Source organism: Sciurus carolinensis, chromosome 8 (genome assembly GCF_902686445.1).
Source record: "Sciurus carolinensis chromosome 8, mSciCar1.2, whole genome shotgun sequence".
NCBI classification, from domain to species: domain Eukaryota; kingdom Metazoa; phylum Chordata; class Mammalia; order Rodentia; family Sciuridae; genus Sciurus; species Sciurus carolinensis.
In genome coordinates this window covers 413,095-557,273 of record NC_062220.1, presented here as the reverse complement: position 1 = coordinate 557,273, position 144,179 = coordinate 413,095, and the positions used below count along the sequence as shown (strand labels likewise).

The following is a 144,179-nucleotide window of genomic DNA, read 5'->3' as shown; positions in this document are numbered from 1 at the left end:
CGCTGGTCAGATAAGCAGTTGACAAACAGTTCCTCCCACTCTAGCTGTGTCTCACTCAAGTACCCCTTGGCAACGTGGACTAGATTTTGAGGTCACCCCATTTTCTAAGTTTTGCTTTAGCTGCCTGTATTTTGGGGTCTCTCCAAAAGCTCTTGTGTTTTCTTCCAGTAGTTTCATGTACTTTTTCTTCCAGTAGGGTCTCATGTTTAAGCTTTCAATCCACTTTGAGTGGCTTTTTGCACATGGCAAGAAGCAGGGGTCAGTTTCTTTCTTCTGCATAAGGGCATCTGGTATTTCCAAGGCCAGTACAGAAGGATCTTCCTTCCTCCAGTGAACATTCTCGCTGCCTTTGTAAAAGACCAGTTGGCTGAGATAGATGGATTTGCTTCCAGGGTCTCTATCCTGTTCCATTGGTCTGTTTTCAGGCCAACCTCATGCAGTTTGGCTACTATCACTCTGTGATATGTTTTGAGAACAGGAATTTCAATCTCTGCAGCTGTGTTACTTTTGTTCAGTATTGCTTTGGCGATTCAGGGTTTCCTCTGGTTCCACATAAATTCTAGGAGTATTTTTTTTATTTTTATGAAGAATTCCATTGGTGTTTCGGTAGGATACATTAAGTCCATAGATAGCTTTGGGTGGTGGACATTTTAACAATGCCAATTCTAATCCACGAAATGGGAGCCTCCCTGGGTCTTTATAGCCTCTTCAATTTCTTTCATCACTGTTCTGCAATTTTCATTGTAGATCACTTATTCTTGGGAATTTTTTGTAGCTATTGTGAATGAAATTGCTTTCTTGATTTTTTTCTCAGCAATTTCATTATTGGTGCATGAATAAGCTGATGTCTTCATGTTGGTTTTGCAGCCTTACTGACTTCATTGATCATCAGTTCCAGCAGTTTCTGTCAGACCCTCCTGTGTATAAACCACACTCCCTGCGAGGACTTGACTTCCTTCTTTCCGACTCAGATGCCCTTAACTTCCCTCTCCGTTGACTCTCCTTGTCTTTCTCTTGATCTTCAGGGAAAAGATTCCAGCTTCACCTGTTCTATCCGACGTGGCTGCAGGCCTGTCCAAGACAGCCCTGAGAGCCACAAGGTACGTTCTTTCCACACATACTTTTTAGGTTTTCCTTTTAATCATGAATGGATGCTGGACCCTGTGTGTCTCCGGAGACTCGTTTTAGCCATGCCCTTGGTGTGGCTGGTGTGCTGGGGCCTCCTTGCATCCCTGGGATGGTGCGATTGTGTGTGGTCATTTTTAAGTGCTGTTGGATTGGCTGTGCTAGTATTCTGTTGAGGGTTTCTGATCCATCAGTGTTCCTCAGGGAAGAAAGACCTTTTCAAATTCCCTGAAGTAGAGAAGACATTGCCACTGCGGCCAAGCGGGGCCAGAAGCCAAGTCCCTGTCCCGGGCACTTCCTAACTGGGTGAGAAGCAGAGCCCCCGTTCCAGGCACTTCCTCAGTTCTTCCCACTCCCAACAAGAGGAGGCGGCATGGCCTGCTCTCCTTGCCCGGGCGCCTTGGGAGTGACACCCTTGCTGCTGGGGTGTGGCTCTTCCGTGTCCCCACAGGCCAGTGCTAACGGCTTGGTCCCCGCCTGCGGTGCTCCTGGGACGAGGTGGAACCATGAGGAGGTAGGCTCTGGGGGAGGAAGTGGGCCCTGGGTCATGCCCTTGAAAAGGTACTGGGCACTAGTCTCTTCCACCCTCTCTCTGCTTCCTGGCTGCCATGAGGTGAGTGGCTTTGTTCCACACACTCCCGCCATGATGTCCTGCGCCACCATGGGGCCAAAGCATCAGGGTCAAGTGACCATGGACAGGTCACTCCTCTAATCAGGAGGTTTAAGTGGTTTTTCTCCTTTTAAGTGGTTTTTCTCAGGTATTTTGTCGCAGGCACAAGAAGCTAACACCTTGGCTGACCCAGACCCCTTGCTGTGGGCAGACTGAGCCCAGGAGGAGCTGTAGGGGGTTCCCTGCTGAGAAGCAGCAGGAAAAGAAAGGGCCAGAGCAGCACCAGCCTGGCAGATGGACCAGCCAGTGCCTGAGCCCCAGTTTGACCTCCTGGCCCCAAATCAGCACCTGCCACTGCTCCACACACTATATCCTCACCACCACTATCTAATCTCATGGTGGCCACTCCCTGGACAGCACTGACCTGGCTCCCACCACAAGCACACAGAGACACATACAGAGATACACAGAGAGACAGAGACACCATAGACACACGCACACAGCCTGAGCCCCAGCTCTGCCACTGTGTAGCCACAGGTGGTGGCTCGGCCTCTCTGGCTGCTTCTCCTCACACAAGCACCCTGCTGTGAAGCGGCTGGAAGACTGCCCGCAGAGCTCTTGAGCACACGCTTGAGGCCTAGCTCCACCCAGAGGGTTGCTGGCTCTGCTCGCTTTGGGGACCGGTTCTGTGGTGCAAGTCTGGTCTACTGGGGGCTGCTGGTTCCAGCTGAGATCAAGACCTGGAGCTTAAAGTGCTTTGTCTTAGTTCTGCCGGACCATGGGGCGCAGCCTCTGCCACCTCCATGAGGACCACGGCGAGGCGTGGCGTGCGGGGCTCTCTCCTCTCATACCGGGGCGGGGTCCTGGGGAGGGCGTGCCTACAGGGCCCACAGGGCGAGCTGGGCGAGGTCTCCACCCGGAGTCCCTGCTGAGCCTGTCCTGGCTGTGTGCACATCCTTGGCCCCTGGCGCAGCTACCTCGGGCCTGGAGTGAGGCACCCGGGAGACGCACTCCCTGCAGCGCATGACCACGGTTGGGCAGGACCTGCGGACGTGCCCCAGGCGGGCACACAATCGACTCGGTCGCTGCACCTGAGCTCTTGGGGGCCAAGCGCCTGAATCTGCCTCGACCAGAAGGCAAGAGGGACAGGAGTCGTTACGGGCTCTGGCTCTGGGGGCACGGGAACCAGAGTGCGCACCGCAGCCCCAGAGCTTCCTGGGGCCCTGGAGGCCCTCGGCGGAGAATGAAGGGGGAGTGCAGGGCGGGCAGGACGCAGGACAGGGCACCTGGCAAGAACACCAGGGAGGTGGCTGCTGGCTGCTTCCCGTCACTTCCAAATGCCAGGTGTGCCCCGAATGAAGAGTTGGAGCCCAGAACGAGGACACACTGCAGCGATGTCCTTCCTGTACTCCACCATCCCGGGATGAACGCGTGCACCTCTAAAGGAAGCTGGCCTTGCACCCAGCACCTCTGCTGCCCAAGCCCTGGCTCAGAGCTTGGCCTGTGCTGACCAGCCTGGCCAGCCAGGCCAGCATGGCTCAGCCACACCAGACACCGCTGCCACGGGGTGCTGGAGACCCAGAGCCTCCGCGAGCTTGGGCGGGAAGGCGGCCTTCTGCTCTCCTCCACTGAGCCCACGCCAGGAAGCTCTGCTCCTGACCAGGACTCGGAGGCTCGTCGGGAGCAGCGTGGAGCCTGCCCACCCGCACACTCCCCTGCACCGCCTCCCAGCCAGGACTCAGGGCCTCCAGGTGCCACGCCCAGTTTGAACGCACCAGCACCTGCTGGGGAAGGCACCTCCAGCTCCTTCTGATTCAGTTTCTGGCGACTTCCAGAAGAGCAGCTGCATCCTGTTGGTCAGCTCTGAGGCCCAGGTGGCTCTGCAGAGTGACCGCCACACAGCAGGCAGAACGGAGGCCATGGGGCTGATCCCTCACACCCTGGTGGAACTGGCAGGCCCCGGGACAGCTCTGGGCTCTGCTCCCAGGATGCTAATGAAAACGATGGGTCCTTTGGAAGGTCTGACAAAGCTGGCCTCAGAGACTGATGGAACTGGCAGGGCTGTGCTGCCACCCCGAGGTCTCTGGAAGAGGACGCACCTAGTCTCCAGGAACTTGTGGGGATTCCAGGCCCAAGGAAGACCCTACTTCCGCAGAGCCACTGAAGAAGGAGCCAGGGCCCCACCAAGTAACCCCGTACCTAGCCACGCCCACCAGAAGCCCCTCCTGAAGCCCTCAAGGAGCCCACCAGAAGCCCCTCCTGAAGTCCTAAAGGAGCCCACCAGAAGCCCCTCCTGCAGCCCTCAAGGAGCCCACCAGAAGCCCCTCCTGCAGCCCTCAAGGAGCCCACCAGAAGCCCCTCCTGCAGCCCTCTAGGAGCCCACCAGAAGCCCCTCCTGCAGCCCTCAAGGAGTCCACCAGAAGCCCCTCCTGCAGCCCTCAAGGAGCTCACCAGAAGCCCCTCCTGCAGCCCTCTAGGAGCCCACCAGAAGTCCCTCCTGAAGCCCTCAAGGAGCCCACCAGAAGCCCCTCCTGCAGCCCTCAAGGAGCCCACCAGAAGCCCCTACTGTAGCCCTCAAGGAACCCACCAGAAGCCCCTCCTGTAGCCCTCAAGGAACCCACCAGAAGCCCCTCCTGTAGCCCTCAAGGCGCCCACCAGAAGCCCCTCCTGTAGCCCTCAAGGAGCCCACCAGAAGCCCCTCCTGTAGCCCTCAAGGAGCCCACCAGAAGTCCCTCCACAAGCCCTAAAGGAGCCCACCAGAAGCCCCTCCTGCAGCCCTCAAGGAGCCCACCAGAAGCCCCTCCTGAAGCCCTCAAGGAGCCCACAACAAGCCCCTCCTGCAGCCCTCAAGGAGCCCACCAGAAGCCCCTCCTGCAGCCCTCAAGGAGCCCACCAGAAGCCCCTCCTGAAGACCTCAAGGAGCCCACAAGCAGCCCCTCCTGCAGCCCTCAAGGAGCCAACCAGAAGCCCCTCCTGCAGCCCTCAAGGAGCCCACCAGAAGCCCCTCCTGAAGCCCTCAAGGAGCCCACAAGAAGCCCCTCCTGAAGCCCTCAAGAAACCCACCAGAAGCCCCTCCTGCAGCCCTCAAGGAGCCCACCAGAAGCCCCTCCTGCAGCCCTCAAGGAGCCCACAAGAAGCCCCTCCTGCAGCCCTCAAGGAGCCCACCAGAAGCCCCTCCTGAAGCCCTCAAGGAGCCCACCAGAAGCCCCTCCTGAAGCCCTCAAGGAGCCCACACAAGCCCCTCCTGCAGCCCTCAAGGAGCCGACCAGAAGCCCCTCCTGCAGCCCTCAAGGAGCCCACCAGAAGCCCCTCCTGCAGCCCTCAAGGAGCCCACAACAAGCCCCTCCTGCAGCCCTCAAGGAGCCCACCAGAAGCCCCTCCTGAAGCCCTCAACGAGCCCACAACAAGCCCCTCCTGCAGCCCTCAAGGAGCCCACCAGAAGCCCCTCCTGAAGCCCTCAAGGAGCCCACCAGAAGCCCCTCCTGCAGCCCTCAAGGAGTTCACCAGAAGTCCCTCCTGCAGCCCTCAAGGAGCCGACCAGAAGCCCCTCCTGTAGCCCTCAAGGAGCCCACCAGAAGCCCCTCCTGCAGCCCTCAAGGAGTCCACCAGAAGCCCCTCCTGCAGCCCTCTAGGAGCCCACCAGAAGCCCCTCCTGCAGCCCTCAAGGAGCCCACCAGAAGCCCCTCCTGCAGCCCTCAAGGAGCCCACCAGAAGCCCCTCCTGCAGCCCTCAAGGAGCCCACCAGAAGCCCCTCCTGAGCCCTCAAGGAGCCCACCAGAAGCCCCTCCTGCAGCCCTCTAGGAGCCCACCAGAAGCCCCTCCTGCAGCCCTCAAGGAGCCCACCAGAAGCCCCTCCTGCAGCCCTCTAGGAGCCCACCAGAAGCCCCTCCTGTAGCCCTCAAGAAGCCCACCAGAAGCCCCTCCTGCAGCCCTCAAGGAGCCCACCAGAAGCCCCTCCTGCAGCCCTCGCCCCGCCCACCAGAAGCCCCGCCTGCAGCCCAACGCATCCCGGAGGGAGACAGGGCCACGCCAACAGGACCGCCACGCCCTCTCTCCCCATGGCGTCCAGGAACCTGGGCGGCTCCCTCTCAGAAGAATATCTTCCACCTTCCCCCCAAGGAGGAGCCCCGTCCACCCTGCAGTGTCCCAGCCGATACACCTCATTCCCTCTGACAAACACTCATCCACCAAGAAGACCACCTCATTCCACCAGGCTACCAGCTGGGCAAAGCGGGGGCCCTGTGTCCCGAACCCTCCTGAGCATCATGCCCTGCAGGGCCCTCTGACTGTGGAGCACCTGCGACCTCCTTCCTCCCGACCACTGAGCGACATTCCACTGTGGGAGGGTCACACTCCGCTCTCCCAGGCACCACGGGTGCACACGGCTGCTCCCTGCCCGTTCCTGTGTAGCCCTGGGGCTGTATGCACCTGGGACCAAGCCCGTGCCCACTCCTCTTGAGGTTTACTTGAGCTGGGCACGCGGCAGCCCTCACCTCCAGGACCTTCTGAGTAAGAGAGCTATTTGGCCTAGCTGGGGCCACACGCCATCTCCTACCACTCTGTCAGTCGCCAAGGCAAAGCAGGCCTGGGCTGACAAATGGAAGACCTGCAAGCAGGACTCTGCGGGAAGGACATGAGGACCGACTCTGCCACAGCGTCGGCGGAGGTGGAACCCTAGACCCTCAGGGCCCCAGGACGCCCCCCAGCACCTCCTCTGCTCAGGACCCTGACAGGAAGCCTCAGGTAAGAAAGAACACCCGCCACCACCTGTGCTCAGGACTCTGACAGGAAGCCTCAGGAAAGAGAGGACACCCACCACCTGTGCTCAGGACCCTAACAGGAAGCCTCAGGTAAGACAGGACACTCACCACCACCTGTGCTCAGGACCCTGACAGGAAGTCTCAGGTAAGACAGGACACCCAGCACCTCCTGTGCTCCAGACTCTGACAGGAAGCCTCAGGTAAGACAGAACAACCACCACCTGTGCTCAGGACCCTGACAAGAAGTCTCAGGAAAGTCAGGACACTCACCACCACCTGTGCTCAGGACCCTGACAGGAAGCCTCAGGTAAGACAGGACACCCACCAACACCTGTGTTCAGGACCATGACAGGAAGCCTCAGGAAAGACAGGACATCCACCACCTGTGCTCAGGACCCTGACAGGAAGCCTCAGGTAAGACAGAACACCCACCACCTGTGCTCAGGACCCTGAAAGGAAGCCTCAGGTAAGACAGGACACCCAACACCACCTGTGCTCAGGACTCTGACAGGAAGCCTCAGGAAAGACAGGGACACCCACCACCACCTGTGCTCAGGACTCTGACAGGAAGCCTCAGGTAAGACAGGACACCCACCACCACCTGTGCTCAGGACTCTGACAGGAAGCCTTAGGTAAGACAGAACAACCACCACCTGTGCTCAGGACCCTGACAGGAAGTCTCAGGAAAGACAGGACACCCACCACCACCTGTGCTCAGGACCCAGACAGGAAGCCTCAGGAAAGACAGGACACCCACAACCACCTGTGCTCAGGACCCTGACAAGAAGCCTCAGGTAAGACAGGACACCCACCACCACCTGTGCTCAGGACTCTGACAGGAAGCCTCAGGTAAGACAGGACACCCATCACCTGTGCTCAGGACCCTGACAGGAAGCCTCAGGTAAGACAGGACACCCACCACCACCTGTACTCAGGACTCTGACAGGAAGTCTCAGGGAATACAGGACACCCACCACCTGTGCTCAGGACCCTGACAAGAAGCCTCAGGTAACACAGGACACCCACCACCACCTGTGCTCAGGACTCTGACAGGAAGTCTCAGGTAAGACAGGACACCCACCACCACCTGTGCTCAGGACTCTGACAGGAAGCCTTACGAAAGGCAGGCCACCACCGCCTCCTGTGCTCAGGACCCTGACAGGAAGCCTCAGGTAAGACAGGACACCCACCACCTGTGCTCAGGACCCTGACAAGAAGCCTAAGGTAAGACAGGACACCCATCACCTGTGCTGAGGATTCTGACAGGAAACCTCAGGTAAGACAGGACAAACACCACCTGTGCTGAGGATTCTGACAGGAAGCCTCAGGTAAGACAGGACACCCACCACCACCTGTGCTCAGGACCCTGACAGGAAGTTTCAGGAAAGTCAGGACACCCAGCACCACCTGTGCTCAGGACTCTGACAGGAAGCCTAGGTAAGAAAGTACGCCCACCACCACCTGTGCTCAGGACTCTGACAGGAAGCCTCAGGTAAGACAGGACACCCACCACCACCTGTGCTCAGGACTCTGACAGGAAGCCTCAGGAAAGACAGGACACCCACCACCACCTGTGCTCAGGACCCTGACAGGAAGCCTCAGGTAAGATAGGACACTCACCACCACCTGTGCTCAGGACCCTGACAGGAAGCCTCAGGTAAGACAGGATACCCAGCACCACCTGTGCTCAGGACCCTGACAGGAAGCCTCAGGTAAGTCAGGACACCCACCACCACCTGTGATCAGGACCCTGACAGGAAGCCTCAGGTAAGACAGGACACCCACCACCACCTGTGCTCAGGACCCTGACAGGAAGCCTCATGTATGACAGGACGCCCACCATGTGTGCTCAGGACCCTGACAGGAAGCCTCAGCAAAGACAGGACACCCACCACCACCTGTGCTCAGGACCCTGAAAGGAAGCCTTACGAAAGGCAGGCCACCACAGCCTCCTGTGCTCAGGACCCTGACAGGAAGCCTCAGGTAAGACAGGACACCCACCACCACCTGTGCTCAGGACCCTGACAGGAAGCCTCAGGGAATACAGGACACCCCCCACCACCTGTGCTCAGGACCCTGAGAGGAAGCCTTACGAAAGGCAGGCCACCACCGCCTCCTGTGCTCAGGACCCTGACAGGAAGCCTCAGGAAAGACAGGACACCACCACCACCTGTGCTCAGGAGTCTGACAGGAAGTCTCAGGAAAGACAGGACACCCACCACCACCTGTGCTCAGGAGTCTGACAGGAAGCCTCAGGTAAGACAGGACACCCACCACCACCTGTGCTCAGGACCCTGACAGGAAGACTCAGGTAAGACAGGACACCCACGACCACCTGTGCTCAGGACCCTGACAGGAAGCCTCAGGTAAGTCAGGACACCCACCACCACCTGTGCTCAGGACCCTGACACGAAGCCTCAGGTAAGACAGGACACCCACCACCACCTGTGCTCAGGACCCTGACAGGAAGCCTCATGTATGACAGGACGCCCACCACCTGTGCTCAGGACCCTGAGAGGAAGCCTCAGGAAAGACAGGACACCCACCACCACCTGTACGCAGGACCCTGACAGGAAGCCTTACGAAAGGCAGGCCACCACCGCCTCCTGTGCTCAGGACCCTGACAGGAAGCCTCAGGTAAGACAGGACACCCACCACCACCTGTGCTCAGGACTCTGACAGGAAGCCTCAGAAAATACAGGACACCCCCCACCACCTGTGCTCAGGACCCTGACAGGAAGCCTCAGGTAAGACAGGATACCCACCACCACCTGTGCTCAGGACTCTGACAGGAAGCCTCAGGTAAGACAGGATACCCACCACCACCTGAGCTCAGGACCCTGACAGGAAGCCTCAGGTAAGACAGGATACCCACCACCACCTGTGCTCAGGACCCTGACAGGAAGCCTCAGGTAAGACAGGACACCCACCACCACCTGTGCTCAGGACTCTGACAGGAAGCCTCAGGTAAGACAGGACACCCACCACCACCTGTGCTCAGGACCCTGACAGGAAGCCTCATGTATGACAGGACGCCCACCACCTGTGCTCAGGACCCTGACAGGAAGCCTCAGGAAAGACAGGACACCCACCACCACCTGTGCCCAGGACCCTGACAGGAAGCCTCATGTATGACAGGACGCCCACCACCTGTGCTCAGGACCCTGACAGGAAGCCTCAGGAAAGACAGGACAACCACCACCACCTGTGCTCAGGACTCTGACAGGAAGCCTCAGGTAAGACAGGACACCCACCACCACCTGTGCTCAGGACTCTGACAGGAAGCCTTAGGTAAGACAGAACAACCACCACCTGTGCTCAGGACCCGGACAGGAAGTCTCAGGAAAGACAGGACACCCACCACCACCTGTGCTCAGGACCCAGACAGGAAGCCTCAAGAAAGACAGGACACCTACAACCACCTGTGCTCAGGACCCTGACAGGAAGCCTCAGGTAAGACAGGACACCCACCACCACCTGTGCTCAGGACTCTGACAGGAAGCCTCAGGTAAGACAGGACACCCACCACCACCTGTGCTCAGGACTCTGACAGGAAGCCTCTGGAAAGACAGGACATCCACCACCTGTGCTCAGGACCCTGACAGGAAGCCTCAGGTAAGACAGAACACCCACCACCTGTGCTCAGGACCCTGACAGGAAGCCTCAGGTAAGACAGGACACCCACCACCACCTGTGCTCAGGACTCTGACAAGAAGTCTCAGGAAAGACAGGACACCCACCACCACCTGTGCTCAGGACCCTGACAGGAAGCCTCAGGTAAGACAGGACACCCACCACCACCTTTGCTCATGACTCTGACAGGAAGCCTCAGGTAAGACAGGACACCCATCACCTGTGCTCAGGACCCTGACAGGAAGCCTCAGGTAAGACAGGACACCCACCACCACCTGTGCTCAGGACCCTGACAGGAAGCGTCACGTAAGACAGGACACCCACCACCACCTGTACTCAGGACACTGACAGGAAGCCTCATGTAAGACAGGACACCCACCACCACCTGTGCTCAGGACCCTGACAGGAAGCCTCAGGTAAGACAGGATACCCACCACCACCTGTGCTCAGGACTCTGACAGGAAGCCTCAGGTAAGACAGGACACCCACGACCACCTGTGCTCAGGACTCTGACAGGAGGCCTCAGGTAAGACAGGATACCCACCACCACCTATGCTCAGGACCCTGACAGGAAGCCTCAGGTAAGACAGGACACACACCACCACCTGTGCTCAGGACTCTGACAGGAAGCCTCAGGTAAGACAGGACACCCAGCACCACCTGTGCTCAGGACCCTGACAGGAAGCCTCAGGTAAGACAGGACACACACCACCACCTGTGCTCAGGACTCTGACAGGAAGCCTCAGGTAAGACAGGACACCCACCAACACCTGTGTTCAGGACTCTGACAGGAAGCCTCAGGGAAGACAGGACACCCATCACCTGTGCTCAGGACCCTGACAGGAAGCCTCAGGTAAGACAGGACACCCACCACCACCTGTACTCAGGACTCTGACAAGAAGTCTCAGGAAAGACAGGACACTCACCACGACCTGTGTTCAGGACTCTGACAGGAAGCCTCAGATAAGACATGACACCCACCACCACCTGTGCTCAGGACCCTCAGAGAAAGCCTCAGGTAAGACAGGACACCCACCACCACCTGTGCTCAGGACTCTGACAGGAAGCCTCAGGTAAGACAGGACACCCACCACCACCTGTGCTCAGGACTCTGACAGGAAGCCTCAGGTAAGACAGGACACACACCACTACCTGTGCTCAGGACCCTGACAGGAAGCCTCAGGTAGGCAGGACACCCACCACCTGTGCTCAGACCCTGACAGGAAGTCTCAGGAAAGACAGGACACCCACCACCACCTGTGCTCAGGACTCTGACAGGAAGCCTCAGGTAAGACAGGACACACACCACCACCTGTGCTCAGGACTCTGACAGGAAGCCTCAGGTAGGCAGGACACCCACCACCTGTGCTCAGACCCTGACAGGAAGTCTCAGGAAAGACAGGACACCCACCACCACCTGTGCTCAGGACCCTGACAGGAAGCCTCAGGGAATACAGGACACCCACCACCTGTGCTCAGGACCCTGACAAGAAGCCTCAGGTAATACAGGACACCCACCACCTGTGCTGAGGATTCTGACAGGAAGCCTCAGGTAAGACAGGACACCCACCACCTGTGCTCAGACCCTGACAAGAAGCCTCAGGTAAGACAGGACACCCACCACCACCTGTGCTCAGGACTCTGACAGGTAGTCTCAGGTAAGACAGGACACCCACCACCACCTGTGCTCAGGACTCTGACAGGAAGCCTTACGAAAGGCAGGCCACCACCGCCTCCTGTGCTCAGGACCCTGACAGGAAGCCTCAGGTAAGACAGGACACCCACCACCACCTGTGCTCAGGACCCTGACAGGAAGCCTTACGAAAGGCAGGCCACCACCGCCTCCTGTGCTCAGGACACTGACAGGAAGCCTCAGGTAAGACAGGACACCCACCACCACCTGTGCTCAGGACTCTCACAGGAAGCCTCAGGGAATACAGGACACCCACCACCACCTGTGCTCAGGACCCTGACAAGAAGCCTCAGGTAAGACAGGACACCCACCACCACCTGTGCTCAGGACCCTGACAGGAAGCCTCAGGTAAGACAGGATACCCACCACCACCTGTGCTCAGGACCCTGACAGGAAGCCTCAGGTAAGACAGGACACCCACCACCACCTGTGATCAGGACCCTGACAGGAAGCCTCAGGTAAGACAGGACACCCACCACCACCTGTGCTCAGGACCCTGACAGGAAGCCTCATGTATGACAGGACGCCCACCACCTGTGCTCAGGACCCTGACAGGAAGCCTCAGGAAAGACAGGACACCCACCACCACCTGTGCTCAGGACCCTGACAGGAAGCCTTACGAAAGGCAGGCCACCACCGCCTCCTGTGCTCAGGACACTGACAGGAAGCCTCAGGTAAGACAGGACACCCACCACCACCTGTGCTCAGGAGTCTGACAGGAAGCCTCAGGGAATACAGGACACCCACCACCACCTGTGCTCAGGACCCTGACAGGAAGCCTCAGGTAAGACAGGACACCCACCACCACCTGTGCTCAGGACCCTGACAGGAAGCCTCAGGTACGACAGGACACTCACCACCACCTGTCCTCAGGACTCTGACAGGAAGCCTCAGGTAAGACAGGACACCCAGCACCACCTATGCTCAGGACCTTGACAGGAAGTCTCAGGTAAGACAGGACACTCACCACCACCTGTGCTCAGGACTCTGACAGGAAGCCTCAGGAAAGACAGGACACCCACCACCACCTGTGCTCAGGACCCTGACAGGAAGCCTCAGCAAAGACAGGACACCCACCACCTGTGCTCAGGACCCTGACAGGAAGCCTCAGGTAAGACAGGACACTCACCACCATCTGTGCTCAGGACTCTGACAGGAAGCCTCAGGTAAGACGGGACACCCACCACCACCTGTGCTGAGGATTCTGACAGGAAGCCTCAGGTAAGACAGGACACCCACCACCTGTGCTCAGACCCTGACAAGAAGCCTCAGGTAAGACAGGACACCCACCACCACCTGTGCTCAGGACTCTGACAGGTAGTCTCAGGTAAGACAGGACACCCACCACCACCTGTGCTCAGGACTCTGACAGGAAGCCTTACGAAAGGCAGGCCACCACCGCCTCCTGTGCTCAGGACCCTGACAGGAAGCCTCAGGTAAGACAGGACACCCACCACCACCTGTGCTCAGGACCCTGACAGGAAGCCTTACGAAAGGCAGGCCACCACCGCCTCCTGTGCTCAGGACACTGACAGGAAGCCTCAGGTAAGACAGGACACCCACCACCACCTGTGCTCAGGACTCTCACAGGAAGCCTCAGGGAATACAGGACACCCACCACCACCTGTGCTCAGGACCCTGACAAGAAGCCTCAGGTAAGACAGGACACCCACCACCACCTGTGCTCAGGACCCTGACAGGAAGCCTCAGGTAAGACAGGATACCCACCACCACCTGTGCTCAGGACCCTGACAGGAAGCCTCAGGTAAGACAGGACACCCACCACCACCTGTGATCAGGACCCTGACAGGAAGCCTCAGGTAAGACAGGACACCCACCAACACCTGTGTTCAGGACTCTGACAGGAAGCCTCAGGGAAGACAGGACACCCATCACCTGTGCTCAGGACCCTGACAGGAAGCCTCAGGTAAGACAGGACACCCACCACCACCTGTACTCAGGACTCTGACAAGAAGTCTCAGGAAAGACAGGACACTCACCACGACCTGTGTTCAGGACTCTGACAGGAAGCCTCAGATAAGACATGACACCCACCACCACCTGTGCTCAGGACCCTCAGAGAAAGCCTCAGGTAAGACAGGACACCCACCACCACCTGTGCTCAGGACTCTGACAGGAAGCCTCAGGTAAGACAGGACACCCACCACCACCTGTGCTCAGGACTCTGACAGGAAGCCTCAGGTAAGACAGGACACACACCACTACCTGTGCTCAGGACCCTGACAGGAAGCCTCAGGTAGGCAGGACACCCACCACCTGTGCTCAGACCCTGACAGGAAGTCTCAGGAAAGACAGGACACCCACCACCACCTGTGCTCAGGACTCTGACAGGAAGCCTCAGGTAAGACAGGACACACACCACCACCTGTGCTCAGGACTCTGACAGGAAGCCTCAGGTAGGCAGGACACCCACCACCTGTGCTCAGACCCTGACAGGAAGTCTCAGGAAAGACAGGACACCCACCACCACCTGTGCTCAGGACCCTGACAGGAAGCCTCAGGGAATACAGGACACCCACCACCTGTGCTCAGGACCCTGACAAGAAGCCTCAGGTAATACAGGACACCCACCACCTGTGCTGAGGATTCTGACAGGAAGCCTCAGGTAAGACAGGACACCCACCACCTGTGCTCAGACCCTGACAAGAAGCCTCAGGTAAGACAGGACACCCACCACCACCTGTGCTCAGGACTCTGACAGGTAGTCTCAGGTAAGACAGGACACCCACCACCACCTGTGCTCAGGACTCTGACAGGAAGCCTTACGAAAGGCAGGCCACCACCGCCTCCTGTGCTCAGGACCCTGACAGGAAGCCTCAGGTAAGACAGGACACCCACCACCACCTGTGCTCAGGACCCTGACAGGAAGCCTTACGAAAGGCAGGCCACCACCGCCTCCTGTGCTCAGGACACTGACAGGAAGCCTCAGGTAAGACAGGACACCCACCACCACCTGTGCTCAGGACTCTCACAGGAAGCCTCAGGGAATACAGGACACCCACCACCACCTGTGCTCAGGACCCTGACAAGAAGCCTCAGGTAAGACAGGACACCCACCACCACCTGTGCTCAGGACCCTGACAGGAAGCCTCAGGTAAGACAGGATACCCACCACCACCTGTGCTCAGGACCCTGACAGGAAGCCTCAGGTAAGACAGGACACCCACCACCACCTGTGCTCAGGACCCTGACAGGAAGCCTCAGGTAAGACAGGACACCCACCACCACCTGTGCTCAGGACCCTGACAGGAAGCCTCATGTATGACAGGACGCCCACCACCTGTGCTCAGGACCCTGACAGGAAGCCTCAGGAAAGACAGGACACCCACCACCACCTGTGCTCAGGACCCTGACAGGAAGCCTTACGAAAGGCAGGCCACCACCGCCTCCTGTGCTCAGGACACTGACAGGAAGCCTCAGGTAAGACAGGACACCCACCACCACCTGTGCTCAGGAGTCTGACAGGAAGCCTCAGGGAATACAGGACACCCACCACCACCTGTGCTCAGGACCCTGACAGGAAGCCTCAGGTAAGACAGGACACCCACCACCACCTGTGCTCAGGACCCTGACAGGAAGCCTCAGGTACGACAGGACACTCACCACCACCTGTCCTCAGGACTCTGACAGGAAGCCTCAGGTAAGACAGGACACCCAGCACCACCTATGCTCAGGACCTTGACAGGAAGTCTCAGGTAAGACAGGACACTCACCACCACCTGTGCTCAGGACTCTGACAGGAAGCCTCAGGAAAGACAGGACACCCACCACCACCTGTGCTCAGGACCCTGACAGGAAGCCTCAGCAAAGACAGGACACCCACCACCTGTGCTCAGGACCCTGACAGGAAGCCTCAGGTAAGACAGGACACTCACCACCATCTGTGCTCAGGACTCTGACAGGAAGCCTCAGGTAAGACGGGACACCCACCACCACCTGTGCTGAGGATTCTGACAGGAAGCCTCAGGTAAGACAGGACACCCACCACCTGTGCTCAGACCCTGACAAGAAGCCTCAGGTAAGACAGGACACCCACCACCACCTGTGCTCAGGACTCTGACAGGTAGTCTCAGGTAAGACAGGACACCCACCACCACCTGTGCTCAGGACTCTGACAGGAAGCCTTACGAAAGGCAGGCCACCACCGCCTCCTGTGCTCAGGACCCTGACAGGAAGCCTCAGGTAAGACAGGACACCCACCACCACCTGTGCTCAGGACCCTGACAGGAAGCCTTACGAAAGGCAGGCCACCACCGCCTCCTGTGCTCAGGACACTGACAGGAAGCCTCAGGTAAGACAGGACACCCACCACCACCTGTGCTCAGGACTCTCACAGGAAGCCTCAGGGAATACAGGACACCCACCACCACCTGTGCTCAGGACCCTGACAAGAAGCCTCAGGTAAGACAGGACACCCACCACCACCTGTGCTCAGGACCCTGACAGGAAGCCTCAGGTAAGACAGGATACCCACCACCACCTGTGCTCAGGACCCTGACAGGAAGCCTCAGGTAAGACAGGACACCCACCACCACCTGTGATCAGGACCCTGACAGGAAGCCTCAGGTAAGACAGGACACCCACCACCACCTGTGCTCAGGACCCTGACAGGAAGCCTCATGTATGACAGGACGCCCACCACCTGTGCTCAGGACCCTGACAGGAAGCCTCAGGAAAGACAGGACACCCACCACCACCTGTGCTCAGGACCCTGACAGGAAGCCTTACGAAAGGCAGGCCACCACCGCCTCCTGTGCTCAGGACACTGACAGGAGGCCTCAGGTAAGACAGGATACCCACCACCACCTATGCTCAGGACCCTGACAGGAAGCCTCAGGTAAGACAGGACACACACCACCACCTGTGCTCAGGACTCTGACAGGAAGCCTCAGGTAAGACAGGACACCCACCAACACCTGTGTTCAGGACTCTGACAGGAAGCCTCAGGGAAGACAGGACACCCATCACCTGTGCTCAGGACCCTGACAGGAAGCCTCAGGTAAGACAGGACACCCACCACCACCTGTACTCAGGACTCTGACAAGAAGTCTCAGGAAAGACAGGACACTCACCACGACCTGTGTTCAGGACTCTGACAGGAAGCCTCAGATAAGACATGACACCCACCACCACCTGTGCTCAGGACCCTCAGAGAAAGCCTCAGGTAAGACAGGACACCCACCACCACCTGTGCTCAGGACTCTGACAGGAAGCCTCAGGTAAGACAGGACACCCACCACCACCTGTGCTCAGGACTCTGACAGGAAGCCTCAGGTAAGACAGGACACGCACCACTACCTGTGCTCAGGACCCTGACAGGAAGCCTCAGGTAGGCAGGACACCCACCACCTGTGCTCAGACCCTGACAGGAAGTCTCAGGAAAGACAGGACACCCACCACCACCTGTGCTCAGGACTCTGACAGGAAGCCTCAGGTAAGACAGGACACACACCACCACCTGTGCTCAGGACTCTGACAGGAAGCCTCAGGTAGGCAGGACACCCACCACCTGTGCTCAGACCCTGACAGGAAGTCTCAGGAAAGACAGGACACCCACCACCACCTGTGCTCAGGACCCTGACAGGAAGCCTCAGGGAATACAGGACACCCACCACCTGTGCTCAGGACCCTGACAAGAAGCCTCAGGTAATACAGGACACCCACCACCTGTGCTGAGGATTCTGACAGGAAGCCTCAGGTAAGACAGGACACCCACCACCTGTGCTCAGACCCTGACAAGAAGCCTCAGGTAAGACAGGACACCCACCACCACCTGTGCTCAGGACTCTGACAGGTAGTCTCAGGTAAGACAGGACACCCACCACCACCTGTGCTCAGGACTCTGACAGGAAGCCTTACGAAAGGCAGGCCACCACCGCCTCCTGTGCTCAGGACCCTGACAGGAAGCCTCAGGTAAGACAGGACACCCACCACCACCTGTGCTCAGGAGTCTGACAGGAAGCCTCAGGTAAGACAGGACACCCACCACCACCTGTGCTCAGGACTCTGACAGGAAGCCTCAGGTAAGACAGGACACCCACCACCACCTGTGCTCAGGACCCTGACAGGAAGCCTTACGAAAGGCAGGCCACCACCGCCTCCTGTGCTCAGGACACTGACAGGAAGCCTCAGGTAAGACAGGACACCCACCACCACCTGTGCTCAGGACTCTCACAGGAAGCCTCAGGGAATACAGGACACCCACCACCACCTGTGCTCAGGACCCTGACAAGAAGCCTCAGGTAAGACAGGACACCCACCACCACCTGTGCTCAGGACCCTGACAGGAAGCCTCAGGTAAGACAGGATACCCACCACCACCTGTGCTCAGGACCCTGACAGGAAGCCTCAGGTAAGACAGGACACCCACCACCACCTGTGATCAGGACCCTGACAGGAAGCCTCAGGTAAGACAGGACACCCACCACCACCTGTGCTCAGGACCCTGAAGGAAGCCTCATGTATGACAGGACGCCCACCACCTGTGCTCAGGACCCTGACAGGAAGCCTCAGGAAAGACAGGACACCCACCACCACCTGTGCTCAGGACCCTGACAGGAAGCCTCAGCAAAGACAGGACACCCACCACCTGTGCTCAGGACCCTGACAGGAAGCCTCAGGTAAGACAGGACACTCACCACCATCTGTGCTCAGGACTCTGACAGGAAGCCTCAGGTAAGACGGGACACCCACCACCACCTGTGCTCAGGACTCTGACAGGAAGCCTCATGTAAGACAGGACGCCCACCACCACCTGTGCTCAGGACTCTGACAGTAAGCCTCAGGTAAGACAGAACACCCACCCCCTGTTCTCAGGACCCTGACAGGAAGTCTCAGGTAAGACAGGACACCCACCACCACCTGTGCTCAGGACCCTGACAGGAAGCCTCAGGTAAGACAGGACACTCACCACCACCTGTGCTCAGGACTCTGACAGGAAGCCTCAGGGTATACAGGACACCCACCACCACCTCTTCTGCTCAGGACCCTGACAGGAAGTCTCAGGTAAGACAGGACACCCACCACCACCTGTTCTGAGGACCCTGACAGGAAGCCTCAGGTAAGACAGGACATCCACCACCACCTGTGCTCAGGACCCTGACAGGAAGCCTCATGTATGACAGGACACCCACCACCACCTGTGCTCAGGACCCTGACAGGAAGCCTCAGGAAAGACAGGACACCCACCACCACCTGTGCTCAGGACTCTGACAGGAAGCCTTACGAAAGGCAGGCCACCACCGCCTCCTGTGCTCAGGACCCTGACAGGAAGCCTCAGGTAAGACAGGACACCCACCACCACCTGTGCTCAGGACTCTGACAGGAAGCCTTACGAAAGGCAGGCCACCACCGCCTCCTGTGCTCAGGACCCTGACAGGAAGCCTCAGGTAAGACAGGACACCCACCACCACCTGTGCTCAGGACCCTGACAGGAAGCCTTACGAAAGGCAGGCCACCACCGCCTCCTGTGCTCAGGACACTGACAGGAAGCCTCAGGTAAGACAGGACACCCACCACCACCTGTGCTCAGGACCCTGACAAGAAGCCTCAGGTAAGACAGGATACCCACCACCACCTGTGCTCAGGACCCTGACAGGAAGCCTCCGGTAAGACAGGATACCCACCACCACCTGTGCTCAGGACCCTGACAGGAAGCCTCAGGTAAGACAGGACACCCACCACCACCTGTGATCAGGACCCTGACAGGAAGCCTCAGGTAAGACAGGACACCCACCACCACCTGTGCTCAGGACCCTGACAGGAAGCCTCATGTATGACAGGACGCCCACCACCTGTGCTCAGGACCCTGACAGGAAGCCTCAGGAAAGACAGGACACCCACCACCACCTGTGCTCAGGACCCTGACAGGAAGCCTTACGAAAGGCAGGCCATCACCGCCTCCTGTGCTCAGGACACTGACAGGAAGCCTCAGGTAAGACAGGACACCCACCACCACCTCTGCTCAGGAGTCTGACAGGAAGCCTCAGGGAATACAGGACACCCACCACCACCTGTGCTCAGGACCCTGACAGGAAGCCTCAGGTAAGACAGGACACCCACCACCACCTGTGCTCAGGACCCTGACAGGAAGCCTCAGGTACGACAGGACACTCACCACCACCTGTCCTCAGGACTCTGACAGGAAGCCTCAGGTAAGACAGGACACCCAGCACCACCTGTGCTCAGGACCTTGACAGGAAGTCTCAGGTAAGACAGGACACTCACCACCACCTGTGCTCAGGACTCTGACAGGAAGCCTCAGGAAAGACAGGACACCCACCACCACCTGTGCTCAGGACCCTGACAGGAAGCCTCAGCAAAGACAGGACACCCACCACCTGTGCTCAGGACCCTGACAGGAAGCCTCAGGTAAGACAGGACACTCACCACCATCTGTGCTCAGGACTCTGACAGGAAGCCTCAGGTAAGACGGGACACCCACCACCACCTGTGCTCAGGACTCTGACAGGAAGCCTCATGTAAGACAGGACGCCCACCACCACCTGTGCTCAGGACTCTGACAGTAAGCCTCAGGTAAGACAGAACACCCACCCCCTGTTCTCAGGACCCTGACAGGAAGTCTCAGGTAAGACAGGACACCCACCACCACCTGTGCTCAGGACCCTGACAGGAAGCCTCAGGTAAGACAGGACACTCACCACCACCTGTGCTCAGGACTCTGACAGGAAGCCTCAGGGTATACAGGACACCCACCACCACCTCTTCTGCTCAGGACCCTGACAGGAAGTCTCACGTAAGACAGGACACCCACCACCACCTGTTCTGAGAACCCTGACAGGAAGCCTCAGGTAAGACAGGACACCCACCACCACCTGTGCTCAGGACCCTGACAGGAAGCCTCATGTATGACAGGACACCCACCACCACCTCTTCTGCTCAGGACCCTGACAGGAAGTCTCACGTAAGACAGGACACCCACCACCACCTGTTCTGAGAACCCTGACAGGAAGCCTCAGGAAAGACAGGACACCCACCACCACCTGTGCTCAGGACCCTGACACGAAGCCTCAGGTAAAACAGGACACCCACCACCACCTGTGCTCAGGACTCTGACAGGAAGCCTCAGGTAAGACAGGACAACACCCCCACCTGTGCTCAGGACTCTGACAGGAAATCTCAGGAAAGACAGGACACTCACCACCACCTGTGCTCAGGACCCTGACAGGAAGTCTCAGGAAAGACAGGACACCCACCACCACCTGTGCTCAGGACTCTGACAGGAAGCCTCAGGTAAGACAGGACACCCACAACCACCTGTGCTCAGGACCCTGACAGAAAGCCTCATGGAATACAGGACACCCACCACCTGTGCTCAGGACCCTGACAAGAAGCCTCAGGTAAGACAGGACACCCATCACCTGTGCTGAGGATTCTGACAGGAAGCCTCAGGTAAGACAGGACACCCATCACCTGTGCTGAGGATTCTGACAGGAAGCCTCAGGTAAGACAGGACACCCACCACCACCTGTGCTCAGGACCCTGACAGGAAGCCTCAGGTAAGACAGGACACCCACCACCACCTGTGCTCAGGACTCTGACAGGAAGCCTTAGGTAAGACAGAAAAACCACCACCTGTGCTCAGGACCCGGACAGGAAGTCTCAGGAAAGACAGGACACCCACCACCACCTGTGCTCAGGACCCAGACAGGAAGCCTCAAGAAAGACAGGACACCCACAACCACCTGTGCTCAGGACCCTGACAGGAAGCCTCAGGTAAGATAGGACACCCACCACCACCTGTGCTCAGGACTCTGACAGGAAGCCTCAGGTAAGACAGGACAACCACCACCACCTGTGCTCAGGACTCTGACAGGAAGCCTCTGGAAAGACAGGACATCCACCACCTGTGCTCAGGACCCTGACAGGAAGCCTCAGGTAAGACAGAACACCCACCACCTGTGCTCAGGACCCTGACAGGAAGCCTCAGGTAAGACAGGACAACCACCACCACCTGTGCTCAGGACTCTGACAGGAAGTCTCAGGAAAGACAGGACACCCACCACCACCTGTGCTCAGGACCCTGACAGGAAGCCTCAGGTAAGACAGGACACCCACCACCACCTTTGCTCATGACTCTGACAGGAAGCCTCAGGTAAGACAGGACACCCATCACCTGTGCTCAGGACCCTGACAGGAAGCCTCAGGTAAGACAGGACACCCACCACCACCTGTGCTCAGGACCCTGACAGGAAGCGTCACGTAAGACAGGACACCGACCACCACCTGTACTCAGGACACTGACAGGAAGCCTCAGGTAAGACAGGACACCCACCACCACCTGTGCTCAGGACCCTGACAGGAAGCCTCAGGTAAGACAGGATACCCACCACCACCTGTGCTCAGGACTCTGACAGGAAGCCTCAGGTAAGACAGGACACCCACGACCACCTGTGCTCAGGACTCTGACAGGAGGCCTCAGGTAAGACAGGATACCCACCACCACCTATGCTCAGGACCCTGACAGGAAGCCTCAGGTAAGACAGGACACACACCACCACCTGTGCTCAGGACTCTGACAGGAAGCCTCATGTAAGACAGGACACCCACCAACACCTGTGTTCAGGACTCTGACAGGAAGCCTCAGGGAAGACAGGACACCCATCACCTGTGCTCAGGACCCTGACAGGAAGCCTCAGGTAAGACAGGACACCCACCACCACCTGTGCTCAGGACCCTGACAGGAAGCGTCAGGTAAGACAGGACACCAACCACCACCTGTACTCAGGACTCTGACAGGAAGTCTCAGGAAAGACAGGACACTCACCACGACCTGTGTTCAGGACTCTGACAGGAAGCCTCAGGTAAGACAGGACACCCACCACCACCTGTGCTCAGGACCCTCAGAGAAAGCCTCAGGTAAGACAGGACACCCACCACCACCTGTGCTGAGGACTCTGACAGGAAGCCTCAGGTAAGACAGGACACCCACCACCACCTGTGCTCAGGACTCTGACAGGAAGCCTCAGGTAAGACAGGACACGCACCACCACCTGTGCTCAGGACCCTGACAGGAAGCCTCAGGTAGGCAGGACACCCACCACCTGTGCTCAGACCCTGACAGGAAGTCTCAGGAAAGACAGGACACCCACCACCACCTGTGCTCAGGACTCTGACAGGAAGCCTCAGGTAAGACAGGACACACACCACCACCTGTGCTCAGGACTCTGACAGGAAGCCTCAGGTAGGCAGGACACCCACCACCTGTGCTCAGACCCTGACAGGAAGTCTCAGGAAAGACAGGACACCCACCACCACCTGGGCTCAGGACCCTGACAGGAAGCCTCAGGGAATACAGGACACCCACCACCTGTGCTCAGGACCCTGACAAGAAGCCTCAGGTAATACAGGACACCCATCACCTGTGCTGAGGATTCTGACAGGAAGCCTCAGGTAAGACAGGACACCCACCACCTGTGCTCAGACCCTGACAAGAAGCCTCAGGTAAGACAGGACACCCACCACCACCTGTGCTCAGGACTCTGACAGGTAGTCTCAGGTAAGACAGGACACCCACCACCACCTGTGCTCAGGACTCTGACAGGAAGCCTTACGAAAGGCAGGCCACCACCGCCTCCTGTGCTCAGGACCCTGACAGGAAGCCTCAGGTAAGACAGGACACCCACCACCACCTGTGCTCAGGACTCTGACAGGAAGCCTTACGAAAGGCAGGCCACCACCGCCTCCTGTGCTCAGGACCCTGACAGGAAGCCTCAGGTAAGACAGGACACCCACCACCACCTGTGCTCAGGACCCTGACAGGAAGCCTTACGAAAGGCAGGCCACCACCGCCTCCTGTGCTCAGGACACTGACAGGAAGCCTCAGGTAAGACAGGACACCCACCACCACCTGTGCTCAGGACTCTCACAGGAAGCCTCAGGGAATACAGGACACCCACCACCACCTGTGCTCAGGACCCTGACAAGAAGCCTCAGGTAAGACAGGATACCCACCACCACCTGTGCTCAGGACCCTGACAGGAAGCCTCAGGTAAGACAGGACACCCACCACCACCTGTGCTCAGGACCCTGACAGGAAGCCTCAGGTAAGACAGGACACCCACCACCACCTGTGATCAGGACCCTGACAGGAAGCCTCAGGTAAGACAGGACACCCACCACCACCTGTGCTCAGGACCCTGACAGGAAGCCTCATGTATGACAGGACGCCCACCACCTGTGCTCAGGACCCTGACAGGAAGCCTCAGGAAAGACAGGACACCCACCACCACCTGTGCTCAGGACCCTGACAGGAAGCCTTACGAAAGGCAGGCCACCACCGCCTCCTGTGCTCAGGACACTGACAGGAAGCCTCAGGTAAGACAGGACACCCACCACCACCTGTGCTCAGGAGTCTGACAGGAAGCCTCAGGGAATACAGGACACCCACCACCACCTGTGCTCAGACCCTGACAGGAAGCCTCAGGTAAGACAGGACACCCACCACCACCTGTGCTCAGGACCCTGACAGGAAGCCTCAGGTACGACAGGACACTCACCACCACCTGTCCTCAGGACTCTGACAGGAAGCCTCAGGTAAGACAGGACACCCAGCACCACCTGTGCTCAGGACCTTGACAGGAAGTCTCAGGTAAGACAGGACACTCACCACCACCTGTGCTCAGGACTCTGACAGGAAGCCTCAGGAAAGACAGGACACCCACCACCACCTGTGCTCAGGACCCTGACAGGAAGCCTCAGCAAAGACAGGACACCCACCACCTATGCTCAGGACCCTGACAGGAAGCCTCAGGTAAGACAGGACACTCAACACCATCTGTGCTCAGGACTCTGACAGGAAGCCTCAGGTAAGACAGGACACCCACCACCACCTGTGCTCAGGACTCTGACAGGAAGCCTCATGTAAGACAGGACGCCCACCACCACCTGTGCTCAGGACTCTGACAGTAAGCCTCAGGTAAGACAGAACACCCACCCCCTGTTCTCAGGACCCTGACAGGAAGTCTCACGTAAGACAGGACACCCACCACCACCTGTGCTCAGGACCCTGACAGGAAGTCTCAGGTAAGACAGGACACCCACCACCACCTGTGCTCAGGACCCTGACAGGAAGCCTCAGGTAAGACAGGACACTCACCACCACCTGTGCTCAGGACTCTGACAGGAAGCCTCAGGGTATACAGGACACCCACCACCACCTCTTCTGCTCAGGACCCTGACAGGAAGTCTCAGGTAAGACAGGACACCCACCACCACCTGTTCTGAGGACCCTGACAGGAAGCCTCAGGTAAGACAGGACATCCACCACCACCTGTGCTCAGGACCCTGACAGGAAGCCTCATGTATGACAGGACACCCACCACCACCTGTGCTCAGGACCCTGACAGGAAGCCTCAGGAAAGACAGGACACCCACCACCACCTGTGCTCAGGACCCTGACAGGAAGCCTCAGGAAAGACAGGACACCCACCACCACCTGTGCTCAGGACCCTGACAGGAAGCCTCAGGTAAGACAGGACACCCACCAACACCTGTGCTCAGGACCCTGACAGGAAGCCTCATGTATGACAGGACGCCCACCACCTGTGCTCAGGACCCTGACAGGAAGCCTCAGGAAAGACAGGACACCCACCACCACCTGTGCTCAGGACCCTGACAGGAAGCCTCATGTATGACAGGACGCCCACCACCTGTGCTCAGGACCCTGACAGGAAGCCTCAGGAAAGACAGGACAACCACCACCACCTGTGCTCAGGACTCTGACAGGAAGCCTCAGGTAAGACAGGACACCCACCACCACCTGTGCTCAGGACTCTGACAGGAAGCCTTAGGTAAGACAGAACAACCACCACCTGTGCTCAGGACCCGGACAGGAAGTCTCAGGAAAGACAGGACACCCACCACCACCTGTGCTCAGGACCCAGACAGGAAGCCTCAAGAAAGACAGGACACCTACAACCACCTGTGCTCAGGACCCTGACAGGAAGCCTCAGGTAAGACAGGACACCCACCACCACCTGTGCTCAGGACTCTGACAGGAAGCCTCAGGTAAGACAGGACACCCACCACCACCTGTGCTCAGGACTCTGACAGGAAGCCTCTGGAAAGACAGGACATCCACCACCTGTGCTGAGGACCCTGACAGGAAGCCTCAGGTAAGACAGAACACCCACCACCTGTGCTCAGGACCCTGACAGGAAGCCTCAGGTAAGACAGGACAACCACCACCACCTGTGCTCAGAACTCTGACAAGAAGTCTCAGGAAAGACAGGACACCCACCACCACCTGTGCTCAGGACCCTGACAGGAAGCCTCAGGTAAGACAGGACACCCACCACCACCTTTGCTCATGACTCTGACAGGAAGCCTCAGGTAAGGCAGGACACCCATCACCTGTGCTCAGGACCCTGACAGGAAGCCTCAGGTAAGACAGGACACCCACCACCACCTGTGCTCAGGACCCTGACAGGAAGCGTCACGTAAGACAGGACACCCACCACCACCTGTACTCAGGACACTGACAGGAAGCCTCATGTAAGACAGGACACCCACCACCACCTGTGCTCAGGACCCTGACAGGAAGCCTCAGGTAAGACAGGATACCCACCACCACCTGTGCTCAGGACTCTGACAGGAAGCCTCAGGTAAGACAGGACACCCACGACCACCTGTGCTCAGGACTCTGACAGGAGGCCTCAGGTAAGACAGGATACCCACCACCACCTATGCTCAGGACCCTGACAGGAAGCCTCAGGTAAGACAGGCCACACACCACCACCTGTGCTCAGGACTCTGACAGGAAGCCTCAGGTAAGACAGGACACCCACCAACACCTGTGTTCAGGACTCTGACAGGAAGCCTCAGGGAAGACAGGACACCCATCACCTGTGCTCAGGACCCTGACAGGAAGCGTCAGGTAAGACAGGACATCCACCACCACGTGTACTCAGGACTCTGACAAGAAGTCTCAGGAAAGACAGGACACTCACCACGACCTGTGTTCAGGACTCTGACAGGAAGCCTCAGATAAGACATGACACCCACCACCACCTGTGCTCAGGACCCTCAGAGAAAGCCTCAGGTAAGACAGGACACCCACCACCACCTGTGCTCAGGACTCTGACAGGTAGTCTCAGGTAAGACAGGACACCCACCACCACCTGTGCTCAGGACTCTGACAGGAAGCCTTACGAAAGGCAGGCCACCACCGCCTCCTGTGCTCAGGACCCTGACAGGAAGCCTCAGGTAAGACAGGACACCCACCACCACCTGTGCTCAGGAGTCTGACAGGAAGCCTCAGGTAAGACAGGACACCCACCACCACCTGTGCTCAGGACTCTGACAGGAAGCCTCAGGTAAGACAGGACACCCACCACCACCTGTGCTCAGGACCCTGACAGGAAGCCTTACGAAAGGCAGGCCACCACCGCCTCCTGTGCTCAGGACACTGACAGGAAGCCTCAGGTAAGACAGGACACCCACCACCACCTGTGCTCAGGACTCTCACAGGAAGCCTCAGGGAATACAGGACACCCACCACCACCTGTGCTCAGGACCCTGACAAGAAGCCTCAGGTAAGACAGGACACCCACCACCACCTGTGCTCAGGACCCTGACAGGAAGCCTCAGGTAAGACAGGATACCCACCACCACCTGTGCTCAGGACCCTGACAGGAAGCCTCAGGTAAGACAGGACACCCACCACCACCTGTGATCAGGACCCTGACAGGAAGCCTCAGGTAAGACAGGACACCCACCACCACCTGTGCTCAGGACCCTGAAGGAAGCCTCATGTATGACAGGACGCCCACCACCTGTGCTCAGGACCCTGACAGGAAGCCTCAGGAAAGACAGGACACCCACCACCACCTGTGCTCAGGACCCTGACAGGAAGCCTCAGCAAAGACAGGACACCCACCACCTGTGCTCAGGACCCTGACAGGAAGCCTCAGGTAAGACAGGACACCCACCACCACCTGTGCTCAGGACCCTGACAGGAAGCCTCAGGTAAGACAGGACACTCACCACCATCTGTGCTCAGGACTCTGACAGGAAGCCTCAGGTAAGACGGGACACCCACCACCACCTGTGCTCAGGACTCTGACAGGAAGCCTCATGTAAGACAGGACGCCCACCACCACCTGTGCTCAGGACTCTGACAGTAAGCCTCAGGTAAGACAGAACACCCACCCCCTGTTCTCAGGACCCTGACAGGAAGTCTCAGGTAAGACAGGACACCCACCACCACCTGTGCTCAGGACCCTGACAGGAAGCCTCAGGTAAGACAGGACACTCACCACCACCTGTGCTCAGGACTCTGACAGGAAGCCTCAGGGTATACAGGACACCCACCACCACCTCTTCTGCTCAGGACCCTGACAGGAAGTCTCAGGTAAGACAGGACACCCACCACCACCTGTTCTGAGGACCCTGACAGGAAGCCTCAGGTAAGACAGGACATCCACCACCACCTGTGCTCAGGACCCTGACAGGAAGCCTCATGTATGACAGGACACCCACCACCACCTGTGCTCAGGACCCTGACAGGAAGCCTCAGGAAAGACAGGACACCCACCACCACCTGTGCTCAGGACTCTGACAGGAAGCCTTACGAAAGGCAGGCCACCACCGCCTCCTGTGCTCAGGACCCTGACAGGAAGCCTCAGGTAAGACAGGACACCCACCACCACCTGTGCTCAGGACTCTGACAGGAAGCCTTACGAAAGGCAGGCCACCACCGCCTCCTGTGCTCAGGACCCTGACAGGAAGCCTCAGGTAAGACAGGACACCCACCACCACCTGTGCTCAGGACCCTGACAGGAAGCCTTACGAAAGGCAGGCCACCACCGCCTCCTGTGCTCAGGACACTGACAGGAAGCCTCAGGTAAGACAGGACACCCACCACCACCTGTGCTCAGGACCCTGACAAGAAGCCTCAGGTAAGACAGGATACCCACCACCACCTGTGCTCAGGACCCTGACAGGAAGCCTCCGGTAAGACAGGATACCCACCACCACCTGTGCTCAGGACCCTGACAGGAAGCCTCAGGTAAGACAGGACACCCACCACCACCTGTGATCAGGACCCTGACAGGAAGCCTCAGGTAAGACAGGACACCCACCACCACCTGTGCTCAGGACCCTGACAGGAAGCCTCATGTATGACAGGACGCCCACCACCTGTGCTCAGGACCCTGACAGGAAGCCTCAGGAAAGACAGGACACCCACCACCACCTGTGCTCAGGACCCTGACAGGAAGCCTTACGAAAGGCAGGCCATCACCGCCTCCTGTGCTCAGGACACTGACAGGAAGCCTCAGGTAAGACAGGACACCCACCACCACCTCTGCTCAGGAGTCTGACAGGAAGCCTCAGGGAATACAGGACACCCACCACCACCTGTGCTCAGGACCCTGACAGGAAGCCTCAGGTAAGACAGGACACCCACCACCACCTGTGCTCAGGACCCTGACAGGAAGCCTCAGGTACGACAGGACACTCACCACCACCTGTCCTCAGGACTCTGACAGGAAGCCTCAGGTAAGACAGGACACCCAGCACCACCTGTGCTCAGGACCCTGACAGGAAGTCTCAGGTAAGACAGGACACTCACCACCACCTGTGCTCAGGACTCTGACAGGAAGCCTCAGGAAAGACAGGACACCCACCACCACCTGTGCTCAGGACCCTGACAGGAAGCCTCAGCAAAGACAGGACACCCACCACCTGTGCTCAGGACCCTGACAGGAAGCCTCAGGTAAGACAGGACACTCACCACCATCTGTGCTCAGGACTCTGACAGGAAGCCTCAGGTAAGACGGGACACCCACCACCACCTGTGCTCAGGACTCTGACAGGAAGCCTCATGTAAGACAGGACGCCCACCACCACCTGTGCTCAGGACTCTGACAGTAAGCCTCAGGTAAGACAGAACACCCACCCCCTGTTCTCAGGACCCTGACAGGAAGTCTCAGGTAAGACAGGACACCCACCACCACCTGTGCTCAGGACCCTGACAGGAAGCCTCAGGTAAGACAGGACACTCACCACCACCTGTGCTCAGGACTCTGACAGGAAGCCTCAGGGTATACAGGACACCCACCACCACCTCTTCTGCTCAGGACCCTGACAGGAAGTCTCACGTAAGACAGGACACCCACCACCACCTGTTCTGAGAACCCTGACAGGAAGCCTCAGGTAAGACAGGACATCCACCACCACCTGTGCTCAGGACCCTGACAGGAAGCCTCATGTATGACAGGACACCCACCACCACCTCTTCTGCTCAGGACCCTGACAGGAAGTCTCACGTAAGACAGGACACCCACCACCACCTGTTCTGAGAACCCTGACAGGAAGCCTCAGGAAAGACAGGACACCCACCACCACCTGTGCTCAGGACCCTGACACGAAGCCTCAGGTAAAACAGGACACCCACCACCACCTGTGCTCAGGACTCTGACAGGAAGCCTCAGGTAAGACAGGACAACACCCCCACCTGTGCTCAGGACTCTGACAGGAAATCTCAGGAAAGACAGGACACTCACCACCACCTGTGCTCAGGACCCTGACAGGAAGTCTCAGGAAAGACAGGACACCCACCACCACCTGTGCTCAGGACTCTGACAGGAAGCCTCAGGTAAGACAGGACACCCACAACCACCTGTGCTCAGGACCCTGACAGAAAGCCTCATGGAATACAGGACACCCACCACCTGTGCTCAGGACCCTGACAAGAAGCCTCAGGTAAGACAGGACACCCATCACCTGTGCTGAGGATTCTGACAGGAAGCCTCAGGTAAGACAGGACACCCATCACCTGTGCTGAGGATTCTGACAGGAAGCCTCAGGTAAGACAGGACACCCACCTCCACCTGTGCTCAGGACCCTGACAGGAAGCCTTAGGTAAGACAGGACACCCACCACCACCTGTGCTCAGGACTCTGACAGGAAGCCTTAGGTAAGACAGAAAAACCACCACCTGTGCTCAGGACCCGGACAGGAAGTCTCAGGAAAGACAGGACACCCACCACCACCTGTGCTCAGGACCCAGACAGGAAGCCTCAAGAAAGACAGGACACCCACAACCACCTGTGCTCAGGACCCTGACAGGAAGCCTCAGGTAAGATAGGACACCCACCACCACCTGTGCTCAGGACTCTGACAGGAAGCCTCAGGTAAGACAGGACAACCACCACCACCTGTGCTCAGGACTCTGACAGGAAGCCTCTGGAAAGACAGGACATCCACCACCTGTGCTCAGGACCCTGACAGGAAGCCTCAGGTAAGACAGAACACCCACCACCTGTGCTCAGGACCCTGACAGGAAGCCTCAGGTAAGACAGGACAACCACCACCACCTGTGCTCAGGACTCTGACAGGAAGTCTCAGGAAAGACAGGACACCCACCACCACCTGTGCTCAGGACCCTGACAGGAAGCCTCAGGTAAGACAGGACACCCACCACCACCTTTGCTCATGACTCTGACAGGAAGCCTCAGGTAAGACAGGACACCCATCACCTGTGCTCAGGACCCTGACAGGAAGCCTCAGGTAAGACAGGACACCCACCACCACCTGTGCTCAGGACCCTGACAGGAAGCGTCACGTAAGACAGGACACCGACCACCACCTGTACTCAGGACACTGACAGGAAGCCTCAGGTAAGACAGGACACCCACCACCACCTGTGCTCAGGACCCTGACAGGAAGCCTCAGGTAAGACAGGATACCCACCACCACCTGTGCTCAGGACTCTGACAGGAAGCCTCAGGTAAGACAGGACACCCACGACCACCTGTGCTCAGGACTCTGACAGGAGGCCTCAGGTAAGACAGGATACCCACCACCACCTATGCTCAGGACCCTGACAGGAAGCCTCAGGTAAGACAGGACACACACCACCACCTGTGCTCAGGACTCTGACAGGAAGCCTCATGTAAGACAGGACACCCACCAACACCTGTGTTCAGGACTCTGACAGGAAGCCTCAGGGAAGACAGGACACCCATCACCTGTGCTCAGGACCCTGACAGGAAGCCTCAGGTAAGACAGGACACCCACCACCACCTGTGCTCAGGACCCTGACAGGAAGCGTCAGGTAAGACAGGACACCAACCACCACCTGTACTCAGGACTCTGACAGGAAGTCTCAGGAAAGACAGGACACTCACCACGACCTGTGTTCAGGACTCTGACAGGAAGCCTCAGGTAAGACAGGACACCCACCACCACCTGTGCTCAGGACCCTCAGAGAAAGCCTCAGGTAAGACAGGACACCCACCACCACCTGTGCTGAGGACTCTGACAGGAAGCCTCAGGTAAGACAGGACACCCACCACCACCTGTGCTCAGGACTCTGACAGGAAGCCTCAGGTAAGACAGGACACACACCACCACCTGTGCTCAGGACTCTGACAGGAAGCCTCAGGTAGGCAGGACACCCACCACCTGTGCTCAGACCCTGACAGGAAGTCTCAGGAAAGACAGGACACCCACCACCACCTGTGCTCAGGACTCTGACAGGAAGCCTCAGGTAAGACAGGACACACACCACCACCTGTGCTCAGGACTCTGACAGGAAGCCTCAGGTAGGCAGGACACCCACCACCTGTGCTCAGACCCTGACAGGAAGTCTCAGGAAAGACAGGACACCCACCACCACCTGGGCTCAGGACCCTGACAGGAAGCCTCAGGGAATACAGGACACCCACCACCTGTGCTCAGGACCCTGACAAGAAGCCTCAGGTAATACAGGACACCCATCACCTGTGCTGAGGATTCTGACAGGAAGCCTCAGGTAAGACAGGACACCCACCACCTGTGCTCAGACCCTGACAAGAAGCCTCAGGTAAGACAGGACACCCACCACCACCTGTGCTCAGGACTCTGACAGGTAGTCTCAGGTAAGACAGGACACCCACCACCACCTGTGCTCAGGACTCTGACAGGAAGCCTTACGAAAGGCAGGCCACCACCGCCTCCTGTGCTCAGGACCCTGACAGGAAGCCTCAGGTAAGACAGGACACCCACCACCACCTGTGCTCAGGACTCTGACAGGAAGCCTTACGAAAGGCAGGCCACCACCGCCTCCTGTGCTCAGGACCCTGACAGGAAGCCTCAGGTAAGACAGGACACCCACCACCACCTGTGCTCAGGACCCTGACAGGAAGCCTTACGAAAGGCAGGCCACCACCGCCTCCTGTGCTCAGGACACTGACAGGAAGCCTCAGGTAAGACAGGACACCCACCACCACCTGTGCTCAGGACTCTCACAGGAAGCCTCAGGGAATACAGGACACCCACCACCACCTGTGCTCAGGACCCTGACAAGAAGCCTCAGGTAAGACAGGATACCCACCACCACCTGTGCTCAGGACCCTGACAGGAAGCCTCAGGTAAGACAGGATACCCACCACCACCTGTGCTCAGGACCCTGACAGGAAGCCTCAGGTAAGACAGGACACCCACCACCACCTGTGCTCAGGACCCTGACAGGAAGCCTCAGGTAAGACAGGACACCCACCACCACCTGTGCTCAGGACCCTGACAGGAAGCCTCATGTATGACAGGACGCCCACCACCTGTGCTCAGGACCCTGACAGGAAGCCTCAGGAAAGACAGGACACCCACCACCACCTGTGCTCAGGACCCTGACAGGAAGCCTTACGAAAGGCAGGCCACCACCGCCTCCTGTGCTCAGGACACTGACAGGAAGCCTCAGGTAAGACAGGACACCCACCACCACCTGTGCTCAGGAGTCTGACAGGAAGCCTCAGGGAATACAGGACACCCACCACCACCTGTGCTCAGACCCTGACAGGAAGCCTCAGGTAAGACAGGACACCCACCACCACCTGTGCTCAGGACCCTGACAGGAAGCCTCAGGTACGACAGGACACTCACCACCACCTGTCCTCAGGACTCTGACAGGAAGCCTCAGGTAAGACAGGACACCCAGCACCACCTGTGCTCAGGACCTTGACAGGAAGTCTCAGGTAAGACAGGACACTCACCACCACCTGTGCTCAGGACTCTGACAGGAAGCCTCAGGAAAGACAGGACACCCACCACCACCTGTGCTCAGGACCCTGACAGGAAGCCTCAGCAAAGACAGGACACCCACCACCTATGCTCAGGACCCTGACAGGAAGCCTCAGGTAAGACAGGACACTCAACACCATCTGTGCTCAGGACTCTGACAGGAAGCCTCAGGTAAGACGGGACACCCACCACCACCTGTGCTCAGGACTCTGACAGGAAGCCTCATGTAAGACAGGACGCCCACCACCACCTGTGCTCAGGACTCTGACAGTAAGCCTCAGGTAAGACAGAACACCCACCCCCTGTTCTCAGGACCCTGACAGGAAGTCTCACGTAAGACAGGACACCCACCACCACCTGTGCTCAGGACCCTGACAGGAAGTCTCAGGTAAGACAGGACACCCACCACCACCTGTGCTCAGGACCCTGACAGGAAGCCTCAGGTAAGACAGGACACTCACCACCACCTGTGCTCAGGACTCTGACAGGAAGCCTCAGGGTATACAGGACACCCACCACCACCTCTTCTGCTCAGGACCCTGACAGGAAGTCTCAGGTAAGACAGGACACCCACCACCACCTGTTCTGAGGACCCTGACAGGAAGCCTCAGGTAAGACAGGACATCCACCACCACCTGTGCTCAGGACCCTGACAGGAAGCCTCATGTATGACAGGACACCCACCACCACCTGTGCTCAGGACCCTGACAGGAAGCCTCAGGAAAGACAGGACACCCACCACCACCTGTGCTCAGGACCCTGACAGGAAGCCTCAGGAAAGACAGGACACCCACCACCACCTGTGCTCAGGACCCTGACAGGAAGCCTCAGGTAAGACAGGACACCCACCAACACCTGTGCTCAGGACCCTGACAGGAAGCCTCATGTATGACAGGACGCCCACCACCTGTGCTCAGGACCCTGACAGGAAGCCTCAGGAAAGACAGGACACCCACCACCACCTGTGCTCAGGACCCTGACAGGAAGCCTCATGTATGACAGGACGCCCACCACCTGTGCTCAGGACCCTGACAGGAAGCCTCAGGAAAGACAGGACAACCACCACCACCTGTGCTCAGGACTCTGACAGGAAGCCTCAGGTAAGACAGGACACCCACCACCACCTGTGCTCAGGACTCTGACAGGAAGCCTTAGGTAAGACAGAACAACCACCACCTGTGCTCAGGACCCGGACAGGAAGTCTCAGGAAAGACAGGACACCCACCACCACCTGTGCTCAGGACCCAGACAGGAAGCCTCAAGAAAGACAGGACACCTACAACCACCTGTGCTCAGGACCCTGACAGGAAGCCTCAGGTAAGACAGGACACCCACCACCACCTGTGCTCAGGACTCTGACAGGAAGCCTCAGGTAAGACAGGACACCCACCACCACCTGTGCTCAGGACTCTGACAGGAAGCCTCTGGAAAGACAGGACATCCACCACCTGTGCTGAGGACCCTGACAGGAAGCCTCAGGTAAGACAGAACACCCACCACCTGTGCTCAGGACCCTGACAGGAAGCCTCAGGTAAGACAGGACAACCACCACCACCTGTGCTCAGAACTCTGACAAGAAGTCTCAGGAAAGACAGGACACCCACCACCACCTGTGCTCAGGACCCTGACAGGAAGCCTCAGGTAAGACAGGACACCCACCACCACCTTTGCTCATGACTCTGACAGGAAGCCTCAGGTAAGGCAGGACACCCATCACCTGTGCTCAGGACCCTGACAGGAAGCCTCAGGTAAGACAGGACACCCACCACCACCTGTGCTCAGGACCCTGACAGGAAGCGTCACGTAAGACAGGACACCCACCACCACCTGTACTCAGGACACTGACAGGAAGCCTCATGTAAGACAGGACACCCACCACCACCTGTGCTCAGGACCCTGACAGGAAGCCTCAGGTAAGACAGGATACCCACCACCACCTGTGCTCAGGACTCTGACAGGAAGCCTCAGGTAAGACAGGACACCCACGACCACCTGTGCTCAGGACTCTGACAGGAGGCCTCAGGTAAGACAGGATACCCACCACCACCTATGCTCAGGACCCTGACAGGAAGCCTCAGGTAAGACAGGCCACACACCACCACCTGTGCTCAGGACTCTGACAGGAAGCCTCAGGTAAGACAGGACACCCACCAACACCTGTGTTCAGGACTCTGACAGGAAGCCTCAGGGAAGACAGGACACCCATCACCTGTGCTCAGGACCCTGACAGGAAGCGTCAGGTAAGACAGGACATCCACCACCACGTGTACTCAGGACTCTGACAAGAAGTCTCAGGAAAGACAGGACACTCACCACGACCTGTGTTCAGGACTCTGACAGGAAGCCTCAGATAAGACATGACACCCACCACCACCTGTGCTCAGGACCCTCAGAGAAAGCCTCAGGTAAGACAGGACACCCACCACCACCTGTGCTGAGGACTCTGACAGGAAGCCTCAGGTAAGACAGGACACCCACCACCACCTGTGCTCAGGACTCTGACAGGAAGCCTCAGGTAAGACAGGACACGCACCACTACCTGTGCTCAGGACCCTGACAGGAAGCCTCAGGTAGGCAGGACACCCACCACCTGTGCTCAGACCCTGACAGGAAGTCTCAGGAAAGACAGGACACCCACCACCACCTGTGCTCAGGACTCTGACAGGAAGCCTCAGGTAAGACAGGACACACACCACCACCTGTGCTCAGGACTCTGACAGGAAGCCTCAGGTAGGCAGGACACCCACCACCTGTGCTCAGACCCTGACAGGAAGTCTCAGGAAAGACAGGACACCCACCACCACCTGTGCTCAGGACCCTGACAGGAAGCCTCAGGGAATACAGGACACCCACCACCTGTGCTCAGGACCCTGACAAGAAGCCTCAGGTAATACAGGACACCACCACCTGTGCTGAGGATTCTGACAGGAAGCCTCAGGTAAGACAGGACACCCACCACCTGTGCTCAGACCCTGACAAGAAGCCTCAGGTAAGACAGGACACCCACCACCACCTGTGCTCAGGACTCTGACAGGTAGTCTCAGGTAAGACAGGACACCCACCACCACCTGTGCTCAGGACTCTGACAGGAAGCCTTACGAAAGGCAGGCCACCACCGCCTCCTGTGCTCAGGACCCTGACAGGAAGCCTCAGGTAAGACAGGACACCCACCACCACCTGTGCTCAGGACTCTCACAGGAAGCCTCAGGGAATACAGGACACCCACCACCACCTGTGCTCAGGACCCTGACAAGAAGCCTCAGGTAAGACAGGACACCCACCACCACCTGTGCTCAGGACCCTGACAGGAAGCCTCAGGTAAGACAGGACACCCACCACCACCTGTGCTCAGGACCCTGACAGGAAGCCTCAGGTAAGACAGGACACCCACCACCACCTGTGATCAGGACCCTGACAGGAAGCCTCAGGTAAGACAGGACACCCACCACCACCTGTGCTCAGGACCCTGACAGGAAGCCTCATGTATGACAGGACGCCCACCACCTGTGCTCAGGACCCTGACAGGAAGCCTCAGGAAAGACAGGACACCCACCACCACCTGTGCTCAGGACCCTGACAGGAAGCCTTACGAAAGGCAGGCCACCACCGCCTCCTGTGCTCAGGACACTGACAGGAAGCCTCAGGTAAGACAGGACACCCACCACCACCTGTGCTCAGGAGTCTGACAGGAAGCCTCAGGGAATACAGGACACCCACCACCACCTGTGCTCAGGACCCTGACAGGAAGCCTCAGGTAAGACAGGACACCCACCACCACCTGTGCTCAGGACCCTGACAGGAAGCCTCAGGTACGACAGGACACTCACCACCACCTGTCCTCAGGACTCTGACAGGAAGCCTCAGGTAAGACAGGACACCCAGCACCACCTGTGCTCAGGACCCTGACAGGAAGTCTCAGGTAAGACAGGACACTCACCACCACCTGTGCTCAGGACTCTGACAGGAAGCCTCAGGAAAGACAGGACACCCACCACCACCTGTGCTCAGGACCCTGACAGGAAGCCTCAGCAAAGACAGGACACCCACCACCTGTGCTCAGGACCCTGACAGGAAGCCTCAGGTAAGACAGGACACTCACCACCATCTGTGCTCAGGACTCTGACAGGAAGCCTCAGGTAAGACGGGACACCCACCACCACCTGTGCTCAGGACTCTGACAGGAAGCCTCATGTAAGACAGGACGCCCACCACCACCTGTGCTCAGGACTCTGACAGTAAGCCTCAGGTAAGACAGAACACCCACCCCCTGTTCTCAGGACCCTGACAGGAAGTCTCAGGTAAGACAGGACACCCACCACCACCTGTGCTCAGGACCCTGACAGGAAGCCTCAGGTAAGACAGGACACTCACCACCACCTGTGCTCAGGACTCTGACAGGAAGCCTCAGGGTATACAGGACACCCACCACCACCTCTTCTGCTCAGGACCCTGACAGGAAGTCTCAGGTAAGACAGGACACCCACCACCACCTGTTCTGAGGACCCTGACAGGAAGCCTCAGGTAAGACAGGACATCCACCACCACCTGTGCTCAGGACCCTGACAGGAAGCCTCATGTATGACAGGACACCCACCACCACCTGTACTCAGGACCCTGACAGGAAGCCTCAGGAAAGACAGGACACCCACCACCACCTGTGCTCAGGACTCTGACAGGAAGCCTTACGAAAGGCAGGCCACCACCGCCTCCTGTGCTCAGGACCCTGACAGGAAGCCTCAGGTACGACAGGACACTCACCACCACCTGTCCTCAGGACTCTGACAGGAAGCCTCAGGTAAGACAGGACACCCAGCACCACCTGTGCTCAGGACCTTGACAGGAAGTCTCAGGTAAGACAGGACACTCACCACCACCTGTGCTCAGGACTCTGACAGGAAGCCTCAGGAAAGACAGGACACCCACCACCACCTGTGCTCACGACCCTGACAGGAAGCCTCAGCAAAGACAGGACACCCACCACCTATGCTCAGGACCCTGACAGGAAGCCTCAGGTAAGACAGGACACTCAACACCATCTGTGCTCAGGACTCTGACAGGAAGCCTCAGGTAAGACGGGACACCCACCACCACCTGTGCTCAGGACTCTGACAGGAAGCCTCATGTAAGACAGGACGCCCACCACCACCTGTGCTCAGGACTCTGACAGTAAGCCTCAGGTAAGACAGAACACCCACCCCCTGTTCTCAGGACCCTGACAGGAAGTCTCACGTAAGACAGGACACCCACCACCACCTGTGCTCAGGACCCTGACAGGAAGTCTCAGGTAAGACAGGACACCCACCACCACCTGTGCTCAGGACCCTGACAGGAAGCCTCAGGTAAGACAGGACACTCACCACCACCTGTGCTCAGGACTCTGACAGGAAGCCTCAGGGTATACAGGACACCCACCACCACCTGTGCTCAGGACTCTGACAGGAAGCCTTACGAAAGGCAGGCCACCACCGCCTCCTGTGCTCAGGACCCTGACAGGAAGCCTCAGGTAAGACAGGACACCCACCACCACCTGTGCTCAGGACCCTGACAGGAAGCCTTACGAAAGGCAGGCCACCACCGCCTCCTGTGCTCAGGACACTGACAGGAAGCCTCAGGTAAGACAGGACACCCACCACCACCTGTGCTCAGGACCCTGACAAGAAGCCTCAGGTAAGACAGGACACCCACCACCACCTGTGCTCAGGACCCTGACAGGAAGCCTCAGGTAAGACAGGATACCCACCACCACCTGTGCTCAGGACCCTGACAGGAAGCCTCAGGTAAGACAGGACACCCACCACCACCTGTGATCAGGACCCTGACAGGAAGCCTCAGGTAAGACAGGACACCCACCACCACCTGTGCTCAGGACCCTGACAGGAAGCCTCATGTATGACAGGACGCCCACCACCTGTGCTCAGGACCCTGACAGGAAGCCTCAGGAAAGACAGGACACCCACCACCACCTGTGCTCAGGACCCTGACAGGAAGCCTTACGAAAGGCAGGCCATCACCGCCTCCTGTGCTCAGGACACTGACAGGAAGCCTCAGGTAAGACAGGACACCCACCACCACCTGTGCTCAGGAGTCTGACAGGAAGCCTCAGGGAATACAGGACACCCACCACCACCTGTGCTCAGGACCCTGACAGGAAGCCTCAGGTAAGACAGGACACCCACCACCACCTGTGCTCAGGACCCTGACAGGAAGCCTCAGGTACGACAGGACACTCACCACCACCTGTCCTCAGGACTCTGACAGGAAGCCTCAGGTAAGACAGGACACCCAGCACCACCTGTGCTCAGGACCTTGACAGGAAGTCTCAGGTAAGACAGGACACTCACCACCACCTGTGCTCAGGACTCTGACAGGAAGCCTCAGGAAAGACAGGACACCCACCACCACCTGTGCTCAGGACCCTGACAGGAAGCCTCAGCAAAGACAGGACACCCACCACCTGTGCTCAGGACCCTGACAGGAAGCCTCAGGTAAGACAGGACACTCACCACCATCTGTGCTCAGGACTCTGACAGGAAGCCTCAGGTAAGACGGGACACCCACCACCACCTGTGCTCAGGACTCTGACAGGAAGCCTCATGTAAGACAGGATGCCCACCACCACCTGTGCTCAGGACTCTGACAGTAAGCCTCAGGTAAGACAGAACACCCACCCCCTGTTCTCAGGACCCTGACAGGAAGTCTCAGGTAAGACAGGACACCCACCACCACCTGTGCTCAGGACCCTGACAGGAAGCCTCAGGTAAGACAGGACACTCACCACCACCTGTGCTCAGGACTCTGACAGGAAGCCTCAGGGTATACAGGACACCCACCACCACCTCTTCTGCTCAGGACCCTGACAGGAAGTCTCACGTAAGACAGGACACCCACCACCACCTGTTCTGAGAACCCTGACAGGAAGCCTCAGGTAAGACAGGACATCCACCACCACCTGTGCTCAGGACCCTGACAGGAAGCCTCATGTATGACAGGACACCCACCACCACCTGTGCTCAGGACCCTGACAGGAAGCGTCAGAAAAGACAGGACACCCACCACCACCTGTGCTCAGGACCCTGACAGGAAGCCTCAGGAAAGACAGGACACCCACCACCACCTGTGCTCAGGACCCTGACACGAAGCCTCAGGTAAAACAGGACACCCACCACCACCTGTGCTCAGGACTCTGACAGGAAGCCTCAGGTAAGACAGGACAACACCCCCACCTGTGCTCAGGACTCTGACAGGAAATCTCAGGAAAGACAGGACACTCACCACCACCTGTGCTCAGGACCCTGACAGGAAGTCTCAGGAAAGTCAGGACACCCACCACCACCTGTGCTCAGGACTCTGACAGGAAGCCTCAGGTAAGACAGGACACCCACAACCACCTGTGCTCAGGACCCTGACAGAAAGCCTCATGGAATACAGGACACCCACCACCTGTGCTCAGGACCCTGACAAGAAGCCTCAGGTAAGACAGGACACCCATCACCTGTGCTGAGGATTCTGACAGGAAGCCTCAGGTAAGACAGGACACCCATCACCTGTGCTGAGGATTCTGACAGGAAGCCTCAGGTAAGACAGGACACCCACCTCCACCTGTGCTCAGGACCCTGACAGGAAGCCTTAGGTAAGACAGGACACCCACCACCACCTGTGCTCAGGACTCTGACAGGAAGCCTTAGGTAAGACAGAACAACCACCACCTGTGCTCAGGACCCGGACAGGAAGTCTCAGGAAAGACAGGACACCCACCACCACCTGTGCTCAGGACCCAGACAGGAAGCCTCAAGAAAGACAGGACACCCACAACCACCTGTGCTCAGGACCCTGACAGGAAGCCTCAGGTAAGATAGGACACCCACCACCACCTGTGCTCAGGACTCTGACAGGAAGCCTCAGGTAAGACAGGACAACCACCACCACCTGTGCTCAGGACTCTGACAGGAAGCCTCTGGAAAGACAGGACATCCACCACCTGTGCTCAGGACCCTGACAGGAAGCCTCAGGTAAGACAGAACACCCACCACCTGTGCTCAGGACCCTGACAGGAAGCCTCAGGTAAGACAGGACAACCACCACCACCTGTGCTCAGGACTCTGACAGGAAGTCTCAGGAAAGACAGGACACCCACCACCACCTGTGCTCAGGACCCTGACAGGAAGCCTCAGGTAAGACAGGACACCCACCACCACCTTTGCTCATGACTCTGACAGGAAGCCTCAGGTAAGACAGGACACCCATCACCTGTGCTCAGGACCCTGACAGGAAGCCTCAGGTAAGACAGGACACCCACCACCACCTGTGCTCAGGACCCTGACAGGAAGCGTCACGTAAGACAGGACACCGACCACCACCTGGGCTCAGGACACTGACAGGAAGCCTCAGGTAAGACAGGACACCCACCACCACCTGTGCTCAGGACCCTGACAGGAAGCCTCAGGTAAGACAGGATACCCACCACCACCTGTGCTCAGGACTCTGACAGGAAGCCTCAGGTAAGACAGGACACCCACGACCACCTGTGCTCAGGACTCTGACAGGAGGCCTCAGGTAAGACAGGACATCCACCACCACCTGTGCTCAGGACCCTGACAGGAAGCCTCATGTATGACAGGACACCCACCACCACCTGTGCTCAGGACCCTGACAGGAAGCCTCAGGAAAGACAGGACACCCACCACCACCTGTGCTCAGGACCCTGACAGGAAGCCTCAGGAAAGACAGGACACCCACCACCACCTGTGCTCAGGACCCTGACAGGAAGCCTCAGGTAAGACAGGACACCCACCACCACCTGTGCTCAGGACTCTGACAGGAAGCCTCAGGTAAGACAGGACAACACCCCCACCTGTGCTCAGGACTCTGACAGGAAATCTCAGGGAAGACAGGACACTCACCACCACCTGTGCTCAGGACCCTGACAGGAAGTCTCAGGAAAGACAGGACACCCACCACCACCTGTGCTCAGGACTCTGACAGGAAGCCTCAGGTAAGACAGGACACCCACAACCACCTGTGCTCAGGACCCTGACAGAAAGCCTCAGGGAATACAGGACACCCACCACCTGTGCTCAGGACCCTGACAAGAAGCCTCAGGTAAGACAGGACACCCATCACCTGTGCTGAGGATTCTGACAGGAAGCCTCAGGTAAGACAGGACACACACCACCTGTGCTGAGGATTCTGACAGGAAGCCTCTGGTAAGACAGGACACCCACCACCACCTGTGCTCAGGAGTCTGACAGGAAGTTTCAGGTAAGTCAGGACACCCACCACCACCTGTGCTCAGGACTCTGACAGGAAACCTCAGGTAAGAAAGTACGCCCACCACCAACTGTGCTCAGCCCTCTGACAGGAAGTCTCAGGGAAGACAGGACACTCACCACCACCTGTGCTCATGACCCTGACAGGAAGTCTCAGGAAGGACAGGACACCCACCACCACCTGTGCTCAGGACTCTGACAGGAAGCCTCAGGTAAGACAGGACACCCACCACCACCTGTGCTCAGGACCCTGACAGGAAGCCTTAGGTAAGACAGGACGCCCACCACCTGTGCTCAGGACCCTGACAGGAATCCTCAGGTAAGAATGTACGCCCACCACCACCTGTGCTCAGGACTCTGACAGGAAGCCTCAGGTAAGACAGGACACCCACCACCACCTGTGCTCAGGACACTGACAGGAAGCCTCAGGTAAGATAGGACACTCACCACCACCTGTGCTCAGGACCCTGACAGGAAGCCTCAGGTAAGACAGGACACCCACCACCACCTGTGCTCAGGACTCTGACAGGAAGCCTCAGGTAAGACAGGACACCCAGCACCACCTGTGCTCAGGACTCTGACAGGAAGCCTCAGGGTAGACAGGACACCCACCACCTGTGCTCAGGACCCTGACAGGAAGCCTCAGGTAAGACAGGACACCCACCACCACCTGTGCTCAGGACTCTGACAGGAAGCCTCAGGTAAGACAGGACACACACCACCACCTGTGCTCAGGACCCTGACAGGAAGCCTCAGGGTAGACAGGAAACCCACCATCTGTGCTCAGACCCTGACAGGAAGTCTCAGGAAAGACAGGACAACCACCACCACCTGTGCTCAGGACTCTGACAGGAAGCCTCAAGTAAGACAGGACACCCACCACCACCTGTGCTCAGGAGTCTGACAGGAAGCCTCAGGAAATACAGGACACCCACCACCACCTGTGCTCAGGACCCTGACAGGAAGCCTCAGGTACGACAGGACACTCACCACCACCTGTGCTCTGGACCCTGACAGGAAGCCTCAGGTACGACAGGACACCCACCACCACCTGTGCTCAGGACTCTGACAGGAAGCCTTACGAAAGGCAGGCCACCACTGCCTCCTGTGCTCAGGACCCTGACAGGAAGCCTCAGGTAAGACAGGACACCCACCACCACCTGTGCTCAGGACCTTGACAGGAAGCCTCAGGAAAGACAGGACACCCACCACCACCTGTGCTCAGGACCCTGACAGGAAGCCTCAGGAAAGACAGGATACCCACCACCTGTGCTCAGGACCCTGACAGGAAGCCTCAGGTAAGACAGGACACTCACCACCAACTGTGCTCAGGACTCTGACAGGAAGCCTCAGGTAAGACGGTACACCCACCACCACCTGTGCTCAGGACTCTGACAGGAAGCCTGAGGTAAGACAGAACAACCACCACTACCTGTGCTCAGGACTCTGACAGGAAGCCTCAGGTAAGACAGAACACCCACCACCTGTGCTCAGGACCCTGACAGGAAGTCTCAGGTAAGACAGGACACCCACCACCACCTGTGCTGAGGACCCTGACAGGAAGCCTCAGGTAAGACAGGACACTCACCACCACCTGTGCTCAGGACTCTGACAGGAAGCCTCAGGGAATACAGGACACCCACCACCACCTCTTCTGCTCAGGACCCTGACAGGAAGTCTCAGGAAAGACAGGACACCCACCACCACCTGTGCTCAGGACCCTGACAGGAAGCCTCAGGTAAGACAGGACACCCACCACCACCTGTGCTCAGGACCCTGACAGGAAGCCTTAGGTAAGACAGGACGCCCACCACCTGTGCTCAGGACCCTGACAGGAAGCCTCAGTTAAGAAAGTTCGCCCACCACCACCTGTGCTCAGGACTCTGACAGGAAGCCTCAGGTAAGACAGGACACCCACCACCACCTGTGCTCAGGACCCTGACAGGAAGCCTCAGGTAAGATAGGACACTCACCACCACCTCTGCTCAGGACCCTGACAGGAAGCCTCAGGTAAGACAGGACACCCACCACCACCTGTGCTCAGGACTCTGACAGGAAGTCTCAAGTAAGACAGGACACCCACCACCACCTGTGCTCAGGACTCTGACAGGAAGCCTTACGAAAGGCAGGCCACCACCGCCTCCTGTGCTCAGGACCCTGACAGGAAGCCTCAGGTAAGACAGGACACCCACCACCACCTGTGCTCAGGAGTCTGACAGGAAGCCTCAGGGAATACAGGACACCCACCACCTCTGCTCAGCACCCTGACAAAAAGCCTCAGGTAAGACAGGACACCCACCACCACCTGTGCTCAGGACCCTGACAGGAAGCCTCAGGTAAGACAGGACACTCACCACCAACTGTGCTCAGGACTCTGACAGGAAGCCTCAGGTAAGACAGGACACCCACCACCACCTGTGCTCAGGACCCTGACAGGAAGCCTTAGGTAAGACAGGACGCCCACCACCTGTGCTCAGGACCCTGACAGGAAGCCTCAGGTAAGACAGGACACTCACCACCAACTGTGCTCAGGACTCTGACAGGAAGCCTCAGGTACGACAGGACACCCACCACCACCTGTGCTCAGGACCCTGACAGGAAGTCTCAGGTAAGACAGGACACTCACCACCACCTGTGCTCAGGACCCTGACAGGAAGCCTCAGGTAAGATAGGACACTCACCACCACCTGTGCTCAGGACCCTGACAGGAAGCCTCAGGTAAGACAGGACACCCACCACCACCTGTGTTCAGGACCCTGACAGGAAGCCTCAGGTAAGACAGGACACTCACCACCACCTGTGCTCAGGACCCTGACAGGAAGCCTCAGGTAAGACAGGACACCCACCACCACCTGTGCTCAGGACCCTGACAGGAAGCCTCAGGTAAGACAGAACACCCACCACCACCTGTGCTCAGGACTCTGACAGGAAGCCTCAGGTAAGACAGGACACCCAGCACCACCTGTGGTCAGGACTCTGACAGGAAGCCTCAGGGAAGACAGGACACCCACCACCTGTGCTCAGGACCCTGACAGGAAGCCTCAGGTAAGACAGAACACCCACCACCTGTGCTCAGGACCCTGACAGGAAGCCTCAGGTAAGACAGGACACCCACCACCACCTGTGCTCAGGACCCTGACAGGAAGCCTCAGGTAAGACAGGACACCCACCACCACCTGTGCTCAGGACTCTGACAGGAAGCCTCAGGTAAGACAGGACACCCACCACCACCTGTGCTCAGGACCCTGACAGGAAGCCTCAGGTAAGACAGGACACTCACCACCACCTGTGCTCAGGACTCTGACAGGAAGCCTCAGGGAATACAGGACACCCACCACCACCTCTTCTGCTCAGGACCCTGACAGGAAGTCTCAGGTAAGACAGGACACCCACCACCACCTGTGCTGAGGACTCTGACAGGAAGCCTCCGGTAAGACAGGACACCCACCACCACCTGTGCTCAGGACCCTGACAGGAAGCCTCAGGTAAGACAGGACACCCACCACCAACTGAGCTCAGGACTCTGACAGGAAGCCTCAGGTAAGACAGGATACCCACCACCTGTGCTCAGGACTCTGACAGAAGGCCTCAGGTAAGACAGGATACCCACCACCTGTGCTCAGGACCCTGACAGGAAGCCTCAGGTAAGACAGGACACCCACCACCACCTGTGCTCAGGACTCTGACAGGAAGCCTCAGGTAAGACAGGACACACACCACCACCTGTGCTCAGGACTCTGACAGGAAGCCTCAGGTAAGAGAGGACACCCACCACCTGTGCTGAGGATTCTGACAGGAAGCCTCAGGTAAGACAGGACACTCACCACCACCTGTGCTCAGGACCCTGACAGGAAGCCTCAGGTAAGACAGGACACCCACCACCACCTGTGCTCAGGACTCTGACAGGAAGCCTCAGGTAAGACAGGACACCCACCACCACCTGTGCTCAGGACCCTGACAGGAAGTCTCAGGTAAGACAGGATACCCACCACCTGTGCTCAGGACTCTGACAGGAAGCCTCAGGTAAGACAGGACACTCACCACCAACTGTGCTCAGGACTCTGACAGGAAGCCTCAGGTACGACAGGACACCCACCACCACCTGTGCTCAGGACCCTGACAGGAAGTCTCAGGTAAGACAGGATACCCACCACCTGTGCTCAGGACTCTGACAGGAAGCCTCAGGAAAGACAGGACACCCACCACCATCTGTGCTCAGGACTCTGACAGGAAGCCTCAGGTAAGACAGGACACCCACCACCACCTGTGCTCAGGACCCTGACAGGAAGCCTCAGGTAAGACAGGATACACCACCACCTGTGCCCCACGGACACGCTCCTCTCCTCCACCACTGGACACAGAACCAGACTGGACCCTGGGATGGAATCCCTGCGCGTCTTGTTCTCCTGCAGAGACGTGGCGGACCCGTCTCTAAAGAGATCTCTGAGCCGAGGCAGCTGGACGCAGACCCCTATCCACCTGCGCCTGCTGCCAGGGTTGCAGTCTGACTCGTGGCCACAAGTCCGCCACCTGAGCTTCCTGCGCTGGGACAGGGGACTCACTCTGCGGCTTCCTGAGAAGGAGGCTCCAAGTCCCAGGCCTTTGGCGTGATTGTCCGGGCCTCTCAGGCCCCCGGGCTCCTTCCGTTTCACTGCTTTGAAACCCGGGGGGCTTTATCAGTGGTCCACTGGGCGCCTCCTGGGTGCGCTTCATTTTTATGCCAAGCCAGGCTGCCGGGTGAGAGGTGCGGATCTGCCCCTGGACCCACAGCAAGCCCAGGGCTGAAGGACAGGCTGCGGTGCGGGGACCATTCTCTACGGAGACTGGACGGGCTCCTCCTCCAGGGCCGCTCTTCAGCAGCCGAGCGTCCCACGCCCAGGCCCTCCTCCAGGCCCCAACGGGCTCAGGCCAGTGGCCGGCCAGGGAGGGCCTCCCCTGAAGTGGCTCATGGCCCTCGGTGCTGGTGGTGAGGGCAGAAAGAGGCCCAGGTCAGGTGGAGTCAGGGGGCACAGCGAGTTCGCATCCGGCTCCCCCAAGATGGAGCCCCTGAGGGCAGAAACCGGGAGGGGGAGGGGCAGCAGAAACAGGACCCGCAAGACCAGAGGGCCCCTGCGGAGTGACCGCCACGGGGATGTGACCCCAGAGTGCTGCCTGACACCCCGCAGCCCCACAGATGGAAAAACTGGCCCAAGCACAGCCCCGGGCAGCCAGCGGGAGGCTGACCGGCCCTGCCTGAGGGGCACAGAGCCAGGCCGCTCTGCAACCCCTTGCACTCCTAATGATTCCTGAGGTCGTCCTCAGACACCCATGATGCTTACAAACAGCGCGACCCAGACACGTCAAATACAGCTGTACAGTGCTCAGAGCTTCGCATTCATCAAATATTACATAATTCAATATTCAAAAGAACAGTGGGGCTGGGGGCAGCTCTTGGTAGCACTTACCCAGCATGCACAAGGCCCTGGGTTCAATCCCAGCACCACAAAAAGAACGCAGTGTACACTTTCTACTCAAGAAAGTCGTGTGACTAGCATTTGAGCCACATTTCTTTACTCAAGGGCTTTATGCTCTTTGAAGGGATGATGTGAAGTAAACTCCAAATGGTTAACAGTCATTGATTATTCTCATTATGACAACATAATTGGGCCTGCATGCTAGTTGAATATGACTATTTTTGTTTGTTTAGTTATTGGTGCTGGAAATCAAGTCCAAGGGCACTTAACCATTCAGCTACATCCTTTTTATTTTTTATTTGAGACAGGGTCTGGCTAAGTTAATGAGGCTGGCCTCAAACTTGTGATCCTCCTGCCTCAGCCTCAAACTTTTGATCCTCCTGCCTCAGCCTCCCAAGTCACTGGGATTATAGGAGTGCACCACCACATACAGCTGATGCGACCATTTTAAAAATATGCTCATTTTAAAAATACGTGACCTTGCTATTTAAAACATGATAGTAATAATTCTTTTGTAAAAATCTCATAGTCAATTGATCTGAAACTTTAATTCTCTAAAGTAGTATTATTTTTAATAACAGTATTTCGTCCTGTCTGGCCACCAACCTCCACATTAGCTTGAAAACCCTGTAGTTTCCAGGAGTAACGGGTAAAAGACACTAGAAACCACAGTCCCCAGGGCTTCCCCACCCCCCAGGTAATCCTCTCCAAGGCATGACAAACTGGGTATTTTGCTCATGTTATAAATTCAGAGATTGCAGGTGACATCCTTCACTTCCTCTGAATTTTTAATGTAAGTGCAGCTGCAAAGACCATGGGACTAGGGAGGTAAGGCAGCCTCTCAGCAGGTCACACTGCCCACATGTCACCTCATCAGTATGCTCTTGACAAATGCCCACACTCCCCACCACGTTTTCAGAAATGACCTATAGTTTCACTCAGTTAATCCTCTTTCATACCACTGAGAAAGCCCCACTCCTATCACCTTGAATTCCTAATTTCACACTGGCTATTCCATGACACCAAGAACCAGACACATGACAAAGCAAGTGAGGGATGCTGGGCGGTGGAGATGCAGTTGGTGATGCTGAAAGGTGGGGATGCAGTGGGAAGATGTTGGGAGGTGGGGATGCAGTGAGAAGATGCTGGGAGGTGGGGATGCAGTGAGAAGATGCTGAAAGGTGGGGATGCAGTGGGAAGATGTTGGGAGGTGGGGATGCAGTGAGAAGATGTTGGGAGGTGGGGATGCAGTGGGAAGATGTTGGGAGGTGGGGATGCAGTGAGAAGATGCTGAAAGGTGGGGATGCAGTGGGAAGATGCTGGGAGGTGGGGATGCAGTGAGAAGATGCTGGGAGGTGGGGATGCAGTGAGGGATGCTGGGAGGTGGGGATGCAGTGAGAAGATGTTGGGAGGTGGGGATGCAGTGAGAAGATGTTGAGAGGTGGGGATGCAGTGAGAAGATGCTGGGAGGTGGGGATGCAGTGAGAAGATGTTGAGAGGTGGGGATGCAGTGAGGGATGCTGGGCGGTGGGGATGCAGTGAGAAGATGTTGGGAGGTGGGGATGCAGTGAGAAGATGCTGGGAGGTGGGGATGCAGTGAGGGATGCTGGGAGGTGGGGATGCAGTGAGAAGATGCTGGGAGGTGGGGATGCAGTGAGGGATGCTGGGCGGTGGGGATGCAGTGAGAAGATGTTGGGAGGTGGGGATGCAGTGAGAAGATGTTGAGAGGTGGGGATGCAGTGGGAAGATGTTGGGAGGTGGGGATGCAGTGAGAAGATGCTGGGAGGTGGGGATGCAGTGAGGGATGCTGGGAGGTGGGGATGCAGTGAGAAGATGTTGGGAGGTGGGGATGCAGTGAGAAGATGTTGAGAGGGGGGGATGCAGTGAGGGATGCTGGGCGGTGGGGATGCAGTGAGAAGATGCTGGGAGGTGGGGATGCAGTGAGGGATGCTGGGAGGTGGGGATGCAGTGAGAAGATGTTGGGAGGTGGGGATGCAGTGAGAAGATGTTGAGAGGTGGGGATGCAGTGAGGGATGCTGGGCGGTGGGGATGCAGTGAGAAGATGTTGGGAGGTGGGGATGCAGTGAGAAGATGCTGGGAGGTGGGGATGCAGTGAGGGATGCTGGGAGGTGGGGATGCAGTGAGAAGATGCTGGGAGGTGGGGATGCAGTGAGGGATGCTGGGCGGTGGGGATGCAGTGAGAAGATGTTGGGAGGTGGGGATGCAGTGGGAAGATGTTGGGAGGTGGGGATGCAGTGAGAAGATGCTGGGAGGTGGGGATGCAGTGAGAAGATGTTGAGAGGTGGGGATGCAGTGAGGGATGCTGGGTGGTGGGGATGCAGTGAGAAGATGTTGAGAGGTGGGGATACAGTGGGAAGATGTTGAGAGGTGGGGATGCAGTGAGAAGATGCTGGGAGGTGGGGATGCAGTGAGAAGATGTTGAGAGGTGGGGATACAGTGGGAAGATGTTGAGAGGTGGGGATGCAGTGAGAAGATGCTGGGAGGTGGGGATGCAGTGAGAAGATGCTGGGAGGTGGGGATGCAGTGAGAAGATGTTGAGAGGTGGGGATGCAGTGAGGGATGCTGGGTGGTGGGGATGCAGTGAGAAGATGTTGAGAGGTGGGGATACAGTGGGAAGATGTTGAGAGGTGGGGATGCAGTGAGAAGATGCTGGGAGGTGGGGATGCAGTGAGAAGATGTTGAGAGGTGGGGATACAGTGGGAAGATGTTGAGAGGTGGGGATGCAGTGAGAAGATGCTGGGAGGTGGGGATGCAGTGAGAAGATGTTGAGAGGTGGGGATACAGTGGGAAGATGTTGAGAGGTGGGGATGCAGTGAGAAGATGCTGGGAGGTGGGGATGCAGTGAGAAGATGCTGGGAGGTGGGGATGCAGTGAGAAGATGCTGGGAGGTGGGGATGCAGTGAGAAGATGTTGAGAGGTGGGGATACAGTGGGAAGATGTTGAGAGGTGGGGATGCAGTGAGAAGATGCTGGGAGGTGGGGATGCAGTGAGAAGATGTTGAGAGGTGGGGATACAGTGGGAAGATGTTGAGAGGTGGGGATGCAGTGAGAAGATGCTGGGAGGTGGGGATGCAGTGAGAAGATATTGAGAGGTGGGGATGCAGTGAGGGATGCTGGGTGGTGGGGATGCAGTGAGAAGATGCTGGGTGGTGGGGATGCAGTGAGAAGATGTTGAGAGGTGGGTTACAGTGGGAAGATGTTGGGAGGTGGGGATGCAGTGAGAAGATGTTGAGAGGTGGGGATGCAGTGAGAAGATGTTGAGAGGTGGGGATGCAGTGAGAAGATGCTGGGAGGTGGGGATGCAGTGAGAAGATGCTGGGAGGTGGGGATGCAGTGAGAAGATGTTGGGAGGTGGGATACAGTGGGAAGATGCTGGGAGGTGGGGATGCAGTGAGAAGATGTTGGGAGGTGGGATACAGTGGGAAGATGTTGAGAGGTGGGGATGCAGTGAGAAGATGTTGAGAGGTGGGGATGCAGTGGGGGATGCTGGGAGGTGGGGATGCAGTGAGAAGATGCTGGGAGGTGGGGATGCAGTGAGAAGATGTTGGGAGGTGGGATACAGTGGGAAGATGCTGGGAGGTGGGGATGCAGTGAGAAGATGTTGGGAGGTGGGATACAGTGGGAAGATGTTGAGAGGTGGGGATGCAGTGAGAAGATGTTGAGAGGTGGGGATGCAGTGGGAAGATGTTGAGAGGTGGGGATGCAGTGAGAAGATGTTGGGAGGTGGGATACAGTGGGAAGATGTTGAGAGGTGGGGATGCAGTGGGAAGATGTTGGGAGGTGGGGATGCAGTGAGGGATGCTGGGTGGTGGGGATGCAGTGGGAAGATGTTGGGAGGTGGGGATGCAGTGAGAAGATGTTGAGAGGTGGGGATGCAGTGGGAAGATGTTGGGAGGTGGGGATGCAGTGAGAAGATGTTGGGAGGTGGGGATGCAGTGAGAAGATGTTGAGAGGTGGGGATGCAGTGAGAAGATGCTGGGAGGTGGGGATGCAGTGAGAAGATGTTGAGAGGTGGGGATGCAGTGGGAAGATGTTGGGAGGTGGGGATGCAGTGAGAAGATGTTGGGAGGTGGGGATGCAGTGAGAAGATGTTGAGAGGTGGGGATGCAGTGAGAAGATGCTGGGAGGTGGGGATGCAGTGAGAAGATGTTGGGAGGTGGGGATGCAGTTGGTGATGCTGAAAGGTGGGGATGCAGTGAGGGATGCTGGGCGGTGGGGATGCAGTGGGGGATGCTGGGAAGTGGGGATGCATTGGAGGGTGCTCGGAGGTTGGATACAGTGGGGATGCTGGGAGGTGGGGATGCAGTGAGGGATGCTAGGAGGTGGGGATGCAGTGGGGGATGCTGGGAGATGGGGATACAGTGGACGAAGCTGGGAGGTGGGGATACAGTGGGAAGATGTTGGGAGGTGGGGATGCAGTGAGGAATGCTGGGAGGTGGGGATGCAGTGGAGGGTGCTCAGAGGTGGGATACAGTGGGGATACTGGGAGGTGGGGATGCAGTGGGGGGTGCTGGAAGGTGGGGATGCAGTGGGGGGTGCTGGGCAGTGGGGATGCAGTGGGGGATGCTGGGAAGTGGGGATGCATTGGAGGGTGCTCAGAGGTGGGATACAGTGGGGATGCTGGGAGGTGGGGATGTAATGGAGGATGCTGGGAGGTGGGAATGCAGTGGAAAGATGTTGGGAAGTGAGGATACAGTGAGGGATGCCAAGAGGTGGGGATGCAGTGGAGGATGCTGGGAAGTTTGGATGCAGTGGGAAGATACTAGGAGGTAGGAGGCTGCGGGGAGAGGATGCTGGAGGTGAGGATACTGGAGGTGAGGATGCTGGGGGCCAAGGATGCAGCTGTGAGGTTGCTGGGAAGAGGATGTTGAAGGTGAGGATGCAGTTGTGAGGATGCAGGTGTGAGGATGCTGGGATGAGGACGCTGGAGGTGAAGATGCTGGGAGGAGAGGAGGCAGGTGTGAGGATGCTGCGGGGGAAGATGCTGGAGGTGAGTATGCTGGAGATGAGGATACTGGGGTCAGGATGCTGGGTGAAGATGCTGGAGGTGAGGATGCTGGGGTGAGGATGCTGAAGGTGAGGATGCTGGGGTGAGGATGCTAGACGTGAGGATGCTGAGGTGAGGATGCTGGAGGTGAGGATGCTGGAAGTGAAGATGCCTGAGGTGATGATGATGGAGGTGAAGATGCTGGGAGGTGAGGATGCTGGGGTGAGGATGCTGGAGGTGAGGATGCTGGAAGTGAAGATGCTTGAGGTGATGATGGAGGTGAAGATGCTGGGAGGAGAGGAGGCAGGTGTGAGGATGCTGCGGGGGAAGATGCTGGAGGTGAGGATGCTGGAAGTGAAGATGCTTGAGGTGATGATGGAGATGAAGATGCTGGAGGTGAGGATGCTGGGGTGAGGATGCTAGGGTGAGGATGCTAGGGTGAGGATGCTGGGGTCAGGATGCTGGGTGAAGATGCTGGAGGTGAGGATGCTGGGGTGAGGATGCTGGAGGTGAGGATGCTGGAAGTGAAGATGCCTGAGGTGATGATGATGGAGGTGAAGATGCTGGGAGGTGAGGATGCTGGGGTGAGGATGCTGGAGATGAGGATGCTGGAAGTGAAGATGCTTGAGGTGATGATGGAGGTGAAGATGCTGGGAGGTGAGAATGATGCAGGTGAAGATGCTGGGAGGTGAGGATGATAGAGGTGAAGATGCTGGGAGGTGAGGATGATGGAGGTGAGGATGCTGGAGGTGAGGATGCTGGGGTGAGGATGCTGGAGGTAAGGATGCTGGGGTGAGGATGCTGGAGGTGAAGATGCTGGGAGGTGAGGATGCTGGGGTGAGGATGCTGGAGGTGAAGATGCTGGGAGGTGAGGATGCTGGAGGTGAGGATGCTGGGGTGAGGATTCTAGGGTGAGGATGCTGGAGGTGAGGATGCTGGAGGTGAAGATGCTGGGAGGTGAGGATGCTGGAGGTGAGGATGCTGGGGTGAGTATGCTGGAGGTGAGGATGCTGGAAGTGAAGATGCTTGAGGTGATGATGGAGGTGAAGATGCTGGGAGGTGAGAATGATGCAGGTGAAGATGCTGGGAGGTGAGGATGATGGAGGTGAGGATACTAGGGTGAGGATGCTGGGGTCAGGATGCTGGGTGAAGATGCTGGAGGTGAGGATGTTGGGGTGAGGATGTTGGAGGTGAAGATGCTGGAGGTGAGGATGCTGGGGTGAGGATTTTGGAGGTGAGGTTGTTGGAGGTGAGGATGCTGGGGTGAGGATACTGGAGGCGAGGATGCAGGTGTGAGGATGCTGGGGTGAGGATGTTGGAGGTGAAGATGTTGGAGGTGAGGATGCTGGGGTGAGGATGTTGGAGGTGAGGATGTTGGAGGTGAGGATGCAGGTGTGAGGATGCTGGGGTGAGGATGCTGGAGATGAAGATGCTAGGAGGTGAGGATGTTGGAGGTGAGGATGCTGGGGTGAGGATGCTGGGGTGAGGATTCTGGAGGTGAGGATGCTGGGGTGAGGATGTTGGAGGTGAGGATGTTGGAGGTGAAGATGTTGGAGGTGAGGATGCTGGGGTGAGGATGTTGGAAGTGAGGATGTTGGAGGTGAGGATGCTGGGGTGAGGATGCTGGAGATGAAGATGCTAGGAGGAGAGGATGTTGGAGGTGAGGATGCTGGGGTGAGGATGCTGGGAGAGGATGCTGAGGTGATAGTGGGGACAAGGAGGTAGGGGGAGGGTGCTGAGAGGCTTCCATGCTTTTCCAGTGGAGCCAGAATCCACATTTCCAGAAGTAACCTTTTTTTTTTTTTTTTTTTTGGTAACAGGATTGAAACCAGGGTTTCCTCAGTGCTGAGCTATATCCCCAGTCCTTTTAATTTTTCTTTCGGGGTCTTGATAAGTTGCTAAGGGTCTCACTCAGTTCCCGAGGCTGGCTTGAACTTGTGTCCTCCTGCCTCAGGTTACTGGGTGTGCCACTATACCTGACCCCACAGGGATTTCCCACCCATGAATGTTTCAGTTTCTACCACTCTTACGTCAGGTGGAGGTTTGAGGATCTCAACTTCAGCCTACTTTAGACAAAGCAGAGGGTTCCCAGGGCTCTCGTGGAGGCAAGAACTTGCCTCTGAGAATTCTCCGTGGGAAGGCTGGTCAGCACCTCCACAGCTGCTTCACTGGACTCCAGCCCCTCTGTCTCATCTGCCTGCCCGCGGGCAGTGTGAGGCCTGGTTCCACTCACACACTGGCTGCCGCGGGCCACGAGCAGGCTCAAGTCACAGAGCAGGTCGGCCACTGCCTTGGGCACACGGAGAAAGCGTCAGTCCCTGCCAGCCTCAGTCGCAGCTCCACCCGTCCACAAGTCGAACACACCGCTGCTGGGACCACAGGGGACGTGCACACGTGTGCAAAGTCCTTTCCCTTTGGAAGCCAGGTCAGCCCAACCGGCCCTTCCAGACATCCTACACACTGTGTCTCGGACACCGCACCAGAAGCAGGCCTGCTGGCCTCCGAGGATCAGCTCCAACAAGCCCACACTTCAGTTTTCTTATGAAAGTAATCATTCTTTCATCCTCATTTTGAAGTCTGAAATGAGAATTCACTCCTGGACTTTGTATCAGCACATTTTAAAAAGGCGATGGAGCTGGGGACAGGGGCATGTGCCTGCAGTCCCAGCGTCTCAGGACACTGAGGCAGGAGGGCCTCTCAGGGCCCAGGAGTTCCAGAGCAGCCTGGGCAGCGCATCGAGACCTGGTCTCAAGGAAGAGTCGCTGAAGCACAGTGAGCACTTGAAGTGTGTTCACAGGCACAGTGGAGGGCGTCCCACGGTGCCGCTCCGTTCCTGCATGTGGGAGGGCTACAGGTCTCCAAAGCAAGCGTCCACTGCCAGACACCAACACTCCTCAGAAGGCACCTGGGCAAACCTCACACATCACACCCAGCCCAGTGCCAAGCAGCACTGCATAGCTGAGTTGAAATCGGATGGGGGTCTTGCTGAGCTGCTGCTGTCTGAGTTGTGGGGCTGGCCTGGAACCTGGGCTGCTCCTGCCTCAGCCCAAGGAAGTGGGCAGCGGACGCACTTACGGGCTCTGAGCGCCCAGGGAGACGGGCCCTGCAGCAGTGTGGGGCACATCCTGTGCACAGGGGGCGGCAGCAGGGGCGCCAGCAGGCAATGCCCTCCGGGACCTGCATCCCATGGAGCTACCCGGCTCCACCCTGGGTCCTCCACCGGGAGACACTGTCCTGGGGAGCTCCCTGCAGGGGGAGCGGTGGCCTCTGGCTAATCTGTCCCCCTCGGGATGGAGACACCTGATCACACCGAGGACGGTGTGCTGAGGAAAAGCCGGCCATCCTGTGTGGTGATGTTAAGGTCGACTCCCAGGGACAGGGCCCGCCGCCCGCCCTGCAGCTATGAGCCCTGCCTCTGGGCCGCCCTCCCTGGAGTGCAGTTCAGGGCAGAGGAGGTGCGTCCTTTGTGTCCTGGATCACGGGCAGCACGACGGGAGGGGTCGGCGAGAAACCGCTGGTGAAACCTTCCTGCCCACCTCCCTAGATGAGTTGGCACCAAGCAACCGCCACCAGTCACTGGGCCTCCCGGCGTCTGGTGCGCTGTGGCGTTAAAGACAAACAGCCCAAGCTCAAAGTCCAGCTTCAGAGACCCATGAGTCACCACTTATCAAGGGGGCAGAGGGGAGCTTCCGGGAGCCTCACCCCGCTCACATCCCACCCAGACGGCGGAAGCAAGGCCTGGCGGAGTGCTCAGAGACAGCAGGAAGAGACACCCTTCCTTCTCAAGCTGCCCACTCTGTTTCCACGTGGCAGGAGAGCGGCTGCTCCTGCTTCTTGAGTTTTCTGGCCTCTGTCAACCAAGGTTAGAAAAATAAGTCCAGCTGGGTCTACATTTATGAAGGTCAACTTAGACTAACATGGAAGCAGCTGCCAGGTGCTCTCCTGTGAGGCAGGGTGCCACCAGCTCAGCTGTGTGCTTCTCTGGGAAACGGAACATCTCGTCAGGAAAGGAAAGGCAGCCCTTAGTTAGCTGAGCCCCTGCCTGTGCCCTCCAGGGGCATCTGGGGAAACGCTTTCTGCACACTCCGGAAAACCCTCCACACACAGCGATCCTCAGACAAGTGCTATCTGCACACAGGCCACACAGGGGGCACAGGATGCACAGGGGGCACAGGATGCACAGGGGGCACAGGCCACAGAGGGGGCACAGGGGGCACAGGATGCACAGGATGCACAGGCCACACAGGCCACACAGGGGGCACAGGATGCACAGGATGCACAGGGGGCACAGGCCACAGAGGGGGCACAGGATGCACAGAATACACAGGCCACACAGGCCACAGAGGGGGCACAGGATGCACAGGGGGCACAGGCCGCACAGGCCACAGAGGGGGCACAGGATGCACAGGGGGCACAGGCCGCACAGGCCACAGAGGGGGCACAGGATGCACAGGGGGCACAGGCCGCACAGGCCACAGAGGGGGCACAGGATGCACAGGGGGCACAGGCCGCACAGGCCACAGAGGGGGCACAGGATGCACAGGGGGCACAGGCCACACAGGACACACAGGACACACAGGACACACAGGACACACAGGACACACAGGCCACACAGGACACACAGGACACACAGGCCACACAGGACACACAGTCTTACACATGTGCCACCAGAAGTCAGGGAGTCATTTGCAGTGTGGGCCACACTTAGTTATGAATGCCTTTCCTCAGGAATGGGGACTTCCAAGCAGATGCACTCCAGGCAGTGGAGTGGACCTCTTACCGAGACCCTGCACCACCGCCGTCCAGACGGCCCGCCCTCCTCCTTGCCCCACATTCCTTGGAAACTGCAGAGAAAAGTGGACAGACGACTCTATTCACCAGTTAGGTAATAAGACTACATAAAAAACAGAACAGAATAAACCCAGAGTGCAGAAGCCATCGCCACTGAAACAATCGAAGCTCACAGCGGGGCTGAGGAAGACACAGGCCTCAGCTGGCACCTGACCACCGGCCCTCCACCACCACCCCATGGCCACAGCCCCATCTTCCTGGAGCAGGGGACCCAGAAAACCTACGCGGCACACACAAGTCCCTGGCAGGTGGCTGGCATGGGTCCCAGGGTCTCACACAGGAAGATGGAGAGCAGCCTGGTGCTGCGGGACCACCCACCTCCACGCAGGCACCACAGAACGATGTCCTGACAGCAGGCTGGACAGAGAGGGGCCAGACAAAATGCACAGCAAGCTCAGCCTGCTAGGAGCTGCCCACAGCTCTTCTCACCGCCCCCCAGGCTGACACACTGCACTGCCGTCTCTGGACACAGGAAACTGCCACCCACAGCCCCTCTCGGGGCATCTGGCTTCATGCTGAGCCAGAGTCTGGCACCCCTTCTCCTAAAGCCAAGGGTTCTCCACACAGCCCAGTCCTGCCCAGCAGCACCAGCCCCAAGGCTGATGGAGCCCTGAACCGAGAATCACTCACTGACCGAGCTGGGCTGTGGGCCTGGGGAAGGGCAGCTGCTGATGACCACGCCAGCACACGGCGGACAGCCCGGGACCCCAGCAAGCAGAGCGACGCGTGCCTTTGTGGGAGGAAGGATCCTTTGATTTAAAAATAAACAACCACGCCATCTAGTTCACAAAGCAGCCCGCTCCGCTCCTGCCCGCTCTGCTCTGCAGCTCCGCGTGGGCTCACTGGTGAATGGAAAGCATGTGTGGGCCAACAGGGAGGCCAGAACAAAGGGGCCACAGGAACAGCCCTGTCCTCCCAGCAGGTGCCTCCAGGAGGCTGAGACCTGACTCCCCAGGGAAATCTGCAGGGGCGTCCTCCACTCCATCCTGGCAATGAAATCCATGTTTCTATGGCAAAGGGGGCAGGATCTTTATGTGCCTGCTCCTTCAACTTGGAGGCCACCTGATCAGGATCACAGACCAGCTCCATGAATGCAGGATGGCCCCTACCTTCAGGGAGAACTGGACAAAAGGAGGCCCTGAAACCCCAGAGAAAGGCAGGGTTGGGGGGTGCCGGGGGAGCAGAGGAAACCCAAAACTGCAATGCCTGAAGTAGGAAGTCACTGAGCTGCCCTGGATGGCCCTGCCTGGCATAGCGGTGCTGCCTTGGCAAGCTCAACCAGGTCATGAAAAGGGGCGTCCGCGCCACAACCCCACTGTTCAGCCCTCATCCGTTCAGTCTCACAGATCATCAGTCGCCAAAGAGGCACTGCAGAACAGGAGGTCGAGGAAGCTGAAGTCGTCCGGGGAAGAGGGTCCTGTGAGGACAGAAAGTGGGGTGGTATGGGGCACAGCACCCCAGGGTGCTGCTGACAGCCTTTCTGAAGCCAGCACCCTACAGGGTGGCTCAAAGCACTGGGGATAGGCTCAGATTGGCCTCTGCTGGCCCTGGTCTCTCAGGAGCTCCTCCACCATGGAAAAAAGAGCCCCTTGCTCAGACCAGGGCTTCCACACAGGAGCGATGGGTCCTCCAGTCTTGGTAGCATCTGTCTTGGTTCTAATCTGTTGTGTCTCTGTCTGACACAACAGAGTAAAGGCGGGCTCCCCAACCACCTGTACTGTGAGCCTCAACCTGAGGCTGAATGCTAATAGCTAAACAGACCACAGTGACATGGCTGGTCACTTAGGTTGCCACGTTCATTTCAACTGTGTCTCATTATTTGGAACAATGAGGTTGGTATGACCACTACCAAACAAGCAGAGAAAGCAACAGTGGCCGCTGACTTCTGCAGGTGAACCTGCCTCACCCATGTCCTGAGAGGCATCCCAAGAATCGGGACAGTTCCTGAGTAGGGTGCTGAGGGTCAGCCCTCCGGAGAGAGGCAGGAGAGTATTGCCAGAACTGTTTCCAATTCTAAGGAATATGATGGCTGTATCTGAGCCCTGGAGAGCTTGGAACAATCCTGGGGAAGTCTGGGTCCTTTGTATTGTCCATAAAAAGACTACAGCATCCCATCATCAGTGACACCACGTTACAAGCTGGATGTAAGGGAATATATCGTCCCAGCACCCAATAACCCAGGGGGCTCCAGCCCCATTCAGCTTCCAAGATCAAAGCAGGTTGGGCAGGCCCAGGGAGGCACGGCCACCCAGGGCACCCGTCCCAAATGACAAGATTCGACTTTGCTTGTCCACAACAACACTGCTGGCCTGGCAGAGGTCCAGGACAGCTTGGCCACCTTCTCTCTTCATTGCTTGCATCTTTGGGTTTCCTCTGCTGCCCTCTGCCACTCCCCTCTTTTTGGTTGTGGTCAGATGCTATGGTCTGATAATCACAAAGGAAAAGAGGCCTGTGCAGGACCAGCCTGGCTCATCCTGTGAGGGCCTGTCTTCCCTGGGACTCTAGTAGGGTGGGCCCAGGTCAGCTGGTCCTGGATCTTCCTGGCCTACCAGGGACAGCCACGTGCATGTGGAGACCGGCAGCTGGCCAGCTGGGCAAACAGCTCTCCCATGAAGACAGAAGCCAATTCAAGCCAATCAAGGAAGAAAAAAGCCCCAGCAAGAGAGACTGGGGCAGTCAGCCTTCTGGGCTGATTTTAAGTGAGGGCAACCTGGGCACCTACACCCTGGCCCTGGGACAGAGACTGCATGTGAGGGACTGGGCAGTGCCAGCCCCCAGGACTCTGCAGTGGTGAACAGGGACCTCCTGTCCCATCCCCTCTAACTGTGAAGGCCAACTGGTCATGGCGTGAGACCAGAAAAGCCAGAGCGACATGGGAGCTGCCGGCTGGTGGCCAGCCCACGGTCCGGGAGACCCCTGCAACCACAGGCCCTGCAGTTTTTTTCCCTCTGGGGTTTGGCTGGATGAAGCAGCCAGTCCTCCGACACGGACAGCGCTGCGACTGTTCTAATCCACTGGTGTAGTAATCCCGGCCTCAAAGCCGCTGCAAACACTGGCTTTACCGCAAATCTCCTTAACGAGATTAGCGGGCAGGTGCGGCGCCGGGAAGGACGTGGATGCCGCCCTCGCTCCGTGGCCTTCCCTTCCTTCCGCGGGTCAGGGAAGGAAAGGTCCCCGGATCTCGGCCGCGCTGACGGAGGCTTCGCACGCTGAAGGCAGGGCAGCGGCGGCCAGCCAGAGACCAGGACGCCGCGGCAGGCCGGCCGCGCAGGCCGCGAGTCCACGCGGCGCGGGCGGCGGGGACGCGGACGCGGGAGCGCCCACGCCCGGGGCCTCGCGCGGGGTGGACCGCGTGGCTGGCCGCGGGGAGGTCCTGGCGCCCGGGCCGGCGAGCAGCAGCCGCCGAGCAGGACACAGGGGCAGGGGCGCGAGACCCGCGTCCGCCTGCCGACCGGCGCCCCGCGCCTCTGCAGCCCGCGCCCCCGCCCGCCGAGCCGCCCCTCCCCGGCGCCCCCGCCCGCGACCCTCCCCCACTCACCGAGGCGCCCCGGGAGCTGCCGGCCGCGGGGGGCGGGCGCGGGGGCGGCGGGCAGGGCGCGCGGCAGCGGCAGCAGCAGCAGCAGCAGCAGCGGGAGCGGCGGCCCCATCCCCGCAGCCGGTCCGGCGCTCAGTCCATCGCAGCGCGGAAGCGAGACCGAGCGGGGCCGAGCGGGGCCGAGCGGGGCGGCGCCAGCTCCCACCGCCGCGCCTCTCCGCGCTCCTGCGGCGGCGCCGGGCCGCGCTTCAGCACCGGACAGCGCCGCCGGCCCCGCCCCGGCCCCGCCCCGCGGGCCAGGACACGCCCACCGCCCCGGCGCCCGGAGCTCCGCACGCTCTAGCAGGCCCTCGCCCCTCCCCGCCCGCAGCGCGGGGACCCCGCAGCCTCCGCCGGGCCCTCCTCCCGCCTACCGCACCGGCCCTTGCCCCCAACCCCGCTGGCCCTGCCCGGCCGGCCCGCCCCCGCCTCGACTGGCCCGCGCTCGCTCCCGCGCCCCTTTGCGCCTCTTGGCTCGGCCGCCTAACAAGCACCTGCCCTGGCCGCTCTCCCACGCGGCGCGCCCGCCCCTCGCCGGCCGAGGTGTTGGGGTCGCTGGACCCAGCTCGCAGGTGCGCGGCCCCAGCCGGTGCGGTTCAGCTGAGGAAGTGGGGTCCTCTTCGGTTTGGTTTTGAGTTGACTGTGGCTGCACCCAGGGCCTGGACCCGATGAGAGCCTCACCTGAAGGCAGGCAGTGCTGAACTGGAGCCCACCCTGAGGAAGACCTCGTGGAAGTTCTGGGGTGCGGGTGGGGCTCCAGGACGGGGCCCTCGGCCCGCAAAGGGGACCCTCTGGAGTCCCCCAGGATGTTCACCATGAGTGCCCTGAGGACCCCGGCAGGTGCGGAACTTTAGCCTGGGTCCTCCCATCCTGCACAGCCTGCCCACCCCTGGGACCTGTGCACCTCCTTCTCGGGAGAAGACCCGACACAAAGGTGGGGCCCAGGCGTGGGGCTGGGGCACCGCAAGAGGGTGGGGGAGTGGCATTTATGGGTACAGTGAGCGTTAGGGGGAGGGACCATCTGTGTGCCACGTGGCCGGGTGCACCTCCTCACACCCTCCCCCAGGGTCATTCCCTCCCCTTCCAGGTCCCTGTGTCCCTGACAGGCACCCTCAGCTTCTGCTTGCTGTATCCTGCCACAGTCTCCTCCCTTGTAGGCTCTGGCGGGGCCCAGGGGACCGCAGGGAGTTACTTCTCAGCCCCGCCCAGTACAGCCGAGATCTGGAGGCCGGCCAGTCTGCCCTGAAGTCACCTCCTTCACCTCCTTGATGGCCCACGCCCTCCTTCTCAAACCACCCTCATCTCCTTGCTCCCAGTCTTTGGTTCCCCGTCCTCTGTATCCCTCAGACCCTGTGCCCAGTGTGCGGGGGGTGCCTTTACACCCAGGCCTCAGGGATGCCTCCCCAGAGCAAGCCCCTGCCCTAGAACACAGTGCTGCACCCTGCCTCGCAGCCATGTTGGTGACCGCGAGGGAGCACAGGCCTGGCTGATCAGGAGGCTCAGTCCAGGTGACCTGAGCCCCAGGTTCCCTCTCACGCTGTCTTCAGCAGCTGGGCTGTTGCAGCACAGCACTGTCATCCCAGAGCGACTGAGACCCTTGAGAAGACTATCGACGAGATGGTTCTGCTGCAGACTCCGTCCGAGAAAGGCCGGAAGACAGCCTGCCTCAGCTGGGTTGCAGTACACAGCTCCAGTGGGCACAGGCCTCACCCAGAGCACGGGCTCAGGGTGCACGAGGCCTGCGGGGAGGGCCTCCGGGAGGCCCCATCAGGCACCTTGGGCGGGCAGGCACATCCCCAAGGTCCTGAGAGTCATCTTGTGAAGTTGGTGGCAGGAACAACAGAAGTCAGCAGGTGCGAGCAGAAGATGAGGCTCTCCAGGCCCAGGATGATGCAGAAGCCTGTGGGCAGGACAGGTGACTCTCCAGTGCATTTGCTTTGTGGCTGAAGAACCCACCATCAGTTGCCTCTGGGGCCGAGGACAGAGCCAAGCCCTCCAAGCCTCTGGGCAGACATGTGGGCTCCACTGCAGGTCTCCTCTGTTGGCATTCACAGAGGACACGAGGGATGCTCCGGCCTCTGCGTCCCTCCTGGAGGACTGTTCACGGGGCCACAGTGCCTCTGGTGCCTGAGCCTTGTAGCAGTGCCAGGGCAGGGATCCTTTGCCCTCTCCTTTGACTGACTGCTTAGTAGTTTCCTGGACACAGGCCTGTCTCATGCCAGGGGTCCTGAATTTTTCAGCACTCCAACTATTCAAGGCAGAGGTGGAGGAAAAACACCCCCAAAAGAGGAAAGTGAAAAGCCAGAGACACAGGAGGGATCCCAAAGATTACCAGTGACAAATGCACAGGGGGAGACGGGCAGGCACGAGGAGGAGGTGCACCAGCCCTGCCGCCTGCCTCTTACAGCACCCACATGTGCGGAGGTGGGCGCCGCGCACAGGTGCAGGGAGAGCGAGGCTGCTGTGCGCGGGCGGATTGATGTGCCCCTGCCTCGGTGTCTGCAGCACCCCAGCACGCCCTTGTTCCTGGAGCCTGTGGGTGAGGAGCTCTCCTGCGTGGACTCGTGCTTTGGGCTTTCCTGCTTACAAGATGATCTGACCCCTCTTGGAACACGCGCGGATATCCAGGTGTCCCCAGCACACCGCTCTCCAACACACCCCGTCACAGCCCCAGCTGAGAAGTCCTGTGCCGGGACTCCTGGTCATGGGGCTTGTGTCCCTGTCCTGTGGAACTCTTTGCCAGGCTGGTGGTCACTCCTCAGTGCTCCGGGCTCCATCAGAGTCCACCAGAACAGACAGGACATTTACCGAGGACCAGAAAGTACTCAGAGTGGGGCTCTGGGCCTCTGACTCTCCATTTAACGACCACTGCAGAGGACTGAGGACATGGGTCCACAGCCCTGCTTGCAGGGGGCTCAGTCCACACCACCTGGATCCCAGCCATGCATCCAGGGGCCATGACTCATCAGACAGCACCAGTTGCTCCTCTGCAGGGCTTCCTTCTCCAGGGCCGTGTCTGCAGCTGGAAATGCTCATTGCAACAGCATGACAGCAGGGCAGCTCTGGACACGGAGTGTCTGCATGCTGTTTATGAGCAAAGATGGCTGACCGTGTGCTAACGAATGTTCTATTATTCATTTCAGATGGGTATTCTGGCCCTCACTGAATAACAGAATGATTCTGGTCCAGTGTGATGAAATTTGGGCTAAGATTTAAACAGTCAAAACTGCCAGAGTGGTCTTTTTTTAAGTTTTTTATTTGTTTTAATTAGAGTGGTAACTTTTGATTGGCTACCTTCATCATTTAAACAGCCCATATCCAAGCTGAGCAGACTGGGTGAGTCACCTGGTGGGGCACGGTGTCAACCTCTAGAGGAGCAGGAGCAAACCATTCTGCCCCTGCCCGAAAAGCACTGCTGAGCTCGGGAGTTGCCAGGAAATGCCCCACTGTCCCTGAGGTCCTGTCGCATTGTGCACTTTGCCTCACCTCCCACTGTGTAGATAACCCTGCTCAGGGTGGCACTGCCTCCTGAGTAGAGCCCCAACGGGGAGGAGGAGGAGGCTGCACCCCAATATTGCTCCTAGACCCCAAAGCTCTGACAAATTGGGCTGGGCATGTTACACTCAGAGCTCTGAGTCATCAGCCTTTTGCCAGTCAGCACACAGTAAGAAGCAGAGCCGGGAAGTCTGGATTTCTATCTTGAGTGGTAGTGGTGGTAGTAAAGATCATGATGGAAATGGTGGTGGGTAGAGATAGTGGTGGAAGTGGCTATAGAGGTAGTGACTGTGCAGGTGGAAGTGTCAGTGGCCAGTGAGGAGGAGGTAGAAGTATTGGTGGTAGAGGTGGGATGTTGGTGGTGTTGGTGTTGGTGTTGGTGTTGATGGTGGAGGTGTTGGTGGTGGAGGGGGAATATTGGTGGTGTTGATGTTGGTGGTGCAGGTGGGATGTTGGTGGTGTTGGTGTTGATGGTGGAGGTGTTGGTGCAGGTGGGATGTTGGTGGTGTTGATGTTGGTGGTGCAGATGGGATGTTGGTGGTGTTGGTGTTGATGGTGGAGGTGTTGGTGGTGCAGGTGGGATGTTGGTGGTGTTGATGTTGGTGGTGCAGGTGGGATGTTGGTGGTGTTGGTGTTGGTGGTGGAGGTGTTGGTGGTGGAGGGGGAATATTGGTGGTGTTGATGTTGGTGGTGCAGGTGGGATGTTGGTGGTGTTGGTGTTGGTGGTGGAGGTGTTGGTGGTGGAGGGGGAATATTGGTGGTGTTGATGTTGGTGGTGCAGGTGGGATGTTGGTGGTGTTGGTGTTGGTGGTGGAGGTGTTGGTGCAGGTGGGATGTTGGTGGTGTTGATGTTGGTGGTGCAGGTGGGATGTTGGTGGTGTTGGTGTTGATGGTGGAGGTGTTGGTGGTGCAGGTGGGATGTTGGTGGTGTTGATGTTGATGGTGGAGGTGGGATGGTGGTGGTGTTGATGTTGGTGGTGCAGGTGGGATGTTGGTGGTGTTGGTGTTGGTGGTGGAGGTGTTGGTGGTGGAGGGGGAATATTGGTGGTGTTGATGTTGGTGGTGCAGGTGGGATGTTGGTGGTGTTGGTGTTGGTGGTGGAGGTGTTGGTGCAGGTGGGATGTTGGTGGTGTTGATGTTGGTGGTGCAGGTGGGATGTTGGTGGTGTTGGTGTTGATGGTGGAGGTGTTGGTGGTGCAGGTGGGATGTTGGTGGTGTTGATGTTGGTGGTGCAGGTGGGATGTTGGTGGTGTTGGTGTTGATGGTGGAGGTGTTGGTGGTGCAGGTGGGATGTTGGTGGTGTTGATGTTGGTGGTGCAGGTGGGATGTTGGTGGTGTTGGTGTTGGTGGTGCAGGTGGGATGTTGGTGGTGTTGGTGTTGATGGTGGAGGTGTTGGTGGTGCAGGTGGGATGTTGGTGGTGTTGGTGTTGATGGTGGAGGTGTTGGTGGTGCGGGTGGGATGTTGGTGGTGTTGATGTTGGTGGTGCAGGTGGGATGTTGGTGGTGTTGGTGTTGATGGTGGAGGTGTTGGTGGTGCGGGTGGGATGTTGGTGGTGTTGGTGTTGGTGGTGCAGGTGGGATGTTGGTGGTGTTGGTGTTGATGGTGGAGGTGTTGGTGGTGCGGGTGGGATGTTGGTGGTGTTGATGTTGGTGGTGCGGGTGGGATGTTGGTGGTGTTGATGTTGGTGGTGCAGGTGGGATGTTGGTGGTGTTGGTGTTGATGGTGGAGGTGTTGGTGGTGCAGGTGGGATGTTGGTGGTGTTGGTGTTGGTGGTGGAGGTGTTGGCGGTGCAGGTGGGATGTTGGTGGTGTTGATGTTGGTGGTGGAGGTGTTGGTGGTGGAGGGGGAATATTGGTGGTGTTGATGTTGGTGGTGCAGGTGGGATGTTGGTGGTGTTGGTGTTGATGGTGCAGATGGGATGTTGGTGGTGTTGGTGTTGGTGGTGGAGGTGTTGGTGGTGGAGGGGGAATATTGGTGGTGTTGATGTTGGTGGTGCAGGTGGGATGTTGGTGGTATTGATGTTGGTGGTGCAGATGGGATGTTGGTGGTGTTGGTGTTGGTGGTGGAGGTGTTGGTGGTGCAGGTGGGATGTTGGTGGTGTTGATGTTGGTGGTGGAGGTGTTGGTGGTGGAGGGGGAATATTGGTGGTGTTGATGTTGGTGGTGCAGGTGGGATGTTGGTGGTATTGATGTTGGTGGTGCAGATGGGATGTTGGTGGTGTTGGTGTTGGTGGTGGAGGTGTTGGTGGTGCAGGTGGGATGTTGGTGGTGTTGATGTTGGTGGTGCAGGTGGGATGTTGGTGGTGTTGGTGTTGATGGTGGAGGTGTTGGTGGTGCAGGTGGGATGTTGGTGGTATTGATGTTGGTGGTGCAGATGGGATGTTGGTGGTGTTGGTGTTGGTGGTGGAGGTGTTGGTGGTGCAGGTGGGATGTTGGTGGTGTTGATGTTGGTGGTGCAGGTGGGATGTTGGTGGTGTTGGTGTTGATGGTGGAGGTGTTGGCGGTGCAGGTGGGATGTTGGTGGTGTTGATGTTGGTGGTGGAGGTGTTGGTGGTGGAGGGGGAATATTGGTGGTGTTGATGTTGGTGGTGCAGGTGGGATGTTGGTGGTGTTGGTGTTGATGGTGGAGGTGTTGGTGGTGCAGGTGGGATGTTGGTGGTATTGATGTTGGTGGTGCAGATGGGATGTTGGTGGTGTTGGTGTTGGTGGTGGAGGTGTTGGTGGTGCAGGTGGGATGTTGGTGGTGTTGATGTTGGTGGTGCAGGTGGGATGTTGGTGGTGTTGGTGTTGATGGTGGAGGTGTTGGTGGTGCAGGTGGGATGTTGGTGGTGTTGGTGTTGGTGGTGGAGGTGTTGGCGGTGCAGGTGGGATGTTGGTGGTGTTGGTGTTGGTGGTGGAGGTGGGATGGTGGTGGTGTTGATGTTGGTGGTGCAGGTGGGATGTTGGTGGTGTTGGTGTTGATGGTGGAGGTGTTGGTGGTGCAGGTGGGATGTTGGTGGTATTGATGTTGGTGGTGCAGATGGGATGTTGGTGGTGTTGGTGTTGGTGGTGGAGGTGTTGGTGGTGCGGGTGGGATATTGGTGGTGTTGATGTTGGTGGTGCGGGTGGGATGTTGGTGGTGTTGGTGTTGGTGGTGCAGGTGGGATGTTGGTGGTGTTGGTGTTGATGGTGGAGGTGTTGGTGGTGCGGGTGGGATGTTGGTGGTGTTGATGTTGGTGGTGCGGGTGGGATGTTGGTGGTGTTGATGTTGGTGGTGCAGGTGGGATGTTGGTGGTGTTGGTGTTGATGGTGGAGGTGTTGGTGGTGCAGGTGGGATGTTGGTGGTGTTGGTGTTGGTGGTGGAGGTGTTGGTGGTGCAGGTGGGATGTTGGTGGTGTTGATGTTGGTGGTGCAGGTGGGATGTTGGTGGTGTTGGTGTTGATGGTGGAGGTGTTGGTGGTGCAGGTGGGATGTTGGTGGTGTTGGTGTTGGTGGTGGAGGTGTTGGCGGTGCAGGTGGGATGGTGTTGGTGGTGGAGGGGGAATATTGGTGGTGTTGATGTTGGTGGTGCAGGTGGGATGTTGGTGGTGTTGGTGTTGATGGTGCAGATGGGATGTTGGTGGTGTTGGTGTTGGTGGTGGAGGTGTTGGTGGTGGAGGGGGAATATTGGTGGTGTTGATGTTGGTGGTGCAGGTGGGATGTTGGTGGTATTGATGTTGGTGGTGCAGATGGGATGTTGGTGGTGTTGGTGTTGGTGGTGGAGGTGTTGGTGGTGCAGGTGGGATGTTGGTGGTGTTGATGTTGGTGGTGGAGGTGTTGGTGGTGGAGGGGGAATATTGGTGGTGTTGATGTTGGTGGTGCAGGTGGGATGTTGGTGGTATTGATGTTGGTGGTGCAGATGGGATGTTGGTGGTGTTGGTGTTGGTGGTGGAGGTGTTGGTGGTGCAGGTGGGATGTTGGTGGTGTTGATGTTGGTGGTGCAGGTGGGATGTTGGTGGTGTTGGTGTTGATGGTGGAGGTGTTGGTGGTGCAGGTGGGATGTTGGTGGTATTGATGTTGGTGGTGCAGATGGGATGTTGGTGGTGTTGGTGTTGGTGGTGGAGGTGTTGGTGGTGCAGGTGGGATGTTGGTGGTGTTGATGTTGGTGGTGCAGGTGGGATGTTGGTGGTGTTGGTGTTGATGGTGGAGGTGTTGGCGGTGCAGGTGGGATGTTGGTGGTGTTGATGTTGGTGGTGGAGGTGTTGGTGGTGGAGGGGGAATATTGGTGGTGTTGATGTTGGTGGTGCAGGTGGGATGTTGGTGGTGTTGGTGTTGATGGTGGAGGTGTTGGTGGTGCAGGTGGGATGTTGGTGGTATTGATGTTGGTGGTGCAGATGGGATGTTGGTGGTGTTGGTGTTGGTGGTGGAGGTGTTGGTGGTGCAGGTGGGATGTTGGTGGTGTTGATGTTGGTGGTGCAGGTGGGATGTTGGTGGTGTTGGTGTTGATGGTGGAGGTGTTGGTGGTGCAGGTGGGATGTTGGTGGTGTTGGTGTTGGTGGTGGAGGTGTTGGCGGTGCAGGTGGGATGTTGGTGGTGTTGGTGTTGGTGGTGGAGGTGGGATGGTGGTGGTGTTGATGTTGGTGGTGCAGGTGGGATGTTGGTGGTGTTGGTGTTGATGGTGGAGGTGTTGGTGGTGCAGGTGGGATGTTGGTGGTATTGATGTTGGTGGTGCAGATGGGATGTTGGTGGTGTTGGTGTTGGTGGTGGAGGTGTTGGTGGTGCGGGTGGGATATTGGTGGTGTTGATGTTGGTGGTGCGGGTGGGATGTTGGTGGTGTTGGTGTTGGTGGTGCAGGTGGGATGTTGGTGGTGTTGGTGTTGATGGTGGAGGTGTTGGTGGTGCGGGTGGGATGTTGGTGGTGTTGATGTTGGTGGTGCGGGTGGGATGTTGGTGGTGTTGATGTTGGTGGTGCAGGTGGGATGTTGGTGGTGTTGGTGTTGATGGTGGAGGTGTTGGTGGTGCAGGTGGGATGTTGGTGGTGTTGGTGTTGGTGGTGGAGGTGTTGGTGGTGCAGGTGGGATGTTGGTGGTGTTGATGTTGGTGGTGCAGGTGGGATGTTGGTGGTGTTGGTGTTGATGGTGGAGGTGTTGGTGGTGCGGGTGGGATGTTGGTGGTGTTGATGTTGGTGGTGCAGGTGGGATGTTGGTGGTGTTGATGTTGGTGGTGCAGGTGGGATGTTGGTGGTGTTGGTGTTGGTGGTGGAGGTGTTGGTGGTGCAGGTGGGATGTTGGTGGTGTTGGTGTTGGTGGTGGAGGTGTTGGTGGTGCGGGTGGGATGTTGGTGGTGGTGGTGTTGGTGGTGGAGGTGTTGGTGGTGCAGGTGGGATGTTGGTGGTGTTGATGTTGGTGGTGGAGGTGGGATGGTGGTGGTGTTGATGTTGGTGGTGCAGGTGGGATGTTGGTGGTGTTGGTGTTGATGGTGGAGGTGTTGGTGGTGCAGGTGGGATGTTGGTGGTATTGATATTGGTGGTGCAGATGGGATGTTGGTGGTGTTGGTGTTGGTGGTGGAGGTGTTGGTGGTGCAGGTGGGATGTTGGTGGTGTTGATGTTGGTGGTGCAGGTGGGATGTTGGTGGTGTTGGTGTTGATGGTGGAGGTGTTGGTGGTGCAGGTGGGATGTTGGTGGTGTTGGTGTTGGTGGTGGAGGTGTTGGCGGTGCAGGTGGGATGTTGGTGGTGTTGGTGTTGGTGGTGGAGGTGTTGGTGGTGCAGGTGGGATGTTGGTGGTGTTGATGTTGGTGGTGGAGGTGGGATGTTGGTTGTGTTGGTGTTGATGGTGGAGGTGTTGGTGGTGCAGGTGGGATGTTGGTGGTGTTGATGTTGGTGGTGGAGGTGGGATGGTGGTGGTGGTGGTGCAGTAGTATGGATGTTGGTGTAGGAATGGTGTTGTCTATGTGGACCTTTCCCACTACAGGCACTCCAGTTTGTGCCCTTAGCACCTGTCCCTCAGGGTGTGTTCCTGGTCAAGGCCGCGACCCTCTCAGCAAGGCCACGCGGCTGCTGCCTCCTGCGACAGGGATGGGTGGCTCTTGGTGCCGGAGCCTGTGCCACGTTCCCGGGTCCCCATGTCTCCCTCGATTCTGGGCTCCTTGCCCCCATCAGGTCCCTGGTGCCAGATGCCTTTCTGTCACCTGTGCTGAGAAGGCTGGTGAGCTGGGCGAGAGGATGGGCTTCGGTGAGTGGTGAGAACCATGCCCAAGCCTTGAGCACCACCTGGGTGGCCAGTTCCAACAGCAGTGGCCAGGCGTCGACCCGGCGCCCCTCACAGAGGAGGAGCCCGGCCGAGAGAGCACGCGGTCCTGCGGGGTCCTCAGCAGCAGCTGAGGATCTGTCCACACAACCCGGGTCTCGCTCCAGCGGCATTGCACACTGCGTCTGCCCTCCTCAAATATGTCCTTCCTTGCTTCTGCTAGAAACCTCCCGCCTGGCACAGTGGGTGCCTGCGCCCCTTCCGCTCAAGAGGCTGAGGCGAGAGGAAATGAGCCCTGGAGTTCAGGGCCAGCCTGGGCAACAGAGCGAGACCCCACCTCTAGACGAGGACAGCAGCAACTGCGGCCACTGAAGTCCTGAGGGCCCAGCTCCAGCACGGGGCGGCACCAAGGGGCTTTGCTTGCTCATGTCCAGGGTTTCTCCTGTCTTCCAAGAGGGATGTGTCAGGCAAGAAAAGCCCCAAAGCAACAGGTTTTCTGACCTTGTCAAAAGCCCCCTGGCCCCAGGCCACATGCTCACACAGACTGGTCAGGAACTGCGGCTGAAAGCTGTTGGCATTCTGAATGAACAAGTGGTTGGGCCTGCAGTCTGAAAAGCAAGAGAAGCCCTGGCCAGGGTCTGGGAGCCACCCACCTCCTGGGCACCCTCACCACCAGAACCACCAGGCCAGCGTGCCGCCTCCTAGACCCCAGGGCACACCAGGCCAGAAGGAGAGTCTGGCCCGCCAAGAACCAAGCTCTCCTCCAGACCAGGGCCACCAGCTTAGCGGCCCAGGCTCTGCTCGGCCACGTGCAGCCTGAAAGGCGTCCAGCTGTACCAGCTCCTGTCTTTTTGGCCACTTTCAACTAGTTACTGCAAGTGCTGTGGTTTGTATTTCAGAACAAGACTTTCCACAAAAAGGGACTTCCTTGTGCTTCCTTCCTGCAATGGGCAAGGCTAACGTACAAGCTGCCTTCAGCATGAGGGTCACCAAGGACCCAACGGGGCATAATCAGGCCACAGACCCCTGTGAAGAGACCAGCATCTCTCTGCCCAGATGGAACAGAGCTTGGACCACACAGTAGTAGGCCTTACAGGCTCAAATGACCAGCATTGGCAGAGCCAAGCCGGCAGGGCTTTGCATCTGCCTCAGACTCTAGGTCCCCATGGGTGATGTTGGAGAATCAGGGAGTTTGGGATGGAATAGAGAAAATCCCCAATCCCGGCTTGAGTGTCAAGTTATTCTCTGTCCTCACTTGGAAACACTGACCACCTCCCCACGCCACTCCGGTGCCCAGGTGGCCTGTGAGTGATCAGTGGGCACATGTTCATTACACAGCCAGGGGCAGAGGAGGCCCAGAGCCTCTGCCACCAGGGGAGAGCAGTGCCTCCTGCAGCTCAAGGGCTGCTGTGCCACAACCGTGCTGAGAGACGGGCTTCACCATCCCAGGTTTGGAGAAGGAAAACCAAGAGCCGGACCTGATGGAGCCCATGCAGAATGTCCCCAGGTCACAGAAACATGCTCAGGAGCCTGGAGTTGCAAAAGGCCACCAGCGTAAACTTGAAGAGGCTCCTAGAACCCAAAGGTGGAAAAGCTTGAGCACCGGAAAGAGTAATAACTGCCCGGGGTCAAGATTCTCCAGACACCTACAAAGGCATTTGTTCAAAACAATTCTAAAAAAAATTATAAAAACATTATAAACATTATAAGACATTATAACACTTAATGGTTGCTGGGCACCAATTCAGCCTTCTGGAAATTGGTAAAGGAATGAAAACATTTATCCTGACTCCTCTGCATATTTCAGGGTAACCAAGTGATTTTTTTAAGGAAATTCAATTACCTGAAAAAGTCCAGGTAATTTATATGAGAGAATGATAGACTTAGAAACCCAGTGTTTTGCAGATCCTAGTGAAAGAGCAGATCCTGTCAAGGGAGGCAGGCTGAGACGCGGCAGGCCTGCAACTCAGCAGGAAGCACACACCCCTGGTGGGTGTGCGGGGACAAGCTGAACCTGAACCCCACCAGGACCAGGACCCAGTTTACAGGAAACACAGGAGACCAGCCAATGTCAGTCACAAGCCCACGTGGCAATAAGCCAAAGGTAGAATGCAGCAAGTGCTGGAGGGTAGAAACCAGTGGCTTTGGCAGCTCATGCAGGAAGGGAGAAGCTGCTACCTGCTGAGGGGGCATTACAGGACACAAACCCAAATACAGCAAGCCGATTATAGAATGCATTTTGAGACAGGGAAAATTTAATAGACTGGGTGTTAGATATTAAGAAATAGAGCATCTAACACGTTTGAAAATAAATATATCGACTAACAATTAAATTAGATATGAAAGATACATCTAGTAGGAGTTTTAAGTGTAGTACTTGTTTCAGGTTTGTATTTTTAAGAATTTTTCTTAGCTCACACATCACCATCACAGCTACTAGTGGGGTCCTTACGCCTCACTTGCACCCGCACCTGGCAGAATTCACTCAGTCTCCTGCCCTGGCAGCCTCCTTCCCTGCCTCGCCGGGCAGCTCTGCTCTGCTGGCTTGTTGCCTGGTTGGTTAGTGCACTATGTGCGCACCCAGGAGCCCAGTCGCACCTGACCGCGGGGCCTCCCGCCTCCCGCCTCCCGCCTCCCGCCTCCTCTCCATCACCTCAGTTGGTCTGTTTTCTAAAACGCTCTTACAGTTAGAGAAAGGTGAGGACTGGCGCTTGTACTGTTCTCTGCACTTTCCTACATATTTAAAAATAGGTTTCTTTATATGAAAAGCACTGGGACCCAGGGGCTGTTTCCCCGGAGTGAAGGGTGGCCCGGATGTCGAGGCTGATAAAGGCTGGGACTCAGGAGTCCCTTCAGCTCCTCGCAGCAGAAACCAAGACCAGACAAGAGAAGTATCCTAAGCAAGCGAGGTTTTCGTTTTCTTGTGGGATGAGGGTGGCGCCCGCGCACAGACCCGCCTGGCAGGCCGGCCCGCACTGCTCTGGGGTGTGGCCGGAGGGCCCCATCCAGAGGCTTTTCTAGGTGTTCTCTGACTCCAAAACAGCAGCTTCAGAGGCCTTCCCTAGCCTGGGTCAAGGAGGCTGGACAGGCAGAGGTTCTTGGTTCACACATTACCAACCCAGATGAAGCTGGATTTCCCCCGGTACAGGAGAGGAAATGAAGTCTCAGGATCACGGAACTTCTCTGTCCATTCTGACCTGCAAGAGCACCGTGTGCACTAGCCTGATGTTGGAGATTGAAGGGGTGACAAGCAAAGCTGCTCCTTGTGGATCAGAGGAGGGTGAAGGCTGGCCGTCACTCAGCTGGGACTTACCAGAGAGGCAGGGTGGGCGGAGCAGAGGCAGGAGCTGAGGCAGGAGCAGAGGCAGGGTGGGCGGAGCAGAGGCAGGAGCAGAGGCAGGGTGGGCGGAGCAGAGGCAGGGTGGGCGGAGCAGAGGCAGGGTGGGCGGATCACAGGCAGGAGCAGAGGCAGGAGCAGAGGCAGGGTGGGCGGAGCAGAGGCAGGGTGGGCGGATCACAGGCAGGAGCAGAGGCAGGAGCAGAGGCAGGGTGGGCGGAGCAGAGACAGGGTGGGCGGATCACAGGCAGGAGCAGAGGCAGGAGCAGAGGCAGGGTGGGCGGATCACAGGCAGGGTGGGCGGAGCAGAGGCAGGGTGGGCGGAGCAGAGGCAGGGTGGGCGGAGCACAGGCAGGAGCAGAGGCAGGAGCAGAGGCAGGGTGGGCGGATCACAGGCAGGGTGGGCGGAGCACAGGCAGGAGCAGAAATAGGGTTGGGCAGGTAAGAGTGCAGATGCTGGTAGCGGGAGGGGTGCCTTCGCTTCCACCTGTGTGGAGCTGCGGCACCTGGCGCAGGGCTGTGCTGTAAAGCACACTGCTCGTGCGCACACCGCAGCATCTGTAAGGGAAGGCGCCCAGAGAAAAGCAGGGTGGAGCTAGTTTCTTCCACTCCTCCTTGGGCGTGACATTGGGCTCCACTTACAGCTTCGTGGTGATCCTGAGGTCCTGGTGGTCTCTGGAACCCAGATGGTGCTCCACACACTCATGGGAACCCGAATGTCAACATCAGCTCAGACCCTGGGTCAAGTCTCAACACTTGATGCCACCTCTCCCAGTGCCCAGTGATCTGTGGACAGGGAGGGGACATGCACACTTGCTTCCCTGCGAGGACCGGGCCTCTTGGCTACCAAGGGTCTCAGGTCTGTCTGGGCAAAGGACTATCAATCCTTTAGTGTCACTTCCCTAAGACAACTGACCAAGTGCCCTTGACTTCCTTTGGCAACCAGCACAACCAAACTCTTGGGTTAGGCGAGGGGTGAAGGGGGATTGGAAAATAAGGATCCACAGACACAGATCTTGAAGATTGAGCTGGGATCAGGTGGAGCTCTGCTCTCCGATGGAGATGCAGATCTAGAGTTATGCCAGCAATCTCTATTTATATAGGTCTCACAATCAGGTTAAAGACTATGCAACCATTATTCTTTGTCTTCAGGAAAGTTACAGAAACTAGGACATCCATGTAGCTTTTCCACAGTTGCAATCCACAGTTGCAAAGTGCAATGTTAGGAGCTCTGTGTAGCGCTCAAGAAAGTCCATGGTTAAAGTTGCTACACCGGAGAAGCGGTGCAACATTGTGGTTTCTAGCATAAGAGTTCCTTCCTTCCCGGGAGCTGTGTCTGAGGTCAAGGTCAGAGCTGACAGGACTCCCGCACAGCCTCCTCTTGCAGGGCGTTGCCACAGCAGCTGAGCATCCTGTGCCCTTGCACTGGAACATTCCCAGGCACCGCGCATGCCACAGCCATGAGCTCATGAGAGGCCCCCAGTCACTGCTCTCCCATCCTCCGTCACCGCTCTCAACAGACGCCACTTGACCCATCCTCGCTATTCATTTATTCTGGACAGCACATTCCATGTCTGTCTGTGGGCAGTTTCCCTGGCTGCCCCTCTGCCCAGACTGTTGTTATGCCCAGGTCGTCTGCCTCTGGTGCTCCCTCACTACCACTTGGTCCCAATACCCCATGGCCGTCAGAGAGCTCAGTTCAGTAAGGGTCTCCCTGCCAGGACCAGGTCTGACAGAGATCTTGGAGGAGCCCCAGTCCAGTGCAGAACTGGTCACTGTGGTGATACATCTGTAGACACTGCTGTCCCTCACTTCTGGGAGCTGGCCAGGTGGTGTGTCCCACAGCTGAGAGCACCGGTCATGAACATACCCTTAGAAAGTTTCTGCTTCTACCTGTTCCTTACCTCTGAGTCTATAGTTTTTAATTGGTTAAATACTGAATACGAAGTATTTAGAACACATGTAAGGTGAAGTCTAAGCTCAGAGATCTTCCAGCTTAGGAGAGATTTTTAGAAAAAAATTTTAGTTGTAGATGGACACAATAACTTTATTTTTATGTGGTGCTGAGGATGGAACCTGCCTTCCTCTCATGCTAGGCAAGTGCTCCACCACTGAGCCACAACCCCAGCCCATTAGGACAGATTTCTGTCAGTGCCTTTGCAAAGCTCACCCTACCCAGCTCCCCCATTGACAGTGTGCTGGGTCTTAGGTCTGCCTATGTGCACAAGCAGGGTTCCCATCTTGCTCCTTCTCTGTGGCTCTAATGGGAGACACTCTGGGTGACCAGCAGGGACAGAGACTCACTGAGCTCTTGGTCCTGGAGGCTGAGAAATCCAGAGCCTGGCGCTGGCGTCCACTCTGCGTCTGAGGCTGGGCTGGACGGGCCCCTGTGCAGGGCACCCCAGAGCAAGCCAGCCACTGGGTCTCTGCCTCTTCCCGTGGACCAGCAGTTGGCCCTGGGGCCAGCCTCCGGGCCTCATCAGCACGCAGGTCATCTATCACTCGGGGCTGGGGAGCACATTTCCCAGGCAGAGCTCTGGGCACACTGGGACCACAGTGATGTCCCGTTTTGCACTTTAAACCTACATGGTAAAATCACACCGCTGCTCTGACTTGCTCTCCCTCAACAGCACGCTCCTGGAATGCCTCCACACCTAGCACTGAATCTGCTCACAGACCGCAGGGCTGCCTTGCCCACAGGACTCCCACGGGGCCTGAGTCTCCACGTTGCTGCTGCAGACCTGCCACTTTAAGAATCCTGTTCACGGCTCCTCGTGTGTATTGGCAGGAACTCCTCTAGGGTAGACGTGTAGGAGGAATTTATGAAAGATTTTGGCCCAGTGGACACTGAACTATATTTTTCCACAAATTATATGATTTAACCCATAAAAATTAAATAAAGATAAAACAAAATCCTGATTGCTTTGAACATTCTGCATAAGATTTAAACCTGGTTAGCCTCTTCCCACAAGGAAAGCATCACCTTAGATCACACAGCCACGCATTAGAGGAAAAACTAGGGGCATTCCAGTCTCACGCAAGCTCTCAGGGATACGGGAAGATAGATGCTTCCTGCAGGGCACGGGTCCACTCACTCCCCCTGCAGCGGGCATCCTCCCGCAGGACACTGCCCAATGCAGCAGCACCGGCAGGCCCTGCACTGCACGCTCCTGCAGGGCCAGGGCCAGGGCCGAGACCCGAGGGCCCAGGGGCAGCCGCAAGAACCTCTGAAGAATCAGCAAACCAAATTCAGTAATTTACAGAAAAGATCACCCTTCATCACTAAGTTGGTTTTATCTCAGGAAAATAAGGATATTTTTAATAATAGATAATTATATTAATAAATTAAAGAATGGATTATCATACCTATATATGTAAGAACTAGTTCATTAAAATTTGGCAGGCATGTGTGATCAGAGCTCTTATAAAACCAGAAAAGGGCAGACGGCTTCCTAACCTAACAGCATAGCAAACATACTGACTTGGCAAATAGTGAAACATTCCCTGTGAGATGAGGAACACCTATAATCCCAGCAGCCTGGGAGGCTGAGGCCAGCCTGAGCAACCAAGTGAGATCCCGTCTCAGAATGAAAATAAAAAGGACTGAGGATGTAGCTCGGTGATAGAGCACCCTGGGTTTGATCCCCAGCACACACACGCACAAAAGAACAAGAAGCACAGTCAGTACTTTTATTCAAAGCCACTCAGGTGGATTAACTAAGCTCTTAACCGGTGCAAGACAAAACAGCAAAGCATTCTTCTCAAAATTAAATAAAACTGACATTTTGTGTCAAAAGGTACCCAGACAACACGAGCCCAGGGATAGAACCCTCCGGGTGAATGTCACACTGGCAGTATCATCCCAGAGACCTGAAGCACCGTCGCAGCAGAGAAGCTGGCAGCAAGTCCCTGAGCACACAGGGCGTAGTCGAACTGGGCGGAAGGAAACTGCACCACCTTGGATCTGGATGAGGACCGAGGGCAGGCTGAGGGCAGCAGGCTTGCTCACCTGGGCTCTCTGCCAGGTCAGCAGTGCCTCCTGCAGGGCACGGGTCCACTCACTCCCCCTGCAGCGGGCATCCTCCCGCAGGACACTGCCCAATGCAGCAGCACCGGCAGGCCCTGCACTGCACGCTCCTGCAGGGCCAGGGCCAGGGCCGAGACCCGAGGGCCCAGGGGCAGCCGCACGGCCGCTCCACAGGCAGGGGGCGCTCCTCCAGGACCGGGCGGCCTCCACTGTGGACGGACCTCTCTGACACAGGAAAGGGGCCACGCACGCGGTGTGCTCAGTCTCTCCAGGGAAGGGCATGCTGCGTGGCGCAGAGCGCTCCTCTTCTCAGAGAGCGGGCACTCAACACACCTCAAGGAATACACTTAGAACACGAGGAAATGTGCATTCTTTGAATACTCCTGTGAAAATTTGACCCTGGCATTCTATAAATATAATTACAGGAAGATGAATTTTAAAATAATGGGTACGAATTGATGATAAAAGTACGCAAATGTCTGATCACATACCCAGCTGGGCAGGACACAAGAAGAAAGAAGCCTGGCCTCCCTGAGGGCTGTGTCCCAAGCCCAAGGGAACGGCAGCAGGTCTGAAGTGCTCGAGTCCGGGCGGAAGTGGTGTGTGGAATGCCAGTTGGAGGCCAGACATGCTGCTGGTTCAACCCAAGGAGCCCCACTCTGGACCCCAGAGCTCAGGCTGCTGGCCTGCGTCAAAGAGGCTGAACTAAAACCTGAAGCCCTGGACAGGGAAGAGGAGCTCAGGCTCAGGCCTGCCCTCCACCCACAGTCACGCCTGCGCTACACAAGCACAAGTGACCCTGTGCACGCCTGTGTGCTTCCACCTCTGCCCACGGTCCTGGCCAAGAGTCAAGGACCACTGCCACGTCCACCCCACCAGTGTCACTCAAACACACCCGAGTCCTGGGAGGACGGCCGACTCCAGGCCAGCGCGGGAAGCCACTCACCACTTCAGGGAGCAAGGGCCCCTGGACGGCTGCCTCACCTGAGGACTCAGGACCCACCTGACCAAGCCCCTGCGGCCAGAAACTGGCACCAAGGCCAGCGCCAGCAGTGCACGGAAACACAAAGGACACTGTGAATACCTGGTTAGGGCCGGTGAGGTGGTGCACTCCTCCATCCCAGCGACACGGTGGGGAGGCGAGGCAGGAGCGCAAGATGGAGGTAACTCAGTGAGACCGTCTCACTGAAAATAAGAAAAAAAGGGGGGCTGGGGATGTGGCTCAGCACCTGGGTTCAGCCCCCAGTACCCGCCACTAGTTGCCCGTAGGAGATACAGATGCTCACACTGTGAATTCTGGTAAACAGGGAACCCAACACTTTTCCCTCTTCCCAACCCAACCAAACACCCCGGCCAATAAAAGCAGCAGGACACAAGAACCAGAGTACTTCATTTTGCGCCCTTTGTGAATTAGCAGAACTGGGGACTTGCCATCAACAGCTACGATCCTCTCAAAGAGGCCACTGGAGAGTCAGTGCACCAAGGAGGCGGCCAGAACACCCGAGGGACCTGAGGACAACCCACCCTGAACTCCCAGACCTCTGCTGGGGCCGTCAGACAGCTGACAGGCTGCGAGGCGGAGGCCAGCACCCGACAAGGCCGCGGGAGGCCACGAGATGCCTGGCGCCTGCAGGGCAGCAGTGGGACACTTTGGTGGTGCATGGGACCTGCGGTGAGGTGAGGGGTGGGTCCGGATGGCTAAAATGCCTGTCCTCAGCTGGACTCCATTTCCAGCCCGAAGCTCAGGCTTCAGCAGCATGAGCTTGACTGTGGCAGCACACGCAGCAGCACAGCTTCACCCGCCACAGCCCCACTCCATGCAGGTTGTTATGGTTTGGGTCTGGAAAGTCCCCCAAGGGCTGTCAGAGGTGGGGCTTTGGGGAAGGGATGGATCATAAGAGCCTGGCCTCATCAGCAGTTTACTCTGTTGCGGCTGAATGACTCCTGAGGAGGACTTAGCTGGAAGCAGCAGTCACCGGGACGTGCCTTGGGTTTACCTCTTGTCCCTCTGCACATCTCTCCCTGCTGCTCCCTGGCTGCCTGGGGCTGAGCACTGTCCTCCCCATGTCCTTCTGCTGTGCTCTGCCCCACACGGGCACAGGCAATGCAGCTGGCTGGCCCTGGCCCGTGAGCGAGTGAACCCTCCTTCCTTGGGTGGCTCCCAGGCACGCGACACGCCGGCCAACGTGCAGGTCACACCTGCACACCCAGCCTCTCTCCCAGGCTGCTCCGACAGTGGCCACCACCAGGCATGGGCCACACGGGGGCAGGGTGGAGAACGTCACCATGGTGCCACAAGGGAGGCAGGGTGGCAAATTGGGTCTTTCCTCATGGTGGGTATGAAGTCAACCACAAAACCAGGTGAAAACAAGAGTGTCCTGTGTCTGCTGGCGGGTGGCGCGGCCCTAGGGAAGGGTGGCAGGCAGCTCTCAAGGGCGGCCACACCTGTGTTCGCATACCTGGCAGCCCACCTTTTCTCCTGGGTCCTCATCTCACAGAGCTGAGGACGAGTCCAGAGGATGCGTGAGGCAGGAGCAGGTGGGGGCCGGGAGCGGCTGCGCTCGAGGTGCCCGCCAGGTGTTCAGGGGCACCTGCGAGTCGCTACTGGGTCTGGATAGGCGCGTGCGTCATTCAGGCCTGCCCTGTTTTCTCACCACTCACTGCAAAGTGGGGGGTAGAGGTTGTGGGCTCGTGGATGATTGGGGTTCAGTGCTGAGGTGCGAGTGGCGTGGGTGTCCACACGGGCCCCAGGCCAGGCCGCCGCGGTGTGGCCCGTGGGTGCACTCAGTTGCGCCCACCCACGAGGCAGCTCCTTGGCGGGGACTGGGGGCCAGCTGTGCAGCCTGGCAGTGGGGGAGCCATGCTGAGATGTCCCTTCCTGGGAAAGGCAGGAATGAACCTGGAGGTGGCGGTGGCAATGCCTGCCTCAGTGAATTGCCCGTGATAAACGGACACAACCCGACTTAACAAGTGAGAGCGACTCAACATCGACGGCCGTGGCCTCTCACCAGCGGAGAACGAGGTCTGCTTACAGGGACGCCTGTGAGCCATGCTTCAGCGTTCACTGCGTCCGGCTGTAACACATCCAACCCACCTCCCGCTTCTCCCCAGCCCTCTGCAAAACACCCTCGAGACCTGTAAGAGTAGTAAGTAGTCCATATTTTTGTTATCTTCTCAGAAAAACACAGGCACTAAAACTCTGGGATTTCTTTATAATCTTTGCTCAGGGCTCAGACAATCAGAATAAGCAGGAAACCGAAGCAGCACGGAGTTCTGGTTCCGAGTTGCTCTGAGACCTGGTGCTCAGGACAGGTGAGCTGAGGTCACACAGGACGCATGAGTGGGAGGTGAGCTGAGGTCACACAGGGTACACAACTGGTCCTGGGGCACACGAGCCTCCTGCCCCCAGGGAAACTCACTAATGTTTTCAAACGAAGGACACAAACATGTTGTCACTGCTTTATTATTCATGGTTTGCACACAATATAATATATATAAAAATCACTTTTAAAACAACTAGGTTTGCTGGAAAAGTGTCCTTTTTACCCCTTGCACCGTGAATTCCGGCACCGCTGACACGGGCTCCTCTGTGCGGAGGACCCCCACTTGTGCGGGTCCTGGGCACACGCTGAGCCTGAGCTCCCCGCTCACTCCGGCTACCACCCTTCCCTACACACGCACTGCTGCACTCTCCCTGAGTCCTTCTCCCTACTGGACATGTCCAGAGGTGGGGGCCTGGTCACGAGTTCAGAAGCTCCCTCAGGGTCCTCATGGATGATTCGTAGAGAAATCTGAAACACAAAGAAAGACTCAGCTACAGACAAAATGGCCAGATGATCCAAATGTGCGTTTCCAAAAGCAGAGTCCAAAGATGGCAGGCAACCGACCTCCTCCAGGAGGTGGCAGGGCACCAGCAAGTGCAGCTCTCGTGGAAAGCAGGTTGGGTACATGCAGTGAGCCCTGGCAAAGGTGGTGTGGGCACCACTCAGGCTGGCCCTCAGGCATGCTGTGCTGGTGGACGCTCCCTCGGACCCAAGGCACAGTGAGAAGCACACATGCGTGTTCCCGCCCGCCTCTCCCTGCCACGCAAGAGGGGACCTGGCCCTGCTCTACGTGGTGGCAGTTCCTACCACCTCTGATGACTCAGGGCCTCTGGGCACCTGGCCCTGCCCGTCCAGCCAGGTGGGCGGGAAGGCCCACTGCACTTCCTCCCAGGGCACCGCTCCCACCCCTGCAGAGTCTGTTCCTGCCAAGATTCCTGGGGCGGCTTCTGCACCTGGGCACACACTGGCAAGCCGTGGGCTCGACCGCAGAGCTTCCCTTCACCTGCTGGACCTCCTGGACGGCTCTGCTAGACACAGACAACGCCTCGACTAGTCTGAACATCCTGAGTCCACAGATGCTGTTTCCTGACCTTATTGTGCCCAGTGCTCAAGACGATGTCCACCTGCCTAACTGTGGCCTTGCAGACTGTCCACCCAGCGAGCCCCAAGTGAGGTCCCACTGCCACTGTAAACGTTCTTGTGGCTCCACTCTACAGTGCTGGTCTCAACCAACGTACACAGACCCCACCAGCCTGCAGTCAGCACCAGCTGCCATGCACGCACCTGCACCTGCACCTCCAGACTGCACCAGCTGCCCAAATCCCAAGGGCTTTTTGGATAGTCTTTCTCCCTGGAGTTATTTAGAGGTATGTGTGATTTTTACATCAACCCCACACAGATTTTAAGGAAAGAAAACGGAGACTTGTCTCAGCTCTAAGTCCCTCAAGATTCCCTCCCTCGGTCCTGGTCTTGTGTCCCAGGCAGTGTTTAGATGCCTGGTCCAGGGCCTCATGGACAACCTCTGCAGTGTAGCGTGGCAGTAGCTCTGGCCGTGCTCATGGGGCTGCTGTGGACTCTCTGCCCCTCACCAGAAGCTGCTGGTCCACCAACAAATGAGATGCCCCAAGTGGGGGTGGAAGTGATAGGCACGGGACCCAAGGACACCATGCAAGGCTGTGCACCTGCCCTGCAAGGACACCAGGAACCCACGGCCATGTCAGCTTCCCCAGCCTCGGGCAGAAAGGGCAGCTAGCAGGGGAGCTCCTCGGGAGCAGGGCAGGCCTCATAGGTGCCAATCTCTGCCCTTGGCTGTCTTGCTTCTTCGGGGTCTCCTCCCAAGCCCCAGGTTCCAGGGAACAAGAGTGCCCCTCCCAGTCTCACCCTCCTGCCAGCCTAGAGCTGGAGCCGAGACCGAGGAAGTGGCACTGAGTCACAGACCTCCAGGATCTAGAATTCACTTCAGTTATTCAAAAACACTTCTGTCTCCTCAAGTGAGCATGAATGTATGAGCCTCGCAGAGAAAGGTGTGAGGCTGTCTTGGCAAAACTGCCATCCTGTCAGCACTGACCCACGTCCACGCCAGCCACAGTCAGCACACTGCCCTCATCATTCAGGACAGGCAGGACGCAGTGCAGAGGGGCCCAGGACCAACCCGGACACCACATTGACACTTGGAAGCTCTGCAGCAGGTCACACCCATTCGCTCTGCAGCTACCTGAGGACAGGGCCAGGCACACCACGAGGACCAAAGAAGCGAGAACTGCAGGACAAGAGGAGGACTTGGACTTTAGAGCTGGAGGGAACAGCAGCAAGACCTCAGGCCTCCAAGCCTGGTGGGCTGCAGATCTCCCTGTGCGTAAGGGACATGAGAACTGGGTGGTGAGTCCACTGGGCTCTGAGCCTATGGAACTGCAGACTCAGGCTCAGCATCTGGGAAATGGCCAGGCAACACCCACCACGGTCACCAAGGATCCATGCACTGAGCAAAGAGCAGGATGAAGGACACACCATCACTCAAGAGGGGCTTGAGTGTGGACGACAGGAGCCTGCTCTAAGGAAGCCAGAGCATGGAGGCTGCGAGGGCTCAGGGACACTGCATACTCCAGCACCGCACAGTTGCTGCACCCTAGGCCACCCACACGGCCAGAGGCAGAGCCGCCGGCACGCAGTGAGCCTGCACTGCAACCACAGCTCACGTCCTAGTGGGAGAAAGTCAGGAGGTAATGAAACCTGCAAAGGGCTCACACGTCAGTAACCTCAAATTAAACCGCCTTCTGTCTTCAAACTAGCTATGAAAGGAACACACACAGCACACTCGACCGTTAAAAGCAGTAGTGCCTTGACACACCCAAGTTCTTCCTCCTGAGGAACCGCGTCCAATTTAGTGCTCTGCTGTGGGTGAGGCAGTGAGACACAAGAAGCCGTTTTATTCAGCAGCCCCCAACCAGTCAATTAATACCAAACTAATACCAATCAGCACGGGGAAAGCTGATTCCTCACTTCTGAATTAAGGTCCAGTTGCCCAGACACCCCTGGAACAGGGTTCCCAGAGCCTTGAAGATGGCAGATCCCCGAGGGTCTCAGGTCCAACACTGAGCCAGGATCGTCTTGAAATACCCTCTTACATCTCAACTGCTTCCTTCCAACCGTTTTTCAGACTGATTTTTCTCGGCCCTGGCTCCGCTGGACAGCTGGGGGCACTGGGTGGAAACCAGGCTACAGACCACTGGCTCCCCACTGCTCTGAGGGAGGACCCCTGAGGGCGAGGCTCAGCAGGGAACGTCACTGAACAACAGGGGCAGCACAGAGGCTGTTCACAGCTGGCTCTGCTCTCAGGGAGGTCCCAGCTCCTCGAGCCCTGCTCGGTGCCAGGAGCTAAGGAACACTAGGTGAAGGACAATGAGGGGCTTCCAGGAGGGCTCCGGGCGCACGTACCCTCAGCAGTACAGAACACTTCACACCCAGAAGGGTCATTCTTGCTGGTGTCATTTATAACAAAGCGTGAGTTAATTCTCCTAGTATTGTGGTCACCCTATTGAGTGTGACACACACTGTTTATGCTGCCATGTGTTTTCTGATGCACATGAGCTCCAGTCATCTCAAGGTAAGACAGTTCATGAAACTGAAAGTTTGTGGAGCTTAAAACAGAAAGGGGCAAAGTCTGACCTGGTACAGTCACAATAAGATTCCAGGGCTCTCAAGATAAGCACAGAATAAGAGCACCTGCGGAGGGCAGGTAGTTCAGCTATTCCATCACTCCATGGCAAAGAGAACAGCAGGTTCAGACTGCCACTCTACTGTGTGTAGAACAGCAGTTCTCAGGCTGTGCCTGCCCTGAGTGACTACATGGTGTGCAGAACAGCAGCTCTCAGGCTGTGCCTGCCCTGAGTGACTCCATGGTGTAGAACAGCAGCTCTCAGGCTGAGCCTGCCCTGAGTGACTCCATGGTGTAGAACAGCAGCTCTCAGGCTGCGCCTGCCCTGAGTGACTCCATGGTGTAGAACAGCAGCTCTCAGGCTGAGCCTGCCCTGAGTGACTCCATGGTGTAGAACAGCAGCTCTCAGGCTGTGCCTGCCCTAGTGACTCCATGGTGTAGAACAGCAGCTCTCAGGCTGTGCCTGCCCTGAGTGACTCCATGGTGTAGAACAGCAGCTCTCAGGCTGTGCCTGTCCTGAGTGACTCCATTTTGTAGAACAGCAGCTCTCAGGCTGTGCCTGCCCTGAGTGACTCCATTTTGTAGAACAGCAGCTCTCAGGCTGTGCCTGCCCTGAGTGACTCCATGGTGTAGAACAGCAGCTCTCAGGCTGTGCCTGCCCTGAGTGACTCCAGGGTGTGTAGAACAGCAGCTCTCAGGCTTCACCTGTCTTGAGTGACTCCGTGATGTGCAGAACAGCAGCTCTCAGGCTGTGCCTATCCTGAGTTACCCCATTTTGTGAAGCTGTAGTTTGCCCCAAACTAGTGTGCTTTGAGTACTAGAGCCAAGGTTTAAGACTCTATCCCAGGTTTGTATAAGTGAACAACCATCATCTGCCCGGCATCACCATAAGGCACAAGTTGACAAATAACTTTTATGTGCTAACTTATCAAACTAAATAGGAGCACCTGGATGTGTGGCCATCCCAAATCCTATCAGGAACACCAGCCATGGGAAATCACCAGTTAGAGCACCCTCACCTAAGGCCCATAAAAGGAAGAGCCTGCAAGACTGTACACAGTGGCACCCTGACCCCATCACCTGGTTGCTTGTTGTGAGCCTTGCCCAGCAAAATGGCCACAGGCACGAACCTCCAATGATCCATCCCACTGGGCTTCAGCAGACAGCAGTTTCTCCTGCCCTTGAAGGTTAAGCATGGCCCACTCCAAGCTGACACCTCGAGTTGACACTGCCCTCCATGAGGACCCTCTGCCTTGACAGCTCTGCAGAACTGGTTGGCCTACAGTGGCTCCTTGACTCTCTGCCTTCATCTTGTTTACAGCAGCCTGGTTCAGGATCCCCACACCTGCAGTAGCCCAGGTGTCTTGGCAGGCACGGAGCATGGCCTGCGTCAACCCGACAGGGGTAAGGGTCCCCAAAGGACTGCCAGACAGTTCTTTCTGGGTGTTTGGGAGGGTGCACACACAAGTAAGAAAGACGTGGCTAATGAACAGATGGACACATCTTATCTATTGAGGGCCTGGACACATCCCTTCTTTCCCCTGGGGCTGACACCGTTCTGTCCCTCTATGTCAGCTCTCTAGGTTCCCAGGCCTTCAAGCTCCCCCAAATGCTCTGGCCTCAGCAGTTATATGGTTGGCCTCCCTAGTTCTCAGTCCTGTGGACTGGGACAGAGCCACACCACTGACGTCCCCGGCTCTCCGCTGGTACACAGCCTATGGAGGAACTATGCAGCCTTCGTGAGGGTGTGAACCAATTCCCAAGCCGATGCTGTCCTCTTACACATCTACGTATAAATCCTGCAGGTTCCAAGGGAGGGCGAAAAGTAGTCAACACATCCAGGAATTTCAGGGCAGTGGAGCTACTCTGTGCAGTACTGCAGGGAAGGGTATGTGTTTGCATGTTTGCTGAAACTTCAGAAGGTTCAAAACCAAGAGCGAACTCTAATGTGCGCCGCGGAGGGTGGGTGATAATGATGCGACAAATGCTCCACTGGGTGTGGGATTGCAACGGGGAAGGTGTGTACATGGCAGGGCAAGGACCTATGGAAAACCACAGCACTTTCGCTTCCTTTTTGCTACGAACCTACAATTTGGTTCAACTTTCTGGTGTTGTTGGGTATCAAATCCAGGGCATCTGCCATAGAGCACCCTCCCTGCCCATTGATTCTAACACTCCAAGAACAATTACTAGCAAATTTACTAACAACTGGCCCTCCATGTCTGTGGCTCCACATGCACACACTAAGCAATCACAGACTAAAAACACTCTTTAGAACATTGGTCTTCACTGAACACGTACATGCCCTTCATTGTTGTTATTCCCTAAACCTTGCAGTGTATCAACTGTTTGCACAGTGTTGCCATTGCACGGGCACCAGGGTGACCTAGAGGTGATCACGGCGGCAGCAGGAGAGGCACAGATTACATGCAGGGCCCACTTTGCTGGCGGAAAGGACTGGGCTCCAACAGTTTCTCCCCTGGAGTCCTGGAACCATCCCTGCGGGTACTGTGAGCACCACCCATCCCCTTTGTTCTTGGAGTGCTTTGGTCTCCCTGTCCCGTCCCCTCCGTTCCTCTGCCATCACTGCAGGTGGGGCTTCTTTCTACTGGGGTAGAGAAAGGACTCTAGGCTGTAGAGGTGAGGTGCTGGGAACAGGACAGGCCTGGGGACGGGAGACCCAACAAAGCGAGACTGTAGCCTGCAGTATGTTGCCTCGTGCAAGCAGCTCAAAGCCACCTTACTCCTGGCGCATGGCAGTCCACAAGGTTCACAGGACTGAGGACACACAGCACCACCCACAGACCTATATGCCCAGGTGTTAGCCTGTGATGGTTGTTCAGAGTGGAAGGTCATATAAACACCATCGAAAACTACCAACTGTCTAAGCCTTTAACAACTGGGAAAAGGCAAAACAAATTCCTGCAAATTCGAACTAAGTTTCAAAGAAACCAAGCCGTTCTACTACATTCTAAGGAGAATTCCCAGTTAACAGGGTCTCATTTCACCGACAGTGACTAAAACTAGGGTCACATGGGATAGAAATACATGACCCTCCAGCAACTCAGCTCTCAAACGCCTTTGTAAGGTCAATTTCTAGAAAGAGAGCATCCAGGTGATTGCCACATTTTGGAAGTTCACTTACAAATTCAGGATTCTGAAAGCTTTTCTCCAAAGGAAGCAGCAGACGAGGAGTGGGGTTTGGTTCCCAGGCATGGGTAAAGCGAGGATGGCCTGCTTCAGAGCCTCGGGAAGAGCAAGCAACACTGTCCTCCCAGAGGGGAGGGGAACCGTCTCCGCAGAGGCTCAGGAGGCCCCTGCCACCCAGGACAACCGCCTGGGAAGAGGTACTATGCTCAGGAAACGCCCGGCTGCAAGTGTGGTGAGCCAGCAAAAGCAATGTCTAGCTGGAGAGCTGCTGAGCTGACGTCCTTCCCTTTCCAGAACAGAAAGTGGCAAGCAACCCTTCTGCCCCTGAAGACAGGTAAAGAGAAGCATCTCTTCCCCCAGCTTCTGAGCTGCTGACCCTGAGCACGCCCACTCACCTCTCAAGGCTGTCCTCCTCCAGGGTGATCTCCATGAAGCCCTTCAGCTTTCTGTGCACAGTGGCTGCAGTCTCCTTCACTTTGGAACTTCTGTGTTTACCTGTAGCAAGACCACATTGGGAGGGGAAGGATGAGTGTTACCAGAGGCAGAGGCTGCTCTGCACGTGCAACCGCTCCCATGTGTCCTTCCAGCTGCCCCCCGGGGATGCTGTCGAGAGCCAGTGCATGCTCGTGGAAGCTCGGCTGTGAGCGGAGCCTCTCGGCCCTTACCCATGCAGCCTTACAGAGCGCTCTGTCCACTCACCAAACAAGGGGCAGTGAGCGTATTTCAAAGCCATTCCCTTGTTTAAGCACTGTGGCACTTGCACCCCAAGCTCCACCCGCACAGCTCCTGGTGGAGCTGCCCCTCATGCTATGCATTTCAACTCGGGGGTCCCTTAGAGAAGCTCAAGGACCTTCAACCTGGTACCTCCATGGTTCTGTGCATGTTAACTCGGGGGGTCTCTTAGACAAGTCTTTTCTGTACCCAACTGGGTCCAACAAGTTAAAAAGTATTATATACAGAGCTTCCCTAATCTGGAAGTCTATAATCTGAAAGACCCTCAAATCTAAAACTTTTTGACTATTGTATATGATGTTCTTCTAAAGTTTCAGATTTTGAATTTTCAGATTAGAGATCCTCAACCAGGGTAGTCTATGCAAATATTCAAAAATCTGGAAAACTCTCAAATCTGAAGGACTTCTGTCCCAGGTACTTGAGATAAAGGTACTCCACCTGTATTATAAATCTACAGATACACCACATTCAGGTTCATAGGGACATTTTGTTTTAACAGAAGCCACCACCACCTATAGCAAACTAAACCTGAAAACCTCTGCCAACAACTGAGAAGCTGAAATGCAGGTCACCACAGTGATGCTGCTGTTGTTACATGAAGGAGGCCTCTAACAGGTGCGGCCAATTACTTTTCCACATCTCTCTCTACTTGTTGGGATATGAACATGACATAACATCAACATGCACAACATTAACAAATCACAATGTTCTTTTTGCAGGCTGGGAGGTGGGCAGGTCTTGCTATACTGCTCAGGCTCTTCTCAAACTTAGTACTGAGTAATCCTCCTGCGTCAGCCTCCCAAGCAGCTGAGACCACAAGCCTGTGCTGCCATGCCCAGTCAGCACAGCACCAAAATTCAATCCTAAGGCAGAGAGGGATGCCAGAAGGCACCCAACGAGCAAGGTGGAAGGTGGACAGGAACTGCAGTGCAGAAGGGACCCTGAGCTCATGCACAGGCAGGCCGGGCTGGCTACAGGTGAGGCCCGCCTGATGGGGAGCTGGCACGGAAGCAGAGCTCCCAAGCATCCCTGCCAGGGCTCAGCACAGCAGCAGTGTTCCCAGTGAAGGAGAGATAAGGTAGCCCACCTTTGTTGATGACCAAGATGAGATGCAGAACAGCTGTGAGGCACACGATGCCTTCGATGTCTCCAGAAGTCACACATGCCTTCAACTCATCCAGAAATGACCTGTAACATGAACAAGCACCTCGCTTACTCCACAGGAGGGGCTGGAACTTTCAGAACAATGAACGGGAGGTTCGACAACCACGCCACCATTCACAAGGCAGGAAACTGGCTGAACTTTTCCTGTACACTGCACTGAGTGCACCGTGACGTGCAGGTCAGGTATTAAAACCAGGGGCGCTTGCTGGAGAGAGCACAAGGCTGCTGAGTGAAGAGCAGTTCTGTACTCCATGCACACAGGCTCCAAGCTGTCCAAGAAGGCGCTCTGGGTTTTCGGGGCACACACCTGCTGTGAGGGCCCACAGTGTTCGCCGTCTGCAGAACCAGTCCCTCTGCACTGCCAGTGCTCTGTGCCACCCAGACCCCAGGATTCTAGCCAGGTAACAAACAGGCTAGGGAAATGAGTCACAGCTGCGTGTGGACAAAAGCTACTGGTGCTTAACCCAGGAGGTGTTACGCCACCTGCAATTCCCCTCAGAGCTTGACAAGGATTCTGCTGAGTAATAAAGGTGTTTCCAAAGTCTCACCGTATTGGGAATTGGTTGCGGACTTTCCTTCCTTGCTTGCTTAATATGTGTAGGTTTACTATTAATATTTTATGTGTTTTCCCTGAAAATAGGGGTCTTAACAGAACCAGGGTTAAAACTAAAAAACAGTGGAACGGTGTACATAAACAGTGGAACATGAAAAAATGGAACAGTGATTTCAGATTTAGTCATTTGTAATGAAACTTTGAGTAACCAAGAATGTTATGAGAAAATACAAAAATAGATTCCAGCTGCCGATCCCCTGTTGACTACTCTCAGATGACCTGAAGTATGTAGGTGAATAACTCCAACCCCGTCAGGAATGATTAACAGGAACAGAAGAAATACAGAAAATAGAGTTCCTACAGTTAAAACACCTTATGACAATGCTTATTTAATTAGTGGAAAGCCATGACATCCTTACAGAGGGATGCCTCTTAAGCCCCTGGATTTAGACCCTCCTTTATCTCCCACGGGATATTTAGATGTAAAATCAGGACATGTTATAATCTGGTTTGAAAGTATACATACAAGAGTGCGAGATATTCCATTTCTTAAAGATTAAGATTTACTAAATGCTGTAAATATTATTGGCCACCTATACCCTGGAGAAAGAGTTCCTCAATGTTAAGTTCACACAGTAGAAGATGATATCATATTACTGTTAGCTTAAACTGTCTAGCACTTATTAACCACAGCAGTAGCCACACAACTGACATTTACTCAACCCTGCTGAACTTGCTTTAACCTTTATGATTAGTTAAGCAATATTAATATGTCTTATTGTTTAGTTATAGGTTATCATGAGTAAGCAATTACTAAAAATCACTAAAATTGCCTGGTCTAGTAATGATTATACAAGATATTTTTGTTATTTTTCCTTGTGATCTTTTTCTGTTCTGGAAAAACATGTGTAACTGTCAACCTTTTAATGTATAAAAAGCTGGCTGGGAAAAATAAAATTTAGAACTCAGCATCCATTCCTTGAGTTTGTGTTGCTTTGTTCTCCACCTCGCCGAGGCCTACTCCATCACCTGTGGCCACTACCACCCCTGCTAGAGCTGGACCCCGGCAAGGAGGCATCGGGAAGCACGCGTGGGGGAGTTGTGCTAGACGACCTCATGTTTCCCTGTTAACCAAGTGTCACTTCTGCTAGCATCACGAGGGGTGAACGTGCCTGACAGTACAGCAGGGTATTTGTGTAAGTTTCCTGTAAACATCTGATTACTGAAATGGGAGGGAAAAAAATCTATGACAAGTTTTTGTCACAGAGGAAAATGCAGCTTTTCAAAGGTAAGAATAATGAGAAGAGCAGAAGCTGTCAGAGCAGGCACAGCCAGGTGAACCTCAGGCCCACAAAGAGAGGACATTACCTGACCACATCTGGAGACTTTACTACGATTCCTATCAGGCACCGTGAAAACGGAGGAAGGTCGGAAAGGCACTCCGGTGGGGTGAGTTCTTCCAAATCAGAAATCTAGAAAAAGTTTCAAGTCAGTAGGCTATAAATTGAGACTGGGCTAATGCTTATTTTACATTGCTCTGGCTTTCTGCTACACCTGAAAAAGCATTCCAGAAACTCAAATCAATGACTTTTAGTGACTGTTGAAATGTCCACAATAAGTATGAATGATCCATTATTGTATGTCAGGGAGTCTTAGTGAGACAGAGACTGAAACAAAGAAAAAAGACCTGCTGCCCAGAGCCCTTTGCCAAAAGGTCTCTTGTGCTGGGTGCAGTGGCACACGCCTGTAATCCCAGCACAGAGAGGGAAGCTGAGGCAGGAGAATTGTTGAGTTCATAGCAAGGCCCTAAGCAACTTAGCAAGACCCTATCTACAAATAAAATATATAAACAGGGCTGGGGATGTGCCCCCCTGGGTTAAGCCCCCATGGGTTCAATTCCTGATACAAAAAAAAAAAAACAAAAAACCACGGTATCTTGTTTGGGGTCATCTACTGTGAAAAATGTGTGTTTATGCTAAGTCCACTAACTCTCTTCTCCTCAGACCAGGTCAGGATCTCTCCCTGGCCTGCTCCACTTCCTGGTGTGCTGCGCTGTGCTGTGGCAGGCAGGGGAGGAGCACGCCCACAGCCTGCAGGGCAGAGTCTCTCAAGGTCTAAGCTCTTGACCATCAGCCACACAAGGTCGCACGAGTGCTTCCCTGGATCCAGAATGAAATCCAGCTGCACAGCTCCAGAGAAAGGCTGTATCCAGAACTCTGCTCCCTGTGCAAGTTCACGCATTCCTGCCGCTGACGTTCCTAGGGTGTGGGCGCACCACCCCCAGTGTCCCCTGTCTACTTTTGGCCACCTTGAGGGATTTCTCCTTGGCATGAGAATGCACTTCTAAGAAGCTTCCCATATTTCCTCTGCAGGGTTTAGTACAAATCAGGATACTGAAGTCGATCACCATGATATGTGTAAAGGGACCATTTATCATTAAAGTGCTTTACGTCTTGAGCTGTGTTGTAAGGGCTTTCCTGACAGTGAGACGAAGACTGTTAATAATGTGTCAAGATTCTGGCCCACAGAGAAGTAAAACAGGACCACAGCGGGAGGGCGAGAGTTCCACTGGGAAGAAGACTCTACGAGAGCCCCAGCAGGGACCTGGCAAGGTGGCTGTGGAGGGCAGACCTGGCTGAGTGCACCTTGCCTATAGAACGTCCAGAGAAACCATTCAGAATAATACCAAGTCAGCAGAGAAGATGGAGCAGTAGGCAACAAAATCTGAGGTAGTCACAGGGCAGATGGGACTAGGGGAACCAGGGGTGAGATGACGAGCTTGATCCTGGTGTGTGCCCAGTAAGGAAGGTCCCAGGCACAGAGGGAGGGCAGCAGAGGAGCACGGCCAGCAGGGGCCCATAGAGCAGGTGTGGCAGCTTTGCCTAGGCCAGCAGCAGGCTACACGCTCGGTCCACCTTCCTGTCGCTGTGGTTACTTTCCTGCAGCAGACAACCTCCCTCAGGCTGGAAGGAGGCCTTCAGTCCTATTTCATGTTTTAGAATTTAGGGAAGATCTTTTTTTTTTCCCAAATATTTTTTAGTTGTAGATGGACACGATACCTTCATTTTATTTATTTATTCTTATGTGGTGCCAGGAATTGAAGCCAGTGTTCCAGATGTACTAGGCAAGCTGAGCTTAACTCAGGTCCCAGAATTTAGTGAACCTCTTCTGCAATTTATATATTCACACAGTCACGTGCCACATGGCCTTCTGGCCACCGAGGACCTGCACACTGCCAGTGTCCCCTCGGACTGCGCCATCTGGCACACGCACGGCGGAGCTCTGCGTGCACACTCCAGATGTGGCACAGAGGAGTGCCCAACACTCCTCTGGAGGCTGCGGCAGAGCCTGTGATGGGGAGGCACGTGTCTCCAGTGGGAATCCCGTCAGCCCCTCCTTCTGGGCTGAGAGCCTGCTGTAACTTCCTTCTCCTCTCAGGTCACCACCCATGGTTGCGCTCTGTCAAATCCACCCTGATTATGCAGTTCTTTAATCCAATGGGCTAATAATCTCTGTATTAATAATAATAACCTTCCCTTCATCCACCACTGTTGCTAGGAAAATAAGATAGTCTGTAGGAATGAATTACCAATTTATCCTGATATCAGAGATTTAAATTTCCTATGCTTAGGGCTGGGGCTGTCGCTCAGTGGCAGAGCGCTTGCCTAGCATGTGTGAGGCACTGGGTTCGATCCTCAGCACCACATAAAAATAAATAAATAAAATAAAGGTATTGTGTCCATCTACAACTATTAAAAAAATTAATAAGAAAATCATAAAAAATTTCCTATACTTAGAAATTAAGGAAAAAAAAAAAAAGGCTAACAATACAGCATGCAGACACACAAGCTGCTCTACACAAACAGCCCAGTCCTCCTGAATTCTGCTCACCCTGACTACCCCAGCTTTACGAGAGAATCTTAACAGAGGTGGACCCATCTGGACCTCTAAGGTATGCCAACAGATGTCTTCAAGGTGAGCCAGCCCCTTACGGCTGTGTTTGAGAACTCAAACCTGTGCTGCGGGTAGAAGCAGCATGGCAGACAGTCAGAAGAGGCACAGGGCTGGGGATGTAGCTCAGTCGGTAGAGTGCTTGCTTTGCCCTGGGTTCAATCCCCAGCAACACACACAAAAAAAAAAAAAAGAAAGAAAGAAAGAAAGAAAAAGAGGCACAGCAGTTTCAGGATCCAAATACTTCACCTTCCGTAGCTGGTGACTCATCTCAACAACAGGCGCAGCAATCAGAGTGGAAAGTATGCCCCGGTGGACAGGCATGTCCCGGTGCCAGGACTGCACGGTGGCTATGAACTCGTGAAGAGGGGTCTGAACAGAGTACAGGAGCTGCAGGGAAACAGAGGCCATCAACTGGAGCTGCAGCCCAGGCCACCAGAACAAGGAGACTCTGGAATGAGGACTCCTGCTGGCCTCCCTATGCTGCCAGCACCAGGAGGCTCACTTCCCTGCCATTAGTGCCCACCGGGCTCCCCTCTGTGGCTGACTCGAGCCTCCAAGCACCACAGCTAGAGGACAGACGTGACCAAAGCCCACTGGAAACCACCGTTAGACATTCTTTCACCAAGAGCAAACAGAATCTTTGAAGACAGAAGTGTGGACAGTAATAAGGGAAAGAGGGAGAGGGAGGGAGGGAGGGAGGAAGGAGGAAGAAACACAGGGAGAAACGTTCGTGACATCAAGCAGGGCATCGACTCTGAGACAACGCGTTCTGAATGACGCTGCTGAACCGAGGTTAACCAAGAACACGAGGAGCAAGAGGTCGGGCATGGACCACACAAGCAGACCACAGACACTTGAGACAACATTCCAAGTGGACATTCCAAGTGGATTCAAGTACAAACGAGAATAAGGAAAACGTGGCAACAATCTTCAATTTCACCCATCAGCTAAGGACAGAATAAAACTGAAAATCTTCAGTATTTTACAAATAGCTTCCCCTTTAAACATTCTGAAGAAATCATCATTAAAAAATAGTTTGTAGGTAGAAAAAAGAATGGCTTTCCAATAACAACACAGACTTGTTCAGGCCCTGGCATTGCATTATCTTTAGGAGTAAAACAGATCTGGGGGGCTGGGGTGTGGCTCAGTGGTAGAGCACTTGCCTGGCATGTGTGAGGCCCTGGGTTTTATTCTCAGCACCACATATAAATAAATAAGTAAATAAACAAAGAAATAAATAAATCACCCATCAAAACTAAAAAACATTTTAAAAATTAAAAAAAAAAAAATCACCCTTAAAAAAAAAAATCTGGTATATGGGTTTTTGAATGAATTCCTTCCTCAATAATCCTGCATCACATCGACTAATACAAATTTAACCCAGGCAAGGTCTCTAGTCATTCTACAAATAATCAAACAGCATCTTCAAAAGCCTTCTCTAATCCCCATAACAGGTACAACTACGACACACCAATAATAAAATGGAGGGGGGTATATTCTTTCTGGATAATTGTGGCAGCAACCACTGCTAGAGGCTGAGCCACCTGTTCTGCACCCTGGGGGAGCCCACTGTGAGGGCGTCTGGGTGCCCCGCAGCCCACCACACTGGCCCTGCCCTGCGGCAGATGCACGGTGAGGGCTGGGCCTACACGCCTGCCACCAGGTCTCCACGCAGCCCAGTCCCAGAGTCCAGGAACACCTGGCCAAGGGCACCGCCCACCATGAGTATGCCAGTACCCGCAGGCCTTCTTCCGGTTGCTTCCTGAAGCTCCGCGCAATACATTCCAGCATCTTCTGGAACACTTTCTGTACTGTGTCGTACAACACTGTAACGACCTCTTCTGGGTCTGGTTTCTGAATCAAGGAGCTTCCTGTTACCTCTTTCAGAATGCCAAGAAGCAGTGAGACATAAAAAAATCCCTTCACTGGAAAGAAAAGAATGAAAAGAATCGGTCAGGTAATACATAAGCTGTAAGAAATCTCTTAACATGCGCATCTGAAGGTAGATCAGAAGAGCATATGATTCCATGTTGATCAGATTAACCTAAATTCTAACCTAAACTAAAAAATAAAAGATTTGCCTGATTTAGGTACGAAACAAATGCCCTCAGTCACTGAGCTGCATAAACACGAGACAGCTTGAGTACGACTCCTAAACACTCCATTATTTCTCCCAGCTAAGAGTGAAGTTGATACTGGCTTTAAGTGCCTGGTGCAATAACCTCACAGCAATGGTTCAGTGGTTAACACTCGGCAGGAGCGTATTTATCGTCTTTCTTTTCCAGGTTTTCTCCTCACTGGGCTACATTAATTTGGTAATTTACACCTAGTAAACCTATTTGTTCTATTCATCCTCGAGACCTTCAATTTTCATTTTTCTTTCAATCTTGGTACACTGAGCTACAAAAGCAGAGCCAGCAACCTGCTCCTGAGAGTTTTGTGGGTGCATCTGCAAAATTTTGAGATTTATGACACATCCAACATCCAGGCACAGGTTGGACCTCATCTGTGTGGACACAGGGCCGTGTTGTCACATGCTGTCCTGGAGTCCACCCCGTACTTAAAATATGCCACAGTAGGAAGCACAGGAACGTGACCACAGACAGTTAGCCAGAGGTGAGGAGGAGGGTCAGAGAAGGCACGGCCCAGAGGCAGCAGTCTTACTGCATCTTCCACAAAGGGGCCAAGACCACGCGTGCGCCCACAAGCTGCTGAGGGTCAGCTGACCCTTGTGTGACTTGTGCTGGTGGTGCTAGGCCAGAAAGGGCAAAATGGCCCAAGTACACAGACACACGCCCTCCATTTTACACAGCGCTGCTGTGTGGCTTCACCCAAGGGGCAGCAGTTATACTAAGCACTGGGCAGAGATGCCTGGCTACCTAGCTCTCCGGGGCTTCTCCACCCTCAAAAGCCCGCCCTGTGACCTGACCAAAAGCCAGAGCCTACTTGTTGAGTGCACTCCAGCCCCAGCCCCTCGGCCGCACACTCACCTTCCCCGCTGTGCAGGAGGCCTGCTCTAGACACCAGCTCTGCCTTGCTGGACCCATGCTTCTGTGCCTGGGGAACCGTCCGAACCCCAGGCAATCTTAGATTTCACAGTCAACCCTCAACCTCCAGTACCAAAACCTCTCCTCAGGAGATCAGCAAAGGAGACAAGGACATGGGCCTGGAGATAGGAAGCTCCGCCTGAGACCTCCAGATCTACCTGCAGAAGGGAGACCTGGAGCCACCTCAGGCCTGAGGTCCACAGCTCTGCCAGAGTCGGCAGCAGATGCGAAATCTCTAAAACCACAAAGTCTTCACTCTGGTGCAAGAAAAGCTGGAGGGACACACTCCTCACAGCTTCTCATGTGGAAATGCTCTCAGTGGGGCAGGTGAGCGGGGCAGGTGAGTGGGCACTGTGTTCCGCAGACCACAGGCCCGCAGACCAGAGGAGCTGTCCTGACATCCCCTTCAGGGCAGGTCTTCATGTGATGTTGGCAAAAACGTGGAAATCCAGAAACTCTAGCTCAGAGCCCCGTTATCTAAAAGCACGTGTGCCTCATAACCTAGTAGAGAACATCACGCATCAGGCACTCAGCCTCCTGCAGACAAGTCAGGACACACAGCGACATCAGACGGCAGGCCATGGCCTGAGGCCTCGCAGCTGTGCGCGCCACCTCTGCAGGGTGAAGCGGTTCTCCGGGCACCGCAAGGCAGTCTGACCCTGGGCATCTGGCTCCTTGGGCTCTCTCAGCAGCTGATCTCTTAGGCCACCCTGGTCCGTACATCAACGCACTTGAAAGTCACAGTGCCACCTGGCCTGAGCCCCTGCCTGTCTCAGAGCCCACTCCACCCACCTCCTTCACCTCTGCACTCCAAATGGTCTTATGTGGACCGTGACCTTCCTTTGTAACTGTGCTGGTACTTTTCATGAGGAGAAGTTCTCCTGTGAGTCCTGCTGTTTTAGTGTCCGAGTCTGCACTGCTGGGGCGCCTGGGTGCACAGGGCCGGACCCGGCTGTGTTCTAGGAACACCCCTTCTTTGGTGCACATCAGTGTGGACAATGCCGCACTTGGACATAATTAACATAAACATAAATGACTTCTTGAATTAAAATGGTGTCTTTACCAGGACTCTTTCAGGTTAGGCAAAAAGTCAAGTCCAGCTAACCAGAGACTCCAGGTTCACCTGGCTGAACTGCCACCCAGGACTCCAGGTCCACTGGTGACAGCTGCAGGGGAATAGCCACACAGGGCACCCCACCCAGGAAAGCTGGTCACTAGAATGTTTGGGTACAAAGCCCAGTCACAGGTCAAGTCAGGACTTATTTTGAGGGAACAGAAACTGTCATGTAATAAAGCTGGCTAACTGTGGATCGAAACTCTATCCAGCTCCTTAGAAAAGTACACTGTATGAACACTAAAAGTGTCCTCGGGAAAAGAATTTATAAATGATAAGTGAAGTTAAAAAAAAAATCAATCATTCTGACTGTTTCAATCATCAAACTCAAGTACAAAACCCAGAACTTAAAAAAGAAAAAGTGCTGACCACAAACAATATTGGCCCTGCTCTGGGTGTGGGTTCACTTCTGGGAATTCTGAGCCAACCTGAGGACCTGGACTGCCCAAACTCCAACTCCAGCAGCAGCCCGGACAGGACCAGACCCCTCGGGCCTCCAGAGGACACTAGAGTGTAGGACTGCATGACAGTGGGCTCCCTGCCAAGCAGCTGCAGGTGCCCAGTGCAGCTTGCCACAGGGAGTGGTCCTCAGCTCGTCCAGCAAGGCCAAGCCTATGGAGAGGTCGCCTTCAAATGCTGAGGGTCCCTGGGTCTCAGTCACCCGGAACAGAGGCAGTGGGGCTGGCTGGCTGAGGTTGAGGCTAGGGGCTAGGGGTCACGGCACAACAGTGCTCTTACTGGCCAGGAATCTGGTGCCAGGCCCTCCAGGGTACATCGCACACACGCCTGCCTACCGCTCTCTGACACAGGCTCCGAGATGCTGGTGCTTAGGACCTCAATGGCTCAGGTGGCTGTCCTCTCACCACCCCGTTGAGCACACTGAACTGAGTACCTAGCAGGCAGCAAACGGGGTGCCACATGGTCAGCTGCCATGTCACCGACGCTACCTGTCCTTGGTCCGGAGGTAGGGGAGGCATGACCCAACAACTCCCAACTCACCCCACAAAAGCAGCTCAAGGCCAGAGCAGAGCCACCCCTGGCTCTTCTGCAAGGTTGCCCGTAGATACCAAGAAGGGGAGTCTGCCCAGCCATGAAGCATAAAGCAGGGAGCAGCATGTCTGGCACTAAAAACAACTCTGGACGTCCTGGCCCCACCAGCCAACAAGCCCCTCTTTTGGTTTAAGCTAGCTGCACCATACATATCATCACTTGAAAGTCAGAATCTTAGCCACAAAGCTAGGGGCAAGAGAAACGGGCAGGGGGCTGGCTGTGTTACCATAAATAGTTCTTAAAGGGTGGAATATACTGTGCCTGTCTGCATGATTCCAAGACTCCGCTGTAAAAGCTGTATCTGGAACTGGGGGTCTCCGAGCCCGACCATGATGACATCTTTACAAACAGTCAGGTAGGTCTGTAAGAGACAGACAAGGTTTACCAGCAGAGCCATTAAAGGGGCCCACCTGGGCCTGACAGAACTTCTCCTATGTGATGGACCCCTTTCTCATAAGCAGACACTTACACAGATATTTCTAAAGGAATTTCTGTGGGGATACATTCTGATTTCTGTTGCCATAAGACACCTAGAGACATACTGAATGTAATCCCACCAGCTAACCAAATACCTATCATATGCAATGTGTGAAGCTGCACTAAAACTACACAGCCTGAGCTCTGCATAAAGGAAAACTCCAAAACCTTAGATACCACTGTGTGCACTTAAAAGGACTGAGGCCATGGTGTGCAGGGAACGCAATCCTGCACACAGCATGCCATCAGAGATGGCACCCTGTGCCGACAGCTCACCTGGATGATCTGCTGGTAGATGACCCTCTGAAGCTTCAGACGTTCTTCCTCTTGGTCTTGAATCAAAGGCAAAATTTTGCTCTCTAGCCAAAACCCAGTGTCTTCCAAGATGGACAGGTGGACTCTCCCTTCTGAGCAGAACTGTCCAACACAGAACAGCAAGGCAAACGGTAAGGACAGTGCCTCTGCGGGGAGCTGCTCACACCCAGGGGAGGTGGCCACACACCTTGAGCTGCAGATGAACACTCAGCCGGCAGTGCAGACCGAAGGCTCGCAGGGCGGCTGCTTCGCTGAAGTGAGGGGGCTTCGCACCCGGCGAGTGCAGAAGGAATTCCAGATCTGCCTGCAATGTCACAACCCCAGGTTCACATTCTCATCACCACGTCACCACAGCATCCTCTACGGCAAGTACCACCAGGACACTCAGGGAACGGGAGGCACCCAGCTCTGGCGACGCTGACCTCTGCTGTTTCTACCTGGACACGAGGGCTGAGTAGGCCTCAGAAGCACACAGCCGGCCCTGCAGGACACGTCCACAGGGCCACAAGGGGGCCGGTCTTGTCCACAGAGCCCCATGCTGCCCTCCCTACCCACACCTGGCTCTGCTAAACTGCCACATGGGATGACAGCGGGGACAGGTGCTGTTCACTCCTGCATGAGCAGCCAGGCCAGCCAGGAGGGAGGAAACAGGGTCCACAGGGCGCTGAGGGCTTGAGGAATTCAGACACTCTCCAGGGTTCCTAAGAAAACCACCAAGGACCTTCAAGGGAGCCAGTGTTTCCTCACAAGGCTTCCTGGGGCTGGAATGCTGAGCAGGGATGACCCACCTGACCGAGCCTAGTGCCCCAAAGGCCTCTGCAGAAACGTGGGCTCTGAGTGGAGAAAAGGCTCTGCTCCCGACTCCCCTGCCTGTCTCCCTATCTTTGTGGACTATCTTTCTCATTCCTTCCAGCTCAAAGAATGCTGCCACCACTCAGAATCACCCACCTTCAGGGCAGAACGTTACCTTTGACGTCTCCAGTGCTTTCAAAAGATGGTTAAGTTTCTTTCGCGGCACAGAGAGCAAGCACTCCCGGTTATTTGGGTGGGTCAGCAAATACTCCATGTAAACTAGCGCCAACTCAGGTTTCACCGGGCGTGTGTCATGGATTTGCACTTTGCGTCTGGATGCCGAGTGACTCTGAAGGGGAAAAGAAGGAAAACAGGCGTCAGTGGATAATTCACAGCTCGAGTCCCCAAACAGCTGTCCCGAGTGCCAGGCTCCAGGGCATGACACCCACGCACCTGGGACGCGGGCCGCTCCTGGGGCAGCCAGTCGCCGATGAGCTCCAGGACGTGGCCCACCTGCCCCCAGGAGCAGAGGCAGTCCAGCAGCGTGCAGTAGCTCCTGTCCGCGGCGCCCTCCTCCTGGCTCCTCAAGGTGGAGACCACGCCACAGCTGCAACGCCGGGTTGAGAGCAGTCAGCCCTCCTCCCAGCACGGCCTCCTCCCTGTGTCTGGCTCACAACTCAGCTCCACCGACACGAGCAGCAGGTGTGGGCTGGCTCTCGGTCACCACCTGTTGCCACAGCGCCCAGACTCCCGAGGGCAGTCCTGCGCATGCCCTCATCTCTCAGCGCCCACCCACAGGGGGCAGGCCGTGGGCCCGGCATGGTGGCGGGCTGAAGCCAGGGACGGACAGCGATGCCGAGTCCTGCTTCACACAGCATACCTGAACGGAGGGACAGCAGACGCTGGCAGGAAGGACATCAGCATGAACAACGGGATCTTGCAGCGATCATCCTAGCGGCACAGGAAGGAAAGCAAACGACAGGTGACGGTCTCCAGAGCTGCCAGAGAGCACTGTGCAGTCCTTCACCGTTCAAGGAATCCCATTGGCCTACCTCAGGTTCAGGAGCGAAGATGCTACTACATCAAGCCCCCCGAGACCTGCACACGACCCTCACTACCGTGGAAACACACAGGCGCCAGCCTAGATCCTACACACACCAGTAACCAGAGGACAAAAGCCCATGACCACATTATTTATTTTTTATTTTGTGAATTTTGCCTTATTTGCTCTTTTTAGTTACACGTGAAAGCAGAGTGCATGCTGACACAGTCGTACAGACGTGAAGAACGTCGCATTCTAATTAGGATCCCGTTCTTGTGGTCGTACATGATGTGGAGTTCCACTGAGGTGTATTCACAGATGTACAAAGGACAGTCATGTCAGATGCATCCCACTGGTACTACCTCCCCCTTCCCTTCACTCCCCTTTGTCTCATCCCCCTTGTCATGTTAACATGGGCTCTTTTATTTCTTCATTTTCATTTGTTCTTTTCAGATACATATGACAGTAGAGTGTATTTCGACATATTACACAAACAAGGAGTATGACTTATTCTAATTAGGACCCACTTTTGTGGTTGTACATGATAGAGTTTCACTGTGGTATATTCCTATGTGCAGAGGAAAGTTATGTCCCATTCACTCTATTGTCTTTCCTATTCCCATCCCTTCCACCTTTCCCTTCATTCCTCTTTGTCTAATCCAATGAACTTCTATTCCCCCAGCACCTTATTTTGTGTTAGCATCTGCATATCATAGAGAACATTCAGTCTTAGCTTTTTTGGGATTGGTTCATTTCACTTAATATAATAGTCTCCAGTTCCATCCATTTACTGGCAAATGCCATAATTTTATCCTTCTTTATGGCTGAATAATATTCTGTTGTGTATTTATACCACATTTTAGTTATTCACTCATCTGTTGAAGGGCACCTAGGTTGGTTCCATAGCTTAGCTATTGTGATATAAACATTGATGTGGTTTCATCACTGTAGCATACTGATTTTAAGTCCTTTGGGTATATACCGAGGAGTGGGATAACTGAGTCAAATGGTGGTTCCATTCCAAGTTTTCTGAGGAATCTCCATACTGCTTTCCAAAGCGATTCTCCCAATCTGCAGTCCCACCAGCAGGGTATGAGTGTGCCTTTGCCCCACATCCTTGCCAACGTTTATTACTCGTATTCTTGATTGTTGCCATTCCAACTGGAGTGAGATCTCGGTGTGGTTTTAATTTGCATCCCTAATTGCTAGTGATGCTAAACATTTTTTTCATATATTTGTTGACCGCTCATATTTCTTTCTTGTGGAACGCCTGTTCAGTTCCTTTGCCCATTTATTAACTGGGTTATTTGTTTTTACAGTGTTAAGTTTTTGAGTTCTTTATATATCCTGGATAGCAATGCTCTGAGGTGCATGTGGTAAAGATGTTCTCCCATTTTTTAGGCTCTCTCTTCACATTCTTGATTGTTTCCTTTGCTGTGAAGAAGCTTTTTAGTTTGATACCATCCCATTTATTGATTCTTGACTTTACTTCCTGTGCCTCAGGAGTCTTCCTGAGGAAGCTGGTTCCCAAGCAGATAGGACGGAGATTTGGGCCTACATTTCTTCTAGGCGCAGGGTCTCTGGTCTAATACCCAGGTTCTTGATCCACTTTGAGTTCAGTTTTGCACAGGGTGAGAGATAGGGGTTCAATTTCATTTTGCTACATATGGATTGTCAGTTTTCCCAGCATCATTTGTTGAAGAAAGAGTCCATCTTTTCTCCAATGTACATTTTTGGCACCTTTGTCTAGCAGAGGTGACTGGATCTATGTGGGTTCGTCTCTGTCTTCTATTCTGTTCCATTGGTCTACATGTCTGTTTTGGTGCCAATACTATGCCATTTTTGTTACTATAGTTTTGAAGTACAATTTAAGGTCTGGTATTGTGATGCCTCCTGCTTACACTTTTCTCACTGAGGATTGCTTTGACTATTCTGGGCTTCTTATTTTTCCAAATGAATTTCATATTTCTGTGAAGAACATCATTGGAATTTTAATAGGAATTTCATATATAAATCTGTATAGCAGTTTTGGTACTATAGCCATTTTGACAGTATTAATTCTGCCTATCCAAGAACATGGGAGGTCATTCCATCTTGTAAGGTCTTCTTCAATTTCTTTCTTTAGTGTTCTGTAGTTTTCATTGTAGGGGACTTTCACCTCTTTTGTTAAGATTGATTCCCAAGTATTGTAATTTTTTTGAGGCTATTGTGAATGGGATAGTTTTCCAAATTTCTCTTTCAGCTATTTCATCATTAGCATATAGGAACGCAATTGATTCATGGGTGTTAATTTTATATCCTGCTACTTTGCTGAATTCATTTATGAGATCTAGAAGTTTTCTGGTAGAGGTTTTTGGGTCTTCTAAATATAGAATCATGTTGTCGCAAATAGGGATAGTTTAAGCTCTTCTTTTCCTGTTCATCTCCCTTTAATTTCTTTCTTTTGCCTAACTGCTCTGGCTAGGGTTTCCAAGACTATGTTGAATAAAAGTGGTGAAAGAGGGTATCCCTGTCTTATTCCAGTTTTTAGAGGGAATGCTTTCAATTTTTCTCTGTTTAGAATGATGTTGGCCTTGGATTTAACACATATAGCTTTTACAATGTTAAGGTCTGTTCCTACTATCCCTAGTTTTTCTAGTGTTTTTAACATGAACGGATGCTGCATTTACATGCTATATTGTATATGAACATGAATACTGTATATTGAACATGAATGGGTACTGTATTGTACATGATGGATGAAGTTCCGGGGTAAGAAGACTTCTACTAAATCAAGTATCCTAAAACTTTTACACAACCTTCACTACTGTGTAAAAACACCAGGGGCCTATCTAGATCCCACAGACACACCAGACCCAAAAGGGACAAAATTCCATGTTGTCCTTTATTTTAAAAAGAATAATGATAAGGCTGGGCATGGTGGCGCATGCCTATAATCTCAGCCGCTTGGGAGGCTGAGGTTCTAAGTAACTCAGTGAGACCCTGTCTCTAAACAAAATAAAAAAAAGGGCTGGGGATGCGGGGATGTGGCTCAGTGGTGCGGTACTGGGTTCAACCCATAGTACCAAAAAAAAAAGAGGAGCTCAGTGCAGAGGTACACCTGGGGTTCCAGCAACTGGGGACGCCGAGGCAGGAGGAGTTCAAGTTCAGGCCAAACTCAGCTAAACTGTCTCCAAATCAAAAATAAAAAGGGCCTGGGGTTGTGGTTCAGTGGTGGAGCACTTGCCTAGCACATACAAGGCACTGGGTTTGATCCTCAGCACTACATAAACACAAATAAATAAAGGTTTGTGTCCACCTACAACTAAAAAATATTTAAAGTAAAATAAAAAGGACAGGTGATACAGATCAGTAGTAGAGCACCCCTCGGTTCAATCCCAGTCAATCAAAGCAATACTGATAAAAGGGGAAAAAATTTCACTATACACTTGGAATCCTGAACTCTCAGGAGAGGAAAACTATCGGGAAATTCTACAAAATGAACCAGAATATCCTTAGAGAACAGTAAAGTCTGCCAGGCAGCCACAGGCTTCAGCGCCACGAAGCCCACCAGAGCCTACTTGGGGCACCACCAAATGGCAGCAGACACCCGTGCCAGGCCCCCAGGGACAGCGGCACCCGCACCTGTGCTGTGCCTGCGAAGGGCGGCTCCGCCAGGTCAGCATCACTGCAAAGTGCGTGAAGCAGAGCTCAACTGCGCAGACGCCGTCGAGAGCACCTACGAGAAAAGTTCCTGGCTGGGAGAACAAGGGGATGGTGGATCCTAAAGGGAAAGAAGTCGTTTTCCTGAAAATATATATGAAACGGAAACACGAGCAAAATCAGAACCTGACATGTTGTCTCCTGCTGTTCAGTCACAGTGGCCCACCTCCTCCTGACTCCCAGTGAAGAGGCATTTTCTTCCCTTTCTTTTTGGTAGTACAGGGATCAATCCAAGGGCCTTGTGATGCTTAAGGCAACTTAATTGAGTTTTTCAATTTACTGATGAATTTGGCAACTAAGATGGCTTGCCTTTGTGATAGGCCCTCTTCGTTTCAGAAGCAGAATGAAGCTTAGAGACTTGACAGTCATAGAAAAGGCTCAAGAAAACTACCCGGTCCAGTCTTGCACACAGTCAGCAGAAGAAACGAGTGACGTTTAAGCAGAAAAGGATGGTCCATAAGACCTGGGGCCTTTCTATATTTAAACTATGATTTCTATACGGTGGGGAATAAATACATGTTTTCACCTATGAGGCATTTTAAAATTTGGTTTTGAAATATGAACTTTGTGCTGGGCTGGGGATATAACTCTGTGGTAGAGCACTTGCCTAGCATGCATGAGGCTTTAGGTTCGAGCCCCAACACTGCAAGAAAGAAAAGAGGCTATCTCTTCCTCTGGAGTTGGCCTACAATCTCCCTTGAATGCATACCTGCTTTCCTAAACAAACTTCTCTTTAAAAAAAAGAAAAATATGAACTTTCTTCAGATACCAAGAAACAAAAAGGTTCCCTTCATCCAAACAAACCATAGAGATGGAGAGCACAGTGCTCCCAGGGCTGGGGCCGGGGATGTTGGTCAACGGACAGGAGTTCCAGTTAGACAAGAGGGTCAACTCAACAGGTCTGCAGCATCTCACAGGACCACAGCTCACACCATGTACTGTACAGTAGCCTCAAAAGCCCGAGTAACAGATTTTTACATGTTTTTGCCACAAAAAGCTGCTGGTATGTGGGCAATGCACATGTTAAGGTGCTCAACTCACACACTGCACAAGGCGTGCATTTCCAAACTTCACACGCAACACCACGAATGTCCTGCGTACAAGCATGGCCAGTACTCACCTTAAATACCTTCAAGTACTCAGGAAGCACAGAGGCGAACTTGCTGACAGTGTAGGCCTTGGCCTCTTTGTTGTTTTCCAGACTTCTATGGATGCTCTTCCAGAGAATCACGATGATTTCTAGCAAACCTGCCATGGACGCAACATCGTTCACCGACAGCATTTTGTCCAGAACCTAAGACACAAATGCCATTACCATGACAGCGTCTGACAGCCACAAGCCAAGAGCACTGTCCTCAAAAGCACGCCTCAGATGTGCAGGCCAGCTACTTTCATGTCTCGACAGGACTGGACTGTCCACGTTAGAATCTCTACTAGGGAGGTCAATTTCTTTCAAATGCCACTCAAAAAATAAACTCTCAATTAGCTCAATTTAACTTCCTTTAAAGAAACAGTTTACATGAGTTAAAGCTCTTCTAAAACCAAAAGATGCCACTTGTCACCACAATACCTGACACAGATGGAGGCATGACATGGCAGTGAATGGGTCGCTGGCCCTGCCTGGCCCCTACAGGATGCAGCGCCACAGTCCCCTCCCTCTGCGGCCAGCAGCCCACAGCCCTAGACTGGAGTGATGTGCTCACCACCTACAACCACTAAGTCAGGGGCTCCCTGGTCTGTTCTTAAATGAAGCTTCCTTCACTCAAGCTGGTGTGGGACCACACCCTTGCACACTCAGTGTAATCCACATGCAACTCTGATGAATCCCCTCTGGCCACGGTGTAGGTGCCCCACCTGCCAGGCCTTGTGGCTGTTCACCAGGTACCACACTGTGCATGGCCATCAGCAGACACACACTGGTGAAGTCCACCAGCGATCCCTGCAGGAGGCCTGTGCATGACTACAGCAAGACAGTCTGCCAATCTGCTGAGTGACCAATGCAGCAATTTCCTTAAAGGAAGCTGCCTTGAGATGACAAGGGTAAGTCAGATCAGGTTTGGGTTGGTTTGGTTGGTTTTTGTTTTGTGCTAGGGACTCAACTCAGGGGATGCTTTATCACTAAGCCACATCACCAATCCTCTGAATTTTTCATTTTGAGACAGGGTCTTGCTAAATTGCTGAGACTGGTCTAGAACTTGCAATCCTCCCCTCACTCGGTCTCCCTAGTCCTAGGATTACAGACGTGTACCACCATGCCCAGTGAAGTTTGGTATTTTTGTGCTAATGTGTACAAGGGTGGGACCAGGGGAAAGATTAAATTTGATTAACGACAGTACACAGAAAAAGCAAATGTGGTGTCTACATAAAGTCAGATATCTCAACATGCACCTAATGCTTTGAAATGTATTCAAGCCAATCAAACTTATAAAGAAACCACTAATGGCTTAAAATCTATCAAAAGAATGACATAAATAAGATTGACAGGGTTGGGGAGATAGCTCAGTTGGTAAAGTGCTTGCCTTGCAAGCACAAGGCCATGGGTTCAATTCCCAGCACCACAAAAAAAAAAAAAAAAAGATTGACAAAATTTTCATTCTGCACTTAATTCTCCTTTTTCCTGTTCTAGCTCTGTGGAAAGAGGAGAAATTTATTATACGGAGCATTCAGGTTCACGACAGGTACCACCAGCTTAAGTTCAAAAATATAAACAGGAGTATTTATTTTTAAACAAACCAACGCAGCCCATGGCCTAGCACTGCAGCCTCGTTGTTTAAATTTCCTGCTAGAGATACCACCTCCCCTATGAGAACATCATGTGAGAAACATGCTCAACTCCTAAGCCAAAAACATTAGCAGAGGACACCTTTGGTTTTTAGAAGACAGCAATTAGAAAGTCTTAAAAGTTCACTTCCAAAATGTCTGCTCTTGGCCACATGGGTTCTTGGAATGAGAAAGCCTATCTGACAAACTATATGTGCTCTTCCCACAGGAACAATGGAGCCGTTTCTAAACCCGGTCTCTTCTGGTGATGTGGACCTGCCCTGAGGACGTGACATATGCATCCTTGATGACGTCCAGCTCCTACTGGGGCGAAGGACCCCTTCAGCACGTACAGAGTGAAAGCCTGTGGACTACCACAGAGAGACGTATTCTCTTCTGCCGAAGCAACTCCATTCCCAGCTCAAGCAAGCAGGCGGCCCACAAGAGGCCATTCCTCCACCCTGGCTGCTCTTGCCCCTCTGCACACAGGCTGGGTTCTGCAGACCAAGCAGTTTGAAACCCCTGAGCTGGCACCTCCGGCTGAGCTCCCCTGAGGCCTGAGGGCAGCCCACCACTCCCCAATCAGTGGCCATGTGAGAATGAGATCGGCACTGATCTGCCGTCTTCTCCCTCCACTGCACTTCTATCTTCCTAGGCTTTTTCAGCAAAGAGAAAAAGAAGTGTCTACGCAAGTGTGGGCTGGTGGGCTGTCAGGGTGCAGTGGAGTCTGATGGGAGAGCTGGGAGGCTGGTGGAAAGCCTCCCGGAGAGGCCCTCAGCCCAGCACCTGGCCGTGTAGGACACACAGGCACAGTGCCTCAGCACAGGCACCCTGTGATTTCCCTGTAGGGTCAGCTTCCTGATCCAGCTGGGTACTGCAGAATCACCCCGAATTTTACTTCAGATGTCTGCAGCTCAAGAGCTTGCGCGTGAACTGCCTGTAAGTGAAAGTGTGTCCATGTCTGACCGCTGCTTCCTTCTGCTAAAACTGGGTAGTCTGGATTCTTTTTTTGTTTTTTTTTTTTGTTTTTTTTTGCAGTGCTGGGGATCGAACCCAGGGCCTTGTGCTTGCAAGGCAAGCACTCTACTGACTGAGCTATCTCCCCAGACCTCTGGATTCTTAAGAAACAGCAGCTAAAGATTCCCTTTGACAAATTACACTTCCTACATAAAGCTCATACTCAGAAATTGGGCCCTAGGACGTTTCTGGCAGAATCTTATGTGAATGGTGTGCCTGACACTACCGGCCACCCAATGTGAATTGGGGGACACCAGAATCCAACCCAGCGCTGCTGTATCCCAGTGGGATCAAAACACACAGTGTGGTTTAAGGGCACAGGACACTGGGACAAGGTGCTGCCATAGGAAGGTTTCTTCTGCTTCACATCCACCCTGACTCCAGAACCAAATGCAAAGGATACACAGCAAGTCTCTCAAAAATAGCACTCATGATCTTCCAAAGTAATCTGCTAAAGAAACAAATAGAAAATAAAGATATCCCAGCCTAACAGCCCAGGGAGAAGACACCAGGCAACATCCTGCCTTTCTCTAGGCAGGAGGCTGGGGTGCCACTCACGCTCACGTTTTCCTTCTCCCGCTCCTCAGCGTCCTCCTGGTGTTCCTGAAGTGCCCTCTGGATGCAGGCGTTCAAGCAGTGGCGAATAACATGGATCAGTTTGGCTAAAATGTTTACAATAATCAACAATTAACATGTTCCTCCTACAAAATTAACCTTCTAATAGGAATTATAATCCCCAACAGTGGAACACTGAAAGAAATTCAGAAACACTCCAGCGTAAGCCTGCTGGAGAGGCCAGCCCTGCGCAGCGGGCAGAGGCGGGGCTCCCACCTATGTTGGTACAGGCGGTGTGCTCATGGGCGTGCTGGTAGAACCTCCTGGCAGCCGCGTGGTTCATCTGCACCAGCGTGACGCAGCGCTCACACCAGACCTCCTCCGGCTGGTTCACGGGCAGGAAGGAGTTGAAGACGAGGCTCACCAGGCGCCGGGACACAGGCCGTGAGTCCATTTGCAGACGAACCAGTATGTGCTCCATGGGGCATATTTTCCAGAACTATGAACAGCACAGGTGCAGAAGGAAACCATCGATCATTCCAGAAACCTTGGGAACTGCTTCAGGGAGATTCCCAGAACAAAACCAAAGGAACTAATTTCTGATTTCAAGAACATTCATTTCAAATGGCTGTACTAGAACCTGTGATGCTCCTGTGAAGAAAAGAACAGATCAATCTACATCTTAAGAAGACCAATGTATAAGATGCCCAAGTCCAAGGCTATTAGGAAGGTTAGTCACCATTACTCACCACCATGATTCTTGTACAGTAAACTCTCAAATTACAGCCATGATTTCAAACCCAGCCATTTTTAAATTTCTCAAGACCCATACCTTTGGCCCGTTAAGTGTGAGAAGTGAATTTTAAAACACATTTAACAGTTTTGAGATAGACACAGTACTTGCGACTTAGCAGCATGGGCATCACTCCCTGGGTGGCCCTTCAGTCAGCCTCCTGCAATACCAGGGTCCCCATCCTCACCCTCCACAGCCTGGTCTCTGCCCACCACACCCTCCTTGTCACCTCAAACAGCAGGCAAGTGCAAAACTAAGAACTGACCACATTGTCCTCATACTGAAAAGCTCTCCAGTCGTCTCCAGAAACACCAAACTTCTGAGCAAGACATTCAAGACAAGACAAAAATACTATAGAAAAACAGGAGGAAAACAGACTTTAAGGCAGAATGTTCAGAGTTGTCCCAGGCTGGCTCCATGAGCCTCCTCACCTGCAAACAGGTACCTGGACCTAGTGGGGCCTCAGTCTCAGGACCATCTCCATGGTGTTTTCAACAGATCCTTCTCATCAGCATTTAAGTATTTTCGCATCATTCTGACCTAACAAATGCACACAAGCTCTGCCTGAGTTCTGTCTCCTGGGGGCCAACTGCCTGGAAACGTGACAAGTGCTCCAACTCCAGTCCCCTCCAACCGCCTGACATCACCCACACCAGAACTGTCATCACTGCCACTACTAACTCCATGTCCACTGGACGCCCAGCTGGTTCTGGGGAGACAGGGCCTGACCCTGTGCTTCAGGCACCACAAGGAGGAGCACTCAGCCCCCTGTGGACCGGAACCTTCAGCTAACTGAGGAGACAGGCCTGTCTAAAGGACTTGGAGTCTCGCAGGAGAGCCAGGCCGGTGCTCTCAGGGTGCAGAAGAACAAGGGACAAGTGCCAGGACTCGTTTCTGACCACCTGGGCAACAGCTCTCAAATCTGCTTTGCACATGAGCCCCCGTCTGCCTGGGCAACGTGCACTGTCCATATGGATAACTGGGCAGCACCAGCAGACACGAGCCCCAGTAAAACACTGACCTCAGGGTTGCCCCTGCTGTCATTTCAGAGAACCCACTTCACCAATAGGAAACCGAGGCTCGCGTGGTCAAGCGTAAGCTCTAAGGGCTGTTCTGTCACACTGCCCGTCATCACTACCACACGAAGACCAGAGGCTTGCAACGGGCTCCGCCCAGCACGCACAAGCACAGGGGCCTCTCCTGACCACCAGTTCGGCCTGGAGGCAGCCCACCATGTCTAAGGCAGGATGGAGAGCGATACAGAACACGCCCAGAGGTCAGCCTGCCCATTACTGAGGTCGCACAGCCTTTCTCCACAGCAGGGAGACAGGTGAGCTGGAGCAGCGTGCGCCCCTCCACCTGCCCACCCTGCCAGCAGTCCTGGCATGTGTGCCAGAGCACAGCCTCACAGAGCTCAGTGCCGAAGCCCAGACAACGCTTCCTTCCTCCGCTTGGACACACAGACCTGTCAGGCATAGGCCATCTGTCCCTGTCTCATCCAGTACCTGCCAGTTCTCCTGGACAGATCCCACGAATAAACTAAGAACGGCCAGGCGTGGTGGCACATGTGGGGGCTAAGGCATGAGGATCACAAGTTCAAAGCCAGCCTCAGCGACTCAGTGAGACCTTGTCTCAAAATAAAAAATAAAACAAAGACAATCAAAACTGAAGCCAGCTTTTCTACTGACACTCATTTGCTGACTCTAAAATATATATCGAAATGCAAAGAACCTAAAACAGCCCACAAATTTTGAAAAAAGAAATATAGGAAGTGGGGTTGTGGCTCAGTGGTAGAACACTGGCCTCGCATGTGTGAGGCACTGGGTTCGATTCCTAGCACCACATAAAAATAAATGAATAAAATAAAGGTCTACTGACATCTTAAAAAATACTAAAAAAAGAAAGAAAGAAAGAAAGAACAAAGCTGAAGCGCTTGCCCCACAGACTTACTGTAAGCCTGTAATAACTCAGACAGCATGGCACAGTATAACAGTCCAGTCCCGAGAGGGACCTGCACAGTCACTGGTTTTCAATAAAAGCTCCCAAGTTAACTTAACTGGATGTGACATCAGGTCCACAGCATGCAGATCAGTCAACGTGTTCCTGTTTTATAACACACAAAGGTGGGCTGGGGAGATAGCTCAGTCAGTAGAGTGCTTGTGTTGCGAGCACAAGTCCCTGAGTTCGATCCCCAGCACCGCAAAAAACAAAAAACAAAAAACACAAAGGCTCCCTCCCCTGCCCCTGGCTCTTCTTCCAGACATGTGTGCACAAGCCCCCGTGTCTCCCGCCTCCTAGGGGTATTTCATAGCAGCTGTGTGCACGAGTTCCATGTTATACAGTGGCCACACATTAGATACTCCAATGCTCTTCCTTTTTACTCATATATTGTATTTCCATATAAGTCCCACAAAATGTCCCTCCTTGTCATTTTATGCCACACAGCATCAATCTCACATGAACACACGAGTCTAAATCTCTGACCCAACATCAACAGACCTGTCAGGTGTTTCCAAATACTGTGGCACAACTGAAGCGTTTAAGTGTCTGTGACCTGCTACGTGGAGGGACAAAGTTCATGGTGTTACCAAGTAATGGCCGAGTCCAGAGCACCCAACATTTTCAGCAAGAAACTGAAGGGTCCAGAGGTGGCAGAAGGCAATGGTGCCAACAGCTTGTGCAGTGCCCAGTACACACTTGTTACAAGCACGCATGCCCTTGCTTCCCATGGCGGCAAGGGCTCACAGTCAACCTCCCGAAGGAAGGAATGTTTATGTGCTTACAAGGTGCCAAGTATCTAAATATTCCACCGGACATGTCAATAAACATGCCCACACATGATAAAAACAGTCACATGAGGGGTGTTCATATCAATGTTTTCAAAAAAGAAACACTGGCATTTCTAGAATCTTCAATGAAAAACACAAAAAATCTTGCACACAGCTCCTGGTCAAATGCAGCAGTTACCAATGTGTCAATACCAAGGTGCTGGAACTAACACTGCTTTGTCTTTTGCCAGGTGCAGTGGCGCACACCTCTATTCCCAGTGGCTTGGGAGGCTGAGGTAGGGGGATCACAAGTTCGAAGTCAGGTTCAGCAACTTAGTGAAGCCATAAGCAACTTAGCAAGACCCTATTTCAAACTAAAAATATTTATAAAAAGGGCTGGGGACATACTCAGTGGGGGAAAAAAAAAAAAAGCTCTGTCTTTGTTTTGGGTGGAAACACACACTTCCTCCTGTGGTAAAAAACCCCCCAGCTGCCCACCTTTGCCGCTCGCACAGCTTTGATCTTCAGCAGCATCTCCACAAACGCCACCCTCACTTTCTCGGAATTGTCATGGAGACTGTATCTGAGTGCTGGCAAAAGCTGTTCTAATAACGGGTGGCTCAGTTTGTTATCCAGAATTATCGGCAGACACTACAACAAAGGAGAAAGAGAGATCTCAAAATCAGAACATGCCAAGAAACATAAGAGCTCACTGAGGAGGACGTTCAGTTCCACCCTTACCAAATGCACCAGGAAAATAAATACCTACAGAAAAGAACATTTTCCTGGAAGTTCCATCCCACTAACATACTCAATGAACTAGCATCACTTTGACAACTGGCAGCCAGCCACCACTGCTCCATTCAACAAGACTGACCTGGTGACAGAGGGCCCTCTGCCCAATCATGCAGGGTCTTAGTTGGTACTCAGAGCATGATGGCAAACATGGCTGCATCTAAAGTCGGATCCTTAACAGTCAATAAACTCTGTGTCCTGACTCAATGCCCACCTGTGTACCAAGTACGCCCATGTGGCTAACCTGGACACATTCAGATCCCGGGAGAAGAGGTGAGCCCTTGGCACAGGTCAGGGGAGGTGTCAGCTTGGAGCCAAGGTCCCTCATCTCCAAACTCATCTACCTGTACCTGCTCCAGTTATTAGGAAAAGGGCCCCTTCTGCAAGTTGTTTAAAGTATACACGGTACACCCAGAAAGTCTATTTTAATGAGCCATGCTGTCTTAAATTTCAAGTGCATACAGCTTCTAAAGCATCATGTCCAAGCACCTGACTCACCGGGCTACATGGCACCTCCGAGCACCTCTGGGTCCTCTGGGCAGCTCTGCAGTTGCGCCCCCCAGCCTCCCACCTGTCCTTGGGGTGCCCTGTGCTCTGTGTCTGCTTCCACCCAAGAGCCCACACTGTCCCCATGCAGGAGACCCATCTGGTCAAGGCAGTGTGCTGTAACCTTGTGGGAGTTTTGTCAGAAGCAAGAATTTGCCACACTGCAGTCAGGAGGATGGAACTGAGGTGACTGGACCACACTGAATCACAGCAGCAGGAAGAAGTGATCTCGGAGAAGTGCAGAGTGTGGTGGAAGAGGAAGAAGGAACAGCAGACAGGTAGGCAAATGAGCAGATGATGCTGCTGTTGCAAAGGAAGGAAGGGACAGGGGGAGAAAGAAATGACCCTGTCAGGTAGCAGAGAAGGTCAGAGTCAGTGCAGGGCAGGGGGCAAGGGGTGGGGCGCCATCTGCCACCAAGACCATAGGAACAAAGGACCCCAGCTTCCAGGGGTAGCACACCTAGGGATGGCTGGCCCTGGGAAACACTTCCTTCCAAAGCTGTAGGCCTGTGCTTGTCCGAGTCTGCGTGGCTGTTGCAGCTCACCTGCTCCTTCCTGAGTCATGTTCTTCAAGACCATGGCATCTAAGAGCTGTGTGCTGGCCACCAAAAGAGCTCACACACTGTCCACTGAGTGAGGCCCCGTGGACTGAAGGGCAAGCCATGTGGAAACCACACAGCCTAGCACAGGCAGTGGGGAGGAAAAGGAGGCAAGGGTTTGTGACAACGGGCAGAAGGAACAACTGCTCTGGGGTGGAAGTGGCGGAGGTCAGGAAATAGCAGTGAAAGGGTCCTGTGAAACTGAGCTTGGTCAGAGGTACTTCCCTGGCACAGACCAGGGACGCTGCAGAGTGATCTGGAAGCAGTAAGGAAAGGCAGAGTGAGGAGCATGCTCTGACAGTGAAAGGCTGGTGCCAACAACTGGCCCCACCGCAGGTGGCTTGCAGGGGAAGAGGCAGGTGGTCCTCACCTGGTGCCGCCCAGGGAAGGTCTGCTTTCCTTCAGGTGGGTTTCAGCAAGCGCACCAGGGAATATGGGTACCCACAGCAAGAAGAAAGGGGGCAAGCAGGTTATAGAGGAGTGCCATGGGCATGGTGGTCTGAGGCCACTAGGGAGAGGAGACGGTTCCCAGCAGTGGTGTAAAGTGAGATCACTCAGTTCCTGAGTGAACTTCTCAGAGAGCTTTACACAGCACAAACCAGCTGCCAAGAACACCTGTCTTCACAGCCTGGGCCCCCGTCCCAGGCCCACTGCCACATCACTGCCCTTCTGTTGTCACCAAAGTCACCAAAGCAGAGAAATCAATAACCCCCACACCAGGATCCGATCTGTGTCAGTTTCTGTATGCCCAGGTGACTTGGTCCAGGTTGATTAGGAAACAAAACATGGCTATGCTTAACAAGTTTGAACTAGTACTGGTGCTGGTGATGGGTGAGCATATAAAACATTATTCAGGTTAATCCCAACATATCCTGTGCAGATTCTGTGCAAATCCCTCTATAAGGACTTTTAAATAATTATCATCTGTGAAGATGGCAGACTCCCAAAGAGTCACACGGCACAGGGGCTACATCAGCGGAGGACGGAAACACCAAGGCCAGGCTCAGGGAAGCAGGCAGGAAGCTCTTGGTGCCTCCAGGGTGCAGGGTGCATGGCCTGGTCACACAGCCATAAGCACAGGCCATGAGCTCTAAGTCCAGGTGCTGCTGTCCCCTCCCTTGCACCTACAGACCCTGTTCTCAGTCACGACACAGGCGCTTCCCAAGACACTCCGCAAAGACAAAAAAGAATGGATTCAGTAGTACTGGGGAATGCCACCCCATACACTGAACACCAGGATCTTATTGGGTAGTCATTTCCTGTAGAAAACACTTTAGTTTCTTTATAATTGTACTTTGCACATACAAAGTATCAACAGCACTCTCTGTGGTTTTTTGTCTTTTTCCTTCTCTGTATTTTGTATTCTACTATATCTAAGTATCACTATATGATTTTTAAAATCTTACCTTAAAGACAGAACAACGAACATCAGCTGAGCTGGTATCAAATGCCAGTTCCCCAGTTACTTTCTTCAGGAGATCGATAAGGATGGTTGGGGGCATCATTTCCCAGTACTGGGAAGTTATTTTACAAACGCCAAGGATCCCTGTGGAACGGACGATCGGATAAGGATCTTCTAAAAGGCTCTATAAGTAGGAAGGGAAAAAGGCTTAAAAATCTTAAATCAGTTCCCTTTGTGTTAATATTTGCTTTAAACACTAGCATTTTGGGAATTAAATAACTTAATTACAGACATTTAAAGTTACAGAGCTATTGGTTGCAGTCTCTCAGGGGACTGGTTCTAGGACTACCCACAGGATGCTGAAGTCCAGATGCTCAAGTTCCCTAAATGAAGTAGCAGCACAAACCCACACATCCTGCCCGCACCTTACTGCTGGATTACTTGTGATGCTAAAACAGCATGCATTGCTTAGGGCACAGTGACTACAAATCCTTACAGACAAAACACAGTTTCTCCCAATATCTTCAACCCACACTTGGCTGATGTGATGCAGAGCCCCCTCACAGGGTGCTGGCGACTACAGGCTGCTGGGTCTCAGATCGTCTTCATCACTTCTGGTGCAGAGCACTCAAGAACAGCTTTGAAGCACATGGAGCTCACGTGCCACCTGCCCAGGGGACCTTGTTCACAGTGGGTCTCCAGCACCAGCTGTGCCATTCAGAGCTCTGCAATGCTGCTGTAAATGCCTCAATCCAGGTCAGGTTGGTCAGTGGCTGCTCGCAGTCATGTGCCCCATGGAAGTACAGGACATCACCAGGGCACAGCCTCACACAGCAACCCAAGGACACCAGCATGAACCTTACCAACTCACTTCATTTAACTATCAACTCACAGGAAATGAAAAAGCAGGAATGGGTTCCATGAAATACAGACTTAGCAAACAGAATCACAGTCTCCAACAGTAACATCAAAAACTAGGGATGGAACCACCACAGGACCCAGCTATCCCACTCCTGGGTATTTTCCTTAAAGATCTAAAATCAACATGCTGTAGCGATACAACGACCTTAATGTTTATAACAGCACAATTCACAATAGCCAAATTATGGAATCAGCCCAGGCACCTATCAATAGATGGATGGATTTAAAAAATATGACATATATATATACATACGCACACACACACACACACACACACACACACACACAGTTGAGTTCTACTCAATCATAAAAAACAATGAAATTTTAGCACTTGCCAGTAAATGGATGAAAATGGAGAATATCATGCTAAGTGAAATAAGCCAGAAAAGAAACTCAAAGGTCAAATATTTTCTCTAATAGATGTAAGCTCATGTACAATAAAAGAAAGGGGGAGGGAAGGATAGGATATCAGAAAGATACAGGGAAGATCAGTGGCAATTCAGACCAGAGTGGAGGAATGGGTAAAGGAGGCAATGCAGAATGAATTCTTCAAAAACCATGTTATGTGCATATATAAATATACCACAGGAAATCCCACCTTCATGCATAGGTAGGAAGCACCAATCAAATATAAATAAACAGATGAGCAAAAGGAGGGGGGTGGAAGGAAAAGGGGACCATGAACAGAAATCAAATTCAAGGCACGCTTGTGCCAAGTCCTTGCCGTACGACGTTTCAGCTTTCCACAGGCTGAAGTTTTTCACAAACCAGAAACAAACAGAAGGAGCACTCAGGAGTGCCACGGTGACAACAGGACAGTGACTCTTCCTGTCATTCTGCTACTGACCAGGACAATACACAACACATCAGGAACCTGCCAGTGAGGGCCCAGAGACAGCACCCTCCAGCCACCACAGGAGACGGGCAGCCCCCGGGAATGACCCTCATCTTGAAGCACAGCAGTGTCTGCTGATTCATGCTCCCTAGACTTAAGGGCTGGCAGCCCACAGCCACCCTGAGCGAGGCAGACACAGAGACCAACAGCTTGTCAGAAGTGTCGCGGTTGGCAAGCGGGAGGTAGAGTCAAAGTCAAGGGCCTCTGTGATGCCTGTCTCCACCGAGGGATGAGGGGCACCATGTATGATGGTCAAACTACAGGAGGAGACAGAAAACTGAAGGTCCCAAACAGACTGACAGGAGAATGGGACGGCAGGTCCTGGTTTTCAGAGGCCGGAGGACAGGCACTTCTTTGAAGCAGGGCCCTCAGTTCCGCAGGGGCAGGCCCCTTAGGCTCCTCCAGAGGCAGCAGCGCCCCACCTGGGCAGAGCTGGAGTGCGTAGGCAGCCTAACCACAGGAGATACGTACGTACAGTTCTTCAAATTGTTTCTGAATTTCACTATCCATTTCGATGGCATGGAAGTTTGGGTCTCTAACAGGAAATGCTTCCACAAACAGCAAGGCAGCATTTGATCGAACTTCTGAGTTTCTGGCCTATAAGAGTAAGAGAGTAGTTCAGAGTTCCAGAAAAACACACAAAGCCTTCAGTCTGATGTTCTCAAATGAATACTTCTACTACCTTGACAGAAACCTATCTACAAGTTAAAGACGACTGTAGCATTGAAACTGACCACACAGCCTAAGGGTGTAGCTCAGTGGTGCACCAGGCCCTGGGTTCCCAGCATGCCTGCGGGGATGAACAGACACATAAGTAGACCAAACGCGGTAAGGACATCCTAAAATTAAGCCAAACTCAGTGTCGACAGACATAAAAGATCAGCCTCTTCACATCAAAACCCACCTGATGTCATGAAGAGACAGCTACCACCACATCAGGTGACACCAGAGTATGGAGACCTGTGTGTCTGTGAGGATGCTCAGGAAGTCTCTGCCTCCTGCCCAGTCACAGGGAGGATGGGCAGCCCACCCAGACTCGTTCCTGACTGGCTACTTCAAAATAACTATGTACTCAGCACTGAACTAACACACCTTTCCAATTAAGTGAACCCAAAAAATGCTTTTACTAAAGAAAAGATTTGGATCAGGAGACTGAGGCAGAAGGCAAGTTCGAGGTCAGTGTAGGCAAGTTAGTGAGACCCTGTCTCAAAATAAACAGTAAGAAAGGCTGAAGATGGAGCTCAGTGGGAAAGTACCCCTGGGTTCAATCCCCAGTGCTATAAAAACAAGCAAGAAGAAAAGATTCTGAGAGTCAGGCATGGTGGTTCATGCCTGATCCCAGCCACTAGGGAGGCTGAGGAGGAAGGGCAACTGGAGCCCAGGGTAACAGAGTGGGACTCCATCTTAAGAAAGGAAAGAATTTTGTTCCAAAATGCCAGCAAACACAGGTCTGAAGCCTTCCTCTCACCACCAGCCCACTAAGAACAACAAGCTGGACTCAGAGCCCGCCTGGCACGCCCTCAGCAGGGAGCCCACTCCACATGCGCACCTTCAGCCCTCGCCACAGGATGGGCTTGTACAGCCGGTACAGCATCTCCTCCACCCCCTGCCGCACCTTCTTCTGATGGTGGAAGTAACTCAGCACCTGCAGGCAAGAACCAGGGGAAGGAAGGAAGGAAGGAAAGGCACTGCTGCTGCCTTCAAAGTGTGAAAGGTGCTCAGTGGCACGGGACTGCTTTCTTCCTGTGCAGTGTTATCAGTTCTGGTACTAATCGTGTGCTCACTTCAGACTTTTTAAACAGCATTGATACATAATTCACTCCAGGAAACCCAACACAGCACAGGGTTCTGTCTTAGTAATAGCACAGCTTTGCTTCCCTGGTGACAGGAATAAAACTGCCAGGCACCAAATGCCCACATCCCAAGGAACCCCTGAGTGAGGTGTGAAGTGTACCCTACCCTTAAGCTTAACCAGCAATGACCTGAGAACAAAAGGAGGGGACTCCCGACCCTGTGTTCACAGCAGAGGTGACAAGGCCCGCTCACCTCCCGCACTCTGGCGTGCACTGGAGACTTCCGGGGCAGGTGGATGCCGTGGAACATGAAGTCCTGGATGCAGTCACTCTCGATGGCCTGCAACGATCAACACAGCACTTGCACATGCACAGTGTGCCTCCAGTCCTCATGAGAAAGTCTTCGTTCCAAGTCCACGACACTGACAGTGCCTTTAGTTTCCAAGAGCCAAGGAGAAGCCGCAGCTGCTCTCCTGCCTGACAAAGTATCAAGCCTGCCATGGGGCAGGGAGGGCTCCCACCTACTGCTCAAGGCCCTTCACGTCAGACAGACTGAGGGGCCGGAGCACACAGGCCTGGAATTCCCTCCCCTCCGTCAGTGCAGACCCGAATGACCTTCGCAAGCCTGGACCTGCTCCAAGAGCCTCCCCAGAACTGAAAAGGAACCACCTCTACAATGGAGGCCAGGACTTCAAATAAACTGAAATAAGAACTCTTGGGACTCACGGTTAAGAAGGGCTACGCAGGGGAGGGAATGGGAAGCCCCGCAGCAGATCTCAGGTGAAGCCACAGAGGAAAGGCTTGCAAGAGTAGCCCAAAACCTCAAGGGACATCTGGGTCATTACCCGTCCTCGGGGGCCCCCACCGTCATTCCAAGGCTCGAAGGAAGGATGAGAGGAGGCTGTGCTACAGATGGCCTCTTCTCAGTCATCTTTGAAAAGATCTCGTTCGCCTGAAGCCACCAATAGGTCTCAGAACCACTGGACATGGACCAGGACCCTGTGGGACCTATGATAAAACTGAGCTGCCCTATACAGCCTGGGAAGCCATCGACACTGTGAGGTCTGAATCCAAACGAGCTGCAGAGCACAGACATGCGACACTGCAAGATGAGTGACCTGGCCTCTCCAACAGGCCAGTGTAGACTAGAGAGCCAGGTGGGGCTGGGATGCAGCTCAGTGACAGAGTGCTTGCCCAGCATGCCTGAGGCCCTGGGTTCCAATCCAGTGCCAAAAAAAAGGGAAAGAGTCAAGGAGGGTCAGTCTTCAAGAAGTGAACAGAAGGAAATAACATGTAAGTGACTTTCTGGATCCAAATTCAAAAAATTTTAAAAGACACTTTGAAACAAGAAGAAAAATTTAACATTGTCTGATTATTTTTAAAAAATATCAAGTATTTGTTGTTAGTTTTTTAGGTGTTACCATGTCACAGCATGACCACACTTTTTAGAGATGCACAGTGAATTTTATAGAAATGAAATATCACATCTGGAATTTTCTTTAAAAACTCAGAGGGAGAAAAGAACAGGGCTGAGAAATACACATTTTGGAGCTGATTTTGTTCAAGTGTATTCAATCTGTTTTTGAAGCACTACTGGATAAAACGGGGTAGAACACTATAAGGACAAACACTGTTTCTTTAAGAATAAGTTCTGTGCAGTGGTAAAACAATGCAAAGGGAAAAAAAGCATCAAAATCCTGGTTCTGTCCGTGAAGTTACACATTCTAAAACTTTCAAAAGTTGTCTGCAGGGGACTCTAATAGAAACTCCTACTCTAGAAGCAACATCAATTAATACCCAGCAAAAGAGACATGCTTCGGTGGGCAGAAGAGGGCAGCGGCACACCGACCCACCCCGCGCCCACACCACAGGCAGCTCGCCAGAGGAGCAGGATGCTGAGTGCTCATCCCAGAGCCCAGTCTGAGGACAGTGTGAGGGAAAACAGACACCTGTCATTGTTTAATTGAGATTCTGAATTACATAGCTGACTCTTCGCGACCTGAGCATTACAGCTGCTAAGGAATATCTCTGAATTCTCAAAATAACATAACTGGAAGAGGCACGAGAGTGTCCTGAACAGTGCTGTGCAGAGAAACAGGGCACAGGCCACAACACAGCTTTATGATTTCTAGAGACCACATTAAAAATAGAAAACAACAAAATAGAAAAAAACAACAGTAAAAGTAAATAACATGTTTTGTTTGTTAGTATTTTGTAACAGTATGTTATATTATTATTTTTAAAAGATGTTTTGGTTATATAGTTTGTTAATATATTTTTATATTTTGCTTCATAATATTTCCAGCTAATATTTTTATATTAAAATATATTTAATATGTTTTCTGTATCCAAACCACTACCATCTTAACATGCAATCAGTATTTTTGGAAAGGACTAGTGAAATATTTGGTTTTTGTTCTGATGCCAGGGATTGAACTCAGGGGCACTTATTTGAAATATGGAGTGTACCTTGCACTTTCGGCACACCACGATTAGGACTGGCCACATTCCTGGTGCTCCTACATGTGGCTGGACACTCTAGGCCCAGAGCTGCTGAACAAGGGGCCAGACTCTGATTCCACTCATGCTACACTCCAGCCAAGCACCTGGAGGCCACGGCTAATCTCAGGATGAAGTGCACCAGCGAGGACACACCCACCAGGGTCTCAGCCCACCTGCTCAACACTGACACCCACCAGGGTCTCAGCCCACCTGCTCAACACCGACACCCACCAGGGTCTCAGCCCCACCTGCTCAGCACCAACACCCACCAGGGTCTCAGCCCACCTGCTCAGCACGGACACCCACCAGGGTCTCAGCCCACCTGCTCAGCACCAACACCCACCAGGGTCTCAGCCCCACCTGCTCAGCACCGACACCCACCAGGGTCTCAGCCCACCTGCTCAGCACCGACACCCACCAGGGTCTCAGCCCCACCTGCTCAGCACCGACACCCACCAGGGTCTCAGCCCACCTGCTCAGCACGAACACCCACCAGGGTCTCAGCCCACCTGCTCAGCACCGACACCCACCAGGGTCTCAGCCCACCTGCTCAGCACCAACACAGTGTTAAGCAGCCCTTCTTTGATGACTGATTCAGTAACCAGAATACAATAAACATTTGATAAAATGTAAATACCTCCAATATTTTCCCTGAAGCCTTTTTCCAAGCTCTGAAATAAATTTCTGCAATGTGTACCATCAAATATCTATTAAAAAAATGAAAACAGTGTTAGTACAAGTTTAAACAATTATACTATTAGCATATATCATTTCAGTGACTCTCCTACTTCAAAGGAGAGGAAAAAGCTTCACTAGAGCCCTCGAATGATCTGCAGAGAGGTCACCTAAGTGACGCAGAAATACAAAGGGGCATGTCTGGGGAGCAAAGGTGAGCCGAAGACTCCTCTCCTTTATAAAGGCTTCCCCAGAATGTGACCATTTTCCAAGACCATAAGCCCAGAGCCAAAGTCTAAGATCAAAAAGTTTAATAATAAATGTTTATGTGGAGTCATTTTGGACTTTCCAGGCTACTAATTCCTCATCTACAGGATGCCTCGTGATACCAGAATCTATTAGAGAATCATAAAAGTTTAGAAATCTATTAGTTCAACCCAACGTTCTTCAAATGAGAACCTACAGAATCAGAACCCAATCCTAACTTGGTCCTCACACAGCCACTGGACACTGGAAACTATACCTAAAGCGCACCTAGAAAGAGTCACGAGGACGGAACTACAAACACGTGGCCCTAGTGCTGAGGACAGCCAGGCAGGGGAGGTGGTGCTGGCACCAGAACACTCCCTCCAGCACCGCTGGTGCTTACACTGCACAGCTCTTCCCAGCCCACATTTAACTGGAAGAATTCAATACAAAATCACTTCAGATGTACCAGTGACCTGAGTTTCAGTGTGAGTGAGGCCAAGATCTAACTGGCATCTAATTTGACTATTGAAACTAGCACAGGTTAAAATCTTAATTTCAATGGTCACTACTGAAAGATTTATTTCCTATAGAGGGTTAAAAAAAAAAAAACTACTCAATAATACAAGAGTAAAAATAATGTAAGATATAATTTCTAAGGCTTCCATATGGTAATATAACTATTAAAAGTCAGGAAAAATGGAATCTTTAAAAATCAGATTAAGACGGCATAAACTTTTAATTACCTATAATACTTACTTTTGTAATCCCTGTAACTGGTTTTTAATGGTTCCATGGATCATTTTAATGAAGTTTATATTCCAGTTGAAGAGAGAACTAAGAAATCTTCTCCCCTACAAATTAAAAAATATAAACATTCAGATTGCATATAATTAAAAACTTCCCAAAAACAAACAAAACTGGAACGTTTAATTTTATTAAAGTTAGCTGCTTCTAAAAAGGAAGTACACACAGCAATAACTTGGATGTGCACACTGGAATGGAGCTGGGGAGGCCGTAGGCGGTGGCTCCTACCCGCAGAAACTATGCTACCCTGGAGCTACAGAACCTCTGTCCCTAGGGTGAAGCAGCAGCTACCCTGAGTGTCTCTGTCTTGGCAGAACCATATAGACCCAAACCAGGGGTTCATAAACATTTCATTCTGGCACTACTGTGAATAGCTGGTCTAAAATCAAAGAATGAGCCAGGTGTGGCGATGCAGGCCTGTAATCCAGTGGCTCAGGAGGCTGAGGCAGGAAGACTACAAGTTAAAGGCCAGTCTCAGCAACTTAGTGAGACACTATCTGGTGAAAATAAGAGAGATAGGGATGTGGTTCAATGGCAAAATGTCCCTGGGTTTAATTCCCAATACCAAAAAAATATATAAATAAAGTAAGATGCCTAAAACTTAGCATTTGAGGGTAGAAATGGAACTGAGTAATGGTTCACTTTAATCTTTGATAAATGAAAACACTGAGCCAGCATGGTGGCTGAGACCTGTAATCCCAGCAACTCAGGAGGCTGAAGCTGGAAGATCACAAGTTCGAGACTGGCCTTAGCAACTTAGGCAGGCCACAAACAGCTTAGCAAAACTCTGTCTCAAACTAAAAAATAAAAAGGGACGGATATGAATAGGAAAAGAGGAACTTAAGCTGTCACTATTTGCTGATGACATGATTCTATATTTAGAGGATCCAAAAAACTCCTCCAGAAAACTTCTAGACCTCATCAATGAATTCAGCAAAATAGCAGGCTATAAAATCAACACGCATAAATCTAAAGCATTTTTATACGCAAGTGATGAAACAACTGAAAGGGAAATGAGGAAAACAACTCCATTTGCAATAGCCTCAAAAAAAATAAAATACTTGGGAATCAATCTAACCAAAGAGGTAAAAGATCTCTACAAAGAAAACTACAAAACACTGAAGAAAGAAATTGAGGAAGACCTTAGAAGATGGAAAGATCTCCCATGTTCTTGGATAGGCAGAATTAATATTGTCAAAATGGCCATACTACCAAAAGTGTTATACAGATTCAATGCAATTCCAATTAAAATCCCAATGATGTACCTTACAGAAATAGAGCAAGCAATCATGAAATTCATCTGGAAGAATAAGAAACCCAGAACAGCTAAAGCAATCCTTAGCAGGAAGAATGAAACAGGGGGTATCGCAATACCAGAACTTCAACTATACTACAAAGCAATTGTAACAAAAACGGCATGGTACTGGCACCAAAATAGACAGGTAGATCAATGGTACAGAATAGAGGACACGGACAAAAATCCAAATAAATACAATTTTCTTATACTAGACAAAGGTGCCAAAAATATGCAATGGAGAAAAGATAGCCTCTTCAACAAATGGTGCTGGGAAAACTGGAAATCCATATGCAACAGAATGAAACTAAACTCCTATCTCTCACCCTGCACAAAAATCAACTCACAATGGATCAAGGACCTTGAAATCAGACCAGAGACCCTGCGTCTTATAGAAGAAAAAGTAGGTCCAAATCTTCAACTTGTTGGCTTAGGATCAGACTTCCTTAACAGGACTCCCATAGCACAAGAAATAAAAGCAAGAATCAGTAACTGGGACAGATTCAAACTAATAGCTTTCTCTCAGCAAAGGAAATTATCAGCAATGCGAAGAGAGAGCCTACAGGGTGGGAGAAAATCTTTGCCACTTATACTTCAGATAGAGCAGTAATTTCCAGAATATAAAAAGAACTCAAAAAACTCTACACGAAGAATACAAATAACCCAATCAACAAATGGGCTACGGATATGAACAGACACTTCACAGAAAATCTACAAGCAATCAACAGACATGTGAAAAAATGTTCACCAACTTTAGTAATAAGAGAAATGCAAATCAAAACTACCCTAAGATTCCATCTCACCCCAGTTAGAATGGCGATTATGCTAGAGAGGATGTGGGGAAAAAGGTACTCATACATTGCTGGTGGGGATGCAAATTAGTGCAGCCACTCTGGAAAGCAGTGTGGAGATTCCTTAGAAAACTTGGAATGGAACCACCATTTGACCCAGCTATCCCACTCCTTGGCCTATACCCAAAGGACTTAAAATCAGCATACTACAGAGATACAGCCACATCAACGTTCATAGCTGCTCAATTCACAATAGTTAGATTGTGGAACCAAGCTAGAGATCCTTCAATTGATGAATGGATAAAGAAACTGTGGTATATGTATATATACAATGGAATATTACTCAGCTCTAAATAATAAAATTATGGCATTTGCAGGCAAATGGATGAAATTGGAGAATATCATGCTAAGTGAGATAAGCCAATCTCAAAAAACCAAAGGATAAATGATCTCACTGATAAGCAGATGATGACACATAATGGGGGATGGGGGGGCAAGAATGGAGGAAGGAGGGACTATATAGAGGGAAAAGAGGGGTGGGAGGAAAAAATAACAGAATGAATCAAACACCATTTCCCTATGTAAATGTATGATTATGCAAATGGTATGCTGTTACTCCATGTACAAACAGAAACATGTATCCCATTTGTTTATAATAAAAATAAATTTTAAAAAAAGAATATGAGAATCTAGCTGCCTTCCCTACAGTCAGATACTAAAGAGCTACACAAAATTATAAAACAGCACTTCTCTTCTCACTGATTTCCTTAGGGAAAATATAGTTATTTCCTACTAAGTTGTTATTTATTTTAACATATAATATGTTTATGATTATTATTTTAAAATACTTTTATATTTTAATTTTTTCTAATTTTTCTGAGAAGTAGTGATAATAAACAACCAATTTTTTAAAAGAAAAAAAAATAATAAAAAGGGTTGGGAACAAAGCTCAGTGGTGGAGCACCTTAGGTTCAATTCTCAGTACAAAAAAAAAAAGAAATCAAGACTCACGTAGTTAAGAGGCTGTTTGCCAAGTGAGAATTTTCATATACACAGAGCCTGAGCATAATGACATTAATTGTATCATGTAACATTAATTTATGTGCATGCTACTAGACTATAGCTGCACTATGAGCTAAGAATACATCGCTCACACCCTGCAGGGCACATCACATTGTCCATGAGCTTCACCAGAGACTGCACCACGGTCTCTGCTGCTCACCAGCACCGCAGCAGGTGGTGTGGCCCTGCAGAAACAGCAGGCTAATGTGAAGAAGGCCAGCAGGTTGGTACAGCTCAATGGCAGAGCACTTGCTCAGCATGAAGGAGGCCCTGGGTCCAAGGCCCCAGTGCACACAAAACAAAACCACGCTTGCCACAGTAGTGTCCACTGGAAGTAATGTGCCACGGAGTAGACAGCATGGAGGGTGGGGCTGTAGCTCACCCAAAGCTCACCTGGCATGTGCCAGGCCCCAGTTCAATCCCCAGAAAAGTTACAGCTCAAAATGACAGGAAGTGAGCAGACTGCATCAGTGACTGACTAAGAAACAAGGCAGGCGTCTTAAACTCACAGGAGCAAGGCAGTTTAAAAGCGGGTGGGACAACGAACCTCAAGCCTGTGCCACACACCTACAGAGGTACAGGATGAATAAGTGCAATTCAACTGTTCACACGAGAGTCGATGTAAATACAGGTTGACGTGACTCCCCTTTTAACCTCTTTATTCTCCCGAGCTTCCCCGAAATCCTGGAGATGGAGGTGCAGGTGTCTGACGTCCTCCAGCAGTGACAGCAGCACACAGCAACCACGAGGACCCAAGCAGAGCGCCTCCCTACACACTCACCCCCAGGCGACTACCAGCTGTTTCTCTAGCATGGCCTCATCGGCTCCTCACAGCGACGCTGTGACAGAGTTGCTCTGATCCTGGTGCACACGAGTGAACACTGAGGTCCAGTTACTTGACTGAGGTCCCACCCACCAGGTGACAAAGAGGGATGAGGACACAAGCTCTCACGGGCTGCTGGCTGGAGACCACACACCTGGAGAACCTGTCACCCCGCCAATGGTGCGAGACTGGGAGCCAAGTGCTCTGGCGAAGGATGACTCCCTTCACCTTCTGCCAGGCCACCAGGAACCTGGACAGGCTACATAGAACGGCCTCGCACCCAGCAAGGACACACAGTCCACACTAGATACATAGCATATGACTGAACAGAACAGAGATACAGCATCACTCTAATCTTTAATTCTGTAGTAGCCACATTAATAAAAGTAAAAGAAGACTGATTTTAATAACATTTTATATAAAGCGATATACCCAAAACATTGAAAAGTAAAAAAGTTATTGAGATGTTTACACTCTTTTTCACATGAAGTCCTCATATTCACACGCATCTTACATCTAAGGCACATCTCGATTTGCACTGGTCATGTTCTAGTTGCTCAGGAGCCCCATGTGAACAGCCCCAGGCCAAGCAGGGCACCAGGCCACAAGCCCCCCTTGGAATTCTGGATGGGTGGGAAACGGAAACAGAGAACCCTGCGTGATGACAGTCTTGAGCACGTGCCAGTTACAGCAAGATCCAGGGGCTGGGTGCAGCTTGTGGCACTTGTCAGCATATAGGAGGCCTGGATTTAATCTCCAGCACTATGAAGAAAAAATTAGCTGGGAGTATGGATCAGTGTCAGACTGTGAGCATAGCATGTACAAGGCCATGCATTAGTTCCTCAAACCCCCCCCAAATACAAAGAATTTGGGCAGAAGTCAGACCTTATCCACAGAAACAAGCTTTCTCAGTCTTATTTTTAACCCTCTTAATTTAAAATGCAATTTAAACCCCCAGTATTCACAGTCCCTATTATCATCTGACTAGGTGACAAACTAAGCAAGGACCTGTAAAGTATCCGCTTCAACACTGCCACACAGGAAAAACGATATCCGTTGCATACACAGCTCTCGATGGCTAAGCCTGCTCTCCCTAAGAAGCAAGACTGAGCAACAGCAGCCACATGAACATGAAGAATGTCTACTGGGAGGGAGTCACACAGACCAAAGCAGAAAAACCTATTTACCTCTTCTTTCTTGATATAATTAACATTTATGAAACACTCAAGCAACATATCTTTAATTTCTCTACTTTCCTCCAAACTGTAATCAAAGCAGTACAAAGCTTGATGAACACGCCAGAGCCGACGTATGTCTGCAACCTAGGAACAACACAGGAAAGAAAAACATTACATTTGTTTTCCGGTTGTTTAAATGAATGATGAGGTCTTACTTCAAAGTACATTTTGTGTCATAAATCATGATAATTATAGATGACTCATCAAAAAGTAGGAAATAGGGACAAGTGAAAATGAACTTTAAAATGGGCAACTCCCCATTGCAAGTCTGGAGAATTTGTTTACTTTGGCACTGGGGACTGAACCCAGGGTGCTCTACCACAGAGTCACATTCCCAGCCCTTTTTATTTTTTGAGACAGGGTCTCACTAAGTTACTTAGGATCTTGCTAAGTGGAAGAGGCTGGCCTTGAACCTGTGATCCTCCTGCCTCAGCCTCCCAGGTTGCTGGGATTATAGACACGTACCACTATGGTACAGCCCTGGAGAAAATTTTTGTAAACACAGGCAAAAGCAATCAGAAATGCAGTGCTATTCACAACTTCCTGCAATGAGGATGTTGTCCCTTTGCCACTGCAGTAGCCATTAGCCACAACTGCCAACTGAGCTCCTGCAATGTGACAATGCAACTAGGGAACCAAACTCTTCATTTTTTCACATTAAATTAAAATACTCTCAAGTGGATTTAAAGGACATATCAGTGATGGCATAAATTCTCATGCAAAAAAAAAGGGTTTCTCAGTTAATCCCTTGTCCAGCAGGGAAAATCGGATAGATCTAAGATGCAGCCAGAAGGCTTTCTATCCTAATGCTGACTATTCTTGGGATGGGGTCTACTCACAGAGACTGACATGGCTGGTGGGAGCTACATAGGTACAATCTTTTAGGAAACCCTCAAGAGCCTGCCAGGCACAGAGGTGCACATCTGAAATCCCAGCTACTTGGGAAGTGAGGCAGGAAGATGGCAAGTCTTGACCAGCCTGGGTAACCTATGAAGACCCTGTCTCAAAATATAATTTCTAATAAAGGGCTGGGGATGCAGCTTAGGGGTAAAAGTACTTGCCTAGCATGCCTGAGGTCCCAGGTTCCATCCCAAACACCATAACAACAGAAAAAGGCTCAAGTTTATATCCACTAGGATCCATCCTAAGGAAGTAGATATTGGAAGTGGGTCAGTAAAAACTATCCTCGAGCCAGGCATGGTGGCACGCACCTGTAATCCCAGCAACCCAGGAGGCTAAAGCAGGAAGACAGCAAGTTTCAGACCAGCCTCTGTAACTTAGAAAGACCCTGTCTCAAAATAAAAATAAAAAAGGGCTGGGGATGTAGCTAAGTGGTTAAGCACCCTGGGTTCAACCCCAGTGCCAAAAACAAGAACTCTTCTCGATGTCTTACAATAACAAAGATCACCTTGGGTGGTGGAATTATGGATGATTTTTATTTTCATTTGCCCAATTTGCTAAGATGAACTCATGTATTACTATGCTGAGAAACAACTGTTCATTTTCTAGATTTCTGAACTGGAAAGGATGAAAGCCTGAGAACCAGCCCAAGTGAAATCAGCCTTCAAAGATGCTCTCTCCCTTGGCCCAGCCACGTAAAACAACCCATGTCTGCCCCTCAGCACTACAGGCACACAAGCACCTCTCTCCACAGCCCAGCCTTTCTCTCCTTCTCCTGCAAACAGGAGCCCTGGAAGCTGGCCCTCCCTGCTCCTGATGTCTCTTCCTACCTAAACTGGTATGAGGAGGTACAGGAAGAGCAGCAGCCATGCCACATGAAGTGACAAGAGAGAAGCCATACCCCAGAAGACAGAGGAGGAGGCCTGGCTTTCAATCTCCATGGAGCTGCCACACCCACCCGTGACCTCCGCACAGCCTGCGGTTGTGAAGAACCCCTACGTGGAGAAGTCGCCTTAGCCAGGCCTCTTGCAGCCACACAGCCCCTTTAAGTCTGCACTAGGAAAGTGAACACACTGCTTTAGTCTCCAGACTCCTCCTCAGCAGCATGATAAAGGCAGTCTTCCCCATGTCCTCCTTGGCAGGCAGGCCCTTCTCCCACCATGTGACACACAGATCCTGAATGGAGCTCTGGAGTTTTCCTTCAGATTCAGGTAGTGCATATAAAATGCCTAGAACAGAACACAGTGGTTTCTCCATTAGTGAGCAAACTGTCACCTCAGTTTCAACAGTAAAGAGAATATGACTCTCTGTACCAAGAACCATTGTTAAGCAGATAATGTTAACTTATGTTTAACTTGTCAAAGCTTTATGAAAATTATTTACAGAATGTGAATACTTAGTAAAAAAGACTGATTTACTACTGTTAATAAGATAGACACAAAGCAGGTGTGGTAGCATATGACTATAATTCCAATGACTCAGGAGGCTGGGCAGGAGGACTGCAAGTTTCAGGCCAGCCTCAGCAACAAAGTGAGACCCTGTCTCAAAATAAAATAAAAAAGGCTAGGGGTATAAGTCAATGGTAAAGTGCTTCTAGGCTCAATCCCCATACCAAAACAAAAAACGAAAAACAACAACAATAACAAACTGCAATGTTTGTATAAACAGAAAAGCTCAATAATATTAACTGTGCTCACACTTATCCATACAGATCTGAATGCCATTATACAAATGAAAAATTGTGAAATTGGCTGGGAACACAGCAATAACTACAAGTTTAGCACTAATCAGTTATTTGAAGTTGGGTGCAGTGGCACAGGTCTGTAATCTCAGCAACCTGAGGGCTGAGGCAAGAGCATCACAAGTTTGAGTCAGGCTCAGCAACTTACCAAGACCCTGTCTCAAAATAAAAATAGAAAGGACTAGGGATGTAGCTCAGTGGTAAAGTGTCAGTGGGTTTGACCCCCACTATCAAACAAATAAAAATAAATAAATAAAAGTTATTTGGAGACTGTGCAAATAAGCTGGTACTAACATTCTCACAGCATTTGGGAACTGTTTTTATATTGATTGGGGTTGACTTTTTAAGACACTGTACTTCCAGATTTCAGACTAAAACAACCTACTAAGTGACGGCAAGAAAGAGGTTTGACCAAACAATCTGTGACTTGAAACCACACTCATCTAGTGAGAGATAAGGGTTCTTGGAAATGGTTCTTAGAAATCATTCCTGAAGATAACATTGTTTTTTAAAACATACTTGACTGCTATGTATATCTAAAAAAAAAAAAAAAAAAGAAAAAGAAAGAAAGAAAAAATAATAATAACATTGCTTTTACATATTTTATGTGTATAAAGTAACTTTATAAATATTTCACAACTAGATCTTTCATTAATTCAGACTGGGGCACCTCCAAAATTAATAGCTCTCGCTTTACAGTCCAGCTAAAACCTGGCAAGCACCCTGGAGTCAGTAATTACTCCTCAGATCATGCTTATGGCAGATTAAAAAAAAAAAAAAAAAAAAAATCAGTGCCATGAATTCTTGGTTATAAGTGACACTACCTGGCACTAATACAAGCTGAGAAAATTATAATCAGGCACAGTCCTTCAAGTAAGCTCTCGGTCACTGGTCCTGTAAGACAAGACCAACTTTCTAGAAAAACCTGTAAACAACAGTGGCTAGCTGCTCAGAACATTCGTCTTCACCACTGAAACACCTACATGGAGCCCAGACCAGGGAGCTGCTGGGGACAGCCTCACAGGAAGGACACTCCTTTTCTGAGTGTAGGCTGTGCCTTCAGGCCACTCTGCTGCCACGGTGCTGAAAGGGAAATGCCACTCTCCCAGGGTGCTTACCGTTCAAGATCACAGCACATTCCAGGAGGGCCTCGTAGTTCTCATTCTCATTGATCACAGACACAGAGGCCAGAATCACAGACGTGATCGCCTGAATTATCTCAATGCTTTTCTTCTATAAATGAAAAAAAATAATGCATGAGTGGATCAAATCAACTTAAAGTTCATTTTAAAAAGAGACTCGAGTTACTAAATTGCTAAAAGCAAGCCACTTCTAGCTTATTCTGAAGAGTGAACTGAAGCAGAATAAGCCAGCTGTCCTCGGGCTGAGGATGGAGCTCAGTGGCAGAGTGCTCACATGGCACGGGTGAGGCCCTGGGTTTAATACCCAGCAGCACAAGAAACAAAGGTCAATGGAAAGTCCTAAAACAGCAACACTGAGTACCAGATTAATAAGAGCAGACTGGCAAGTAGGCAAAACTACAAACAGAACTGACTTCTGGAGTTCTTGGCCTCTGGGCTGGGGATGCCCTCAAGGGTAGAGGGCTTGCCTACTGTGCACAAGACCCTGGGCTCAATACCCAGTTACCACAAAAGAAAGGAAAGAAAGAAAGAAAATCCTTGGCTTCTCACTTCAAACTTTTTCTTAACTTAAAACAATTATGCACAATAAACACACTGTATTTTTTAAACACACTTTCAAAGAGGTAATTTTTTATTTTTAAAAGACAGTATACCACTTTTGGACCATGATCTGTCTCCATACTATCTTGATGCTGGACGTCCACCTGCTGCCACCCATCCACTGGGCTTTCCAACAACATTTCTGTTAATAGATTCTTTAGTCTTTGCCATAATTCTTCTTTCTGTTTCCTTGATAATTCCTCTAGCAATTCATTTAAGCTGAATGGGTCAGAGGCATCTTTCTGCAAAATAAACACAAAAAATTAAAAATAAATAAGTTAGTTGCATCCTTTTCAAAATGTCATCAAACGAAAAGCTTGTCAATTTAGTTACAAGAGTGTGCTCACAGTCTTCGAAAGCCCTCCCTAAGAGGGAAAGTACAGGTACTGTCATCAGAACACAATGAGTTCTTCTTCCTGTTCTTTGCTAGGGTTCTGATCTTTAGAGTTTGAATTTCACCCACTTAGCAAAACCTTCCCTGAAATCAACTCAAAGGTCCACCAGTTCCAGACCTGTAACACAATTAGGTCATAAAAGAATGCTGAACAATAATGACCTGGGCTGGGGCTGTGGCTCAGTGGTAGAACGCTTGCCTAGCATGTATGAGGCACCGAGTTTGATCCTTAGGCACCACGTAAAAATAAATAAAATAAAGGCATTGTGTCCATATACAACTTAAAAAGAAAAACAATGACCTCAAGCAGACTGATTCCACTTTCAGTTTCTGTTGTCCAACCCCATGTGGACCCTCAAAATCACCTTTTACTCCTTCCTAGACAGTGGTCTCTCCTTTAGCCAATGAGACCATTTCAGATTTCCCCAACTATTCCCTGGACCCATTGTCTCTCACTCCAGGCTCTTTAATGGAGCAAATACAGACCATTGTCAAAAAGATACGGATTTCAGGAAGATGCAGGTCTGTCACTGCAGCGACACAGAAGGCTGATACAGGAGGATCAGCAAATTCAAGGCTAGTCTAGGCAACTTAGCCAAATTCTATCTCAAAGTAAACTCTTTTAAAAGGGCTGGGGTTGTAGCTCAGGGGTTGAGTAGTTGTCTAGCATGTGTGAGGCTCTGGGTTCAATCTCCAGGCACCATGAGGAAAAAAAAAAAAAAAAAAAAAAAGAGTAAGAATCCAGTTAAAGGGACTTCCTACAGCCACTCTAGGACAATCTGAGCACCAACGTAGCACATGGCCTACCAAGTCATAATCAACGGTGTGATATTATTTATACCAACATGGTAACACCTGGGAACCTAATAATAATAAACCTTTCACTGAGTGCCAGTGAACAGAAATGGAACATGCACACTTTTACCACCATCATCACAATGGACTGAGCAAGGTTATCAAAGGGTGCAGAAATGAGCAGGGAGAAGTCCACTTGGAAGCAGGTGGTCTGCAGGGCCAACACCTCCCCAAAGGCTGCTGATGTTTACGAGGGGGAAAACAGCAGCCCCAGTGCAGACTAGCGGACACCTACCAGTTCGGTGACCCACACTGGACTGACGCATGCTCCTGTTCTGTCTGACGGTGCTGCTGAAATGGTGCAAACACTGGAATCTGCTCAGATCACCAGACAGACACAGGGTAGGGCGTGCTCAAGAGCCACAGAGAGGTACTCAAACCCTCAGTGCTATGGAAAGAACAGGAAGGTGGAAAGATGCCCAAAGGGTGTGATAGTTGAAGGCAACACCTGACACTGGACTGGGCCTGGGTCAGGAAAGACTACATAGACGGACACTACTGGGTCAGTGGTAGAAACGTGAATATGTACCACACAAAAAGGTATCTGGGGCTGGGACTGTCGCTCAGTGGTAGAGTGCTTACCTAGCACATGTGAGGCAATGGGTTGAAGCCTCAGCACCACATATAAATAAATAAAATAAAGGTATTCAAAGTATGAATGATCTCACTGATAAGCGGATGATGACACATAGTGGGGGGTGGGAGGAGGGCAAGAATGGAGGAAGGAGGGACTGTATAGAGGGAAAAGAGGGGTGGGAGGTGTGGGGGGAAGGAAAAAAATAACAGAATGAATCAAACCTCATTACCCTATGTAAATGTATGATTACGCAAATGGTATGCTGTTACTCCATGTACAAACAGAAACATGTATCCCATTTGTTTACAATGAAAATAAAATAAAAATAAATAAATAAATAAAATAAAATAAAATAAAGGTATTGTGCCATCTACAACTTAAATTTTTTTTTCATTTGTGGGGTTAAATTTAAGATTTTGAAGATTTTTTTCTGAGTGCATGGTGGTGCTGGTGATGCAACCCAGGGCCTCATGTGTGCTAGGCAAGGGTTCTTCTACTAAATTAGCCCCCAGCACTTATTTTATTTTGAGACAGGGGCTCATGAAGTTGCTGAGGCTGGCCTTGAACTTGCAATCTTCCTGCCTCGGTCTTCTGAATAGCTGGGATTATAGGTGCATGCCACTGCACCCAGCCTGAGGTCTTAATGTGGTTATAAAATAAAATACCTTTAAGAAAAATGCACACTGAACTCCTGGGGTCAGGAGGCACAATGCCTGCAACTACCTCCAGGTTTCCAAAACCACGTGTGAACAAGGGGCTGCAGACAGGTGGCAGTGCAGCACTGGGAGGTCTCAGTATGCTTGGTACTATTCTTGCAGTGTCTCTTCAACCTTGCAGTTATTTCAAGAGAAAAAAGGAGGGAGGAAATAGGGCCTTCCTCCCTCCGGCTCCTCTAGGAGGGTCAGGCTGTGTCCCGGCAGCACGCTCCAGGCTCCACCTGGGACAGTCCCTGCTCAGGAGCCTTGGCTTTCCTGTAAGCCTCCTCACTTTCACCACTTGTTTGGAGGTGATCTAACTCTGAATCTCATGAGCTAGGGTCCACCTCACAGCTCCACTGGCTGTACCTACCAAGGTCCACAATACCCAGAGCCATTCTCAGTTCCCACGAGGCAAGCCCTGGAGCCCCATACTGGCACCCTCACCTACCCACCACTGTATGGGTGCTCCCGAGGATGCAGCTCTGTCCTCACCTAAGACCTGGTCTGGCTATAGCTCCATCCTCACCTACACCCTCCTCCTTCCCAAGTGTGTCCTGCCTCAGGCTCTGGTCTCTCCACTACTGTGAATCCCTAGGGTCCCTTCAGACCTCTGGTCAGATACCACCTCCTGGAGGCTTTCTCTACCCACCAAGTACTCTTGCCCTTCCCTGCTTTGTAAATTTACATACCTGTCTTAGTTTCTCTCCCTGTGCAACTGAAACATCAACTCCATTCTCACATAGAACACACATGCCTTGGGCACCTGCAGTCAGTCCATCACACCTGGTCACACAGTACACATACCCCACTCACTCATGGCTCCCTCCACTTCACCTCCCCATCCCCCATTCACTCAGAGTGTCCCTCAGCTTATAGTGTCTTTGCCTCTTGTTTTCCTCTTGTACACAGGAGGGGCAGGTATGCCGTGCGAGTGCAGACACACACTTTCACTTACAAATTCCAATCTTTTTCAGGTCAAGTGCCACACTTAGTGTGGTACTTATGTGTTTCTTAGTGACTTAACATACATAAAACTGTGCCATTTTATTAGGTTCCTATATTTTTTAATGTCACTATAAAAATTTTAGTATTGTGCCCTAACCCCATTTCCCCCAAGATCTCCCTGGTTTCTAATGGCCAATTTTGCAAGACTGTCAGCAATGCACACATGGGCACGTAGCAGAATTAACTGTCCTTGCAGAGGTCCACCTAACAGGCCTCAAACTGACTTACGTCAATACTACCTTTTTTGTTTTTGGTACTAGGTATTGAACCAAGGGGCACTCTGCCACTAAGTTACATACCCAGGCCTGTTTTTTATTTTTTATTTCAAGACAGGGTCCCACTAAATTGCTGAGACTGGCCTTGAACTTGCAACCCTGTCTCAGCCTCCCAAATCTCTGGGATTACAGGAATGAGCCACTGTGCCCAACGAGTCTTTTCTTTAGTTCTTTTCTGAATGAATATGGGAAATTGTCATTGTTACACAAAACAGTATTTCATCACTGAACTTGCTGAAACCATGCAACACACAACCCTACATACACTTTTATTTTTTTCTTTTCTTTTCTTTTTATTTTTAAACATTTTTTTAGTTGTCAATGGACCTTTATTCTACTATTTATATGTGGTGCTAAGAATCAAACCCAATGCCTCACACGTACTAGGCAACTACTCTACCACTGAGTCACAATCCCAGCCCACCACTTTTATTTTTAACTATGAGTTACACAGTGACTGGGTACTTAGATATTGTTCATAAAGTCTGCTAATTATAAACTAAAACTAACACTTTATTAGTGTGAGGCATAACTCAGTAGTCCACTGAGATGCTACTGGCTACCAAGCAACACTGCATATGCTCACAGCAAGCAATAGGGGCCACTGGAGCAAAGGTACCTTGGGACACCTGTCATCAGGAAGCCACTGGTGTGTGCCACCTTTGCCTTTTGTTTTAAGTTAATGTTAACTCGCTTCATCATCAGTTTAGTTCACTATGGTTTTAGGAACACTGTGGTATGCAGTTTGCAACAAGTCTTTTAGACTTTAAATACACATGCATTGCACTCCTGACACAAAATACGCAAGTGTCTATTGCCAAAGCCAAGAGACCTCACCTTCCCTTCCACCCCTTGCACCTGCACTCTGACCCTGCAGAACCTCTCCAGATTCAAACAACCTGCCTTCTCCAGTCCTAGAGGAACCCTCCATTAGACTGGTCCTTTGACTGGTAAACTTCTGTTTATCTTCTATACTTTAGCTCAGCCATCAACAGGTCTGTTTGAATCTAAAGAGTTTACTATCTTATTTAAAATAAAGGTCGTTTCCTAAGGATTCATTAAATAAATGTATTTCATTCAGGGACATAATAATTTTGGAACTTTATAGTAACACTTAACATCACAATAAATCTAAACCACTTACGTCAAGTTGAACAAACTGCAAAAACTCTCCAACCAGCTCCTTAGACACTGCTTGTACAAACGTCTCACGCTTTTCCATGACGGATGAAACTGTTCAAATGGCATTTGTTTTGTAACCCTCCTGGAAAACACAAGCATACTGGAACTTACATTTGCAAATATCTCTTCCTACAATATTTAACTTGACATTAACACCTGAGAACTTTGAGAAATTCTCGTACCACCCATGGTAGATGGTTTCTAAGAATACTGTAATATAAGATTGCATAAAAATCTGAAAAATAATGTATTCTTCACTGAGGATATTATCAATAATGTCCTTATCAGTTGTTAATGAAGTTACCAACTAAGGAAAGAACAAATTCAAATGACCCAAGGAAGCTCACCTCCTATCCCTTTCAGTATCTGAGATGCCAGCTCAGGCAGATCTGAGTCAACTCAACAGCAGAACAGGCTGGCTCCCAATGTTGAACTGCATAGCCTCTTCCTTTCTAAAGGGCCATTTCCCCATCAGGAGAATCCCACCTACAGTCCTTTTGTTATTAAGCATGAGCTTGTTATTCCAAGTGAGGACCAGAAGGCTCTGGGGACACCTGGGAGCTTGTTTAGATAAGCATTAGGCATGCCCAACCTCAGCACCCTCCTCCCTGCCCCTGCGGGTAAGAGCTCAGGGGACTCCCTGCACCCTCCTTCCTGCATATGGTTCCCCAATCAATTCTATTTACACTTACACCACCTGCTAGTCACACCCTACTCTAAATGTGACCTAAAGATGAAGTAATAGCAAATGATGGAAAATTTTGCAACAGACCCCCTCATTTTAGGAGTGAAAGGGAAAGCAGTAGAGGAGGAGAGAAAGAATAGGGGGAGGATGGAGGTAAGGGAAAGGAGGGAAATGAGGATGGAAATAAATTCCTTGCAAGTGTTATTTTGTCAAAATGAACCCAAATACTGTGCACAATTATAATTCTCTAATTATAAAGCAAGTCATTAAAAATTTAAAAATAAATAAATAATAAAAAATAAATAACCTGCATTGCTATAAATAGAGCAATATGAAAAATTACTGGCAATAACTTCAGGGATAGGAAGTCATCTTAACATACAATCCTAGATTTTAATTTCTAAACTGAACAAGCAAAAGTAGAAAATAATCTCCGTCTGATGACTCCCCACGTATGTAATCCTACTGACCAAGAAAATGAGGAGGGAACAGAGACTGGCCAGCAACAAGCTTGAATAATAATATCACCAATTCATGGCTTTAGAAAAACAGTCCAATAAGATACATGGGGTCACTCGCCCTAAACAGGCAGGTCTGAGACCCTCCCCTTTGCCTGATTCTTGTCACTTTTTCCAGGTCCAGAGCTGGGTCCTTTCTAGGTCAGTCCCAGGTCTAGGGTTGGGTCCTCTCTGGCTCAGCCACGAGTGCTGGTCAGGAAGCTGTCTTGTTCAGACTGGGTCCAGGACTGGGTCCTCTAATCAGTCCCAGGTCCAGGTCTCGGGTCCTGCTTGAGTCAGTCCTGCGTCCTGGGCTGGGGTCCTACCTGAGTGAATCCTGGGTCCGGGGTGGGTCACTCAGGTCAGTCCCCGGTGGTAGGCTGGGGTCCTGCCAGAGTCAGTCATGGGCCCAGGGTGGGGTCTCTCTGTCAGACTGGGCTCAGGGCTGGGATCCTTCCTAAATCAATCCCCTGTCCAGGGCTGGGATCCTGCCTGGGTCGGTGCCCAGTCTAGGGTGCGGTCTCTCTGGCCAGTCCTAGGAGGTTCAAGGCTGGGATCCTAAGTCAGCCCCGTGTCCAGGGCTGGGGTCCTGTCCGGGTCAGTGCCCGGTCCAGGGTGGGGTCTCTCTGGTCAGTCTGTGTCCAGGGCTGGGATGCCATCTAAGTCAGTCCCGGGCTAGGACGGGGTCTCTGGTCAGTCCCGTGTCCCGGGCTGGAGTCCCGTCTGAGTCAGTGCCCGGTCCAGGGTGGAGTCCGGCCCGGCTCGGCCCTGGTTGTGGGCTGGGACCAGTCTGGTCAGCCCCGGGTCCAGGGCCGGGTCCGCTTCCCTCAGCCCCGGTGCGGTCGGGGTCTCCCCGGCTACTCGCCGCGGCCCGTCTGTCCCCGCGCCCCGAGTGTCGCTCGCGGCCCACAGGAGCAAGCCGAGGCCGCTCCGCCCGCGCGGCCCCGCCTGCCCGCCGCCCCTGCGCCGGGCCGCGAGCCCACCCGGCTAGTCGCTCGGTGCTCACCTCGCCCCAGACCCGCCGTTTCCCGCGCTCGGACCAGATTCAAACACACCCGCCGGCGCCCTAGCGCGCCCGCCCTCCTGCGCGTCATCTACGGGCGCTCTCGCGAGAGCTGTGGCGGACGCCCGGCCCCGCCCACACCTCCGGGCGCGCAGGCTCCCCGCCCGCCTTCTGGGCGTGGCCTCTGGCGGCCGTGCACGCTCCAGGTCCTGAGGCCACGAGCAGCACGGCGGCTTGTGCGTGCGCTGACGTCACCACGCTCGCACGTGTCCTGCCGCTTCTGTGTCGGAGGATGTGGAGGGGACGGCCGGGAAAGAGGGAGGGAAGCAAGAGAAAAATGGGGTGGAGGGGAAGGAAGGAGGAGTTGGGGAAGAGAGGGGGCAGGAAGAGGGGAGAGGAATAGGAAGGAGTCGGGGAGGTGACAGGGAGAGAGAGGAGGAGGGAGGATTAGGGGAGGGGAGGAGCGGAAGAGGAGGAGTGAGGAGGTGGAGGAGTCGGGGAGGTGGAGGGAGAAAGGAGGAGGTGTAGAGGAGGGGCAGGAAGAGGAGGAGTGGGGAGGTGGAGGAGTCGGGGAGGTGAAGGAGTCGGAGAGGTGGAGGGAGAAAGGAGGAGGTGGAGGGAGAAAGGAGGAGGTGTAGAGGAGGGGCAGGAAGAGGAGGAGGGAGGATTAGGGGAGGGGAGGAGCGGAAGAGGAGCGAGGGCGAGAAGAGAGGAGGAAGAAGAGGAGTGGGGGGGAGAAAGCAGGGAGGAAGAAACCGGGAGAAGAGTTGGAGGGGGACCTACAGGTGCGATAGGAAGCCCCACCCCCAAGAGGCTCTATGATGTCTGTCAGTTCTTTGCACATTTTATTTAAATGACATCCTTTGGCCTGTCACTGATTTTATTTTTTGGTAGTTGTAGATGGACAGCATGCCTTTATTTTGTTTCTTTTTATGCGGTGCTGAGGGTGGAACCCAGTGCCTCACACTACTAGGCAGGCGCTCTGCCTCTGAGCTACAGCCCCAGCCCCTGTCATTGATTTCTTTTAGTTAGTTTTTGTCAGCTAATAACTTGATTGGGTTTTCCCAACTTTTGTTGAAAGCAAAGCCTTAGAAACCACTGGAATTTCTAACTGTTTTACCCAGGCACTTGAGATCATTCCCTTTCTCCTTTTCTAGGAAATTTCCCAGGAAATACCACCTAGATACATTTG

General features: G+C 53.6%; 2 protein-coding genes across 4 annotated transcripts in view; both read right to left on the bottom strand.

Annotated features, from left to right (window-relative positions):
* Window positions 1–62,211, bottom strand: part of Ptprn2 (protein tyrosine phosphatase receptor type N2) — a 743,280-nt gene extending 681,069 nt beyond the window's left edge. For both annotated transcript variants that reach the window (XM_047562250.1, XM_047562251.1), the window contains exon 1: window positions 61,981–62,211. In XM_047562250.1, coding sequence (XP_047418206.1) covers window positions 61,981–62,089 — 109 coding nt within the window. In that variant the 5' untranslated portion in view covers window positions 62,090–62,211. The remainder of the gene's footprint in view (window positions 1–61,980) is intronic.
* Window positions 62,212–82,528: 20,317 nt separating this feature from the next.
* Window positions 82,529–143,409, bottom strand: Ncapg2 (non-SMC condensin II complex subunit G2). 2 transcript variants are annotated; one of them, XM_047561302.1, is made up of 28 exons: window positions 142,991–143,409; window positions 140,765–140,884; window positions 135,870–136,058; window positions 135,193–135,307; window positions 133,408–133,562; window positions 131,383–131,517; window positions 126,178–126,272; window positions 125,135–125,204; window positions 122,249–122,335; window positions 121,752–121,847; window positions 120,674–120,799; window positions 118,391–118,570; window positions 115,543–115,695; window positions 111,760–111,982; window positions 111,487–111,590; window positions 108,272–108,445; window positions 103,288–103,358; window positions 102,861–103,014; window positions 102,583–102,756; window positions 101,803–101,919; window positions 101,577–101,717; window positions 101,085–101,184; window positions 97,350–97,537; window positions 95,859–95,999; window positions 93,027–93,130; window positions 91,029–91,129; window positions 89,605–89,704; window positions 82,529–82,872 (listed from the first exon to the last, which is right to left on the bottom strand). In XM_047561302.1, the coding sequence occupies exons 2-28, from the start codon at window positions 140,840–140,842 to the stop codon at window positions 82,821–82,823; spliced, it is 3,423 nt and encodes a 1,140-aa protein (XP_047417258.1). In that variant the 5' UTR covers window positions 140,843–140,884; window positions 142,991–143,409; the 3' UTR covers window positions 82,529–82,820. The 2 variants fall into 2 exon arrangements, with proteins under 2 accessions (XP_047417258.1, XP_047417259.1); XM_047561303.1 differs by having other exon boundaries at window positions 111,493–111,590.
* Window positions 143,410–144,179: the final 770 nt, after the last annotated feature.

Bases quoted from the DNA above. Each gene is read 5' to 3' on its own strand.
- Ncapg2 (XM_047561302.1), bottom strand. From the start codon at position 140,842: ATGGAAAAGCGTGAGACGTTTGTACAAGCAGTGTCTAAGGAGCTGGTT. The intron at 111,983-115,542 runs GTGGGCAGCTGG...TGCTGTTCATAG, and splicing joins AAGCTGTGCGAGCGGCAAAG to TTCTGGAAAATATGCCCCAT. The intron at 97,538-101,084 runs GCACAGTATATT...TTTTCTTTCCAG, and splicing joins TCTTGGAATCATGCAGACAG to TGAAGGGATTTTTTTATGTC.